The 144,179-nt window shown below is 37.7% G+C and overlaps 2 protein-coding genes and 1 pseudogene across 10 annotated transcripts; 2 read left to right on the plus strand and 1 right to left on the minus strand.

The window, feature by feature from the left end:
* The first annotated feature begins 880 nt into the window (after positions 1-880).
* On the plus strand, positions 881-24,939 carry SERPINE3 (serpin family E member 3). Its single transcript, XM_509786.8, has 7 exons — positions 881-1,196; positions 4,108-4,341; positions 6,879-7,088; positions 8,065-8,263; positions 15,069-15,169; positions 21,331-21,417; positions 21,863-24,939. The coding sequence occupies exons 1-7, from the start codon at positions 941-943 to the stop codon at positions 22,048-22,050; spliced, it is 1,275 nt and encodes a 424-aa protein (XP_509786.3). The 5' UTR covers positions 881-940; the 3' UTR covers positions 22,051-24,939.
* Positions 24,940-25,281: 342 nt separating this feature from the next.
* On the minus strand, positions 25,282-108,778 carry INTS6 (integrator complex subunit 6). Of its 9 annotated transcripts, none has more exons than XM_063791863.1 (19): positions 108,552-108,702; positions 107,973-108,058; positions 107,536-107,613; positions 106,584-106,733; positions 85,855-85,944; positions 55,340-55,523; positions 49,351-49,476; positions 47,436-47,590; positions 43,645-43,797; positions 43,385-43,517; positions 42,089-42,183; positions 39,523-39,633; positions 38,300-38,515; positions 36,113-36,239; positions 34,721-34,863; positions 34,275-34,506; positions 28,997-29,368; positions 27,853-27,946; positions 25,282-25,900 (listed from the first exon to the last, which is right to left on the minus strand). In XM_063791863.1, the coding sequence occupies exons 2-19, from the start codon at positions 108,042-108,044 to the stop codon at positions 25,807-25,809; spliced, it is 2,625 nt and encodes an 874-aa protein (XP_063647933.1). In that variant the 5' UTR covers positions 108,045-108,058; positions 108,552-108,702; the 3' UTR covers positions 25,282-25,806.
* A 980-nt stretch (positions 108,779-109,758) lies between these two features.
* Positions 109,759-117,338, plus strand: LOC134808201 (small ribosomal subunit protein eS4, X isoform-like; annotated as a pseudogene).
* The last annotated feature ends 26,841 nt before the right edge of the window (positions 117,339-144,179 follow it).

Consider the following 144,179-nt stretch of genomic DNA (forward strand, 5'->3'; position numbering starts at 1 on the left):
GAGCTGCTCACTGGTGAGTCCAGGAAGTGACTCTGGACCTCTTCTTACATCAGTTTGGTATGATACCACAGTTAACAAAAACTGCTGCTGGCTGGATGTGTGGCATGGTCGTTGAAAACATTTTTTTACTTTGCCTTTCTCTTCTTGCATTATTTTCTAGTTAATGATCTCTCTTCCTTGGAAGAGTACATTTCTGGGGTAGGAACTATCTTTGTGGAAATATTCTTTTTTAGAGACTAATTTGCATCACAAGAATTCTGATATTCGAGGTACAATTAGTTCATGTATCAATATTTTAATTCACATAGGTATTCTCAAAATTTTATATACCACTCATAGAAGACCAGGATTTGAGTCACAGCACTGTTTCTTTCCCCATACAAATGAGTCACTGGGCCTCAAAGGTTCAATCATCCTCTTTATAGATGAAATATAATAACAGATACTAGTGAGATTGTTGGGATGATTAACTGCAAATGTACAAAGTCCTTTTTAACATAGTAGATAATTATTTATTATTATTCCTGATAGACACAGCACAGCTATAAGCTGACTAAATACCAAGAACAATGAGTAGGATTACCTCTTACATTTCTTTTCCCAACATAATGCTTTGCTTCTGATCTGACCAGGGCTTTGCTAAAGTCACACATCCAGTAAGTGGCCGAAGCAGATCTTCAGACCCACAGTTTGGCTGCCAAAGGACCACAGTGAGTATTTCTAATGCTGAAACAAGAGGGTGCAGCTCTGCAGCCCAGACGGCTGGGCCTCAGGGTAGGTAACCAAGACAGCTCAATGCATCTCTCCCTCAGCCGTCCCTAGCCCCTAAAAACAGAGCTGGGGGTCCCAGTCCTCTGTGGGACATGGCCCTCTTTCATCACCAGCTTCCAGCCTACCCTGCATCTCTTCCCTCTGAATTGCAGGAACCCTCCCAGCCTCCATGCCGCCTTTCCTGATCACCCTCTTCCTCTTTCACTCTTGCTGCCTCCGAGCAAATGGCCACCTCCGTGAAGGAATGACATTGCTGAAGACTGAGTTTGCACTTCGCCTCTACCAGAGTGTGGCCGCGTGTAGAAATGAGACGAACTTTGTCATCTCTCCTGCTGGTGTGTCCCTCCCCCTGGAGATCCTGCAGTTTGGAGCAGAAGGGAGCACTGGTCAGCAGCTGGCAGATGCCCTGGGGTACACTGTCCATGGTAAGAGGCCTGCCCACGTGCACACTCACTTACCCTCCTGTTCACACTCACACTCTCTCCAGCTCACCCTCCTGCTCACACTCACACTCACTCTCTCCAGCTTACCCTGCTGCTCATACTCACACTCACTCTCTCCAGCTCACCCTGCTGCTCAGGCTACCTGGGAGATAGGGAGCTCAGCTCCCTATGGTGTGCACATGGGGAAGAGTGATCACTGGACAGGTCTGTGACAGAAGGCATTCAGACTTTGGGATGGTGGTGACCCTTGAATTTTAAGGTTCCCTTCTAACCTAATAGGTTTCATGGCAATGTTTCAGTTTCATTTGACACACCCTAGCATAGTGCCTTCCTAGGTGCCAGGCAGTGCGGAGGCACTTACAAACATTAATTGAATTAATTGTCACAACAGCTCTGTTGAGGATGATAATTTTATTATCATCCCAATTTCAGAGATGAGCAAATAGGCATGGAGAGTTGAAGCAACTTGCTCAAGTTCACAGAGCCAATAAGTGACAGAGTTGGGACTCAAGCCCAGGCTGCCTGGTTTAAGAGCCCATGCTTTTGACCAACCTGCTTTTATAAATCTGTGACTTCTAGCCAGTGCCAGATCTGCCAGCTTATTTCTATGGATTATGTATTTTAGAGCGGCTTTGCCGGCAGCAGCATGAGTCTTTCGAATGCCGGGTCAGCTTCCCCTCTGCTTACGCTCAGTGCCTCAGCTCAATGCCTGGCCTCAGAACCAATCTACCAGCTCCAGCTAAAACAGATACTCACACACATTAACATTTTTCTTCCTAGACTAGGATCTAGGAATTCAGCAAAGACAGAACAAAAAAAAAAAAAAAAAAAAAAAAAAAAAAGAGGCTATGAGCTCTGCGGCCTCACGTTCATTCAAAGTGGAATGAAGCTGTCCTAGGCAGGGTCATCCCGGCCTACCTATTCTTCACCCTGTGGGTGGGCAGGGCAGTAAAGCCCCACCACCTATACCTGGGTGACACTGAGCACCTTTATTAATCTGTCTGGGCCTCTGCTCGCTCATATATAAAATGGGGATAATAATAGCCCTCAATTCACAGGACTGTCAAAAGCATTCAGTGTGATCAGGAGTGTTGAGTGTTTAGCACAATGTCTATGAACACAGTCAACCTCCGGCATTTTTTACCCTGTCATTGCATATTCTGGCAGGTCTAAAAATGTTCTTCCTGTGTGCAAATGTGCATGGACAAACTAGGCTAGGGCAGAGAAAAGATTTCACACAAAAATTCACTTCAAGCCAACTTACTCTACTATTTTAATGTTTCTGACTAAAAGAATGTGGGTCCCCTGGCCCAGAGAGGGTGGAAAGATGGAGAGGAGAGTTCTGTGACCATTCCTCAGGTCACACCACACTATGGACAAGGGAAGTGTTTTAATTCTTCTCTGCAGACAGTCAACATTCCTAGGAATGTGATCTCAGAAGTACATGTGACCTTCCTCGATAGAGTAAAATCTGATTATAAGTATGTTTTTATCCATTTTTTTCTTACTACACTCAAATGCAAGCACTTAAGTTAGGCTGATTCATGAGATCCAGATTCTGACTCAGTCTTTTGCAATTGTGGATTCTCAGGAGCAGCTTCGGTAGTGAACATATTGTGGACAAGTGATGTCTGCCTACTATTGTCCTCTGCAGCCTCGTTTGGCTGGGGGCCCTGGCCAGGGTGGATTCTGGGTTCCCGTGCCTCCAGAGAACATTAGCCAGGAAACTCGGGGGTCTGCTGCTGCCTCCTGGCTTGGCTTCTGCAACATGAAGGGTGTCAGAGGGGACAGACCCCAAGTGAGTGAGAGTTTCATCCCAGTGAAAACCAGCCGGAGCCAGGTAGTGGAGGAAAAGATACCCAGCATTTTGTCTTACAGGGAGGGTTTGTAGATAACTGCAGGGCTGTGCCTAAAAGGGAGTAGAAGCAGCCTAAGCAAGGGGGCTTCACTTCTGGAAACACTCAGCTTGCATGTGTCAGGAATGAGAAGCTTGGGGTACGCTACTGTGTCTGGACTCACCAGTGGGCAAGAGCCCTCGTTCCAGCTATGGGATGCCTGGGGGAGGACAGAAGCTGCAGCTTGTGAATAATAACATGAAAACAAAATCCACTATTGATCATGGAAAGAAGGAAGCAATCTCCTGTATAAACAGTAAATAAATAGAAGTCCAGCTGCCATCCACGAAGGTGGAAGCTATCGACTCCCTCAAATGCTTATTATTTCCTTGACATTCTTGCAGCCTTTCACTGACATTAATAACACAAGCTGTCTGCTGGGTCTTAGGGAAAGGGGGGATGGGAGGAGTTCTTACTTTTCCTCTGTATTTCTCAAATTGAAAGCGTAGTTCTACACAAGGCTGAATCCAAATGTTACTCAGGCTCATGACACGCAGTTGTGGGAATGGATTTAAAGCCCCGTACAAGACATATTGACAGCACAACATCCTGGCCACCTCCCATCATTGTCACTGTAACATTGCACATAAATCTCCTGATGTGTTTGAAACCCCATCACCCTGCACCCTGGACCTGCTGTTTTCCCAGCCCTAGAATCTCTACTCCAGCACACATCAACCTTCCTAAAGCAGAAAATTAAGGAAGAATATCCTCTATTCATCTACTGGATGTTGGTAGTGTTTTTCTATTTGACTTCATTGCAGCTTGATTTCTTTCAGATCTAGCATGGTTTCTTCCCAACTTTTAATTGGTGGATCCAGGCTGATTCCTGAGCACATTAGCTATGACTTTTTCAAACTGGCTTTGTATGGTAGATGAACCTTATGAGCAAGAGTGGAGTTGCTGGCGTTCCATCTCAATGCAATGTGTGCTGGAGGTTGTGCTAACTCCTTACTCACACTCACCATTGTCAACTTATCCCAACTTGTTTTTCACAGACAAAAGGGTGAAAGATTTCTTGCATGCTGTTTATGCCACACTACCCACCTCCAGCCAAGGCGCCGAGATGGAGCTGGCCTGCAGCCTTTTTGTGCAAGTGGGAACGCCACTGTCCCCCTGCTTTGTGGAGCACGTCTCCTGGTGGGCTAACAGCAGCCTGGAACCAGCCGACCTCGGTGAGCCCAATAGCACCACCATCCAGACTAGCGAAGGGGCCTCCAGAGAGACTGCAGGTAAAAGAAAACTGTACATTTCAACAAGGCTAAGGCAGAGGGCTGCAGAGACAGAGTCTCACCCATCACTTGTCAGAGGCCATGGTGCTCAGGCCACCTTCAATTACAGCAGAAGTCTGTCCTCTTAGGAGATCCTACCCTTGAATGACAAGGGGACACTGAGTCCCTTTCTGCCTCTCTTCCTGCTCTGACCCTCCCCCACACAAATATACACATGGGCACACACACACACACGAGCCACAAGAGCACACAAGAACACAGAATTGTGCTCTTCAGAGCCTCCCACCTCGGAGGACCCCACAGGCTTTCTCCCATGCAACTGTCCCCCGACTGAGCTCTGCTCTCATTTATAATAAACCACCTGTGATGGCAAAGTGCAACAGGAGCCAAAAAAAGTGGTTTCCTGGGAATTTAGGTTAAGGAAATAATTTAAGAAAAAGTTACACACAATAAGATGTTTAGCTCAGTGTTATTGAAGAAAGAGACTTACAAACAGCCTCGCTGCCCGGCAATGAGGTGTGAATCAGTGTAGCACAGCACCTGCATGTTATACAGTTGTAATTATTATGAAAGATAATTAAAATCATGAACGTTTACTGAGTGTTTAGTTTATTTAGTTAGCACTGCTCCCAGTTGATTGTCTCAGTTCACCCTCACAATAATCCTAAGGGGTAGGCGCTATTACTCTCCCCATTCTATAAATGGAGAAACTGAGGCACAGAAGGCTCAGCCTCCTGCCCAAGGGTCCACAGGCCAGGATTCTAACCCAGGTGGTCCGGCTCCAGCATCCTTGATCATTTCAAAAGTTTCACAGCAATGTGGAGAACATTCAAGACCCAGTGTTGGTTAAAAAGCAAAATAGGATTGGGATGCCAAGGCAGGCAGATCACGAGGTCAGGAGTTTGAGACTAGCCTGGCCAACATGGTGAAACCCCGTCCCTACTAAAAATACAAAAAATTAGCCAGGCATGGTGGCATGTGCCTGTAATCCCAGCTACTCGGGGAGGCTGAGGCAGGAGAATCGCTTGAACCCGGGAGGCAGAGGTTGCAGTGAGCTGAGACTGCGTCACTGCACTCCAGCTTGGGCAACAGTGAGATTTCATCTCAAAAAAAAAAAAAAAAAAAAAAAGCAGAATAGGAAGTGATATGTATACTATGACTGAATGGAAAACAGTGAGTGTGTGGACAAGGATGGCAGAATTAAATGCAAAAATTAACATCTTTTGTGATAAAGTTCTCTCTCATGCTCTTTTATTTTACCATGTCTTTTCAATTTACTTAAATATGTTTAATTCCCTGCTCACATCCTTGTGCTGCCAGGGCGTAAGGCCAGAGAAGCCGCTCCCAGTGCAGGCTGATTGTCCTCTAAGAAAAAGGGGCAGTTGGCTCAGTTGCTCAGAGCACAGAGTCCAGAGCCAGGCTGCTTGGGTTCAAATCCAAGCTTTCCATGGAGCTGCTAGGGTTCTATTTCAATGCAATCCACATTGCATTGGGTAACTGGGTGGATGGTGGCTTCACCCCTCATAAGTATGTGACCTTGCCCAACTTCTCTGAGCCTCAGTTCCCTCACCTGTGAAATAGGGAATAACAATAGAACTGTTAGGAGGAGTCGGTGAGGATTTGCTAAAGCACTTAGAACAGAGCCTATCACAAAGTGTGTGCATATTAAACAAATAAACAGCTGGGACAAAAACTATCCCCTTAAGGGTGGTCTGCCAGCTCCTCTTTCTGACACTGCATGAAATTTTAACTGCAGCCCTCCAAAGACCATACCTTGAATATTGTTTTCTAAGCAAAGGCTCAGTGAGAGATTCAGCTCAGCAGCGGGGCAGGGTGGGGACTGGGGGCGACCATGTGCAGGATCTCCCATCACAGCACATACTCCTTCCAAGGGTCTGCCTGGGGAGGGAATGTCTAATAATTCCTAGGAAATGGCCCCAAACAGAACCAGGAGCAGCATCCCAACCTGTTCAGAAAAGAATAAAAAGCAGGGTCTTCAGCAACAGCTGGTTATAAACACATATCAATTTGCAATGAATAGATTTTAATAAATACTCTACCAACCCAACTCCAGAGATGACTCACTGCCCCCACCTCCCCTGACTGGTCACCCAGGTGTCAGGACTTCTGAGTTCTCACTTTCCATTTCCCTCTCCACACCCTCATCCCCCAGCAGGGGTTGTCATTGTCGCCCCCATACCCAGCCCTACAGAGCCTCTGACTCTGGCCCTGTGAGGTTATCTTAAAGACTCCAGGTCTAGGATTTTTATAAAATGACCATATCGCTCAACAGTCCCCAAAAGTCGAGAGCAGCTCCTGGTGCCTTGGGTCCCTGACAGCACAAGGAGCTGAGTCAGGGAATTAAATATTCTTAAGTAGACTAAAAAGATATTGTAAGATGAAGAGAGAGACCACCTTAAGCAAAAAGACCTGCATTTTCGCATTTTAACTCTGCACTCCTTGTCCGCACACGCACTGGGTTCGGTTCAGTTTCAATGCACATTTAACCCATGGCCCCCTTGCTTTCCTGCTTGCAGGTGGGGGCCCCAGTGGGGGCCCTGATGGCTGGCCGTGGGAGCAAGTCAGTGCAGCATTTGCTCAGCTTGTGCTTGTGAGCACCATGTCCTTCCAAGGCACTTGGCGGAAGAGATTCTCCTCCACAGACACACAGATCCTGCCTTTCACCTGTGCCTATGGCCTCGTCCTTCAGGTCCCCATGATGCACCAAACGACCGAGGTCAACTACGGTGAGCTCTGCCCCTGCTGGTTTGTCTAAAGGGAGAGGAAGCCTGGGCCTGAGGGCAGGAGAGAGGACGCCAGGTCCCTGCTCCTAAGGGATCGGGATGTGTTTCCGCAGGGTCCATCTGCTGGACTGGGCATGCATGGCGGAAGGAAAGACTAAGGTGCCCGGAGACTTTAGAGAGGAGTGTGGGACAGTGTGCTCTGACAGGACAGTGAGGACACAGATGTGGAAGAGAAACTCAGTTTCATGCCTGACATTTCCTTCTGCACTAGTAGAGTTTGGACCAAACTGCCACCCTGGCAGGCACAATAGGCCGGGATTGAATGGCTGCTCCTTTAAGATCGGGTACAGTAGTACCCTGTACCCTTATCCATGATTTTGCTTTTTTGAGGTTTCAGTTATCCGCATCAGAAAATATTAAATGGAAAATTTCACAAATAACTCTCAAGTTTTAAATTGCACGCCCTTCTGAATAGTGTGGTGAAATTTCCTGACGTCCTTCTCTGTTCCACCTGAGATATGAACCATCCCTTTGTCCAGCATCCCCAGGCTGTCTACAGTATGCCCGTTAGTCACTTAGTAGCCATCTCAGTCATCAGATCGAGAAAACATAGTATATGCAGGGCTCGTTACCATCCACAGGTTCAGGCCTCTACTGGGGTTCTTGGAGCATATCTGCCAAGGATAAGGGGGCACTACTCTATGTGGTTCTGCACGTGCCATCGTCCCCCCCTATACCCAGTCCTAGAGAACCTCTAACTCTGGTCCTGTGAGGGTATCTTAAAGACTCTAGGTCTAGGATTTTTATAAAATGACCATATCGCCCAACAGTCTTTGGCCTGAAACCGCCTCCTGAGGGCGAGGTGGATGCTCGGTTTTATTGTTTCCAGTCCTCTGAGCCAGCCTCTCTCAGGGTCCGACACTGGTTCATTCTCCTGGCTCCTGGGACAGAGCTGACCTCTGATCCACTGTACCCTCAGGTCAGTTCCAGGACACTGCAGGCCATCAGGTGGGGGTGCTGGAGCTTCCTTACCTTGGAAGTGCAGTGAGTCTGTTCCTGGTGCTGCCCCGTGACAAAGACACCCCCCTGAGCCACATCGAGCCACACCTCACAGCCAGCACCATTCACCTCTGGACCACCAGCCTGAGGAGAGCCAGGATGGATGTGTTCCTGCCCAGGTGAGCAGCTGAGTCCCCCTCACAGGTGCTGTGCAGCCAGCAGTCAGAAGAGCGTGGATTTGCACACAGGTGTTCTGCCTCCAGGGTCTGTGCTTAGCCACTGGGATGACTTGTTTAATATGTATCCCCAGAAGTTAGACCAAGAGGAAGTGACCCTAGAGTTTGAGTTCATTTCAGAGCCACTGCTGGCTAGCTCACGGCACAGACTGAAATGAACTAACTTCCCAGAGTCTTTCCAAGACAAGATATTCTGCCTTCACTGGGCTGGACTGGAGCCCCCCAGGACCCCTTGATCCAGCCCTAGGCTGGACCAGTTTTTGGAAAGGAAATGCTCGTGGTTCCCTTGTAGGAACGTTGCCCAAATCTTATCCCATCCTAAGAGTATACAACTGTCATTTTCCCAAAACCAAAGAGATAAGATGACTTATGTAATTGAGTCCCCCCATGACCCCCTGATCCAGCCCTAGGCTGGACCAGTTTTTGGAAAGGAAATGCTCGTGGTTCCCTTGTAGGAACGTTGCCCAAATCTTATCCCATCCTAAGAGTATACAACTGTCATTTTTCCAAAACCAAAGAGATAAGATGACTTACGTAATTGAGCAAGTACAGATAAAATTCTGATCAGAAGCCAAATTAAGGCATAAAATTTTGACACTTTAAGTCTCTATGCAGAAGGTTCTCATTCTTTCTAAATGGAGGTGAACTCTCCTTTAAGAAGAGCCAATAGGTACAAATACAAATCAAAAAGTGAAGTGGTGGCATTCTATGTTGCTTTTTCAAAACAAAATCTATTAGCAAAACTCATAACTTTACGAAAAGACTCCTCTTAGGGCTTCTTTAAATGATGAGCTTCTGTGATGTATTTGAAATCAGAGTAAATTTATAACCATTTTTTGACCAGTATTAAGCAAGGAATGTTGTCCAGTAGCCACTAGATGCCTTGGCCTCTCTCCACTGCCTGGGCTTCCAGTAGGCAAAGGCAAAGTCCTTGGCAGTACTCCCTTGAGGAGTTAAAAGTAAATCTATGCACTAGAAGGAAAAAATACAAAGAGAGACCCAGTAAGTTAAGGGCCAAGGTCTAAAGTGAGATCTGGCATAACCCAGGGCAAAAGGTGCACTTAACTCTAAGGTAAAGTGTATCTCTCAAAACTAAATATTTGGACCCCAAACCAAAACCCAAATACTGGATATTTCAACAGATCTCTCAGGGAGGGAGCAGAAGCAACCCTAATCTTCCTATTATATTTGAGAGAAACTCAGCAAGGGAAGGAAGAGCAGCGTTCCGTGTCAAAAGTAGAGAGAAAAAGGAGGCTGGTGCGGGAATTCGCCACAACCTTTTTGGGTTTAAGAGACAGATGGTGGGACTCATCCTCGAGCAGTTCTTCCCTGGAAGAGACCCCGGGGAAATTCCCAGCTCCACTGAGAACTCTCCACCGTCCTGATTCTGCTTTTAGGAGTCTCAAACCCTCAAGCAGTGATCCTGAAAAACACTGGCAGGCAGGGAAGGCAAGGCAAGGCAGAAATCTTAGTAACACAACTATTAGTTAGCACTTAACCTCATTCTGATACTTTTTTTTTTAATCTCCTTAAGACTACCAAGACTGCTGTCCAAGGAGGATAGAGGTTTTTAGGAAAATGAAGTTATTTCACAAGTAAAACTAACCAAGTTTTTTTTGTTTGTTTTTAAGCTAGCTTTAAATCCTTTGGGGAACAAAACAAAAAAAGTAAAAACTCTCTTAGGTCTAGATTTAGGTATAAACTTTGGATCATGGTAGACACAAAGTCAGCTTTTAGGCAGGGATTTACCTCTCATTCTCTCAAATCACTCATTCTTCTTTTAGTATGATTTGCTCTGCAGTCAGCAGGCATTTTTCGTTTAACAAGAGCAAAAAAATTTTGCACACTGTGGGTAGCAACGCAAAATTGTGTGACTATGAGATGTGCTTTCAGGTTAGACATCACCAAGCAGTGCACTAGTAGATTCTGGATGAATTATGGTGTCTAGCTTCCAAAGTAAACTTTTATTTATAAATAAATTAAAAAGTGCATAGGGACTGTTAATCTTCATGAGGGACGCTTAGCATACTAAAGGAATAATCAAGAAAACCAAGAATGTGTTAAGGGTTGTTTATAACCACAATCATATGATGTCCCACAAGAAAGACTAATAATGCCAAATATGTATGTAATGAATAAAACATTTGATTATTAGGTCAACATAGAAGGCTGAGCATGAGCATGTTTTGATATTAGATATAATATATATCTTCTTAAAATCCACCAGATCCCACATATTCAAAATGAGTTTTGCCCTTCCTCCCAGGAGCTGCTGATTATCATGGTGTGTGGTTTATGCTTTTCTAGGAGTGTTTCTTTTTTAAAAAATCAAGATATAATTCACATATTATAAAATTCACCATTTTAAAGTACACAATTCAGAGGTTTTCAGTATGTTCACAAAGTTGTGCAACCATCACTACTAATTCCAGAACCTTTTCATCACCTCAAAAAGAAACCCCATATCCATTAGCAGTCACTCCCAGCTCCCCTCCCTACCTCCCAGCAACCTCTGATCTACTTGCTCTCAATAGATTTGCCTATTCGAGAATTTCATGTAAGTGAAATTATACAATTACATATTGTACAATTATACAATTACATATTGTACAATTATACAATATGTGGCCTTTTTTGTCTGGCTTCTTTGCATAATATTTTCAAGGTTCATAGTAGCATGAATCAATACTATCTTCCTTTTTATGACTGAATAATATTCCATTGTATTGATATAGTACATTTTGTTTACCTATTCATCAAATTATAGATATTTGAGTGCCTAGACACATTTTGGCTTATTTTAACTTCTTGGCCACCAGAAACAATCAAGTGCACATTTTTTTGTGTATACATATTTTCAATTATCTTGGATATACACCTAAGAATGCAATTACTAGGTCATGTGGTAACCCTACATTTTACATTTTGAAGAACTATCAGACTGTTTTCCAAGTCACTGCACCATTTTACATTCCTACCAGTAATGTGTGTGGAATCCAGTTTCTCCACATCCTTGTCAACACTTGTTAATGACCATCTTTTTATTTTAGCCATTCTAGTTGGTGTGAAGTAGTATTTCATTGTGGACTTCATTTGCATTTCCCTAATGACTAATGAGGTAGAGCATCTTTTCATGTACTTGGAGAAATGTCTTTTTTGTAGAAATGTCTATTTCAGAGGTTTTTCCCATATTTAAATTGGCTGTCTTTTTATTATTGAGTTGTAATAGTTCTTTATTCTGGATACTAGTACCTTAACAGATATATGATTTGTAAATACTTTGTCATTCTGTGGTTTTTCTTTTCACTTCTCAATGGTGTCCTTTGAAGCACAAAAGTTGTTAATTTGGATGAAGCTCAATTAATTTATGTTTTCTTTTGTTTCTTGCACTTTTGATGCCATATTATATTGAATAGACACCACTGTCTAGTTAGGGTCACAAAAATTTAGGTGTATGTTTTTTTTCTAAGAACTTTATAGGCTTAGCTCTTACATTTAGGTCTTTAATCCATTTTGAATTAATTATTGTATATAGTATGAGGTAGGGATTCAACTTCATTCTTTTGTGTGTATCTATCCCTTTGTCCCAATATCATTTGCTAAAATGATTTTTCTTTCCTCCACTGAATTTTCTTGGCATCTTTGTCAAAATCAATTGCCCATAAATGTCTAAGTTTATTTCTGGACTTTCAATTCTATCCTATAGGCATAGATATTTGTATATTTGCCAGTACCACACAGTCTTCATTACTATAGTGTGAGTCCTTCAACTTTCTTCTTTTTCAAGATTGTTTTAGCTATTCTGGGCCCCTTGCATTTTCATATAAATTTTAGAATCAGCTTGTCAATTTTTGCCCAAAATGCAGGAGGGATTTAGACAGGGATTGTGTTGAATCTGTAGATCAATTTGGTGAGTATTACTTTCTAACAATATTAAGTGTTCTGGGCCATGAACTCAGAATATCTTTCCTTCCATTTAGGTCTTTCTTTGTTTCTTTCAACAATGTTTTGTGGTTTTCATTATGCAAGTCTTGCACTTCTTTTATTAAATTTATTCTAAGTATTTTACTCCTTTTAATTTTTACTCATTTTCAGATTGTTCTATAGTGTATACAAACACAATTGATTTTTGTATCTTAATCTTGTATGCTGTACCTTACTGAACTCATTTATTAGCTCTGATAGGTTTTTTTGTGTGTGTGGATTCTTTAGGGTTTTCTATGTATAAGACCAAGTCATCTGTGAATAGAGATAGATTTACTTCTTTCTTTCTAACCTGGATGCCTTCTATTTCTTTTTCTCATGTAATTGTCCTACTCACCCTCCAGTACCATGTGAAATAGAAGGGGTCAGAGTGGACATTCTTGTCTTGTTCCTGATCTTAGGGGGAAAGTTTTCAGTCTTTTACTGTAAAGTGTGATATTAGCTGTGGGGTTTTTGTAGCTGCCCTTCATCAATTTAAGGAAGTTACCTTCTACCCAAAGTTTGTTGTATGTTTGATGTTTGTTTTTAGTCATGAAAGGGTGTTGGACTTTGTCAAATGCTTTTTCTGCATCTATTGAGATGGTGATGTGGCCTTTGTCCTTTATTCTATTAATATGGTATATTATATTAATTGGTTTTCATATGTTGAACCCACTTTGCATTCCTGGGATAAATCCCACTTTGTCATGGTGAGATTTATATGGTATTGGATTCAATTTGCTAGTATTTTGTTGAAGATTTTGCATCTATATTCATAAGGTATATTGGTCTGTAATTTGTCTTTCTTGTAATATCCTTGTCTGGTACTGGTAAAGGGTATTTTTTTACTCAAGTTATTTTTGTAGCATTTCTGCTGGATCTGCCTTCATAGCCATACAAGACAATCACTCTAATCTTTTATAGTCATATCTCACTTTTACTGATGTTTTTAGTTTATGAAAAATGATATTATCCAGTTTTATTACCCACCATAATCATATTTAGTTTCAAATAGCCCTTAATTAACTCTTTCTCAACATAATTGAAAAATAATTTAAAAATCACAATGGTAACAATAAGTGCATGGGCTGTGCTGGGGATTGTTCCAAGCACTTTACAAGGATTCATTCATTTAATCTTTACAACCCTACAAACACGCATTACAATTATGGTCATTTCACAAGTGAGGACTGTGACAAAGAGAAGTAAAGTAACTTCCCACGGAGGTAAAGTAACTAGTTTGCAGGTAGTTACTTGATCCAGGATTCAAACTCAGGCATTGGATTCCCAAGTCCATGCTCATAACCACTGTTTCAGGATTTAGAGTTTTCAAAAAGGATGTGTTTTCAGTACTTAAGAAAATTTCGTAAGAGATAGTCCAAAATTTTTTTGGAGAAATGTCAGCATACTTGGAGAAAGTATATTTCTTTTTTGGAAACTATTCTGAAGATTCAAAACATACCTTTATGAGAAAGTATGATACTTTTGTTTAAAGTATGAGTCATACTGTCTTGTATAGCAATGAAGACCTTTGATATTAAATGGTCTTGTTCAATATTTTTACTCTCCTGCAAGTTCTGTATTATTTATAGAAAAAGACCATCTAATTTCCATTTTGATCTTTTTTATTTTCAAAGAAAAATAATATCAGCAGCCCTTTTAAAGTATCCTTCAACAGTAAATTTTTAAATGCCTTGTCCCTGGGGAAATATAAAATTGGTGTACTGATTCTTTGTGCTCAAAGGGTTTACTAGGAAAACCAAGGCTTTAAGTTCCATTCTTTTCCCACTGTGCTCCAAAGGCATAAAGTGCACACAGCAAATATGAAAATATATTTTATCCAGTATAAACACTCTATTAAATAAAATACTCTATTAATTGTCAATAAGGCAATTAGTCAACAGCCTCTTTTCTGCACCTACTATATGTGAGATGCCACACGAGATGGGAGGTAGCAAAATGTAGGTGACTAGAGCATGGGCTCTGCACACACACAGGCTTGATTTGAATCGAGGTCCATCACATACTCATTATGTCATCTTGGGCAAGTTTCTTAAACTCTTTAAGTCTTGATTTTCCCATCTGTAAAATGAGGATAATAATAACATAGTTATATGAAGATGAAATGAGATAATCCACATAAAGCTCTTATAGTATCTAGCATAATGTAAGCACTCATTAAATATTAATTTTTATTAAGAAATACAAATGAATTGGAGCCTGGCACAGTGGGGCACACCTGCAGTCCCAGCTACTCGGGAAGCTAAGGCAGGTGGATCACTTGAGGCCAGAAGTTTGAGTCCAGCCTGGGCAACATAGGGAGACCCCATCTCAAAAAAAAAAAAAAAGTGTTTAAAAAATGAATTGGGATAGCCACTTTTCTCAGGTAGTTTACAATAACATAAATGACACTAATAGGAAGCAGAATGTTCTATATATCATAAGAGCAGAACAAGGTATTAATGGGGCTTTAAGAACCAAAGGTCACAAAATAGCTGAAGAAAAGAGGAGGAGGTAACAACTGAAAAATGGATAATAACTAAAAGACAATCAAAGTCAATGGGAAGACTTAGAATGAACAGCAGGAACAAGAGTACAGAGGTGGGGAAGAGCCCTGTGTGGTCAGATTAGGGCTTATGGGAAGGCGCCATGGAAGATGAAGCTGGAAATAAATCTGGTGGAGCCAGCCTGACTTCCAAGTTAGGGACTTTGGACTTCATGTGGTGTGTATGAAAGTATATTGAGTGAGAATTTTGAAAGTTGATGGTTTGTTTTTGCCTTTTAGGTTTAGGATCCAAAATCAATTCAACTTAAAAAGCATTTTAAATTCTTGGGGAGTCACCGATCTTTTTGATCCACTCAAAGCTAACTTGAAAGGAATTTCAGGTAAAAACGGTTCTTCTTCCAAACTTTCTAGCCTTGTATTTGGGGCAGTTTTATCATACTTTGATTAAGGGATTCTCATTTCCACAGAGCCTTCAGTGGTAAACAATCAGAGTCAACATTATGTAAAAGAATAAGAAAGGTGCTCTGTTTTATATAAGAATGTGTTGCTTCTAATAACAGTCAAATTTGGGTTAGATCTTGTGAGGAAGGGATGTTTCTTCAGGCCTTAATCATGGTTTTCAGAGACGACCTTCACCATGGGGTCAATGTCCACAGTACACAGTAAACAGACCCTCCCTCTAACCTTCATGACTAGGAGTGTACCCAAGGCATTGCTGCAGCAATAGATTCTTCATTATGACCTCCTGCTGTCCCATCAGCTTCAGTCACCCTTTGTTTCTACACCCTTTTCCTCCCTCCTTCCCTATACCTTCTCTGTCCTCTAATAAGCTAGTCTTGAAACCTTCCCTCATCTGTCCAATTTCCTTTTTTCAAATTACCCATACTCTTACAACCTTGCCTTAAAATGTTCTCCTTTCCACCAACCACATTGAATTTCTTTGCACAAAGTTGAATTGCTACTACCAATCAATAGGTGCTGTTTGCTTATGATATTATAGGAAATTTATATCAAATATAAACAGGGAGTGAATGCCAGAACCTATGTCCTACAATCCTCTCAAGACACCATTGGCTAAACTATTGCCAACTCAAAGGCTCAGGTTTGTTTCTACTCTGGATAGTAAATTATCTGTGCAAAGATGATACTGTAGCTGGTATTTCCATTGGCCTTGACATTTCCCTTACCTGAAGGGCTTGAAAATCACTATTTTGAATTCTAGAACATCATAATGTGGACTTTTCTAAATCTTGGCTCAGAATCTTCCTTCTTAAGGAATCACAGGAAAATTGAGATTTTGATCCACAAGAGAAGTCTTGGTTTGGGCTTTAGATGTGACCAGATTGACAGTTACTTATCAAATAAAACACAGGAGTGAGAATCTATTCTAGAGAGTTTAAAATCTACCAGCTCTGTACTCATTGCCTGAACACGCAAAGAGATAGCAAAGCAATAGTCAAGTTTGGGCATTGTGTCCACAACGATGCTTGGCACACAGTTGGATACCAAGTAAATACTGTTGACTTGGTCAAATGACTCAAACAGAAACTTTCCTTACTGACACAGGCATAATCTGACATTTCAGGCAAAGGAGGAATACTGAAGTGAAAAGATCGGAGGGCAAGGAAAGAGCAAGGGATGAAGAACTTAAGAGAATTCTGTTTGATAATGTGCAAAATCTAACCAGTGTCTTCTTGCAACTCCAGAGCTCAGCCATGGCATCCCTGTTGTTGCTGGTGATTTTGATGATCAGAGTTAAAAACTGTATCTTCTTCTACATCACTGTATTTTCTTCTACATCACTGTATTCCGTGAATCACTAGGGCTTACTGACTGTCCCTTCATAACTCCTAAAGCTCTCCCTTTTATGTCCTAAAAGTACATCCTAATGTGCCATCAACCCTGTGTCCTCAAACAGGACTGATCTTAACACACATCATGTAGCTCCCCTATTGGTAAAGGCTTCCAAGGTCCACAAACTCCTCTGGCAAGATCTAATAAATAACCTAGTTTTAAAAGTACCTTTTTTGATATGAAACCTCTTTTTTTTTTTTTAACGCTATTCAAATCTACTTATATTTGCTCAAACCAGCAGAAAGGTAGGCAGGCAGATCTGGCTTATTTAATAATTATGAAGCTATTATCATGTGCCAAGTATGAAGCTTGCATTCACATTTCCTACTGACAAAACATGCCAGTCTGTTAATTTTCTCTCATGAAGTTTTGTTCCTCTAAAGCAGGGGTCAGCAAACAATGGCCTACCACCTGCTTTTGTAAAGTTTAATTAAAACATAGCCACTCTCATTCATTCATAAATCATCTATGGCTGCTTTCCTGCTACAGCAGCAAAATTGAGTAGTTGAGACAGACACCATATGGCCTGCAGTGGCTAAAATATTTAATAACCGGCCCTTTATAGAAAAAGATTGCCAACCAAATTATTGCTTCTTAATGTCCTTCTTTAAACATAATCAAGAGACTAACCACTTCTCTGCCCAAATGGGCTTTCAACTTAATATTCTAGAGACAGGGCCACCAAATCTCTCCAACAAATAGTTTCCTCATTCCTAAAATGGGGTAACTACCACTCACCACACATCTTAATTGTAGAAACAAAATCATTTACTTATAGTATGACATCAGCAGAGACCTTGCCAGAGAGTAAGTGATCAGAAAATGCTGGCCTCTCCTCTCTTCTTCCAGTTTACGAGGGATTACCAAGCAGTTTTGTACTATTGATGGAACTCCAACCACCACAGCAAACATTTGGCCTTTCGGTCCCAAAGCCCAGAATCATTTTACTCAAACTCTCTTTCCCCATTTACAAGTCACTTATCTCTTCCTTCTTGGCATCAAATTTTTTTTTGCTGCCTTAAGGACTCATTCAATATTATCTCAAGGCCCAACTGAAACCAGAGTGTAGTTCCCCCCAGTCTCCTTGATACTAGATGTTATGCAGCTTTTAAGAGTAATTCCAGTTTCACTCACACTGAAGATGCCAGCTAAAGATACTCTTCTTAAGCAATCCCACTGGCTTTAGGATCAGCAGGCTTTGATATAGACCCATGCCTCCTAGTCCACAAAATACTCCTTGTGCACAAACTCGAAACTCTGAAGAAACTGTCTTGTTCTTGGCTTTTATAAGTAGGTAGTTTCCAATCTCTGCTCGGTAAGAAGTACAAGTTCTCTGTTACTATGACTTAAATGAACAAACCAGAGTTGTTTGGTTGAGTATGGAAGTTATGTAAGTTAACTTATGCCACACCAGATGTCTGGTCAGAATTGCAATAGAAAGAGGTGCGGAGTGGGCTAGAGGAGACGAATGGAGAAAGCAACTAACCATAGCCTAATTTCAAAGGCCATTTCAGATTCTTCTTAGCACTCTCTCTCTCTCTCTCTCTCTCTCTCCTGGGCCGGGTGCTATGTGTTTCTCTCTCTCCCCCCCTCTCCCTAACACTTAGTGTTAGCAACTAAGTGACAAGATGAAAAAGATAAACTAGAAGCAAGTTCTGGCAATAACATTTTAAAAGCCACTAACACTGCCTACAGCAAATAATTGTAAAGACAAAAGAAACAGCAAATGATATGTTTATCCTGATTTATGAGAAGCTGAGGATGAAATGTTGGGACACAATGTTTATACAACATCATGTTTTGAAGACTTTTAACCTTTTGAGTATGACCAGCCATACACAAAGAATAATGGTGTCCACCAACAAAGCACTGAAACAATCATTTGGCTGAGACTTGCAGATGACCCATTCTATGCCACGCCTTTATGGTTCTACAAACACCAATCAGCATTTCCTTACAAGTTTAACAAGGTTAAAGAACATTAAGGCCATTCGTATAGTGGTAAGGGGTGTCTATTATTAATTCATCCAGCATTTACTAAACACATTAATGTACCAAGTATTCTTAATGTAAGTTGGGCAAAGAAATATTTAAAATGATTAAGACATCATTTATGCTTCTAGGAGCTAATAGTCTAAAAAGGAAGGTAAAAACCCATAGAAGATGTTATGGAAGAAGAGTGGAGAGTATGCCAGGAGGGAGGGTAGGAAGAGTATCACCCCTTTGCTTTGTATATAGAATGTTGTATTGTAGGAGCAAGCGGGTTTATGGTGGGCTACAGTTTCCCGAAGTATGTTCCCAAAATGCTAATCCTGTAAATCTGGGACAGAGAATGGTGTGGGTGGTTCTATGGTTAAACGCTATGTATTATAATTGTCCGGTAGAGATTCACTATAAAAGTTAGCAGATTAGCAGCTTTAAGAAGTCCCCTACTGAAAACAAAAGTGCAAAACTGTTTAGCATCTCCCACATATAATTAATCATGGAACCCTTTTACAGAATGCCACCTATAAACAATCTTGAGAACAACTTTTGGGAAAATAGGGCGTATGTCCCTCAATGGCACTAAGCAGCTGTCAACACTTCAGGGGAGTAGAAAAAGACCAGGAGAATCCCTTTGTGCTTGACTTCTAGGTTCATTTCATTAGTTCTGTAATATTTCAATAGCTACTCAATAAAAAATAATAGGAATCTGTAATACAAGATCAAGCAGGAGGAAAAATGCAAAACCATAGATGACTCCCAAATTCTCATTTTTATCACATATGTTGGTCTTTTGAAATGTCAACTCTTAACAGAGATAAAATTTAAAATGCTGATGCTGGGGCATGACATAGGCTATGGACCTTGGTTTATGGCTGTGCAAACATATAAATGTCAATTATTGGACCACTCCTATAGTCTGATGGAGAGAAACTGTTTAAATGAAACTCTTCAGTTGCAGTTTCAAAATACTGAAATAGCCTGGCCCATCTAACCAGACTCATCCACATCAACTGGTCTCATTTCTCACACTGCCAAGGTGCCCAGACTAATACAGACACATTTACTGTATTTTAGCTGATAAGGGGTTTCATAGTGAATCTCTGCTTATTTCACCAACATTCATTTAAAATGTTCAGACACCATTCCTATATAGTAATGAAGTCATGGAGATTAGTAAAAGCCTCTCATGACTGTCAAATAACCATTCTTTAACCCTAAAGCTCTTTGTAACTTTGGCACTGCATTTCAGTTTGCTTAATTAGCTAGTAAGAGGGGCTAATTATTGATAGTGAAATTTGTTTCTTAAAGACCCTACAGAAAAAGACCAACTGCTAAAATAAATCAAATTCTTTGCTGATTTTAGGACAAGTGACACTAGTGAATGTTTCTATTGATTTTTACTTCCTCTGGCCCTTCCTGTCCCCTTCACTGATGCTGGAAAATAACTGTTCCTTACAGTGAATATAGCCAACTCCCAACATCCTGTGCACACCTTACAAGATGGATGGAATGCCGCATATTCTTTATTTTGGTCTGGTTTTATTCTCTCATGGCATTCATGGGCTATCTCCTGTATGTGCGTGACAAACACAAACCAATTTAAGCGTTAGTCTAAGATGAAACAAAGCTCCCTCACACAATATGTGTTCATCAAACTGATCATTTTAACATTCATGCCACAGATACCTCCCAGTGGCATGTTGGAGTTGACTAGCATACACTTTCTGAAAGGCGGCAGTGTTTGAGTGGAGGGGAGGGGTGGGATGGGAGTGGGCTTTCAATCAGAATATTCTCAACTCTGCTTTTCAAATGTGTGATCTCAGGTGAGTTCACAGCTCACTCTAAAATGAAAGGATTGGACTGAATGATTTCCTAAGTTTCTTCTGGTTCTAAATCTTTTTTACTGTGTCATCAAGTATCCTTTCATCTTTGGAGCTGTTTAAAAATGGTTAATGATTAGCTTACAAAAATCAGCCAATTCCTCTAAATTATCACTTAGTCCTATTTGCTAAACTTATAATCTGTGAAACTGTTAGCACATAGAACATTTATACTAACCTCTCATTTGCTTTGTAGATTCTAGCCCATGAGGCAAATTAATTGCATAACTGATAGACCTAAGTATACAGAATACAGTCATGCAACACTAGACACATTCATATTACTCTGAATTGTGCCTCAATAAAGCCTGTAATAAAAACCTGTGACTTTGTCATTTAAAAGTGGCTCCTAAAGTGCAGTCCAAAAAGGCATTCAAGGGAAATGATCTCTGAAGCTTGGTGAAAATGATTCCCAGGCTACAGAATCTGCATTTTAACACATACCCTATGATCACTGAAGTTTAGGAAATACTGGCTGAAGGAGGGATTGTAGTTTTAACTGGAAATCATTTCTGAAAATGAACCACTGAAAAAATGGGGCAGTGCTCTGAATATTATTTTGGGAGCGATTACATATTTTAACAAATTAAATATATATAACAAATTAAAGTTTGGTAACATATTGAGTCTTAAGAATTTTCCAAACAGCTACCTAAGCCTCCAGTAAAAACAAAAACAGAATTTTCCACTCTTTCCCTAGCTACACAGTAAGCAGCATTGGATACTATAAATTTTCTAAGTACATTTTTAAAGAATGTGTTCTAAATGTGTTAGAAAAATGTTAATGAGCAACTCACATTTTTATCATTTTCTGTGGTTAGGCCAAGATGGCTTTTATGTTTCTGAAGCAATCCACAAGGCCAAGATTGAAGTTTTGGAGGAAGGCACCAAGGCATCTGGAGCCACAGGTATGTTCAGAGAATACCCAGTCACACTGCTTACCCATATCTACCTTTCTGAAATTTACCTAGTTGAATCTTCACACTTCTGAATCTTTCCATAACCCCCAAGTTCAGGTGTGGTATAGCATTTTTTAAAAAGGAACACTAAAGAAAACAAAAAGTTTTTGAAAAATGACGGGGAAGAAGAGATATCCATCCCATAAAAATAATTCTGAAAGTTACCTTCAATAAGGAATTTATTCCATGGAATGTGTTGAAAACAGGAGACAGGATTGGCTAAATGGCATCTTTTCTCTTTAATTTTCCCATCTGCACCCCCATCACAACAGTAAACAATCAAATGCCATTAGGATGCTTTGATTTCTTAAAAAATTAACTTACTTCATAACCAATAGTTATTTTCTTAAAAATGCACAGAAAATGCAATGGAATTTTTCTTTCTTTCCTGCAGCTCTGTTGTTATTGAAAAGGTCTCGGATTCCTATTTTTAAAGCAGATCGGCCATTCATCTATTTCCTGAGAGAACCTAACACAGGTATTACAGTATTTTTTGACAGGATTCAGATAATTTATCAGTGTCTCTCTAGCAACAAGGGCTCATTTGTCCACTATCCCCTCAAAAATAAGCATTCTTTCTAGCTGTTTTTATGGTGCTTCAGAAGCTTCCCAGTTGCTGTCTTGTATCCTAAGGGGACTTCATAAGTACAAAGGAAACTTATCCTCCATGTTTTTTACCTTCTCATTCTCTCAGCTCATATATAGTTAATGTAGATTTTTTTTTTTTTAATGCTATAGGTTTCTACTTCTGAAGACACTTGGAAAAATCATGAAAGTAAAATAAATTATAAATCTTGCCCTTTTTTCCCTTTGTCCCCTAGCTTTCTTATCATTTTAGAGTTTTTTCAGGTCACTAGAGTACACCAGAGTAGAGTAGTCCTCTTGTGATCCTAGTATTCTAATGAATGCACCTGGATTTCTATACTGTTCTGCTGATCTTTCTCAAAAATCAAATGTTTGCCCTAGTACTTTTAAGTCCTACTACATAACCTTATGGTAATCCAAAGATGGTGTGGTACCGGCAAAGCCTCAGTACATCAGAAGGACACACAAATATTCTTAGGCATCGACAATATTGAACAAAGTCTTTAGATTATTTCTCTTAATGTTCTTCCTCCCCCACTCACAATTACTTAGCCTAGGAAGGAAAAGAGATTCTCAGTTAAGAGTTGTTGGCAAGTCTAAACAGTGTATTAAAAAGAAATAGGATAGAACAAGACTAATAAAATCAAGCAAAGGTGGATCTACTTTAACTAAACATCAGGCATTACTTTTATTTATGGAGAAAAATGTCAAAAGTTAGAATGAAAATTATGCATAGTTTTACATAAATTGTTAAGGAAATACTGTCAACATCATTTTATCTGAGAATCATTTGCATCCTGCTGTACCTTGTGCTAGAAATCAAAGGAACATTTTTGTGACGAGAAAGATATAAACCATTCACTAGAAAATAATCTATTTGGGATTATTTGGAGAGAAAAAGTCCATCAACAGAGTATGTCTTCCTAGTATTTCACCATGATCATCCCAACCACATAACGATTAGATGAAAATATCATTTATCACCCAGAACAGGCGGCAGAGAGCCTTCTCTTAGAAAGGACACGTCAAAAAAATGAAAGATGAGAAAAAGGACAGGTTCTACTCCCTAAGGAAACAAAGAGACAGGACTACATTTGAACAGAAAGGTCATTGCCAAAAGCCAATAGCCAATAAAGGTTGATAGGTACAAGAGAGATTCTGATTTTGGAATTCAAGTGCATAAAAATGATGTAAAGTCCTTAAACAAGGAAAAGACACACCACTATTTCAATGGTAGGAGTTTTCAGAACTGCCTCAGTAATCAGAATGAAAATATAAGGATAATCCAAAACCAGTTCCACAATCCACTGGAATTCTAATAGTCCTTGTGACTTTATTTACCTCTATCTGGGAGGCATTAGCCTACATCACACAACACAGTGGCTGCTCTTCTGGTGATGGTTATGGAAGAGTTTAGAAATGAGTCTCAGCCTTCATTATTTCCAACTGACAAATCTTACTAAGAGCAACTAATGAATCAATCAGCAAATGAGAAACATGGGAGACGTTAAAAAAAAAAGATTTGAAAACCTCAAGATTAAACTTTCCAAGAATATCATTTGTCGAGCCTTAAGTCATTCAGTGACATAAAGGGCCTAACAGACATGATGTTTCCCCTAGATGTATTTCCCTTCCCCTTTGACAATAATTCTACAACAAGTATTCTAATTTAATATACCCATATTTTTTTTTAAATGAAAAAAGCCTGAGGGAGATGAGATATTAACCTTTAGTTCTGATAGGTTTCAAACCCTCCTGACCAGGTTTTAGGATGAGGTGAGAACAGTGGCAGAGAGATAAAGGACAAAAAGAAGAGATGAACAAAACTGCTACTTCTCACCTCCCTCCAGGGTTCATTCAGAAAAATGTATTAAAGGTCATGAGCAATCTGTGAAATAGGAAATAAAACTTTCTGATCAGGAAAGCTGCTCAATATTGGGATGGGCTGAATCTCTTTCCTAGATACTCTTGTTAAGTATGAATTTTTATCTGAATGACTTCTAATCCCTCCTAGTAATTCCAGAATCTAAATATATATAATTTAGGAACAGACAATATATTCTGGATTTTGTGTAACTCTCAATGAATTTAGCAATGTGACTACAGGCAATTACCTTAACAATTCCATCTATTAAATGTTATCTTGCATTACTTAAAAGTATTTGTATAGAAGTAAACAAAGCTTAAAGAACTGCATATGAAAATACTATATAATATTAAATTCTTCTTTTTCTTGACAGGGTTTGTCTTCAGTATTGGGAGAGTTTCAAATCCCCTAGACTAAATGCATGTTCTCCACTTTCATCAATGCTTTTCTTCATAAAGTTATAATTTCATTTTGCTATACCCTTGAAATTTAAAAAAATGTCTGATAAAGTGTAAAAAGCTAAGGGTATGTGATTTTCAATATTATAAACCTAAAAATACTTCAATTTTTAAATTTTATAAGTTTATTTTGCCTACTCTTAATCCAAATCTATTTTGACCTTCTTTTCTACTGCTTACCCCCCAAACCACTAAAAGGCACAGCAGTGATCATGAATGGTGAGTGAGTCAGGCCATAAGATTGCTTCCTCAGTATGGATACTCTAGGCCATGTTGAATTGAGGGTGGAGAATGAATAGCGTGGTTTTCCTTATCCTGTGAAACTCAGGGGGGATGCAAAATGAGCAAAGTCATCTTAAAGGTGTTTCCTTTCCATTTAGCTTATAAATAAAACAGAGTTTAAGTGTGAGAACAGCAGAGCAGAACAAAGAGGCCTCCAATTTGTTGTGGGCTTTTGCAAGCATGGCATGAAGCTGCTAAAGGCTAGATATTTCAGAGCATGTACTGTACTCCAAACCTACCACTCCCTAACAGCTTCAGCTTCGTGCCATCCACAATCCTAGTGATAAAGGAAAAGGTGTTGAAGTAAGGAAACCAATAATATCCAAAGTTGTCTGCTTTTTAAATAGCTTTTAAAGTATCTGTCTATCTGCCCCATACAAAGTCATTCCCATAATCTAGGCAGAAATGGGAGTATGTTGGCATGGCCAACAAAAACTACGAACATATAGTAAAAAGGCAATGCAGATTATGTAACATGTAATTACAGTTAGGCTTAACAAACATGAACTTCAAGTGGTGTATTTTTCCAATGCTAAAAAGCAAGGCCTTTAAAATTCCATTATCTTAGGATGTTTTTAAATGATTACTTTAAATGTGATTATTTCCTAAACCACACAAGAGTAAAATAGAGCATTTATTGATGGAATAACAAAAGTGCTTTTCTTAAATATTCTTCAAAATACATTTGTACAACTTACAATAATATATCCAAAATAACTGTATATACAAAACATTACCTAGTTTTAATGTATGTGCTTTTTTCCCCAAAAATTACAAAGTAACTTCTTTTTTTTTTGGCAAAGTTCAACCTTAACAGAGGTGACAATTTTAAAGGTTGGTTTAAGAAAATAGAACCTGAGGGAAATTGACACGCAAGAGTCAATGACAAGCAAGAGATTTGGAGGAATATTTTTAGTTTGTTAAATTAAAAATGTTTTTTAGAGTGATACTTTTCACATTACAAAAATAAACCAAAATGAAGAAAAGGTCACTGTAAAATGATGGAAAAAGGATCTGTAAATTTGCTTTTAGTATTTCAAATAGCCAACAATGCATGTCAGAAAATGAATGCAAGATCACAACAGTCTTGTATTTACTTTGTATTTGAAGAAGATAGTGAAATAAGTGGCCACATTCTATTTTCTTTTAATTGCTATTAATATGGTTGATCTGATTGGCTCTTCGATGAATTTCATCCAAGAAGTTCTCCAGTTGTTCTATTAGCATTCGTTTTTTAAACCTGTATGAAAAAATAAATAGTACTCTCAATTACTTTTTAATGAATAGTATATATCAGTATAATTTTTTTAAGAAAGGAGAGAAAATTTTGGGAAGATTTTTCAAAGTGAAATGAAAATAGAAAAATCAATACTATGACAATATAAAATATGTTGAAAGATTAGCAAATTTTTATCCTAGTACAGTATTATAGTTTGTCCCTAAAACACTCTAGGGCTAAACAATGGGAAAGAGGTTGTTCCTTCCACAACCGAAAAGAAAAAGGAAAAAACAAACAAAAAAACAAAAAACTAATATATTCAAAATATATTCAAGGGCTGCAAACACTCTAGTGAAATTTGGGCTCCCCAAGCAAATACTTCAATAGCTTCTTCTCATGCTCTTTGTAAGCTGAATATTGAAAGGAATGTGAACAAAGTATGAATATAATCTCCCACAAAATGGAAGAAGAAATGAAAATTGGTCAGCAGCATTTAAAAACCATGGTATTCTATTACAATTTGAGAGCTAGCAAATCAAGGATAGACATCTATAATACAGAGTATAGCAAGCAGTTAAAGTTCAAGTAACAACTTTTAAAGATTTTCAGTAACAAATATGGACAGACTAAAATTGCATCTGTATACGTAACTGCTGATGGTTTTAAGAATATCCCAAGACACTGGACATTTTATTCCTACTTCCTTGCTACTTAGAAGCTAATATAAATAGCCACCATAATACTACACAACTCTCTAAAAGGTGGCAGAAGTGAAGTACAGATACCGGGGATATAAATTCCTAATGAGGTTTTAGCTGACAGAATGTTACCATAAAGAGCATAATAGGTTAAATACTCAAAATTACATGAAAAGTTATAGCCTTATCTTGATCCTGCAAACTGGCTTATGCTCTAGCCACTCCAAAAGTACAAAAAGAAAAGAAAACCAGAAACAAAAAACCAACTTTATCTAAAATCTTCATGTGTAGCATAGAAGAGACAGGGGGACAAAGTATAAGTGTGTTTACATTTAGAAGGTGGGATGTGATAAGCCCCAAGTTTTCTTATAATACTAAAATCCCCAAAATCTTGAAGGGAAAATAAAAAATGTTTTTAAACTCATACAACTATGTTTTCCAGTTAATTGCACTTCTTAATTACCATTTATAACCTTTATCCACCTTCTTTACACAGTGATCCCTCGGTATCCATGGGGGATTTATTCTAGGCCTCCCTATGAACACTAAAACCCACGAATGCTCAAGTCCCTTGTATAAAATGGCCCAATATTTGCATGTAACCTATGTACATTCTCCCATATGCTCTAAATAATCTCTACATTATTTATAATACAGTGTAAATACGATATGAATTAGACTGAATTATTTAGAAAATGACAAGAAAAAAAAAGCCTGTACATATTCAATACAGATACAACCATCCATTTCCCCGCCTCCAAATACTTTCAATCTGTGGTTGCTTGAATCCAATGAATGTGGAACCCAGGGATACAGAGGGCCAATGTACTAATGATCCTGGGCTACTGAAACAATCAGAATAAGGCCCACTTGTCCAATTCTTGTCTCCTTAATTACGTTTTCCCATGTAAAAATAAATGACACTCAAGTACGTTATTTTTAGTCACCATTAATGTATAAAGGAGAAAAATTAAAGGTTATAAAATATTAATGTAAAGATATCAAAAAGCTACAGAGAAGAATAACAAGAATTCTCCAAGTATCCAGTAATTTGTAGGGAGAAAAGGTCCATAATTCCTGAAGAATGTATGTGTGGCTGTTTTCTAAGTGAATTTCTTTCAATAAACTAAAAAAGAATAAGAATTTATTTATATGTTGGTATGCCATATACATTTATAAACAATACAAGTGCAAAACGGATACTATTAAAATACTGCCTATATAAACTGTGGACTCATTTCATCACCATTTCATTATATGCAATAGTTTATTTACCTTGATGCTTCTTTAATGACATTTTGTAAAAATATTAGTCTTGTTTGTAAACTGCCTTGCACATGCTTCAGTAAAGTGAAGATTCTTTCATATTCTTAAAGCAAAAGAAGCAAAAAGAAAAATTAAGTGCCTTTCGTTTGTATTCTTATTCAATATTCTTCTTTTGCAGTTTATTATATTAAGATATACTGAGATAAAAACATTCTACATAAAAATTGCACCACTCATTAGAGATTTTATATTTTAACATATATGTAGAAGTAAGTACACAGCAACAAAGATAAAACAACTAATCAAACCCTGCTTTGTAAGTAAAAGTTCCTATTAAGGTATCAAACATAAAGCTTAAAAGGATGAGTAAATAGCTTTATGGTAGTATCACTAAAAAATAAGAACAAGTGGCCTTTACAAAACTCCATCCTTACAGTTTAAAATTCTAACAGCTAACATAGGGGTAACTGGGAAGTGGGGGTAAAAACCAGACAGGTTAAGAGTGTTATTTCAGTTTAAAGTTTTCATATGAAACTCTGCAAGGGCTATAAACGTCTGAACTCCAAGGACTGATTTGTCCCCATTTCTGGACCACCCAGGTCATTGTACTACCCCAGGGCAAGTGATCTGTTAACATCCTCTAAATGAATGCCAATAATACTGAACTTTATCCCACGAAGTTCTTTTGTGTTCATATACCAGAGAGCTTTCATAACTTTAGTTTTTTGGCCTAAACATATCCTATAATATCACAGTTTAACTACTAAACATAGTGGTAGGCACTATGACAAGAACTTTACAGACATGAAGTCATTTAATTTTCACTATATCTCTTGTGAGCTAGCTGCTATATTAAAATTCCATCGTTGGTCAGAAGAATATTCAAGACTATGGGTTCCTGTCAATTTATCTGTACAGTGTTGCTCTGCTCTCAGTCCCTGCTGCCTACCATCATACCTAGTACCTTGGAAATAGAAGATATTTGGTGTTGGTCAGATGAATAAAGGATCTTAACTGAGATGTTGTTCAAGACAGATCTAGAATCATATGTATTCTTTTACTACAGTTACTTGACTTTTTTTTTTTTTTTTTTTTTTTGCTTTTTGAGCACATACAGAAATCAGATCTGAGGTTCGTCTCTTATTATACATACTTCTTCCTGGCTTTCGGATCTCTTTCATTATCTGTGCTTTTAGTTCAGTATTGACCTCTTCATGGCTTCTGCAATGCATCAATTTCTTTCCTTTGTTGAGTGAAGATGCTGGTATGTTCTCTTCAGCACATTGTTCTTTATCTCTTGGCTCCTCATGATTTTCTAAAAATCCACCAACAGTGAGGTCATTGGTTCCTAAATGGTCATGACCAAGAGCCTCCGTATGATTGGTTGGCCGTTCCAGTAAACTGGCTGGAGAAGATGCTGAAAATTCCGTATCCATAGCATTTGGTGTAATGTCTGATGAAAGTTGGTCTGCAACATGATTTTCAACCACATCATGTATTATCGAATCATTAGTGGTTTCTGAAACTAAAAACAAAGATATGGGGAAAAAATTATGGGATCCAGTCTCAAAGCATACAGTAAATAAAGCTACAAAAGAACATTACTACAGCAAGTCAACTGTTTTCCTTGACTAATGCAAGTTAACAAATAATGTGATATAGTTTTTAAGCATTGCCAAAGATACGGTAGATTTCAATGTGACACATACACAGTATTTACAAAATATTTACAATTTTTACCCTTAGAGGAAAAAATAAAGCCAATTTCAAGTAGTTTTTAGTTTTCTGGTTTATTCTATAGCAATTTTATTGAAACAAGTAGGTTTTTGATACTTCAATGAAATATCTATGATCAAAATTATCACGGTCATCTATCTCTACCTTAGAGAGCCCTAACTCATACATATACCTTATACATCTGGTATCATTTAGAGGCAAAAGTAAACACTGGGTAGTTTTTACTTTCCACTTATACTTCTGCCTTTAACTGTTCCAAATTCTGCAGGGAACATACCACCAAACAGGTAATGTTTTACAGTATACCCTTCTAACTAGAGAATCTAGTCATCATTTATTTACCAGTGCAGAGCAACCTGGTGCCCACTTCAGCTCATTAGACTACTAAAACTGAAAGCTCGCAAGCCTTCCTCTTAACACCAGATTATTAGACTTGCCCCACAGAAAGCAGCTGAATTTTAAGTTCTCTGATTGCTCACCAACCTCCAGGATCCCAGCTGAATTCATCTCTACTGTCCTCATTTCCTGTCCAAACTATAAACTTAGTTTACTCATATTCCCCTATACACTCATTTCCACAAATCCCCCAAATTCCTGACTCTCTCCTAAATTCGATTCCATGATTTGCAAACTCCTCTTTACTGAATATTCTCTACAACAACTTATGCTTTAACTGAAACCCAGCTCTCCTGTATGGAGACTGCTCTCCTTTCCAGACCAAAAGTAGAAATTGCTTTCTCTTGCACAATCTCCATAGGCATAAAAGGACATGGAGTCACTGATTCCTTCACTTCCTAGTGCTATTGCAAAATTACTCCCTTGCACTCTTGTGAGACTCAACCACGCCATTCACGCTGTCTCTCCTTATCACTATCTTAGGCCAATCTCCAGGGTACAAGCCTGTAAGACACTGTTGTCTCTGGCACCCAGTTCATAGCCTTCCTTCTGTTGTGCTGAGCCCCTATCAACTCCAGTGGGGATGGCACCAAGTTCAAGAAGCCAAAGAAGAGACCCAGAGCCAGCAAACAAGACAAGGCGTTTTGTTGGGGGCTACATAAAGGGGAGCAAGCCCAGTGGTGGCAAGCTAGGCAGGAGAAGCACCTTACATACAGTCCAATGGTGGTGGGCTGGACAGGATAACTGCACGGCCCAGTGGCAGCAGGCTGGGCAGAAAAATGGCAACTGCTTGCAGAAAGTATACAGTTTATATCGTATTTTCACTTAGCACTCTTCCCCCCAACAACCTCCACCTGGCAACCTTCATTTAACCCAAAACAAAGGGCCTCAATCCCCTGTCTGGCCTGCATTCACTTCACAATGGGTTAGGGGCACAGATGTTCCTTATAGATAGGGAATGGATCTTTGGGTTAGCCACCCTATTCCCTAGCTCAGAACTCCCAACCGCATGCAGGTGTTGTCTGCAAGCAGGGTCATTCTCAAGGTATGCTTCAGTTATTGCTATCAAGCACATCTGCCATGCACATTCCACCCCCAAAGCCCTTCTGACTTCATTCTTGGTTCTTACTACTACTCGAAGTCTGGTGTGTGGACAAGCAGCAGTAGCACCAACAGAGAGCTTGCTAGAAATGCTCATCTGCCTCAGACTGAATAAATGAGAATCTGCAGTTTAACTAGACCTCCCAGGTGATTCACATGCATATTCAAGTCTGAGAAGTGCTGTGGTGACTTCAGTGTTTAAGCAGATCACCTGTTAAGAACCTGGCCTCCCCATTCCCCAGCTTCTCTCTAAAGAACTTACACTTACACCTTCGCCTTTCACATCCAGACAAATTCAGAGATGGAGGAGTATCATCTTCACAGTACTCCCGCTACTGCTCCTTAACTCAGCCAGACTTTGACTCTAGCAATTCCTCTACTTTCTTCCTCCTATTAACCATATCCCTTCTAAGTAGCCAATTCTGTATCAGGCTTATATCCCTGTAAGTAAAAGTGATATATCACTTTTACTAATGTCTGAATTTCTCTTATTCTACTGTCTTCCCATAACATCTGCCAAGCAAAATCCCATCTCTTGACTCACTATCTGCTTGCCCCAGACTTGCATTTGGAATCATGAGCGCTGCTGGAGAAATAGGGCCCAGCTCTACAGAGTGGTCACAATCACCATCTCTACTTGGATCCCAGGCACTGTCTAGCAAACTTATCACAATCTTTTCTCTCTCTCTCCCACAGAGATTGTTAAACTCCCTCACTCTCTTCAAACCTCTGACTTTCCCAATATCCCCTTCCGTCTCAGCAGTATACTTCACCTTCTACCTCACAGAGCTCGGAAGAAAAGCAAAGCCATGATTAAGAGACTTCCTTTACCTTCCTCTAACTAAATTGCACACACCCTCGCCCCACTTCCCCCCACATTCAGTGTCAATGGAGGGAGCATTCTTTCATCTGTGCTCTAGACCATTCCCTCTTGCGTTCTCAGTAATTTTGTGCTGAGTATGCCTTTTCTCATTTTCATTTTCAACCTCTCCCTCTTTACTGGTTCCATCACCAGCACTGAAACATGCTCAAGCATCTTTGATATTAAAAACAAAGAAAAATCACCATTTTCAAAACCCTGTGAACTCTTCCAGATACCATGCTCTTTTCCCATCTTCCTTTTACAACTAAACTTAACTGGTCGTTTATACTCATAGCCATTGTTTCCATTTTCTCACCTCTCACTCCTCCCATAACCCCTTGTTGGGCTCTGCCCCTTTACGCCACAGAAATTGCTCTTGCTAAGATCGCCAAAGACCACAGAATCTTTCCATTTCTCTTGATTGAACTGTTTTTTTTTTTTTTTTTTTTTAAGTATTTGGGACAACTACCCACTCAATTATCTTGCCCTTTAGCTTCCATGACATTAAATTCTCCCCTATTTTCTCCTAGCTCTAAAATTCTTCCTTCTCAATCTCCTTTTCTGCTTTCTCCTCTTAACTTTGGCACTTTCGAGGTTCTGTTCTGAGCGTTTTTTCTTCTTTTTGCCTTGGTGAGATTTTATTCAGTGCAATAGGCAGTAACCTGCCTCTCATACTACCCCTCTAGCCTAATCCTCTTCTCCTGAGCCCAAACTCAATATTCATCTTCTAACTTAGGATCTCCACTTGATGACCTAATATGCACTTCTAAACTAAACTCATTTATCATTTCTTCTTCCACCCACCCAGTGCCTCTCAAGACATACGTCTGACTCCTCCCCTGCTCTGGTCCCAACATCCGACCAGTAACCAAGTCCTTCAGTGGTATGTCCAGGTATTTCTCAAATACATATTCTTCTTGAAACCCCACTGTCAGGTCAGCAGCATCTGTTCCCCGGGTTTCCCAACTGATTCCTGTGCATGCACAATTATTTAATAACATCAAATATACAGTCAGTGTCCATACTCTCCAACATGTTTTCTGTTTGTGGAAAAGTTTGATTTTGTTTGATTCTGAGTACAGTTAAGGCCTATACATTGCAACTGGCTTATATATCTCTTAAACTACATTTGAATCTGTAAAATCCTTCCGTACCCCTTTTATTTTTCTGGAAAAAATATTTTTTTTCCAGGAAAAAAACCCAACAGATTCTTTGTCCTGTAGAGTTTTCTACAATCTGGATTTTACTAATGGTATCCCACATGTTTCTCTGTCCCCTGTATTTCCTATAAATTGGTTTGATTACATTGATGTTCAATTTTGGTGTTTGGTTTTTTTTTTTTTTTGGGTAAGACAACTTCAAAGGCAGTATTGGATACTTCCATCAGGAGTCATATAATATTTTGTTTCCCTTCAGTTAACATGCTGTAAGTATGACTATATATAATTGATAAGTCCATTAATTCATTAGGGTTTCCCTACATTCATTCTTGCTCCTCTCTGATAATAGTCCACACACATTACAGTCAACCTGGTCTTCATAAAATGCTAATCAGATTAGGTCACCATCATTTTAAAGCCTTTCAGTGGATTCTCACTGTCCTTAGAATAAAGTTGAAAATAGCTTCCAAGACCTTCCATAATCTGGCTTCTATCTTTCAGTTCTCACCTTACCTCATTCCCAACACCCTTGCTATACTGGAATTCTTTAAATTCCCTTAATGTCTTTCTCTTTATGCCTCTGCACATACTATTGCTCTAGCATAAGCAAACGGCACAGCTTTTGGCTTAAGCATTAACTTCTTCAGTTAAGTGCCTTGACTTCATTGACTTAAATCCTCTTGCCAAATGCTTCCAGAATATGCTTGACATCTTTTTTGTAACATTCAACATACTTCCAATATCTGTTCAATGACTGACCTTCCTTGCTGATTATAAATGAGGGCAGAGATCACTCCTGTCTTCAGTGGTATACCTCAAAGCACAGCATTATCCAAAACAGCATACATATTTAATAATTAGTTGATTTCAACTGAAATTGAAAACCATCTTTCTGTGGATAGTGATAATGCTCCTTTCGAAAGTATTATTTTGAAAGATTTGCAAATGTATGTTAGAATATAATAGCTAATAAAGCATCATAAATAAGAAATGTTCAAATGTTCATTAAAAAGACATACAAAAATGATCACATGCTCATTTAAACAAATTTTCTATACATTCATTCGCTCATTGTACTACTAATCAATTTCCTTCTATAATCTATAACAAAAATCTCTTCCTTGAAAAGGAACCAAAAGGCAGCAAATAATGTTTAAGAAAAAAACAATTCTTACTTTTATGAAGAGGAAGAGGTTTAATAAGATCTGGCTGTGCTTGAGTTGTAGGTGCAGGTGGTCCTTTTCCCCCAATATGATTGTTTACAACAGGATTCTGCTGTCTGCCTCTTAGTAGTGGAGACATACACCGACGTCTTTTAGGGATCCCTTGCATATTTGGTTCTCCGGGTCGTTTATGTTTATTTTGAGGTCCAGCCACAAATTCATCTGCTTCATCTATCATCATACCCTTTAGCAAAAAAGAATACAACTTTCTTGAATTTACAAACAACGTTTAAATGGCACAACCAGTATCAATTCCAATGAAGGTAACTATATTCTGTTCATATTTATTAGATACTCTACCAGGAAAATAGCTTCAGCTTACTTCAGTTAAATTAAGAACTATAAAACTGACAGTGCCTACCATAAACAAATTACATAATAGAACATTTCAAAATTACCTTCTTATCCAGCTTAAAGGGGTTGCCAAATGTATGCAACCTTCGTGGCTGATCAGGATCAAGTTCTCTTAGTGGAGAAGGTACTTGCTTGAGGTATTCCTGGTAGTTCCCCATTTGTGCTATAGGAACACTGTGCACTTGATCTTTCAAAAAGAATACAACAGCAAAAAAAGTTAACCTCCAATTAGTTCTCAAATAATGTTTCCTTATATATGAATGCTACCTAGTGTTATTCTAGACAGTCTTCTTTACCAACATATTCTAAATTTGTTTGGTGCAATTATAACCACTGCGACTAAATATTTTAAAATAAAATTTAAAATACTGATCTCATCATCTAAACAAAACAAAAACTGCCATTAATTTCACACATACATACATTGCCATTAATTCCACACATACAGAAAGTATGTGTGGCCAGGCGCAGTGGCTCATGCCTGTAATCCCAGCACTTCGGGAGGCTGAGGCAGACATCCGGATCACTTGAGGTAAGGAATGAGACCAGCCTGGCAAACATGGCAAAATCCCATCTCTACTAAAAATACAAAAATTAACGGGGCATGGTGGCACGTGCCTGTAATCCCAGCTACTAGGGAGGCTAAGGAGGAGAATTGCTTGAACCCAGGATGCGGAGGTTGCAGTGAGCCGAGATCACACCACTGCACTACTCCAGCCTGGGCGACAGAGCAAGGCTCTGACTCAAAAAAAAAAAAAAAGTATGTGTGATCTTACCGTGAAAGATGTATCTCTTCTCTTCTGCGCTATTCCAAATAAACAGAATTTAATTATAGTAGAATTTGTAGAAAATGGAAGTACAGTATGGTAAAAAAAAAAAAAAGTCACATAGCTAACTCTTTTATATAAAATTATTGTTAGAACTCTTAAATCAGAGGTGGCAAACGTTTAAAGTCTCATCTGACTTGATTTATAGTAGGTGCCATGGATAAAGGTGAAGAAGGAATTATCAGAACATGTCATGAAACTGGCCATCCAGAGTTAAACCATCAGATACTGGTATTATCTCAAGAAAATGATTGAGATAAGAAAAATCACTTATTTTAAGTATACAGTTTGATAAGTGGGGGTGTGTGTGTGTGTGTGTGTGTGTGTGTGTGCGCGGCGCGCGCATGAATGCATGAGAAAAGCTATAAAAGGAAACTAAACTGTTAAGAAAGGTTGTTACCTCTAGGGAAGAGAATTTGGGGCAACAGTGATGGTAGGAAGAAAGGTAGAGAATCAGGGATGATTCACCTTTTACTTCATTTGTTTGAACTTACAATAAGAATGTTATAGTACTGTAATAATTCTTTGAAATTTACATCACCATGCTATGCTTTTTCAGACTATAAAGAAAAAAAATTAAAAATGCCAGTATTGAAACTATGATCTAACCTTCGTCCTGTCCTTTCAGAAATCTGCGAGTGCTCTTCAAAAGATTAGATCTCATTCTTGTTAAGTGATCCAAAAGATTTCGTCTTGGTATGTCATAAGCATTTCTAAATGTCTGTGGCTTCAAATCCTATTAAACAACATTCGAGGACAAAATTTATTGTCAAACATAGAATTACAAGAGACTAAAATCTCTAGCCTGCAGCATAGGTTTGGAAATAAGATATATAAACTAGTTAGCTTAAAAAAAATAAAGACATATGATATAATCTTAATGTACCGGTTCAGGGCCAAAAGATGAAAATTTGGTAGTGAGCTCAACCAAACAATCTCAATTCACCATCTAACTCTAAAGATTTTATTATATATTCTGGATAAAAGAAGTAAACTCATTTAAGTAAAAATCAATCTCCAAATGTTAAAAACTGAAGTTTTTTAAAAAACAGCTTTGATGTGTAATTTATATACCATAAAATCACCTATTTTAAGTATATAGTTTGATGAATGTTAGTAAATTTATAGTTGTGAAACCATCATCATAATCCATTTCCACCATCCCCAAGTTCGTTGTACCCACTTGCAGTCAATCACTATTCCTATCCCCAGGCAACCACGTGACTTGCTTTCTTTCTATGCTCCATTTTATAAATGGAATTTTGCAACGTCTAATCTTTTGTACTTGGCTTCTTTCAATTAGCATGATGTTTTTGAGATTCATTGACATTATTCATGTATCAGTAGTTTGTTCCTTTTTATTCCAGAGTAGTAGTCTATTATATGGACACACCACATCTTCTTTATCTATTCACCAGCTGATGGGCACTTGGACTGTTACAAGTTTTTGGCTATTATGAAAAATGCTGCTATGAATTGGCATGCTAAGCCTACAAGTAGAATGACTGATTGTACAGCAAATTTATGTTTACACTTCTTAAGAAAATATCAACTATTTTCTATCAGTAATGTTAGGAGGGTTGCTCCACATTCTCATCAATCCCTGTATTTTTTGTCTTTTAAATTTTATTCATTCTAGCAGTTATGAAGTAGTATCTCGTTATGGTTTTAATTTGCATTTCCCTAACGGCTGATAAGGCTGAGTGTTACTTCATGTTCTTATTTGTATTTGCATATTTTCTTTGGTGAAATGTCTGTTCAAGTATTTTGCCCATGTTTGTCCTTTTATTATTGAGTTATATGAATTCTTTATATATTTTGATACAAGTCCTTTATTTGATATGTGCTTTTCTCCCAAGCTGTAGCTTCCCTCTTCATTTTTAATGTTTCTTTTAAAGAGCAAAGTTTATTTTTTATTTTAATGAAATTCAATTTATCAACATTTTTGCTATGTGCTTTTAGAAATCTTTGCTAACTCAACATCACAAAGATTTTTTCCTATGTTTTCTTCTAGAAGTTTATAGTTTTTGTTCTTACATTTAAGATCATGACCACTTCAAATAATATGAGGTAATGGTCAAATTCATTATTTTGCATATCGATATCCAATTGTCCATTTGTTTAAAAGACTGTCTTCTTATCCACTACCTTATTTTAATATCTTTGTTAAGAATTGACTGTGTGTGTGAGGGCCTACATCTAGACTCAATTCTGTTCCACTAATCTCCTATGTTTATCCTTATGATGGCACCACACTGCATGGATCACTGTAGTAAGTTTTACAATAAGTTTTAAAATCAGATGATATAAGTCTTCCAACTTTATTCTTCTAAAATTGTTTTGGCTATTCTAGGACCTTTACATTTCCATATAAATTTTAGAATCAGCTTGCCTATTTCTACAAAAAGGCTGCTGGGATAAAGATATCTGTAACCATGAGTACTCACAAAGCATTTTTGGATCATGCTGTGGGCCTAATAGGGTCATCAGTTTAAGTACAAAACTATAGTGAATTCTACCATCCACTATTGCAACTTAAAGCAATTTCTAAACCTCTGTTTTCTCATCTATAAAATAAACAAGTTAGTTAACTCTTCATCAATCTATCCATTCATTCACACACCATGTACACTGTTTTAATTCTAGCAGTGACAGTATAATGATCATTAGTCTACAAGAGTACAGAAGTACTCTTTAAAGTCTGGATAAACTGAATGTCAGAGTTAACAGAAAATGTGATTTATCCAGTAACATAACAGAACATAACTAGAGTAGCACTAAATTCATGATTATTACCTTATTCAGCAAAGCAACTTGGAACCCAGTGTATTCCTTCATATTAAGGTCTAGCAGTCTGTGAGGGACATCCTCTGAAATTCCCTGGAGAAGTTGTTGAAAATCTTTCCTATATGCCATTGATAAACCATGTGATCGGCTCCGGACTTTTATTCCAGTCTCCTGTACTACTTTTTTGCCTACAGATCCAATGACTCGATCAGATTCTATTTTGGCCTAAAGTAAAAATAAGTCAGAATTATCTTGATAAAATCTAAATTAATAAATCAGATACTAATGGTTATGATCTTCTATAAATTAAATATATATTTTTTAAGTATATAAGAAGTTAAAAACTCAAGTAGCATAATTTATGTCAAGTATTGGGTAAATTAAACATAATTTAAACAACAATGTCTTATGATTTTAAATCATTACAACTCTAAACTTTTGGAGCAGGACAAACACAATTTCAATTTATTATTTTATTTATTAATACCCACTATACTTAAACCATGAAATGTAAACGCACACTAAACAAAAATGTGTATTCCCAATTCAGGGGTGACGGTAAATTATTTTTTTAAAATCATCATTATGTAAGAAATTTTTACTAGCACATCAATATGACAAATAATTATGCAGTTCTTCCCTGGAAAGCAAGAAGCAATGTTTTGACTCCTCCCAAACTGCCTTTTGATTTGCAGTTAAGGTAGCAATGTCAGAAGTACTGGAGAAATAATGTATTTCATAGGACATTAATAATTTCACAGTCAGTTAAACTATATACTGCTTGACTACTATAGTATTTATTAATGTGATTTATGGCCAGAATGACAAAATTCAGTGTTTTCTACGAACATTTCAAAGAAACTCCCATTCTGAAAGAAAAATCTGCAGGTTTCAAAACATAAAGAGTTTTTTTTTTCTTTTTTAAGGAAAAATGACTTTCTAATCTAAATTTCTCAAAAGATAAATAATGTTCACATATAACAAGTCTAGGACCACACTCATGAAGCCATTTTCATAAATTAGGAATTATTATACAATTTTCAAATTAATGTTTCAAAACATAGCACACCATGGATGTGAGACAGAATTATGTAATATATGGCTCTAAAATGTAATATATTAATATAATGGAATTCCATTAGAACCATCAAGAACTAGCTTTTAACCTGTTTAACTATCCTAGCCAAAACCATTCAAAATACTTAATGGCTCACTCTATTTCTTGATATTACCTGTTGACTCAGTTTTTTGAGGTATGAAATGACACTGTAACTAAGTCCATATTCCATACTGTCTGCTATTAGGTTAGGTGCTCCCATCATCCTAACAGCTTTCTTCAAGGGCTATAGGAAAAAAGAAAACATCATTCAATATTAAGCTTATTAAAAACTTATGGTTCCATGTATAGTCTGTCTTAAAATTTTCTCCAAAAAATTATTTCCCCTTCTTTTCCTCAATAAGGAAGTAACACAATCGTATTTATGTTTCAGTAAAATGTTTGTCAGTGGGATGAAAGGCCGTTTGAAGTAGTTAAAAAGGATTAGAGGCCATAATAACTCCCCAAGACAAGAAGGATAAGATACTGGTCTTCCTTGGTACCACTGGGAGAAACTAGGTTTGGAATAAATGGACAGAAGACACATTCTAGAGGTAGCTCTGATAAAACATGGGTAGTAAGTGAAAAACACTCAAGGAAAATGCAAGATTTCTACTTTGAGTAATTAGCTGCTCAACCACTCACTAGTTATGATTCTAGATCAGATTATAAATAAGCTCTCTGGCTCTCTGTGGCTTAGTTTCTCATTTGTAAAATGGGGATAATAACAATACCTACTCTTACAGGGTTGTCATGGGATTGAGTTAATACACATAAAGCACTTTATAAAACCATTGGGTATAAATTATTAATCATTACTATTATTATCATATGCTGAGCTGAAAAAAACAAGCTCGGAAGGAAACATAAGCAGGAGGAAAAAACAATCTAATATTTATTATGGATGTGGTAGTTGAAAGTTAAAAAAAACTTTCAATTGTAAGGAGAGACTGAGAAGTACTTTATACGATGAAAAATATCACTAGCAAGAGTGTCTAGCATTTGTGAATCGGATAGAGCCAGAAAAAGGATGATAATCATTGACATATTAGAAAGTGTATAAGCACTGGTGTCAAACTGAAATCAAATCCCAGCCCTGATATTTAACACCTATCTGGCTTGGCTAAATCTTCAGGGTTGCTATGAAACGTAAATGAGTCAACATATGTAACAGTTCCTATTCGAAGTGTTTGTTCTTTTTTGTCCTTCTACTTGCCAGGCACTGTGTACTAGACATTCAACACAACTTATCTGTTAGAACTATAAAATGTCATGATTTTTAAAGCTCAAGAAATTAATCTCCTAATTATATTAGGGATGATTTAGAAAGATTATTTATAGCCAAATGCTATAATATTCCTGCATCAAAACAGAATACATAAGTGATTTTAAGTACTTTTGTTAAAAGTTATCTTTCACAAACTAAATCATATATTTAATAAAATGCACATTATTGGTTTTACCTACTATGATACACTATTTTGAAGTAATCAAGCCCTCTAAAGCATATGGTTCTATAAGAATAGACACTTATCCACCTTACAAAGTGTTTCTAGAGATTTGGGAAATAATACAACAAAAACTATTGTGCACCCTTAAAAAGAAATATAGTCGGCCCTACATATCTATGGATTCCGTATTCTGTGAATTCAATCAACCACAGACTGAAAACGTTAGGAAAAAAAAATGGATCATTGCATCTGTACTGAACATATATACAGACTCTTTTTTCCTTGACATTATTCCTTAAACAATACAGTATAATAAGTATATACATATTAAGTAACCTAGAAATGGTTTAAAGTATACAAGAGAATGTGTGTAGGTTATATGCAAATACTATGCCATTTTAAATGAGGGACTTGAGCATCTGTGACTTTTGGTGTCCACAGGTGAGCCTGGAGCCAATCCCTCACAGATACTGAGAGACAACTATAATCATAAAACTGTAATTTTAAAAGGTAGTACAACACTCGAGGTTAAAAGCCTAAATCTAAGCCAGACTGAATTTCAGGCTCCTCATCCCCCCACATATTAGCTATGTAGCCTTGTGCAAATTATTTAATTTTTAATGCCTTAGTTTCCTCATCTATGTAACAGAACCAATAATCATTTCTACCTCATAGGGTAACTGTATAAATTAATGATGTTGCTTAGGACAGTACCTGGCCTACGTAAGCAGTACATAAATGTTCTCGTGATCATGATCATCATCACTACTCTGCAAATCACTGAAACCTCTCTTTACCTTTATACCTATAGTGGTCATTTGTATACTCAATTTTCATGTCATTTAATCTATAAAAGCAATAAATAAAAGTTTATAATACCCACAATAAACCATAAGCATAATATAATTAACAAGTTTTTTTTTTTTTTTTTTTTTTTGGAGACGGTGTTTCGCTCTTGTTGCCCAGGCTGGATGGAGTGCGGTGGCACAATCTCGGCTCATTGCAACCTCTGCCTTCCGGTTTCAAGCGATTCTCCTGCCTCAGCCTCCCAAGTAGCTGGGATTACAGGCGCCCGCCACCACGCCCAGCTAATTTTTGTATTTTTAGTAGAAACGGGGTTTCACCATGTTCGCCAGGCTGGTCTTGATCTCCTGACCTCATGATCCACCCGCCTCGGCCTCCCAAAGTGCTGGGATTACAGGCGTGAGCCACTGCGCCCGGCCAACAAGTTCTTTTAAATAATATTCTTACCCCAAGATAGTAGGGAGGCATTGTCTTCAAATAACTTTCAAATGACTGTCTCCACTTCAATGTTGGTTTTGCTTTATGCACTTTAAACAAGTCATCTAGAAACGTATAATGTGAACAAACTATCACTACTCATTATTTTCACACATAGAAGTCAAGTCAAAGACGTTTCCTTTTTAAAGTCTGCTTTGTTATTTTTGAGAGAGTAACATCAGACGTTTTTTAACATGAAAGTAAGATTTACGGTTTTGTCATTTTCTATAAAATGACAAGATGCCAATTATGGTCTAAAAGTACATGCACGAATTAAGTTAGAATCAGAAAACACACAAGGAAAATCTATGCCCTCCCTAGACCTAGACACAAAGCAGATTTGAAGACAGAAACAAAGCATGCACAATGTTTTCTATAAAATATACGTACTAATATTTTGACTATAACTTTTAAATTTAATGTGATTTCATGGAAGGTAAGTTTTCTCCAACAGCACTCCTCAAAAATGATAGCTAGATTGTACCCAGAAACTAACTTTAGGCTTTTATCAAATTATTTTGGAACAAATTCCTTTATTTAAAAAATATTTGCCAAATGAAAATTAAAGTGTAGATAAATTCTTAGAAAATGCACTCAGATCTTGTTAACTATACTATGCTTCTACAAAATGTCTCATTTCAAACAGAAAGCCTACATTACCAATTCTAACTGTTAGAAATCTAACTTGCAGAAAAGTTAGAATATTTAATTAAAAAATTTTAAATGTAATATCTTTGGCCGGGCACAGTGGCCCATGCCTGTAATCCCAGCACTTTGGGAGGCCAAGGCGGGCGGATCACCTGAGATCAGGAGTTCAAGACCAGCCTGGTCAACATGGTGAAACCCTGTCTCTACTAAAAATAAAAAACTTAGCTAGGCATGATGGTGTATGCCTGTAGTCCCAGCTACTTGGGAGGGAGGCTGAGGCAGGAGAATCGCTTGAACCTGGGAGACGGAGGTTGCAGTGAGCTGAGAATACGCCACTGCACTCCAGCCTGGGTGACAGAGCGAGACTCCGTCCCCTTCCCCACCCCCCGCAAAAAAAAAATACCTTTATTAAATTGCAGACTAAAAAGTGTTTCAATATCATCTTTTAATTTACTGTAAACACGAACAGGTTGTTATATTTTCTTAAAGATGTTCAACATTTTAGAATATTCAAAATATTTTCATTGATTTCCAGAAGACAAGAAAAACTACAAAGAAATGCGCTTTAGGAGAACTTTTATATGCTAAGCCAAGGAGAAAGTGACAAGAATGACTTACCTAAGAGGGGAAGAAGGACTGGATAATTGTAAGGCATCACAAATAAGTTGACACAGTTCAGTGCTGTACTGGCTTTCAAGTAACCAAAAGGATGACCAAGTTCACTGTATTTTGCACTATTGCTCACGTACACCTGTTAAAAAGGAGCGGTTAAAACTTTAATAACCTTTAAAGAATGTTACATAAACCATTGATTCAATTCAGCTTTTTAAGAAATGCCTCATTTAAATTTTGGGGTCACTGTAAGTTGTTCAGCTTACCTGCCAACATGTTTGAGGAGATTTCCTTTCCAGGATAAATTGAGTCAGTGGTGAAGGTTCCAACTCATATTTGTCAAAAGGAAGTTTATCAATAACCATTGGTTCACAGTCTGTACAGGAAAACTTCACTACAGGATGAGATGTACGAGGTGGCTAAAGGGGAAAGTCTTATAATTACTACTTACATGAAATTTCAGAAACAAAACTAAATATTCCTCATTATCAAAATTTACTCAGTTCCTCCGTCTTGCTAGTAAGAGTTTGATTTACTGCTAAAAGCGACATTAAGCTGAAAGGAAACACTTGAAAATGTAATGCTAAAGTTATGTAATATTCACAACAAAAAGATAAACACTTGAAAATCTACAGAAATGAAAATATTTTTAGGTCTTATGCAAAATTTAGTAATTGAGTATTCATTAATTTTTACATCCAAAAAATGAGAAATGTATATAGAAACTCTCACAAGTCTTCATTTGTAGCAATTACTTATAGAGAGTAGCGACTTCCAAAGTAATCATAGATCTTGATCAGTTTTTGAACACACTATATATTTCTAATTATACAAATTATAAATGTAGATGTGCATAACAAAATATATACCAAAATGGTATGAAAATAGGAGAAAAATAACCATAAATAGAACTTCTAATGTTTCCTTCCCTATTCCAGCAATCATTTCGGTAAACTCTATAGGATACACACCCTTATTTTAGAAACCCCTGTTCTAGAGGTATAAAAAAGTAATACTTTTTTTAAAAAGGCATGTTACTCCCCAATCTACCTCTTAATAGTCCTCTTCCTAAAAATCTCACAAATTGTGAACAAAATGAGCTATGAGGAAATAATTTTAAATGTCATAGCTATAAAGGACTCTATTGGCCTCAGTTACTGCTTATACCCTGGTGGTTCACAAATCTACTGTTGGGGCCAGATGGCTCCTATTTCTCTGCTGTATCTAACTACCCACTAGACATAACCTGAATCTTCCACAGGTTCCTCAGACACAATATGTACAATTTGTTTCTTCTCCCCCAAGCTACAAAACCTGTTCTAAAAACCTAGCCGTTATTCTTGATATCTTCCCCTCATCCTCCATATTTAACTGTCACAAAGACCTGGATAAACTGATATCACAAATTCTAAGGCACTTACCAGAACACATAAACATGGTAGGTAGTCATTACTAGTTGCTGCCTTCTGTCAATACTAAACTCTCATCTCTCTAGAAATGTTATCTTCTATTTCTTACCACTTTAATTTGGGCCTTCATCATTTCTCAGATTAGACTAGTACAAATGCTTTTTGCTTTGTTTAGTTTCTAATCAGTCCCTGTCTGATCAATCCATGGCAGTGAAATATAAATAGGATCATATAATTTCCCTATCTAAAACTGTTCGGTAAAAGTAACAGCCAATCACCTAAAAATAGGGTCTAGACACTTAATATCACATATAAAGATCTTCGATGATCTGGTCCCTATCTGCCTTCCCACCACCACGCCATACAGACTCCATGCTTCAGCCATGCCAAGTACTTATTTTCTCCCTTGCATATTGCAAACAAAGTTTAGAAAAATGAGTTGGCATGTAACAACCTCTAAAAGACCTCTTCCCTCATACCCCTTCCCACTCTGTACTCCAAAAACACACCAGGCTGTCAGGCCCACCTCCTCTGGCTCTGCCCCACCCCTCCATTACAGTTGGCACACTGTACTCTATGATGTGTACGTGTCTGACCTGCCCATAGATGGGTAATGTTCAGAGGGGAAGCACTGTTTTACTCATCTTGTGCTCCTGTGCCTAGCATGCACCTGACACACAGTTTACTGAATCAGTCCACAAAACACACTTATTCTGTGAATAAAAATACGGAGATCCAAGAGGGAAAGTGGAGGGAAAGATCCTCTAGAACTTGGCCAAGAAAATTTTGCATATATGATTTTGTTTAATTCCCAAAACAACCCTATGAGATGGAGCTATAAGCCACTTAACAGATGGGAAATTGAAGCTTACAAAAGATAACCAAAGGTACTAATTAATAACTAATAGTGCCGTGATTCAAATTCACATCTTGTAAATTACACAACTTCAGTAGCAATATTTCTTCAATATTGTAATTTATAAAAATTTCACTTCCCCTAATATCCTTCAGTTACTAAAGTTTGCCAGTTCTTTCCAATATTATTTATTATTCTCTCTTCCATCATCATAATTCAACCACTTAAAATCTCTTACGTGAACCATATCAATAGCCCTCATAGGTAACCTACCTGCCTTTCAACTCATCTCCCCTTCTAATTTTACTGCATATAACCACCACCAAATCAATTTTTCTAAAGATGTCTGTTAAAAACATCTTCGACTGCTCTTTGAACTCCACTGTTTAAAAGCTAATATTCCTTAACCCTGCATTTAAAGTCATAAGCAATTTGGTTAGTTTAATAGTACTCTCAATGTCCTATATACATGTTATGATCCACCCGTACTCAGCTACTTGTTACTCCTCTAAACATACCTTGTTCTTTTTCACTTCCATATTTTTTTTCTCATACTATTTCCTTCTCCAATTGAAGTCCTACCTACCCTCTATGGCTTCTAAGAATTTGTGATAGACTGCTAGAGCAGCATTAATAGATAAGGGTTCTGATACTGGTTTTGGATTTCTTTCCATTACAACTCAGGTACCGTATGTTCTCCTGTACATGTTAAATAGAATAAATAACCAACATGACAATATTTCATACAAATACGGTATCTGTTCTGTAAGAGTTGAAAGAGCTCCAGAAAAGAAAGTAAAATGACCAAAGAAATTGGAAGTTTCTCCATAAAGCCAGACTAAAAAACTATGATGGTTCTATCAGAAAAAAAGAAAAGGTATAATGAAGATACTTCAACGAAATTTAGAAAACCTTAACTTCATGCACTACTTTATTAAATCCCTAATGAATAAAGGAAATATCACTTTATAAACTCAAAATAAAAATTATCCTGAAAAGCTGATACAGGTTTGAAGTACAAAAGGTTTCAAAAAGGTTTTGTTGTATCAAACATTATTAGACTGCTTAATGATCTCTGAAATACAATTCTTATTTTCTAAACGTAAAATCAAGGAGAACCACTGCCATGCTCTCCCACAAAATATCCCTTAATGCCCTCAGATACTTGGAAAAAAAATATGGAAAAAAAGAGTACACTAACACGACTAAATGGATATTAATTTGTATAAATGTACCCTATTATTTTAAGAATTATATAATGAATACTGATAATTCACCATGATCGCTCAGCAAACTTCATTTTTCCTAAAAATAATTCAGGTAAACAAAATCAGAAAATCTGTTCTAGCTTAAACCTCCAATCTGCAACACTGTATATAACTAAAACCATACATATCAATATGAATTTAAGACTAAGTCCTAAAAAATTGCAGGCAAACTATCAAAATTATTTTCTAAGCCTTCATTTAAATCCTAAATTGTGTCCCAGAGACAAATCCTCATTTAGAGTCTAAAGAGGAAATTTTGAACCCAGAAGCCAAGAATAAAAATCGCAAGCATAGTATTAGATTCTAAACGAAGGAGATGCCTTTTTTCTATTACTTCATAATAAACAAAGTAACAGGGTTATCATAGCAAAGCAACATAATAAAGCAAGTAACAGGGTATCATAGCACTTTGAACATCTGTCTAATCCCCATAAATTAATCACAGCTTTGACAACAGAATTTGAAACTAATAGGAAAGACAGCTGAATGGTTACTATTACATAGTTACAGTCTCTGGTACTTACTAGTGTTGGCGAATTTTGATCTGGCCAAAAAGACTCTGGAACAGGCCAATGACCTATAGGAACCCCAGTTTTAGGATTTGGTCTGACATATATGAGTTTGTGACAGCTATGCCAAGGCTGAGATCCAAAAGGCCTTGATATATCTGGCTGCCCATCTATAGCAAAGAAATTAAGACAAAGAAAGCATATATCATAAGGGGGGATAAGCATAAAAAGTTAAATTATATCCATTATTACTTAAATTAATAAAAAATTCCTAATATCTTTTTCCAGGTTTTCCTATTTTTCTTAAATGGCAGAACACTATGTCTGCTGAATATTTAGACTAGATTGTAATTCATTAGACAATAAGTACAAATTCCAACTATGAGTTCGCCAGTTCAAAGGAGGTCCGCAGCATCCTTTGCCTTCCCAACTGGAACACATAAAACATACTTTACGGTGAATATCGTTTGATGAATGGCATGTTTTCTTCATCAGATGATAAGAGCAAGCACCCAATTTGCCACCTTTATCATCATATCCCAAATGTCAAAAACAGTGCCAGGCACACAATAAATACTAGAATAAATAAGTACTGCAAATTGAGTGTTTCTTAGAAATCATTTTAACCGAAGCCTAAAAAAAAAACTTAATAAGCAAATCTAGACCAAAGCACCTACCTTTAATCTAAAATAACTTTAGCAAAACAGCAACTATCTTCAACAATTCAGTAAACATTTACTAGTACCAAACTCTAAACAAAGCATTAAAATAATTTAAAATAAATACACTGTAACAATTAAAATTTTTTTAAGTTTGGTTTCATTAAAGCAGACATGACACAACTTATTGTTATCACCCATTCCTTCCCTATAGTACCCTCTCAGTGCCCCCATTCTTTCATCTCTATGATCTTTCTCTTCTCCCAGGTACCTACTTTAGTGGACCACCTCTGCCAATTATCATTAAATGATTCTCTAAATCTTTGTGTGTGTGTGTGTTTTGTTTTTGTTTTTGTTTTTTTTTGAGATGGAGTTTCACTCTTGTTGCCCAGGCTGGAGTGCAATGGTGTGATCTCCACTCACCGCAACCTCCACCTCCTGGGTTCAAGCAGTTCTCCTGCCTCATCCTCCCGAGTAGCTGGGATCATACGCATGCGCCACCACGCCTGGCTCATTTTGTATTTTTAGTAGACACGGAGTTTCTCCATGTTGGTCAGGCTGGTCTCAAACTCCCAACCTCAGGTGATCCACCCGCCTTGGCCTCCCAAAGTGCTAGGATTAGAGGTGTGAGCCACCGTGCCCAGCAATGACTCTTAAATCTTGAAATAGGTAACATACAATGCAGAGGGTCTCAACTATAAACCATCCATTGGTTCTACTATAACTCCTTATATCCACTGGCTATTGGAAATAGTTCATGATTACAGAAGCCAAGAAAAAGCCAGGTGGGACTCAGCTAGAGTTAGAAGAATCAAGCTTAATGGCAAAGCCTGGTTCCTCATTTTTGACCCACATAAACCATTTAGTTTCAATCAGTTTGATCCCTGGTACAAAAGTAGCTAAGGAGTTAAACATCTAGGACTGAACACTTTGGGAATTAAAGGCCATAGGAGAAGCATATATATGTTGAGAGGCAATTGTATAATACTACAAAGAAATTATAAAGTTGCTTATCTATAAATCTTTGAAAAGGCTTTTGACTCATCAAAATGTCAGGCAATAGACAATCATTAATACAAAAAGGTGATGCTACTAGACTACTGTTAGTTTACCTTGACTTTCCTATTTAATCTTCCCTCTTTACCAACAGCCTTTCTGTCTTAACAATTTGGCCCTGCCTATCTTAAGGCCAAATCACAGTAAGTTTTCAGTTCTAGTTGAATAAACAATAAAGCAAGTTTTGAATGTCTAAAAGAAAAGTGCAATAATACCTTCTACAGGGGAAGGATCTGGTCCTGCTTTTTCAAAGTTTATTACCACCCCACTTTGTACTTTCTGCACCAAGGACTCCAGACACTGATTAAGCATTCTTGGAGAACACACAGAATATGAACGGCCTGAGATTAAAAAAAAGAAGAAGAAGAAGAGGAAGAATATAGTAAACTAGTTAGTTGCAAGAATTCCTATCATTAGCAAGAAAAAAACAACTGTGGGGTTTCTGACAGTACTAATTAACAAAAGTTCAATGGTAAAAGTTGACTAATTTCATTATCTTATGAAAGAATGCACAAAAATCATTATTTCCAACCAACCAACAATCCCATTTTGTGAGAGTATGTAAATTTTTTCTTCTAATTACAGGTATTTGGAACATAGAATTCTTGGTCTGAACAAAACACAATGAAAACAAGTCCATATTTTATGTTTTTTAAAACATATATATTAAAAACACTATCTCCAACTGTTATGCAATACAATTTATCTTTAACACATATACACACACACATCTAGTAACTGTCTCCCCAAAATCTTATTCCTGCTTAACAAAAGTATTATCACTAAGATTTACTGTGCACATAGTAGGTATGTAATAACTACTTGTTTACTGGCAGTTTTTAAGTATTTTAAATATTTGCGTTTTAATATACAGATGGTAGCGCGTGCTTTTCTGAATTTCACTTAGCTTATGTAAACACTTGGGAATTACCTGTCTCACGTGAATTCCCCTTTTGTACGTTTTAACTTATACTACTTTTGGTTCAGAAGCATTAAATACTAGTGATTTTTTTAAAAAGATACCAGTGAAAAGATCTTTTAAAGAGGAATTTTCAACAAAAATATCTAGACCTTTGCTATACAATACTTTATATACTAGACACATGTAGCTATTGAGAACTTGAAATATAGCTAGTCTGAATTGAAATGTATAGTAAGTGTAAAATATACACCTGATTTTGTTGACTTAGTATGAAAAAATATAAAACATCTCATTAGTAATTTTAAAATATCAATCTCATACTGAAGTAATAAGGATATATTGATTTAAATAAAATATATTATTAGAATTAATTTCATCTATTTTTAATTTTTAAAGTGGCTACTATGAAATTTTTTATTACATATGAAATTTGAATCAGATTTCTATTATACAGTTCTGATCCAGACCAACACTAAAAACCTTGACAGCTAAAACTCAATCTTTGGCCAAATATTTTGCAACATTATTTGTAATAAGCTCAATATGATGCCCTACGCTTTTACACATTCAACCAATTATTTCACAACACAAGCTGCATCATTACATTTGACACATCAAATTACTCATATCAACTTACACTTAACATGATTTGTTAAAGGCTACTCAGAAAAGAGAACATTATAGACAATGGTGATTCAAATCCTCAAAGTCAGCTTTACTTAGAAAAAATAAATACAACAACTTAACTGTATAAAATAATGATGATTATAACCTTAACAAATATCTACCAATTACTGAGTATCTCTGTGCCTGGCACTGTTCCAATCATTTTATGATTATTAATTTCTTTAATCTCAGCAACAATTGTATGGGTTATTTTCCCCATTTTACAAATGAGAACACTAAGGCACAGAGAGGCTAACTTTTCCAAGTTAGTATAGTGATAGAGTTACAATTCAAACCCTTACAGTGTATCAGAAACTATTCTGGATATCCTTTGTCCCTTGGAAATCCTCTGTGAATTTGAAGTCAGTACTTAAAATACAGCATCTATATGAAGTCATGCTTATTTGAAAGAATTGGTAAATTCAAATTTTTTTCTAAGTCAATTTAAGTATATACAAAAAGCAATCCATAAAAAGACTAACCATCTTTACATGCAAAATATTAGAAGTTTACATAAAGGTTGAGTATCTTATTTCATGAAATTTAAGCATATTCCTAAGATGTCATTAAAAAGCAAAAATTTTAAAGTATATAAACTATGACAATTATCTCTGCTCTCCTAAGTTGTGTCATCAATTAAGAAAACATAAGCAAATCAATCTTAACACGAAATAAAATTACTAATCAGTATATTTTACAAAAATTGGAGAAAAAGAATAAAATGAGTCCTTTGGCAATAAAAATCTATTAATTATTTTAAAAGTTAAACAGAAATAGCAAATTTTGCTTTCTTTACAAAGTGAGCCTATATCCTCCGTAATGTTCCTCATGTGTACCTACTGTCCATGTCAAAACTTACTCCTTGGGATATACAACACTTTGTGCTAATGCATAAAGTTTCTAGGATCACTACTTGTATTTGTGAAAAAAGTTTTATTAGCACACACCTTCAAGTCAAGAAGCTGTCTCACTTTGGGTTATGTAGAGTCCACAAAAAAGTCAAACTAAATATAGTGAGTCTAAAGGCAGTATTAGCATCTTTGTCAAATAGAGAAGAAGCAAATGAACATTTCTAAGTTGGTCAATAGTCCTTACAGAGGCTAAGAAAGTTAAATGTATTTAATCTAGAAATATCTATAATTTTTATAAAATACTTTAAAAATTCTTGATATATTTAACAACATGTCTATTACACATTTTAAAATTTGCTATCATCCTTGCACCTCCCCTAAACCTGCTTCTCCCCAGTGTACCATCTCAGTCCTTGGCACAGCCATCCATCTCTAGTGGTTCGGACCAACTGAATCATCTGGGAACCATCCTGGATTGCTTCTTCCCTTATTGTCCTCATCCTTGGGTCTCTTTTGCATTAAGCCACCTCTCAGGACCTCCAAAGCTAGCATAGAACAAAGTACTACTACTAGTCTTCCTGCTTTCATTCTTGCCACTCTATATTCTCATCTAACAGGTGAAGTGATATTTCAGAAATAGAAATCAGATGTCACCTCCTATAAAAAGCCTTCAAAAGGCTTCACATCATACTTGGAATATAAAAATATATTTATTGTAGCCTAAAGAGCCATTCAATATTTGGCCTCTGCCTACCCTCTTAACCTAGCTATTACTCTATTCCCCGCTATGTAAGCTCCAGCCATGCCAGCCTTCCTGTTGCTTCCAAACATATAGAGAGCATGTCCCTTTCCTTGCCATTTCCTCAAAAAATATTTATTGTAGCCTAAAGAGCCATTCAATATTTGGCCCCTGCCTACCTCTGTAAACCTAGCTATTACTCTATTCCTCCCTATGTAAGCTCCAGCCATGCCAGTCTTCCTGTTGCTTCCAAATATATAGAGAGCATGTCCCTTTCCTTGCCATTTCCTCTGCCTAGATATTTGTGTAATTAACTCCATTATTCAGGTCTCTGCTTAAATGTTACCTCCTCAGACGAAAACTTAGGTAGAATATGCTTTCTCTGCCTTAAGTTAGTCTCCACTCCCTTACTCTGTTTTGTCTTCATAGTAGGTAGCACCCTACTATCTACTACAATAGTAGTAGGTAGTACTACTATAAAATATCATTTATTTATTTTACATGATTATTACCTGTCACTCAGTACAAAGACATAAGCTTTCTATTGCTCCTGCTGTACTCCCAACACCCAGTAACAGTTATTTGGCATAGAGTGGGCACTCATTAATTACCTGATATCAAAAGAAAAATGCTTACAATGACTACAATTATGCAATTAAAAAAATACATAGAAAGAAATATATTATTATTTTGGCAATACAGATGAATTTTTTCCAACATTTCCTTAGTGAACATGAATTACTCCATAATGGGAAAAATAAATGTACACAAATACACACATAAACAACTACTTTAATTTTTTTTTTTTTTTTTGTGAGACAGAGTCTCTCTCTGTCAGCCAGGCTGGAGTGCAGTGGTACGATCTCAGCTCACTGCAACTTCCACCTCCTGGGCTCAAGCAATTCTCCTGCCTCAGCCTCCCGAACAGCTGGGATTACACGCGTGTGCCATCACGCCCAGCTAATTTTTGTATTTTTAGTAGAGACGGGGTTTCACCATGTTGGCCAGGCTGGTCTCAAACTCCTGACCTCAGGTAATCCGCCCGCCTTGGCCTTCGAAAGTGCTGGGATTACAGGCGTGAGCCACCGCGCCCGGCCAACCTTAAGTTTTAAAAATGCAGAGGAATTGTTAGCAGTGATTACATATTTGGATAGTGCAATACCAGTAGGTATTATCTTTTTTGTTCTTTCTACTTTTCTGGTGTTCCCCAAAACTTTCTTTAGTGAACATCCTTTAAATTAAAAAAGAAAGGAAACACATTATTCAGAGATATGAAAAGATGAGTGACATTTGAGCGGCTTACTCTTATTGCTAGTAAGAGCATGAAAAGGGGCAAATAAACTATCACATCAGGAAGGATTTAGAATGTATATTTAGGGAAGACTTCCTAATTTCTTGACTAAGATTTCTGCATCATTGAAAGATATCACCAAGGATGACTTTGGAACTTCTCTACAGATGTTCCTTTCAAAGAATAAGCAAAGTAGCTTTAATACATTACTGCCTAAAGGCAAGACTGCTACATGATGTCTCATGGTTCTTTTCAGACTCTTTGATTATACCACTCACTTGACTTCACACTCTGAATATTCCTGATCCTAGTGACAAAAGTTATAGTATATTTAAGTCCCAAAAGTTCATCATCATTCTAAGTTCAAACTAAGTAATTCCTAGTAAGGAATTTCCAATGTGAGAATGTTATAGCCTCCAAGCCTTTCAGAACCTGTTAAGTAAAATCCCCAGAGTTTAAAAAAAAAAAAAACAAAATCAGAATTTTTAGCAAGGGTGCCAGTTCAAAGCTGGAAACTAAAATTTCATGAATATAAATGTGCACCCTCCCACAGAAAAAAATACGACTGTCACCGAAAAATATTATCTATGTAACGAGAATTGTTCATTAATTTTCAAATGTAGATGACAGGTTGTCCCTTAAAAAAATTACATATATGCCTTTTTTACCCTTTGTTAATTAAATTGTGAAGGCATTACAAAAGTTCACAAAAAGCATTTCTATAAAATGAAAGCATTTAATGACATGAATAACAGCTTTCTATCTATTTCACACATCTGTGTAAGGTTAATCCCTTTTTGTCTGCGAATTTTGCAGATTTCCAAAATCCATAGAATTTTAGAAAAAATGCACCTAAAATATTAATTAGAACTTACATTTTCTCTTATGTAGCTGGCCATGACGAATCTCATTAGCGCACCAACTGTGTCTGCAGATTATGTCACAGGCCCTTATCATAAGTAAAATAGTGGAATGCTAGACTTGCACATTTTAATATCAAATACAGAATTTGATATTAAAATTATTTTAATACAATTCTCAGGTGAGAACTGAAATGCTCCATGAAACCAAAAATGCTGTGTCTGTACTGACTACTGAATGCCAAAAGCATGGAACGATACTTGGTACACAGTAGGCACGCAATACATACCTATATGAAATTAATCCACCTGTTAGCCAATTCTATATTAAATGAGTTCTGAGTTGATTACATATTGTATTTCAAGATTTCCCTTGATGTTCACTTGGCATAGTACCTAACTAATCTGATGTATAAGTGAAACAGAAGCTGGATAAGACCTCACTATCTGTTTCCTTTAATCTATCAATCTCTTTGCCTCTGGGAAAAATTGCACTTAACCAAGCATACCTCATCAAATACACAGAGATGATTCTCAAGACTGTTTTTGCAAAAAATAATGCTATGGTACTTCTAAATCATTGGCAATCTTTGTAGATAAGAAAATTAGTTTAACAACTTCAAATACTAGCATTTTCTATACAAGTAGAAAAAATATTACCATTCCTTGTCATGTCCAATAGTAACCCACATTCTATTCAAATGAAGATCATAGACCATTAGCAATAAATGTACTGTTAAAAGCATATATGCCTATTAATTCCTAATATTAACTTGTTAAATAAAAACAAACATGGAGCTTTTGAATGTACACTTTTAAAACATTCAGATAAAATCTGCTTTAAGTTACCAAATTACTGCCAGCAAAAAACTTACCGCCTGTCACTTCACACATTGGTGTGATTGCAGAGTCATCTAAAGGCACACCTGTCAACTGTTCTGATTCTACTGACATGGTGCCAGGCAACCGCAACACTAATGCAAAGAGTCTCTGATCCCAACGAAAAGGTTCCTTGGTCAATTCACTTCCAGGCAAAGGAGAATTAAGAGGTAAATGAAGCTGAAAGTAGGGGGGAAAAACAGTAATAAGAATTCCACAGGCTATTTTTTCAAAAAGCCTACTTTAATTACACTTATGTTAGAACTGCATCAACTCTCCTATCACTTGAAAAACAAGCTCAAATATAAAAGCTTACTTGTTCAGACATAGCTAAAACAGCACATGATACTGTTTAATTTTCTTAAACTTACTTTGAAGATATAGACTGAAAAAAATCTGTATTGTTGGAATGAATTTCAGATTTAGACTCAATTAATTACTGGGTGCTGAATTGCTTCCAAATAAATAATTTCATTTAATCATTAAAACAACCCTGTGATAGATATGTTATTTTTCTTTTCTTTTCTTTTCTTTTTGAGGTTGCAGTGCAGAGGCACGATCTTGGCTCATTGCAACCTCTGCCTCCTGGGTTCAAGCAATTCTCCTGCCTCAGCCTCCCGAGTAGCTGGGATTACAGGTACGCAACACCATGCCCAGCTAATTTTTGTATTTTTAGTAGAGACAGAGTTTTGCCATGTTGACCAGGATGGTCTCAAACTCCCGATCTCAGGTGACCCACACGCCTTGGCCTCTCAAAGTGCTGGATTACAGGTGTGAGCCACCATGCCCGGTCTTATTATTTTCTAAATGTAAAAAAAAATAGACCTCAAAAAAATGATTTGGCCTCCTGTGTCCAGAGTCAGTACTTTTTTATTACACCACAGCAATCTCAAACATCTTCACAGCTCTTAATATTTTAAAATATGCTTCATTTTATATAAGATAAACAATCTCAAAGCATTTGTAGAAGAGTAAATTTTTGTCACTCTAATTACATTTTAAATGTAGTGATTCTTACCACATCTGAGTAAATGTAGAGAGGTTTGGGGGTTTTTGTATGTGTTGCATGTTTTATTAATAATAGATGTTTCTTCCCTTACACCTGCTAAGTTAGAATCTTTTCTGAGATTCTTAAGCATCTTAAAAAGTTTTAAATGACTATAATGGGCCCTTCTATACCAACAGAGTAACAGTGTACAAACAGAATCCACATATTCATCTCAGTATCACTCAATGAGGATGATCAGACACTATGTTTCTCATGACATGATGCAATACCACAACATCAACTATAAAGGATTCTTACCAAAAAAAAGAGGAAGAAAGAAAAGATTCGACCTGAATTGAATCAAGCCTTCGGTTCTAACTACCAGTTTGCAGGGAATAGTGGGGATATAGGATCAAGTTAAACACCAGCACAAGAGAGCAATCAGTCAAATCCAGAATGTGGAACATTATACAGGACAAATGGCCCGGTTTCTCCAATAAATCAGTGGCATAAAAAAGCAAAGGGAAGGGAATCCGAGGAGTTAAAACTGTTATAAAAGAGGCAAAAGCGAAGATTTTTGAGACAATCAGGAAATTTCAAGATTATATTACTGGAATTGTTAATAATCTTTTAAGTGTGATAATGGTATTTAAGTATATGGTGCTTAGGAAAACCAAAATCCTTACCACTTACAAATTTTTTAAAAATAAAATCAAGACTCAGTTTAGGGCTTTTTTCTACAAATACTGGAGTATATTTTTATACAAAACATGCTTTAAAATGATCACTTCTAAATTAATTGTCATTTTTTATACTAATTTCTTCACAAAGCAAGACCTAATTGTATTGTGTACAGCCTTTCTAAATCTCACACAGATAAGACTTCCAAACTTGATGGGGGTTGAAGTCATTCTACACTAAAATAGACTCAAGTTTCTTCATTGACTTACATCAAACCATTAAAAAAAGAAATCCAATTCTATTCTGGGAAGAGTTTTCCTAGTGAAGCTATGTTATACTGGCACCTCTCTTCAAAAGATTCATGCCATGAGAATATGCTGCAAGACTCCTTCATCAAGATCAGCCAAGATTTTGTGACTCTGGACAGAAGTCATGAGTTCTTTCTCTGGCACGTAAGGCAGAAGGCAGAAGCAACAGAGAAGGAATGCTGAAGAAATCTGGGCCAGCATATTCTCGAGGAAGGTTTCCCAGCCTCACAGGCTCTGTGACAATTGTAAACAGCTCAGGAGCTCCAGGCCCTTGCTGCTATTACCACACCCTGACAGAAGATAAATAAGCAAGCACTACTTACATCATCTCCTTTTACCCTTTAAACCACCTTTAAAGTATTTGGGAAACACAGCTACCAAGTACTTGGACATTTTCTCTCTAATATCACAAAAATGTCAAAGCACCAGTGGTACTGCGTGAAGTTTCAACTGTTAATGCAGTTGCTTTGCAGAATAATGGATAGATACATGGAACTGTCTTGAGAATGTCGGGGAAAACAGGCACTGCGCAGACCACACACACACACACACATGCACACACACAAACTAATCAAGTAATGATGAGCATCTGCAACGCAGACAATATAAAATGAAATAAATGGCCTTTGGCTGTACAATGCTGAATCTAGAATGAATTTCAAATGTAAAAAAAAAAACCCCAGCAAGGTTCACAAGCATATTCTAAGCATTTTACACATAGCTATATCAATTTTATAAACTTTAGGAAAATTTTTATTTATTTTTCTATTGCTTCTCATTTCTCCCTCCCCAAATCACCACCAACCTCTCAAAACCAAAAAAGGGGAAAATCCGCTATAGTTTAAATGAATTAGTAAAATAAGGAGTAATGGCAGGCAAACAGAAACAGGAAAAAGATTAAAATCTGAAGGAAAAATCTCAGGAGGATTGACTTACTCCAGGTTTAAAGTTTACAGGTGAAATTCCAGTAATGTCTTAAAAATCAAAGGGGGTGGGGAGGTCTTCCTGAATATATGGACTTTGAGAATCAAGGAAAATTGCACATAAATGAAGAAAAATATAAAGTTAGTCACTAGAAAAATATGCAATAAAAATAGACAATTCCCAAAAGCAAAAAATGGGCAATAGATAAGGATACCTAAAAGGAAATCCATATGACCTATAAACATGTAGGAAGATGATGAAATACACTAGTTAACAGATAACACAAATTAAAATATTGATATCATTTCACAATAAGATTAGCAAAAATTTTTTAAATTTGACAATACCAAGTGATGACAAGAATATAAAGCAATAGGAACTCTCCAACACTTCTGGTGAGCCTATAATTATACTACCATTTGGAGAACAATTGGATAGTATCTGATAAAGCTAAACATGAGCATACCCTAAAACTCAACAATGCCAACTCCTAGAAGAACTCTCATATTATTTGTATAAGATGTTTAAAAAAAAAAAAAAAAGCAATTGACTACAGCATTATTTGAAACAGAGGAAAACTGGAAACAATTTAGAAGTCCAATAAGGGAATCAATAAATAAGCTGCAGTCTGTTCACACACCACATCTGAAATGAATAAACTAGAACTCTTAACATCCAACATGGATAGATCTCAAAACAATGTTTTTTGGGTAATATAACATACATACATATAAGAACATATATCCAGAAAGCACAGCCTAACAAATTTTCACAAGTTGAATGCCTTTGTGTAACTAAAATTTGTATCAAGAAAGATAACTTTACTAACTTATGCCCCTCCCCAACTGACTAGTTTTGCCTGATTTTGAACTTCATAAAAATGGAGTATTGTCTCTTTGGTTTATGGCTTCTTTCATCATTGTAAAGGTAAGAATCACCTATACTGCTACATACAATGGTAGATCGTTCATTCCTATTGCCATATTGTTTATCTGTATATCATAATTAGTTTATTTTTATTTTTTAGAGACAAGCTCTTGTTCTGTCACCCAGGCTGGAATGCAGTCACATGGTCATAGTTCACTGCACCCTCAAACTCCTAGACTCAAGAGATCTTCCTGCCTCAGCCTCCCAAGTAGGTAGGACTACAGGCACGTGCCACCACACTCAGCTCACTTTTTAATATTTTGTAGAGAAGGGATCTTCACCAGGCTGGTCTCAAACTCCGTAATTATCCTTTTGAATTGTTTGGGTATATTATGAATAGTGTAACTATGAAATTACAGTACATGTATTTGTGGAAAATATATGTATGCATTTCTGTTGAGTATATACCTAGTTGTGGAATTGCTGGATATGAATATGTTTACTTTCATCAGATACTGCCAGTTTTCCAAAGTGGTTATACCAATTTATACTCCTACTAGCAGTGTATAACAGAACCAGTTGCTCTGTATCTCCTTCATCGACACTTAGTTTTGGCTGTCTTTTTCATGTTAGCCATTGTGTGTGTGTGTGTGCGTGTGTGTAGTGGGGTGGGATTTTAATTTCCCTGATGTTTATGGAAGTGGAATACCTTTTCATACGCTTATTGGCCATTTCAACATGCTCTTTTGTGAAGTGACTATTAAAATCTTCTGCTTATTATTTTTAATTGGGTTGTCTAGCTTTCTCTTATTGATTTGGAGGATTGTTAATCTATTCCAGATGTCTTTTATTGCAGGGATCCCCAAGTCTGTGGCCTGTTAAGGAATGGGGCCGCACAGCAGGAAGTGAGCAGTGGGCAAGCAAGCATTACTGCCTGAGCTCCACCTCCTGTCAGATCAGCAGTGGCATTAGATTCTCATAGGAGCATGAACCCTATTGTGAACTGCACATGCAAGGAATCTAGGTTGTGCACTCCTTATTTGAGAATCTAACTAATGCCTGATAATCTGAGGTGGAACAGTTTCATTCCAAAACCATACCCACCCATGTCCACAGAAGAACTGTCTTTCTTCCAGGAAACCAGTCCCTGGTGCCAAAAAGGTTGGGGACCGCTGCTTTATTGGATACATTATAGTATTGCAAATATCTTCTACTCTGTTACCTCTTCCATTATTTTAGTGGTATCTTTTGATAAACAGAAGTTATCTAAATATATTTTTCCTTTCACAGTTAGTGCTTTTTGTTTCCTCATAGATAATGAAGATGCTCTCCCATGTTTTCTTCTAAAAGCTTATTATTTTCCCACTTAAAATCAAACCTGAAATACATCTGAAATTGAGTTTGGAGTATGGTCCAAAATAGGGGCAAAGATACATTTTTTTTCCCAAATGGATATCCAATTGATACAGGCCATCCTTTCTATGCTGCACTAGAATGTCACCTCTTTCTTATATCGGGTGACTGTACACGTGGTAGTCTATTTCTGTGTCAAAAACAATATTACATGGAAGGAAAAAAAGGCAAGATGCAAAATGATGCACAGAATAGCATCTCTACACATTGTTAAAAGTAAACAATGTTTAGAATAGTTTTAGATATGTGTAGTAAAAATAAGAAAATGTGGACTAAATGACTATAAATCAAATTTGCAATTGTTGATTACGGGAAGGGAAAGAGGGGGGAAAGTGACACTGAGTAGGGGAACAAGGGAGACTACACACTATCAATCTGCAATGTTCTGTTTCACTTATTAAATTTTTTAAAATCCAAAACAAAAAGAACGAGGCAAATATGGCAGAAACTTTTATATTCCTTATTCTTATCCAAAGTACTGAAACATATTAATATGAAGATAATTGTCAAAAGCCAGTAAATTATTCAAGTAGTTATCTGTACCTCTTTTCCAATAATGTCATTATTTTATACAAAACCAAAGACAAGAAAACTTCCTATATGCCTCAACTGAACAAGAGAAAGATTAAGTACAGTAATTACTAACTCCAAAGCTTAGACATTTGTAAGGACTCCTAACAAAGAGTTATTCTTGATCAGCCATTAAAATACACTGCAAGAAGGTAGACTACTTCCTGAAAACTATATATGCATTCACTCATCATTTTTTATGTACCTACCAAATATTAGGTATGTTTAGGCTCTGAGGATTTAAAGATAAATAATAAAATACACCCAGTACTTTAAGAGTTCTAAACAGAAGGATCATGTTCCTGAAGGAATCTGTTTCAGAGCTGTATTTAACAGAAAGAAGAAAACTGAGAATCACAGTACTAGCTAACAAGATATTTAATAGGATTTTTATTTCTGAACACTGGATGGGATAAGAGTTTCATAAGAGCTGTTTTCTGAGAGTTAATCCCAAGAAACTCTAGTATGAGTATTCAAATGGAAGTGTCTGAACTAATGATGCTTTAAAAAATATAGCCATTAGTAACAATAGTACTTTTATAGTGGTTACTATTAGAAGGCACAAGTTATTCTAAACCCGTTATGTATATTAATTCATTTAACCCACAAAATAAACATATGAGATAGGCACTATTATAGTCCTCATTTACAAACAACAAACAGAGAGCTTCAGGACTTGTCTGAAGGTACACAGTAAGTGGTGAGGAGACAGAATTCAAACCCAGGTAAGTCTGGCTCTTAAACACTGTGCTCTTAAACACTGTATTATACTTCCTAACCAGGAATGGAAATATAATCCGCATTTTTTAAAAATCAAATGTTGAATTATTAATATTAAAAAAACTAATTGTATTCAATGAAAAAAGAAAACCTTAATTATAAAAATAACTACTTTTAGAAAAAAATTTTAAATTAATTTCTGTATCAATCTAGTGATTTTAAGTCCTTAATTAATACATCTTATAAACACTGTAGGTTATTTTTATAATGCACGGTCATATGCTTTTCCCCTAGTTACTCTTCATACAAAGGAGTGGCAATATATTTTTCTCCCTCTTGCTTTTCCCTTCCATTTCTTAAAACATGGGCAATAACAATAAACAACAATAGCTAGCATATTCTGAACACTTACTATGTGCCAAGCACCATTCCATGAGCTTTACATACAATATTTACAACAAGCAAATGGGATAGATACTATTATTATCCCCTTTTCAGAGATGAACTGTAATATAAGATTGTATGTTAGGAGACATCTGTTTGGAGAACACACTCAAGTAACCCATGCTATATCATCAAGTCTGGAACATCTAGGGAGGGAGGACTGCAATTTTAAGAACGGAATAAACCATGTGTGATTCAATAATATAGTAATTTTCCCATAACCATGATATTGTGGGCCTTTATTAGAAACTTATAAAATTATACTGGGCAAAGTTTCAGTCTAATGGACTAATAAGCAGAGAAAATTATTGTTTACATTCAGTTTATTTTTTGCTTGAATACAAGTGAGGTTTTCCATATTGTTATTTTAAATGATTAATTTTAGTAATATCGCCAACCCAAATATCTTACGTCATCATCTTCGTAGCCAACAGAAAAGGAAATGCAACTTCAATTTAAATTTGGGAAGACTGTCCTATTTTTCCTAGCTTCCCTTGGAGACTTTACTGCCCCTTCACCTTTGAGTCCATCTTCAACTTCTTACCAAAAGAAAAAGAATAAAACCTACTTCTCCATTGGTCTGAAAAACAAATGGCAGATTAGGCAAGTGACAGTTATCACCAGGTATGCTCAATTTTATGTACTTATAAAAGTGCAATTTCCTCTTTATTTGTGACTTTTCTAAAATTAGACTAAAGCTCAACTTAAATTTTAATTATTTAGTTATTCATGGAGCACCTACCATAAACATAGCACGATTTCAGGATTTAATGTAGATAAACTACGCCAAATAAACAAGATTTGAGATCACCTTTTAGCTAGCTCACTGTAAGAAAAGCTATTATAAAACCTCAGATAACCAAAATTCTCATACATTATTACTTATTTTTTAAACTGTAGAATGTAAAAAATAGAAACCAACAAACAGTAAAAAAAGATAAAAGAAGTTTATTTTTAAAACATCTTCAACTCAGGAATCTAAACAGATGTCTCCTAGCATACAACCTAATTGGCTGGATGAGGATCAAACCTGAGCCCACCATGAGTCAGGACTGATCTGTACCAACACAAGATTTCCCCTTAGCTGGGCGTGGTGGCTCACACCTGTAAACCCAGCACTTTGGGAGCCCAAGGTCACGGATCACGAGGTCAGCAGATCGAGACCATTCTGGCTAACACAGTGAAACCCCATCTCTACTAAAAATACAAAAAATTATCCGGGCGTGGTGGCACGTGCCCGTAGTCCCAGCTACTCAGAAGGCTGAGGCAGAAGAATCGCTTGAACCCAGGAGGTGGAGGTTGCAGTGATCCCAGATCACACCACTGCACTCCAGCCTGGGGGACAGAGTGAGACTCCATCTCAAAAAAAAAAAAAGAAAAAAAAAAAAAGAAAAAGATTTCCCCTTTCTTGAACTTGGAAGTTCTGCCAACTGGTTCTATTATCAAAGTAATTCAAAGTATATGTACTCTCATAATCATGCTTCCCACTTAAGTTTTAATGACCTATTTACTTCGCAGCCTATCCCACGAGTTTGGAAAAGGGAAAGGAGAAGGATCTGATTCTTTTGTTTCCCCCACAGTATTTGTCATATGAAATAATAAATGAGGTTCCACTCATGCGGTCTAAGCAAAGTAAAAGAGATGCAAAGCTAGAGTTATAATCAGATCACAAGCACCTCTCAGTGTCCTGCCAATAAAAATTGTGCTCCTGGCCAGATGTGGTGGTTCACACCTGTCATCCTAGCACTTTGGGAGGCTAAGGCAGGCAGGATTGCATGAGGCCAGGAGTTCGAGACCAGCCTGGGCAACATAGTGAGATCCTATCTCTACAAATACACACACACACACACACACACACACACACAGAGAGAGAGAGAGAGAGAGAGACAACCCAGGCGTGGTGATGCACACCTGCAGTCCCAGTTACTTGGGAGGCTGTAGCAGGGGGATAGCTTGAGCCCAGGAGGTTGAGATTGCAGTGAGTCATGATAGCACCACTGCACTCCTGCCTGAGTGACAGAGGGAGACTCCATCACAAAACAAACAAGCAAAAACTAAAAAAAAAACAAAAAAAAAAACTGTGCTCCCTCCACCCCAACACACATAGATACAAAGTTTCCATGCTAATGTAAGTCACGAGTCACAGAACCAGTCTCCAAGAGCTGGAAGTCTTATTCTTTCCCTGTGTGTGTAACCAGTTCATCTCTATGGCCCTTGTACATGCCCATACATAGAGAATACAAACACATGAGCTGCAAAGCCTACCTGACACCTTGAACAAGGTGTGGAAAAACACATATTCCATAAGCTGGCACCATAACAAACACTCCATCCAGCTCAATGTATAAGATGTATACTGAGAATTTACATATGTACATACTTCCACTGAGGCCCACATGAAACATAACCTCATATATTCATTCTTGCCTTATTAAGAGATATAAAAAACTTGACCATATATTATTTCTTGTAATTTTTAACTTCATATACCAAATCATAACTTTTCTTTACCGTTTACTGCAGTGGCCTAGTACCAATGAACTCAGCACAGTATCAAAGAAATAATTAGGTCATGATAAATATACACATTTTATTGTCAACATGTGGGGCCTTTTAAAAAAAATTAAAATAGGGATCAGAAATCAAGCTCTAACTCAGGAGTTATTTAATGAAAGGCAACACATTACACATTGTAATCTTCTACTTTCAAAAACATGTAAGTAAACAATTATGTGTTATGATATGTACAACAATAAAAATATGCATAAAGTACAAAAGAATAAATGATTAGGGGACAAACCAGGGAAGACTTCTCAGAGGAAGTAGCATCTGAGCAAGTGTGAAGAATAATAAGTTTACTGAGAATCCAGAACCTCATGCAAGTTAGGGAGTAATGAAGAGTGAAGATCATGATCAAACACATAGGAGACAAGAAATAATAATAATAAATACTGGGATGAAAACTAAATTAAACTTCAGAACTGGTGGAGAATACAGTGCAAAGGAGGAGAGAAAGATTTTTAAGAAAGCCTTTAATCCTTTAAGGATGGGTTGGATTTTAATATAGGGAGATAGAGAAATAACATCCAGGGAAAAGGAGTACATGAGGAAAGAAAGAGGAAGTGTTCAGGAAATCAGCAGCCCAGTTGAGGTCAAGCTTAAAGAAAATCCGGAGGAATAATTAGGAAATTTTCTTCATTCCCCAGTCCTCTCAATGTATCTGTCTTTTGGAGTTATACTTAGCCTATCAATTCTTGGATTTCCCTACTGTTAATTTTTTTTTCATAAACAACTCTCACACTAAGTCATCAATGGGTTTTTGTTTTGTTTTGGCTTGGTTACTCTGGTAGATGGCACAGTACTCTGAAGCACTCAAAGGTATTCAGAATCTAAGTCTTACTAGGCCTAGCAGCTTTATTTCCACTTCCATGGAAGCTGGCTACCATGTAAAAAAGCTTGAATTATGCTACTAAATGATGGAGACAGAAGCCACAGAGATGAGAAGCAAGGTCCCCCAGAAAACTGGCAGCACCAAAGCCCCAGACATATAAATAAGACCATCTTGTACGTTCCAGTCCTGGATAAGCCTGGGGCTTATGTAACAAACTCACAAATTCTTAAGAAATAATAAACTGTTGTTTTAAGTCACTAAGTTTTGGGATGACTTGTTACACAGTAGCAGATCTCTCCTTGAGTCATTAAATCCATTGGAGATTTTCAAATCTGGCTTCCAAGCAGCATTCAAAACTACTTCCCAGTCTTTTGAAAGGAATCTTCCTTTGGCTTTCATGCTGAAATATTTTCATGGTTTTCCTTCTCTCCTCTGGCTGCTACTGCCTTCCATCCTCACCCCTAACCTAGACACAATCTCCAATACCTAACTAGTAAGTGCTGCAGATCCGCAAGAATCAGTCTTAGGTCTTGCCCAATGTATAGTCTCAACCCCCAACCCTACTACTCACAGCTTCAATTCCTATCAATAATCAAATAATAAAAACTGTATTTTGAGCCTCTATCTCTCTCTGAGCACCAAATATTCTGCCTCATGACACACCCTCCTGAATGGCTCAAAGGGTATGTCAAACTAAACATGTTCAAAACTGAACTTGAGATTTTCCTCTACCCAAAATGGTCCTCTTCCAATATTCCCTAACTCAGTAAAATGGCATCATTTATCGAATAATGGATAACCACCTCCTCCCTGTTTCTTACGTCACCTCCTCCCTGTTTCTTACACCCCCAACTGCATTATATGTCAGCAGGTTTTACTGATTTAACCTCCTAAATATCTCTTGAAACTGAAACTCTTCTGCCATCACCAACCTCCTTGACCAAGCTATTGTCAAGACTAAACAACAATGCTCCAACGACCACTTTTATCTCCCTCTCCTCCACCCCCTACCTCTAAATAAAACCCTTGGATGGCTTCTTATTGCTTTTATATTAATAATATTACTCAGCATGGTCTGGAAGCCCCCTGTATGGTCAAGTCCAACCTTCTTTTCCATCTTGTACTACGATCCCTCTTCTTTTATGCTCTAAGCCAAGCTTGTCCAACCCATGGTCCACAGGCTGCATGTAGCCCAGTATGGCTTTGAATGTGGCCCAACACAAATTTGTAAACTTTCTTAAAACATTATGAGATTTTTTTGTGATTTTTTTTTTTTTTTTTTTTTTAGCTCATCAGCTATCATTAGTGTTAGTGTATTTTATGTGTGGCCCAAGACAATTGTTCTTCCTTCCAATGTGCCCCTGGGAAGCCAAAAGATTGGACACCCCTGTGTCTAAGCCACAATAGCCTTCTTTCAGTTCTTCATTCTCAAAATATATTCCTTTCAGAGGAAAAAAAAAAAGCCTTTGTACATGCTAGTCCCTCTGTCTGGTACAATCCTCTTTTCTATTTTTTGAGTAACAAATCCTACTCTCTTCAGATCTTGGCCCTCCAATGACCTCCTTGACCAGATCTAATTCATTATAAGCTCTCATAGCACATATTCCTCCATCCTGTCTGGTTCATAGAACCTAATAAATATGGCTGAATGAATAAATGGATGGATGAATAAATAATGTGACTGGCTAAGTTGTGAAGGGCACTGAGCAACCTAGTAGACAATGGAAAGCAATGAAACATTGTGAACAGTAGAGTAATACCCTCAAGTGGTATGCTTTAAAATAATTTTACAACCTGCAGGACAGACTGAAAGCAGCCAAGACAAGCTAGAAAGCTAACACAATCATTTAAAAAAGCACTAGGATGATTGATAACAAAAATAATAGGAATGAAAGAAACAGACTCATAAAAGCAAAAATCCAGGGACTGATACCAAATACAGAGGAAAAAATATAGAATACGGTATGTCCTAATGTTCTGTCTACCTTAACTATTATAGTGTTGATTTAACATATTCAAAATGATAACAAGGTACTATAATAAAGTATGATTTTAAAAAAAGACTACAAAACTAAGTTCCAAATAGACGCATACATACACCATAAGAGTGTTTCTGTACGGTATGGCCAGGCATAGTGGTTCATGCCTAAATCCCAGCACTTTGGGACTTGAGGCCAGGAGTTTGAGACCAGTCTGGCCAACACAGCAAAAGCTCGTCTGTACTAAAAATACAAAAATTAGCCAGACATGGTGGCACACGCCTGTAATCCCAGCTACTCGGGAGGCTGGGATTTAATAAATAGAAAGTTGGTCCCTCCAACATCTAGTCCAACTCTTATATTGTACCATGCTGCCTCCTTTCTCAGAATACTTCCCTAAAGATCCAGGTGAGAATTCTCATTCTGAATCTTTCCACGCGGACACAAAAGATGCAGCACAGAGGTGCTGAGGCTCACAAGCGCACACGTGAGCTCTCTCCCTCCCATGGGAGTACTACAGGTAATTCTTGGGAGAATAACCTGTATGTGCAGCTCTCTCCCTCTTAAGGCAACATAATAAAATGGAAAAACCAGAGTGGTTTCATTATAAGGGATACCTGAAGTACTTTAAACTCTTGTTAACAATAAATTACTTGGCACACATTTCACAACATACCAGTATATCCACATTGTGGCTCAGAATCTGATCCAAACAGACTGGAACACCAGCAAATTCATTCATTTACTTTCAATAAAAATTGATAAAGAACTAATGCTATCAAGTGTGCAAAGTTCTCCAGAGTAATTAAAGTTATTGACTTGGAAGAAACTAGATCAACTAGTAGGCAACCCTCAGTAGGTAACACTGAAATAAGTGCAGAATTATTTATGTATATAATCAAATGCGAAATTTTGTGATATTTATAAATGCTTCAAAATTTTATTCAGGGTCTGAACAGCAACTGTGTGACCATTATGTGGCAGGCACTGAAGGTATAATGGTAATCAAAAAGAAAGACAGGATAGTCCTTCCTTGTCACTGTGGGACAGAAAGGCAGTCAGACAGTAAGCAAATAAGCACACAAACTACTACTTAATTACACACTATGATAAATACTATAAGAAAAAAGTTTTTTTTTTTAAAGGGTCAAAATAGAATCCTATGCACCAGCCTTGACAAATGCAGATCACAGCCTCTGCTGGGTCCCTTACCTGGGTATTTCTTCTCACTAAACCTCCATATCCCATTTAAAATTCAATCTTCCCTGATGGCACAAGTGTCTCTAAGTCTTCTCTAACCCCTGTAAGAAGAATTAGGGGTCTCTCCTTTTTGTATTGTGATAGAGAATAATAAAATCAGTAAAAATTTCTGAGCACTTATCTCATTTAATCATATGACAATCATGAGATGTAGTTATTATCCCCATTGTAAAGATGAGAAAACTGAAACTCAAAATGAGCAAAAAAATTATACCTCTAATAAGTTGCAGAACCAGGAATCAAACTTTGGTCTTTATGACAGAAACACATTCTTTAACATTTTAAATACCTACCTTAAAAGTGAAATGCAAATAGTAGTATGGATTCATGACCTATTTTCTCTTTCAGAAAAAAATATTTCCTAGCTCTGTACTGAAAAAGCCTGAAAATGATGATTAACTCAATGGCGATGCACCCTTTTCTAAAACCCATGCTATGGTTTCCATATACCACGTCCTAATACATGGAACCTGACCTGATTTCAGGTCTGAAGCAAAAATGTACAAGATAAGCTCAGAACAAGCTGTCACACTAGAAAGCAAAGAAGCTTTCAAGCTTACTTTATCACCCCTTTAATTTCTGATAACTGCCCGTCCACATCTAGTCTCTCCTTCCTTCTACTAATTAAACCCCCCAAATTTTAACTGGACTCACAGCCACCCAAGCAGGGATTAGTTTCCACTCTGCCTTACAGCTAAGTGTGGCCAAATTCTAATTGATGGACTCTCATTGCAACGTCATTTATGTTTTAGGTCATGCTTATATTAGGAAGCTGTGTGCCTTTACTCCTTCCCACAGGCTGAAATCCAGTTGTATGATGTGCTGTGAAACCAGCATCAACCATTCAGATAAAAGCAAAGATAGAGGAACAAAGTAGAAGAAACCTGGAACCCTAGACAATAGCTTAGAGCAGAACCACTCCACTTCCCTGACTACTACCAGTTCTATCTTTGATGTGAAAGGAAAAGCCTTCTGTATTTTTAAACCAGCTATTTTTGTCCCAATAGAGAAGCTGAACCAATATCCTAAAAAATATACCTTGCCAGAAGCTTTTCAGAATCCTTGAAGGTTCAACTAGTTGTTTGTTAATTTGTTTTTCTTTGTTGCAGAAAATATGCATTCAAAGAGGCACTGTATGTGTGTTAAGGGCAGGAAAGCACCCATTCTAATCAAACTAATGCTAAATCTTTCCGTGATTTAATAAATAGAAAGTTGGTCCCTCCAACATCTAGTCCAACTCTAGTCCCAATTATTCAGATTTGCTTGGATAATGTAGATGGAAAAGAAGCTTAATAAAAGCTTTTTTTAAAGCAAATAAAATTTTAACATTTTTGGTGAAACTGAGTGGGTATTTCTTAAATCCTATTTCTCAAATATAATACAGCCGCAGGTCCTATTCATAACATAACAGACAATAACAAGAAAATATGTAAGTACTATCAGGCCTTTATAGATTCATTTCCGTTTCTTCCTTCTATATATGTATGTATGTAGTTCTTCTATACACACACACACACACACACACACAGTTCTAAGACTCAAGATTGAATTCCTCAACTTCCTTTCTCTCCCTATGATTTCACCATCCAACAATCCCAATCCCTACTTCTTTCTAATTATTTCCAAGAACAATTCGAAAGTCAAGAATATCCAAACTGAAATGATGCAGTGGAAAAAGGTATACTAAACAGATCTGCCTATCCTAGAATATATAAGAAACCCACAATTAAAGAACTACTGCATTCTGTTATAGCAACTTAATACCCTGACAAGTATGAGAGTTTTTTTTTTTTTAAAGGAAAGGATGTACTAAATGGCACAGAACCGTTCACTTAAAAAAAAATTCTTTAAAAATCTATTTGAAAAATTTCAATCTCACAGAAAAGTTGCACTGATTGTACTATGAGCTCCAGGGTCCCATTCATCTAGATTCATAGACAGTTTACATTTTGTCACATTTACTTCTTTCTCTTTTATATAATAACAATAATAATAATGGTGATTGATATGGTTTGGCTGTGTCCCCATCCAAATTTCATCTTGAATTGTAACTCCCACAATTCCCACATTTTGTGGGAGAAACCCCCATGGGAGGTAATTAAATCATGGCTATGGGTCTCTGCCATGCTGTTCTCATGATAGGGAATAAGTCTCACAAGCTCTGATGGTTTTAAAAACAGGAAGTTTCCCTGCACAAGCTCTCTCTCTTTGCCTGCTGCCACCCATGTAAGACATGACTTGCTCCTCCTTGCCTTCCACCAGGATTGTGAGGCCTCCCCAGCCATGTAGAACTTTAAGTCCATTAAACCTCTTTCTTTTATTAATTGCCCAGTCTCGGGTATGTCTTTACCAGCAGCATGAAAATGGAGTAGTACAGTAATATATAATTATTAATATTTGACAAACTATTTGAGAGTAAGTTGAGTAACCAAGCCTTTTAGGCCAAATACACACACTTCTGTGCAGATGAACACGGATAAAGCCACGGGAATGAAATTGTCCAAGAGTATGTCAGTAAACATGTAAGAAAATCTAAAACTAAACCAGTAACACTCAGGGACAGGCAAACACACTAAGGTCAAGGAGGGAAATTAAAACAAAACAAAAAGCCAAACCAGAGCCAGGAAAGTGTAAACACAGAAGTCAAGAGAAGCTTTAAAAAACAGTGTTCAATAGTGCTGGCAAAACATCATGAAAGAAAAACTCAAAAGCAAATTTGGATTTGGAAGATAAGGACATTATTAGTGATCTTATTAACAAAGGTAGAATCAAAAGTCAGACTGTAATAGATTTAAAAGGAGGTAGAGAAGTCAAGGAGATAACAGAAATGATCTCTAAATTTGTTGCAAAAGGAAATAGAGAAGATAGGCACCAGAGAGGAAAATAGTGTGGGTGTATGAGAGTAAAGATACAAGTTCTTCTATTTGTTTCATTCATCTATTTAGAGTGGCTGAACCAGGAAGTCAGAGTTGTACAATCATCACCACTGTCTACCTTCAGAACATTTTGATCACCTGAAAATGAAACCCTTCTATGTACATTAGCATCCTACCCTTATCCCAAGCCTCTGGCAACCACTTATTTCTGTTTCTATGGATTTGCCTATTCTAGACACTTCATATAAATGGAAACTTTTATCAAGTAGCCTTTTGTGTCTGGCTTTCACTTAGTTTTCAAGGTTCATCCATGTTGCACTACGTGAGAGAATTGTATTCCTTTTTAAGGCTGAATAATATTCCATTGTATGGATATATCATATTTTGTTTATCCATTCATCAGGTAATAGACATTTGTGTTGTTTCCACCTTTTGGCTATTATGAATGACATTAATATGATGTTCACTTACAGGTTTTTGTGTAGACATGTTTTCATTTCTTTAGGTATATACCCCAGAATAGAATTATTGGAGTTAGCATAAGGTAACTCTATGTTTAACTTTTTGAAGAACCACTAAACTATTTCCCAAAGCAGCTGCATCATTTTACATCCTCACTAGCAAAGTATGAAGGTTACAGTTTCTCTACATTCTCACCAACATTTGTAACTGTCCATCTTTTTTATTATATGTCATAGTAGGTGTAAACTGCTATCTCATTATGGTTATAATCTGCATTTCCCTCATGACTAATGATGGTGAGCATCTTTTCATGTACTTACTAGCCATTTATATATCTTCTCTGGAGAAATGTCTAATCAAATCCTTTCACCATTTTTAAATTAGATTGTCTTTTTATTTTTATGTTGTTACAGTTCTTTATATATTCTGGATATCATGCCCTTCACAGATAAATGATTTGCAAATATTTTCTCTCATTCTGTTACTATCTTTTCACTTTCTTGACAGTATCCTTTGAAACAAAAGTTTTTAATTCTGAAGTCCAATTTGTCTAGTTGTTCTTTGTGCTTCTGGTGTCATGTCTAACTAAAACTTGCCTAATCCTAGGTCAGGAAGATTAAGCCTATGTTTTCTTCTAAGTTTTAGCTCTTATATTTGGGTCTTTGATCCATTTTGATCTAATTTTTGCATATAAGGTAGAGGTTCAATTTCATTCTCTTGCATGTGCATGCATATTCAGTTGGCCCAAAACCATTTGCTAAGAAAATTCTTTTTTTTCTTTTTTTTTTTTTTTGAGACGGAGTCTTGCTCTGTCACCCAGGCTGGAGTGCAATGGCGCGATCTCAGCTCCCTGCAACCTCCACCGCCCAGGTTCAAGCCATTCTCCTGTCTCAGCCTCCCGAGTAGCTGGGATTACAAGCGCATGCCACCACACCCGGCTAATTTTTTGTATTTTTTAATAGAGATGGGGTTTCACCGGGTTGGCCAGGCTGGTCTCGAACTCCTGAGCTCAGGCAATCCACCTGCCTCGGCCTCCCAAAGTGCTAGGATTACAGGCGTGAGCTACTGCACCCGGCCAGAAAATTATTCTTTTCTCATTAAACTGTCTTAACTCTTGTCAAAAATCGACTGACTATAAATGTATGGGTTTTGCTGCTAGACTCTCAATTCTATCTCACTGACCTATATGACTGTCCTTATGCAGTACTTGTTTTTTTCTTTTAATCCCACACTAGAGTGTAAAGAGCAATGGACCTGAAAAAATAAAACAAACAGTCAAGTCCTAGCTCGGCCTCTTAGGTAGAAATCAGCCTTACTAAGACATTTTCCTCACCGTCACAGAATTGAGAATTACAGGAGATGTGAAATTACCTTGTAAACAACAAAAGTTAAACATTTAAGTTTACACATTTTTTAAAATAATTAAGCTCAACCTCATACATTATTTTAGTAGCCAGGAATAAAAGAAAGTAATACAGTAACAGTCCTTCACAATCTGTTTCTAAGAACAGTGCCTAGGCACATGGTAAGCCCTAAATACATATTTATTGAATGAAATTAACCATTTTCCAATTGTTTTGCATTCTCTTTATTCATTTCCTATAACTGCTAAGATTATGAGGAAACAATTTATAAATTTAAAAGCATCCTATATCAGCTTTTTCTTTAGTATATTTCCTTGAAAAAAAAAATCAAGTAAATTTCCCTTAGGCTATTTCTAACTTTAATACTATTATCCAATATAAGCAATGAAGAAGGTTCTCCTCATATCATATTTATTAAGGAAAGGAAAATTAAGAAATTCTAGGCAACAAAGCAAGATCCTGTCTCAAAAAAAATTATTAAAGTCAAAGTGAATCCCATAAAACTTAACGCCAACCCAATTATTTATTGTTAGTTCCTATTGTTACACTCCAGTTAAAAATGTATATCCTTAGGAATATCCAATGTACATCCAAAAGGAATTTTTGATTAAAAAATCAAAACTTTTTTTTAGCTTCTAGTAGTTTAAGGTCAATATTTGTTCAGAGGAAAGAGCAATCACTTGACAACCTGCAATACTGAAATACTTTCTTCAACAAAGTTTTACCCCAACAAATTGCAAAGGTAAAGTCTTTCTAATTTTTTAACAACTTTATTGAGAAATTCATCCATTTTATGTGTTCAATGAGTTTTAGTAAATTTACAGAGTTGTACAACCATCACCACCATGCAGTTTTAGAACATTTCCAACATCTTAAAAAGATCCCTGTGCCCATTTGCAGTCAGTCTCCCAAACACTTCCAGGCAAGCACTAATCAACTTTATGGACATTCCATATAAATGGAATAATGCTATATGAGGTCCTTTGCATCTAGGGTAATGTTTTTCAAGTTCATCCATGTTGTAGCATGTCACCAATTCATTCCTTTTTATTGCTAAATAGCACTCCAAGTTTCTTAATTTTATGTCTGGTATAGTTCAACCTACAATCATGTCCTCTTTTATGAGGAAGTGAAAACAGACGAGGTGCCAAAAAAACCTGCTCTTTGTATAGTCCACGCTACTTCTTTCTAAAATGCAAATCTAATAACTTTCTCCTCTACTAAAATCTCTTCAATCCATAAGGTTCCCATCTGTAAGGTTCAATCTATAAGGTTTTCATCAATCTGTAAGACAAAGTCGAAACTCCTTGGCAGAGAATATAGGACGGGCCATGCCAATCTATCTAGTCTCATTTCCTGCTGCTGTTTTTCTTGAACACTTTGCCAGCTATCAATACTGAGGTACATACAGTTCTCCCAAACTCTCTTCAGTGACCTTTATGTCTTTGCATACATCTACTTCACAAACTTGAATTAACCTTTCAAAATCCAACTCAAGACATTTCCTAGAGCCAGCTCCGGCCTCACTTTCTCAACTGTACCATCTTATTAGCTTGTGCTTTAATAATTTTACATCTTACACTATGCCATAACTGTACCTCTCATATCAAACTCATGAGCCAGTACCTAACCCTGCATCTGAACTTCACTACTGTTCAATAAGCATCTGTTCACTTTAACTGAATACACTCTACTAGTGGTGTCTACCCACTTCATAAAGGAAAAATCAATTCCATAAAGTCCACTCTCTAAAACTAATGTGAAAAGGATCTAACAGAAGTAGTACAATACAACTCCAAGGTCTAGAACAGTAGTCTACAAAACAGGGTATACACCAGCGATCAGCAAACTATAGCCCACCAACCAAATCCAGCCCAGAGCCTATTTTTTGTAAATAAAATTTTATTGAACACGGCCACTCTCATTCATTTAACATACTGTCTATGGCTGCTTTTGTCCTCCAACAGTGGAGTAGTTCCAGTACACACTATACAGGCTGAAAAACCTAAAATGTTCACTATCTGGCCCTTCAAAGAAAATGTTTGCTGACCCCTAGTATAAATCATGATCCATGTTATACAAGAAGCAAAGATCAGAATTTCCTTTGTATAAATTTTCTCCTCTCATCTTTTTAAAGTTCTATTTTAATATATGTTTTTAACATAATAATATTAATGCAGTAGTCACATATATAATTTCTAAATTTAAAAATGTGCATACACTGGGAATGGTACATACTTAATTTTTTTTTTTTTTTTTTTTTACTAATATAGGTGGTTCAATTTAAAAAAAAAAGTTAAGTCTTAGGACAAGCTTTAGCATTTAAATTTAGTATTCAACGTTATTAGCAATCAATGTTATTACATGAATAACTGAGTTCTGTGAGTGCTTCAAATCACAGAGAAAGAGGCCCAGAATTAAACTTTTTCCAAAATACTCAAAACATCTCTGGAGAATCTTTTTCTGGTGCTAAAAATGTCATTGAAATGATGCAGGTAGTACTAATATTCTTCAACAGAATGCAATAAAATACGAGCTACATAAATCCAAACTTGGTTCAAAGGTAGCTATGTTTTTTTTAAAAAGTTTATTATAACAGACAAAGCAAATGCAAACTTATCCTTCCAAACCCTGATAATTGGTAATACCAAATAACTGGTATCTAATAAATATACAAATCAAGAGAATACCTTGCTAGCTAAATTTAAAAAAAAAAAAAAAACTATCCATACTTAACAACCAAGTGCAATTTTGTAACCAAAGTGTTCCTTAGCTATGATAGCAAGGCTATTTCGGTCTAAGACAACAGATACTAACCTAAAGCTGTGAAGAGCCCCAGGAAATACCGAGTTCCTCACTTACAGATCTTAAGCTTAGCAAGGTGGTTCTACTAACTCAAAAGCTGGGGTCTGATAATCATCATCAACCAATTTATAAGCTCAAAGTTAATTACCAATTGAACCTGGATTTATCAGGTTAGGGTTGTCATTCTATGTTGAATCAGATTCTCCAACAAATAGTCATAGCCCCCAGAGAGAACTACACTCTACTCTGCTCACCTTTAAGGCTTTTTCTGAGGCCTTCCGAGATGACTAGCATCAGACTTTTGAGGAAGGCTAGCCATTAGACAAGGCTTTTCCCCACGATCTGACTGCTTGAAGTGACATCCAGGATCAGGTCGATCCTGTATCCAGGAATCATGACCCTCCCTGAGGCACCAGTCATCATGAGACAGTCAGTGCACTTTAGCACTTCTTGAAAACCACTGGGCTGCTCCTTTAGCTGAAAGGAAAAAAAACATCAAAACCACAACAAACAAAACAAAGGGGGAAAAATCAGTAATTCAATCTGAAAAGACAGAGCGTGGGGAAAAATATACCAAAACAGCCTTGTCTAGATCAAAATGCAGCCTTGCCTTGATGTAAAGCCCATAGTTTCAATGTCTTTCTAGTCACTGCACTAAGGTTATTCCTAATATAAAAGTCTAAAAAGTTTAATATCTACAGTATTACATCTGAAAAGAACAAGTGAAAGTGGAAGTTAAATAAAATCACTATGGAAATACAGCTAAATAAGTATAATCAAGGCATTTATAAATGACTAGCAGCCTAAGGGTTATTTACATGAGAGTGCACCATCAGAAAACCACATACTCAACATTTTCATTCTCTCAAAATTGAAATCTGACATGGAGAAGCATGAAACACCCAAATAGGGTAAGTTTAACAGAAAAGTGCCAATCTATTAAATAAAAAATTAGGCTAGTATCCTCTGACTTACTTGACACCAGTACACAGAGTAAAACACACACACACACTGCTCTTAACCTAGCATTCTGTAGAATTTTCAATGCTTGCTTGAAATAAGCAATTTTAAATGTTTATATCATATGTCCTTAAATTTCAAACAAACTTTAAAAGCTGATTTAACGCTTATTTATTTAAATCTGCTTCAAAGTAAAAAAAAATTTAACTATCAGAATCTGCTCATTTCAATTTTTAAATACAAAATATTTTCCTAAAACATAATGTTAAAAGGCAAGAAAAAGTCTTTGAGGTAATTGTTTTAAATGTTAAATTATAAATCCTTTAAAACATCCTTACCCGAAAGGTAATGATACTTTGTCTGTCAATTACTTTACCTTCCTTTCTCCTCCTTTATTTTTTATCACCCACATCTCAGTTAACACTACCAAATATCCACATAGATGCCCAAGTTGGAAAGTGGAAAATAATACTAAACCAGTATATTTTTACTTATTTGAGAATATGATTAAAGCTATGGATCTCTTTACCCAGAAAAAAGTTCATGCACACAGATGGACAATGTGTAGACAGGATGTCAGGGAATTCACAGAACTCTCCTCAGACCAAGCATGGACCCTAGGTTCAGGCCTCCTGTCAAATACTTTGCCTTTTTTCTCCTATCTTACAAATCATCTTTGAAAACCTGCCTAGCTTACCTACCGAACCTCTCAGAATTCTGCCTTCCTGTCCAGCACTAGCTAAGTTTTGGCATTCCCCATATCTTCTAGGTTGTTACATGTAGTTTGCTAACTCTTCCCATCTTACCACCCTCCAGTCCACCTTTCACCTTGCTGGCACAGTAATCTTACTAAAATGCAAATCTGATCATGTGACTCACCTGCTTAAAATCTTCAATACCTTCCCTGCAAATGCTAACAGAATGAAGTCCTGTCTCCTTAGGGTGCTATTACCTGCCCTCTACCTACATTTCAAGCTTCTACTCTTCCTACCTATACTTTCCATACTCCAGGTGTACAATTTATAATCTCCTGATACACTGTTTTCAAGTCTTCATGCTTTTGCATACTGTTTTCTCTTCCTGATATGTCATGGCTCAATTCCTTACTCTTCCCTCAAAACTTTACTCCTTTCTTTACGCTGTCTCAGAACCTTCTGTTTATTTCTGCCATGAGATTTATCTTAATGTATTACAAATGTTTATTTACTTGCCTGTCTTCAAAGATAATACGTTTTCTAGCCTTGCTTAATTCCATCTGTGTGTCCCCAGTACCTAGAACATAAATATAGAACTAAATATAAACGTATGGAGCTGCCGCTATTCTTATACACAGCCAAAGTTACTATGTATCACAAGGAAAACTGTTGCTGAATTAATTTAAAATATACTTTCACAATTCGAAATCTAACGAATTCATTCTGGAAGGGTATTTTTGCAGCAACTGTCTAGAAAATTAAGTGTAACTATCACCAATTCTTTATAAACTGCTCTCATCTGGTAAGGTAGGGTGTGTGTGTGTGTGTGCATGTGTGTGTGTATAATGCTAATTACATGGACATCCAAATCAGGAATTATGGCTTAGTAAGGATACCAGAATACTATACGATCCTTTGGATAAAAATTCCTAAGCCAGGGATAAGAAACACATGACAGATAATATAAATTAACTGCTCTTCTCTTCTTAGCCTCTCTCCTCATATATGGGGTCTAAGGAGAGTCCTCAATATAGCACACTGTAAGCAGTAACTGCAGATTGACTGCAGTCAGCACAGAAGTTAATTTTTGGGGGCTATTCAATAACTTATTCTAAAATATCAAGCAAATTAGAAATTATCCTATTAAAAATATTCACAGAAGGCCAGTTCCATATCCCTTGGAAACCCGTTCCCAAATTTAACAATTCTAAAGGTCAAGAATTATTTTTATCCTAAAAAAAATACTTTTTGGTGGCCTTCTAAGTCAAAAACATTTCTAACTTTCTAACCTGTTTTGTTAAAGTTGTTCATTTTCACATGCTTTTTGTGTAGCTTAAAAAAAATTGTGGTTAGATTGTGTTCTAAAACTATAGTTTCTAAATTTGACTGTACATCAGAATCACATGAGACACTGTAAAAATACAGATTCCCAGGTCCTTACCCAGATCAACTGAAACAAAATTTCCAGAATAAGAACAAAGGCATGTGTATTCTATAAGGCACACCAGGTGATTTTGATGCAGCCTGCAGCCATTTCAAAGCTACTGTTCTAAATACCACAGTATTTTATATATATAAGAGCTAGAATTGGATAATAGAAACATCTCTAAATAAAATTTTCCTTACATATGTAGACTCTCGTATTGCTTATTGGTTCTAACAGGCTAATAAACACAGGGTGAAATTGCTTCACCCTCTGAATAAAAACTATTTTGATATATCTTAACAAAGAATTCTAGATAGTGGATTAGTTACTGTAGCCATACAGCTTTGTTAGAATGATCAACCAGCATTTCTTTTAAATTTCTCCATTGTTGTGTTTGCCTAGAAGTACTGAAGAGTCTTTCTTACTACATGATCTTGAAAAAAAGTATATCAATAAGAGTACTGCAAATGTAAATTGCTGAAAACTTACTATATTAAATTGAAATATTTCATCAACTTCTTTAATTATGCATTATTATAATTACATATTTTTAAACTACTAATAATTGCAGATGTATATATTCCTATAACATACCAGCAGTAATAAATCCAGGGGTTGAGAGAACAGGGCCAAAAATATGAGTAGAAAAAGAAATACAAATGGTCTACATTCAACAAATTCTTATTAAATGTTCTTAGAAAGATGAATTGACAGAGACTAACATATACAGTAGTGTTATGCATGTATTTAGAACATCTGAATCGCAAATCAGTAAGACAAGAGCTAATCTTCAGATTTTTACTGAGTCCCTAGTAATATCACTATGAAGAGGCTACTACAGGATAAACATGAAAATTCAAACACATGTAACACAGATAAAATGTTTTATATTTTCTATCACCACTGTGGCATCCCTCAAAATTCCTTACAGATCTTTTTAAAAAAGAAAAAGTTCTCCAAAATTCTAAGTGTCTTGGGAAAAGCAACTATTTTAAATATATGTTTAAAAGTATACAATGAAATCAGAGTTTTGACACCCTATGGCAAATATTTTTAGTGATTTTAGTGAATAAAAACATTTTATGGGAGGTAGGGGAGGGAGCTGTGGTTTTTTAATCATTTCAGATACTAGAAACTGATTTCAAAAATTTCTGGCCTGTCTTTTAATCATTAAGAATTAAATGCACATCATAATTATAATCTTCACCAGTTAAACTAAACCCATTTACAATGCCTAGAATTATCCATATCTCAAAGCATGGTGGACTTTTGCATCAATTTTTGAGAACCCACAAGTTGGAATAGAAGACCCCAATCTACAGCCATTTAAATACACAGCTGAGACTACTCATTCTCTTTCTATGAAGACATGCCCTTACCGAGTATCTATCCCATGAAGTTATAAAAGTAGTTGTCCTAGTTGGGCTTAAAAAGCTGGGACAGCTAATAAGCAAGTAAAACTCTTCCCAACAGATTACTTTGGCTGCAAATACCTTCTCTCAACGTTAGCCTCCACAGCAATCATAACATTGGTAAAGAGATGCAGAAGGACTTGTCAGCATATAGAAATCTCAATATTTGAAAGACAATACTACTATTAGCACTTTCAAGGAAGAGAAAAATAACTGCTACACTATCCTGGAATGTCATTCATCACTAAGAAAGTACTGGCAGGATTTCTTCTGGGCTCCTTTATTGAGCAATATTCGTTAGCCATGTGTTCCTGGAATCATAGTACAGAATAGTTTTCCATTGCAAAGCAGTACTAGAGAGGATTATCTGCAGATATCAGAAGAAAATCCTTTTCAATAACTCTAATTATAATTTGTTGATTCTACCAAAACATTTGATATATCAGTTATATAACATGACAAACAGTACTGAGTATCTGGACACAGGTATGTTTATCAACATCAAAGGTAACTACTAAGGAAGTAAGTAATATAGTTTTATCGTGTTTCAGAATTCAAAGTCCTATCAAACACACTCCTCGTAAGTGAAAATGCTACAAACAACCAGTTTTATCAAATAGCTGCATTAAAAAAAAAAGCCAAATATATACACATAAAATTCAATCCAAGCAATCATCAAAAATCCTAGACAGTTATCCAAAAAGACTACACTAGAAATACATTCATGACACTTCAGACAATGGCCTGGACTTTTATTAAATGAGGCCCAAGGATATAATTAAAATCATAAATTAATGTAAAATGATCATATACAGCTCAAGATTTTCATTCATAATGTATCTATTACTTTTCTTTCCTAACTCATAATACATTGCTAAGTGACGAGCTGTCCCAGAGAACAGTATTCCTACATTTTTCTGACAAACAAGTTATAAGAAATTGGTTCATTTGGGCCTATACATACTTAGCCAGGTCAAGAGACAATATGGCACCACATTTTTCCTGCCACTAGGAAAACTATTTTCTAGGCTCAAAACAACTTTACACTGGGCTTCTTCCTAAAATTCACAGATATAAGGTAGGAGCCACACCCTATGCCAAATCATCCATAAGATCCTTGAATTCAGTCATTCAAAAATGAAATTATACTATAAAAATCCACATTATACAAGATTTGACACACGAAAGGTAATATTAACCGTTCCCCTGCTTTAGTACTCCCACACACTTAGTATGTATCCTTATTTTATCATTCATAAAACCATTTAATAGGTGATTTCCCCCATAACACTGTGAACTTAAATATTAAGAACCAGATATGTCCTGTTTATCTTTGTTATCCTCATTGCCTAGAAATGCTCTGGTCATAATAGTTTTTCATGGAACACTGAATAAGAACAGAATACCTAAAAGACACTTATATAGAAAGCTGAAGTAGACAAATAAGAAATCAGATAAATAGAAGGTAAATTTTAAGAACACACAAATTTAGAATCAAGCAAAAAGGCAGCAGCCGTATCAGGAAGAAAGCACTGGTCTGGAGGTGCTGGAATGTCTTTGGAATTGATAAATTCTAATCTAGATTTTGGCAGTAACAAATGTTATAACCTAAGCAAATCACTCTGACTCCCTGGATCTCAATTTCCTCATTTGTAAAATATAAGACTAAATGAGTTCTATATTTCCTCATAGGATATGATATAAGGATGATTTTAAAGCAGCAAGAACATTTACTCCTGAAAAACAGCACCAACAGAACAGATATAATATACAATGTTGGATAACATGACTCTTAAGCAAAGGATATCATACAGGTGGAATTATACAACTCCATAAAAAGTAATAGGTCATACCAACACCAGCCACAAGCCAAACAGGAATTATGTACACATATCTCTAATGTGGAAATTAATGACACATTCATACACTGAATAAATCTAAAAAAGAATCAAGTTCTGCCAGAGGCAAAGGTTGAGAGATGTGAAAAGACAGCGATATAAAGGCAAAATTATTATTCCCTAGTAGGAACCAGAATACAGATCATATCTAGCATTCATGCACGTGCACAATACAAACACAGAAGAACAATACAAAAAGCATCTTTATGCTTTTCTATGAATTGAAAAGCTCCTTAAAACAAATCCCATAATTATTTAGGCTAGAATATTTCACAATATCTCACAACATTTAGCAAAAATTAATCTAGGATAACTTTCTCATTGCTCCAACGAGAGTCTTGTTGGTACATTAAGAAGAAAACATGCAGGGAATCAAAGACATTCCTAACCTTGAAACAACTCACTGGCCTATGTTCCAACTTCAAAATAATTTACTTTTGCTTTAAAACAAATGAACCTTCCACCTCAGATAATAAGGTGCAACGGTAATCAGTTTTGAACTCAATGACTACCAGATTCAATACACCAATGTTTATAATCAATACTTTTTAAAAATATAGGCTCTGTTGTCAATACTATGCTAGTATTGTAAAAGATAGAACTAAAAGGTAAAATCTCTGCCCACAGGAAAATCTTCCTAACCTTACTAGCAAGGTAGTTTCAGGTTATTATAAACACATTGCCCTATTTTTCCAAAATTCTTCCCAAGGAAAGACATAGGAAGAAAGGTGAGCAATTCCAATACACATGTATATTTCAAGATATTTTTAAGCTAGAAGAGGTCCCCACAAAACAAATTTTACAAACAAAACAGATCCAGACATATGGAAACAAAATACATTGTACCCCAAAGGGCATTTCTACAAAGGCAGTAGACAGCACCTCAAATGCATCACCTCGCACATAAGAATACTTTACAACAGAAAACAGAAATAACTTCTCAAGCAAAATCATTATGGATAAAAACAAAACAAACATTCAAAAGACTTTTAATTTATTAATATATAAAGTTGAATGAAGCTGTTAACTATTATGTGTCCTATTAAGAAGAAAAATTAATTTGAGAGCTTCCAATTTAAAATGACTTTTTTTTTTTCTTTTTTTTTTTTTTTGAGACCGAGTCTTGCTCTGTTGCCCAGGCTGGAGTGCAGTGGTACAATCCAGCTCACTGCAACCTCCGCCTCCTGGGTTCAAGTGATTCTTCTGCCTTAGCCTCCTGAGCAGCTGGGATTACAGGTGTGCGCCACCACGCCCAGCTAATTTTTTTGTATTTTTGATAGAGACAGGGTTTCACCATGTTAGTCAGGCTGGTCTTGAACTCCTGATCTCATGTCTGCCCGCCTCAGCCTCCCAAAGTGCTGAGATTACAGGCGTGAGCCACCACGCCCGGCTAAAATGAATTTTTATTGCTTTTTATATAATCCACGTCTACCTGTTTCTGAAAGTAGCAGGACCACAATTGGCTGTACATGTCAACTAATCTAAGAAAGCCCAAAAGCCCATCAAGTTCAGCTACAGAGCATTCCAAGGCTACTGATTATATATAGACTATAAATTATTTAATCATGGATTATAATCTACCTAAATTTTTCAGCTCTATCTCCATGAATTATATCCTAAATTCCCTTTATTATCAACTGTTCAAATAAAGCAATTTTAGCTCTTTTCCCCCAAATAAGAGCAGAGAATTATATCTCTTTAGTGGTTCCAATGCCTCATGAAAGAATAATACTATATACTTCTCTTTACAGCCTACTAAGTACCTTCATATACATTATTTCAAACTTCCAATAACCCTATGAAGTAAGGCAAATGTTATTCTCTTTATTTCATGGAGAAGGATAGAAATTAGGAAGTCAGGTCACTGGTACAAAGTTTACTGCTAGAAAGTAGATAAACAAAGACTAGGACCCACATGCCCTGACTCCATGTCCAATTTGTATTCCACAATGTCACACAAATAAAGTAATTCTAAAAGCTACTGAACTTAAAATGTATACTTTTCCTGCTTAATTAAACCCTTATAAATACCATGGGAATTAAGATACTAAAGCAAATGCAAACAATAAAGCTCCATCAAAACAATCACCTTTCTATATCAGCCCATGTTAAAGAGCAGTTCAAATACCATAGTAAAAACACCTTAAAATTAAAAAAATCTATTATATTCATTATACCACGCCACACACAACTCTGCATAATGAATGTTGCTGTAGAATAGATAAGGGTAGCTATAAATTTTTTATACAGCTGGGTGCAGTGGCTCACACCTGTAATCCCAACACTTTGAGAGGCCAAGGCAGGTGGATCCTGAGGTCAGGAGTTCGAGACCAACCTGGCCAACATGGCAAGACACCATCTCTACTAAAATTACAAAAATTAGCCAGACATGGTGGCTCATGCCTGTAATCCCAGTTACTCGGGAGGCTGAGGCACAAGAATCGCTTGAACCCAGGAGGTGGAGGCTGCAGTGAGCCAAGATTGTGCCACTGCACTCTAGCCGGGGCAACAGAGTGAGACTCTGTCTCAAAAAAAAAAAAAAAAAAAAAAAAATATATATATATATATATATATATATATGTATGTATAATACATTTGACTTAGAGAAAACAAAAATGTCCAAAAACCTTACTTTTCCTAGTCTTAACACCTCTTCTTGGCTTTGCTATACTCTAGCCAAGGAGTTTCCACAGTCGTTGGACTGCCAACGACAATCCACTGAAATATAGGAAGAAATTACTAGAACGCTGTTTCCCTTTTTTAAATCTGAAAAAAACTAAGGAATTCATTTTACTATTTATGACAGACTGAAACTGTCACCCTCACATAAACTCATAATTACACATACAAATGAGGTGTGGGTATGCTCAAACATTTCTTACAGAAGAGATTCTTATTCAAGAAAATAAGAACACTGCTACAAACAAAGATGGGCCATAGGAGACAGATGACTCTAAATTGCATCAAATAATCAATGAGAGAACCTATTAAAGGTGTTCAGTATCCTACAAAAATAAAGGATTGCTCAACTGCATTTGCATAATCCATGTAATATAAGCACAACTTACCTCATCCTGGACTCCACTGGTGGTAGTCAACTTGCTCCCATCAGTAATTGTGATAATTATTGCTGGCTCCAAGAAAAAAGGGTTTCTTCCCTAAAGTCAAAAAACACATTGATCATACAAAGATTTAGACTTTGGCTTACAAAGTAAAAAGTCAATTCTCAGAACAGCATATATACGATCTCCCTTTCTAGTTTCATTTTACATGTAGTATGTACCTGTTTGTACATTTTAAGAAAAGATATAGAACGACACATAAACTAAACAGTGATTAACCCTGAGAAAGAGGGATTAGGTAGAGAAAGAGGTGGATTTTTCACTTCTTTATAAATTTGTGTATTGCTTTCATTTTTAGAGGGAGTATATTTATGTTACTAAGAGTATTTAATTTCTTAAAAGGGACCCTAGTAGTTCAATTCTAATAATTTGATTTTTGTAGATATTACAAGTTACAATAAAAAAAGAACATTTCCTGAGAAACTTTCTTAAAAAGGAAGGCAAGACAGTAGGTGAACATTACCACAAGGTATGCATGTAATCGAAATGTCTAAGCAAATAACTAGGTAAATGATTTGAAAGATTTTAAGAGCTATTTCTATGGAAATAGTAGAGCTACTCTAAATTCAGCAAAAATTTAACAACAGTACAAGATGAAAAGTTAAAATTAAAAATGGTTACCTAAAGAAAATGCTTGGAGAGAAAAGTACAAAAATAGTGGTAGCAAAAGCAATGGAACAGAGTAGCACGGGTTCTCAAATGCTCTATATAGAAGGTGAGATAACTTCAATAGCTTCCATTCAAATCTCTGGCCAACCCACTCTACTAGCACAATGATAAGTTCTAGGCGACACATCTGTAAGGGACTAAGACAAACATAAGCTTGCCTTTTACATATAAATGGCTCCCATTTGAAGGACTGACAGAACTAAGACCAAAGGATATAAATTTCAAGAGGGTGAACCTTGTATTTGAAATCAAAGGTATCAAATTCTCTGCCACTAATGGTACCAAGAATTGAATGAAGCTTTCTTGGATAAAATGTAGAACTGTGTATGACAATTTCTTAATGTGCATATGAGCCACTTGGAGATCTTAAAATGCAATTTCTGATTATGTCTGGGATGGAGACTAAGATTCTTCATTTCTAACAAGACTGGCAGCTAGAAGACACTAATAGCCACAGACCATACTTAGAACAACAAGAATGTAGAAGAGTTATAAACATATAATATTCTATGGTCCTATAACCTTTCTCTTACAACTCTCAATTCCTAACATATTATAATATATACGCAATATTTATTGAATGAATTCACAGTTAGTTATATGATTATAACCTAATCATCGTAAAGTGGGAAGGGGGACATGTAATAGATCGTCTTGATCAAATCATTCAACTTGTAAGTGACACGTGCACTTTTCTAATTGGTGCCCAAGAAAAAAACGGTTCCAGGGGAGAAAGATTCCTTTGGTTAAATAAACTTAAAATATGTTAGATATAATCTCTAGAAGATTCTAAATGCATAGCAGCATTAAAATGTCATAGGAGTCTTGCAGGGAGAAAACATGAATTAATTTATCCCTCCTTTTCCTCTGTAATATTCATGTTAAAAAGAACTCATTTTGGGGAATTATTACATTACATTATATTGTCGCTCATACCATTCACCCCCAAAATATATAATAAATTCTAATAATATAGGTCTTCTCAGGCAATGTTCATTCCCAACTCTTAGCTTTGATTGTTTCCCTAAAGTAGAATGCTTTTCCTCTTCCCTCCTCAAACCTACCCAACTGCCACTCATTCCTTAAGGCCCAGTTTAAATCTCCACGAAGCCTTCCCTGATTGCTATGGCCTTTAGTAATCACATCTTTCCATCTCCATATTCTAATAGTGGTAGTTTTTACACTTTAAATTAAATAAATAAGAAGGTAAATAAAATGTTTCTTTAAAATTGGAGTTGAGTGGTTCCATGGAGCACAATTTGAATACCACTTCCCTACAACATCTATCCTCCCACCTTTTCAAATAATTTTTAATTTAAATATGAATTTAAATACACACCATCTTACACAATGTGAATATATCTAACACTGCAGAAGTATACACTTAAAAATGGTTAAGACAGTAAATTTTGTTGTGTTTACCACAATTTATTAAAAAAAAAACACCATCTTGTATTGCTTGCTATTTTTTCATGTGTTTGAATATGTTGAAGGCAAAGAATATGTCATATTTCTTTCCACACCACTAAGCAGGTACTGGGCACAAAACACTTCAACTTATTCATTGACTCACTGAATATAGCTTAATACAAATCAGCCTGGGTTCACAGAACCATTTAGAATTACTCAAACTTCAAAAAGATTCAAAAAATGTATGTTACCTTTACCTCAATATAAATGTGTACTCCCCAAATTCAACGCATAACAACTCATGAATTTGCTGGGCTACTAGGGTATAAAAAGGAGCACTATCTCCCTCTTGTGTCTTTCAGCCATCCACTATCTACTCATTCGTGTTGGCCATTCAAAGATTTGAGTGGTTACTATTAAGTGTATGATATATAATCTCTACTCTCATACATAATAAACATATGTACATATAACAATAAATCTCTCTCTTGGTCTCTACCAGTATTTTAGCTCAAAAATTGCCTAAGGGAGATAAAGAAAACCAAGAGGTCCTAATAGCTTTGAAACTATATTATCTTGCTTCCACCCTTAAGCTAAACTACTTTTGTTGACTTGGTGCCTTTCAAAAACAAATCAGCAAAGCTCTAAAAGCCACCACAGCATGGATCAAATATTTGTAGTAGGGTCTTCTATATCACTTCTACATTTTAACATAAAACAAAATCAGGCTGGGCGTGGTGGCTCATGCCTGTAATCCCAGCACTCTGGGAGGCCAAGGTATGCGGATCACTTGATGTCAGGACTGCGAGACCAGTCTAGGAAACACTGTGAAAAACCTCGTCTCCATGAAAAAATACAAAAATTAGCCAAGTGTGGTGGCACATGCCTGTAGTGCCCAGCTACTTGGGAGGCCGAAGCAGGAGAATCCCTTGAACCCAGAAGGTGGAGGTTGCAGCGAGTCAAGATCGTGCCACTGCACTCCAGCCTGGGCGACAGAGACTCAGTCTCAAAAAAAGAAATCAGATTTTCTGACCAAAAGTCTGACACCCATTCACTTTTATTCCTGTATAAGCACACTTAGAATTATCTTTCAGAGGCAAGAGATTAATCATACTTCTAATTAAAGAAAAATAATCTACCATGTAGCAGACTCATATAGATGATGACATCCACCCGAAAGGTAATACTTTTTAAAGGCCCATGTCTACAAAATTAAGTTAAAATATATTAAAACTTAACAGAAAGTCTGAGTTATTAAATTTAATTAAGCTAAATTCAAACACTAAAACCAAAGTTACTTTTTCTTAGACAACAAAACAAAGCTTTTAGTTGAAACTTGACTAGTCTTACACAAAATACTCTCCACAGAGGATACCCTTAAACGGGCCTGAAATTACTATAATAACAATAACATTACTGCTATCGTCTTGATAATAACAATAAAGCACTTATCTCATTTGACCCTAAAAAAACTTAGTGAGGTAAAATATTCAGGGAGATTAAATGATATAACTCAAGGTGGCCTAGATGGTGGCAAAGCCAGAACCTTATTAAGCTATTCTAATTCTAAAATCCACATGGTCTTTCTGTACCACCTGGAGGTCCTATTGGCAGCTGCTAAATTCTCTTGGACATAATTCCATACTAACCTGGATTGTGCCATATTTACCCAACAAGGAATGGCATTATAATCAGATTGTTTTGTTTTTAATATATCCTTTCTGCAATAAAATTAACTATAGTAAAACTATTCCTTTACTTGGTAGATTCCTGTGATTCTGTAATTACTTAGCCATTAATTTCCTCTTGTATAAAATCAGTGTGTCTTCCCCCAACACAAACACACTGAAACAAAACACAATATATACTAATGTTTACTTTTAAAAACAATATAACTTCAACTTTCAGAGAGTATATACACAAACACAAGATAAAATAATAAGTTCTTTAGTGACTTTAAATTTTGGAAAAGTCAGATAAAGATCAAACATAGAAAAGAAAAAAGAAAAATATTATTATCATCCTCATTGTACCAATTATCCCCTGCCATGCCTAAGATTCTTTCCCCTCTAAGATTAAAGAGCTTAGTCAAGAATCACACTAAGAAAAGCAATAATGTTACTACAAAAATTAGAATAATGATTAAGTTAATGTAATTTATACACACAAGGTTGTTTTATTATTTCTTCAGGAAAAATGTACCCCCATCTCTATTATATAAATGTTTGACATTAACAAATTTATTTAAGCATGAATTTCTACATCACTAGCAGAAAGTGAACATGTAGCTCCAAGAAAGTTTTCTTATATACTGTTTTGCACTGTTTCTTGCTGCATAATGTCATCTTTCTCTGTCAACATTGTTTACCCAGCAAATTAAAAAAGTTTTAGTTGTCTGCCAGTATTGTTTTTTGTCATGTTTTACAAAAAAATAAAGTTTTAACACCTCCAAAGTCTAAATGAGAGTTACAACTTAATTACTGCAATATAATGTTATTCACTATCTGGTGTCAAGCCTACGCAATTTAATAATTCCCAAATCCTTATATTTAAGAGCAATTATTTTACATTGTTATTCCTCAGTAAGTATGTTTATAAAGTCACTCAGTTGGGAGACAATCCTTTAGAAGTTCTGTCAATATTCACCTTGGCCATAAAGTTATAAGTAGCCTTTATCATAATTATAATGATATATTAAAAAAAAAAACTAAGCTCTGCTACAACAAAGACAGCCAGTAGAGGGACTAAAAGTTTACTTTTGCTATTAGCAGAATAAATTCACGTTTTACTCTCAGAGCAGTGGTTCCTGTCATAAAGAAATCCAAACATATCACTAGAAAATATAATGCAAAATATAATGTTCTAGCTCTAGAGCTACTTACTAACAGGAGTCAATCTTTCTGTCATTAAAAATTTTTCATTTTAATTTTGGTCAAAAATCTCAAGTAAGAGTTCTGCCACAAGATAATATAAAGCAAAACCTTTTACTTCACTTAAAATTTCCTATTATAGTTCTCTCAACAACCAATTACCATGGTGTTAAATTACTCAGTTAAAGCATAAAATCTCAATAATAAGAAAATTTAAAGAATTAATGTAAACAGATATTATCTATTATAACCTATGTTATTTTTGAAAGAAAATGCTTTTGAAATGTTACAACAAATTTCGAAAAAAAATTTTGAAAATATTAAGAAAAGGTAATTTCCTCCAAATATAAACTAACCTGATCTCAGGAAAACAATTATTTTCACTTACCTAAGAAACTGAAAATGTAGTGGAGGAGGGGCATAGGAATGCTACCTTACCCTTAAACGGGTCATAAAATCTTCTGATGTGCTAATCATGTTTGTCAAGTCAATAATTCATTGTCATTAATACTGTTAATTTTTTTAAAGGTGGAGGAGGTTCATTAAATTATACGGATAAATACACAAACTGGGTAATAACATATTACAAACAAAACAGAATTACTTAAGTCAATAAAGGCCTAACATGCTTACATTTAAATCAATATTCCAAGGCCAGAATTACAAATTTCACATTTGTTTTAGATTTCAGTAAGATTATTATTTTTATTGTTAAAATCTCAGGTGGTGTAGTATAAATGAGTCTTTTGATGTCAAACTCTAAAATATTCATCTTAAGACATTAACCCTTGTAAAACCTTTGACCACATAAAAAAGATCTCTGAAGGATATGTTAGAAACTGATTAGCCATGGTTGCCTCCATAGAAAGGAAGTAAACAATTGGGTAACTTTTTATAATACTTCAACTTTTTTTTTAACCATGTGCATTTATTATATGTTCAAAACAAATACTCTTCAAAATTAAAAATGTGTTTGGTATTCTAAAATAAAATCTGCTAGAATATAAAAATCTGGTAACAGAATACATTAAGGTCTACAGCTACAGAAAACATGTTAGAATTCCACAGTATAAGAAATATATTTTTAGTTTCAAGTAACTCCGTTACACGATTGTGTTCCGATACAATTCCTTTATTCAACCACATAATTCCTTATGTTAAAAATACAACAGCATTAAAAACAGATGGAATACTATGACTTAAGCAAAAGTAGGGGGGAGTTCCATATATCTGTTTTAATGTAACGACTAAGGAACTCCATCCTGGAATTTGATTTAATAATAGATTGAAGAGTAATAATGTAAGAAAGCGTAAGTCACCATAAGAACTGCAGAATCACTAAAGTTTGACTTCGTAAAAAAAAAATAATAACAACATTAGGGAAATTCAATAATTGATAGGACTAAGTATAACTACAAAAGACGATAATATAAACTCAATATATCTGAAATATTAATAATTTGGCAGAATTTGAGTTTTATACTTGAACTGGAATCTAAAGTTTGAATGAAATTAACAAACTGGTCTGGGGAATGCCTAAAAAGTAGTGCCAGGCAAATAGTGTTTATGCTGTCATATAAGGAGTAATTAAGCTATCAGAAATATAACTTTACTTAATAAATAGTAATATTCTAAGAATCTAATACATACATTAGATGGACTGGGGCCAGGCACGGTGGCTCACACTTGTAATCCTAGCACTTTGGGAGGCCAAGGTGGGAGGACTGCCTGAGGCTAAGATTTCAGGATAAACTGGGTAATAATAACTTGGGAAAATTTTATTCTAGTGAAGCATGTAATAAAAAACATGTTAGAAATATGTTTTTAAAAAATAAACGTATAAATAAAAACCAAGATGTAAACATATTTTCAAAGATAGGTGAATGGAGTTATACAGCAATAATGGTAAAATTTAATTTGACCTAAAAGAAATCTGTCTAGTCTCTCAAGATTAATCACCTCCTTGAGTAGACTGCTACAAAATCTACAGATGCTACCTTTGTAAAAGTCTGGTTAAATCCCATCTTGAACTCAGCACTGAACTCAATTTTAAATACTATCACAAGTAGACCTTGAATGTAGGGCAAAGAAGCAGATAAAACCATTCTGGTTACTTCCTTCTACACATCACACTACAAATATGGTCTCAAAAAAAAAAAAAATCAATTTACACACACAACTGTCCTACAAAAGAAGATGGCATTCTATGACAGCCTTCTACATAAATATCTTAAAGGCTACAACTGAATATGAAGAACTGCCTAATAAATGTTTCAGATCAGGAAAGTTAGCAATAAAGCATTAAATTTTAAAAAGGGAAAAAAAATTCATGAAAAGCACTTGGAAAACTCTGACAGTATATTGTTTCCCATATGCTATGGCTGAAGGCCAATCTGAAAATAATTGGGTAAGGCATAATGTGAGGCCGGGCGTGATGGCTCACACCTGTAATCCAACACTTTGGGAGGCCGAGGCAGAAGGATCACTTGAGGTCAGGAGTTCCAGACCAGCCTGGCCAACATGTTGAAACACTGTCTCTACTAAAAATACAAAAATTAGTCAGGTGTGGTGGCACTTGCCTGTAATCCCAGCTACTGGGAAGGTTGAGGCACAAGAATTGTTTGAACCTGGGAGGCAGAGATTACAGTAAGCCAAGATCATGCCACTGCCCTCTAGCCTGGGCGATAGAGCAAGACTGTGTCTCAAAAACAATAATAATTTAAAAAAAGACATAACGTGAGATTAGTTTTAAGGGGCCCTGGTTCGTAAAAAATGTGGATTTTTTGTTTTCAAGGAAAGAAATGGTACTAACCCAACATTGCTAAGATTTTTTAGGAGGAAACAAATTTCTCTAAATCCATTACACAGTACATGTACAGGAGTAAAAGTTTCTAAGAATCCTTTCTTGCTAGATTCTGATTGAAACATTTATTGATGCTTGTGCTAAACACCTTCCCAAGTGTTTATAGATTTAAAATTCTCAAAGTAGATAACATTTTCCAGAAACAAAAAAAATCTAACTACATAATACTTGTGCCTATCATTTAAAAAAAAAAGTTTTATAAGCCTTCCTAACTATACATACAAATAAACCAATAGTTTTACCTTAGAAATGCACTTCATGAAGAAGCAGATGTCACATACCGATGACTGCACAGATTGCTACATGTTTTAGAATGTTACTAAAGCTCATTAAAATGGAAACTTTAAGAACATGGCAAGATAATCCTTTGTTACATTAAGATTTACATTCACTATAATCTCATTTGTGATTAGACACTGCCCATTCTGAATTAAAAATAAAATTTAAAATAAAGACCTTCTATTATTTCTACTACCTATTTAGGCCTGATCTTGTGGATGCAATCTCTTGGTTTTCCTTTCTAACTTATTGGTTTAAGAAATGTGATTACACAAAATTCAAAATTTTACATTCATTATTTCATTACCTGCCAAAGTATATAAATAAGCAAGATAGTTCACAACTCAGAAATTATCAGAGGACACCAAGACATCATTTTGCTAATTCCTGATAATCCAAAAGCACTGTACCTTGTCATTGTCTTGCAACATCACCCACTGTCACTTGCAGCCTGACCTTTCACACTGCATATTCAATTATCTTCAATTCCTTATTTAAAATAGATGGTTTTCAATTATTTCAGAATAATTCTGTTATTAGATGTTTCCAGTGTTGAAACCCCAGAATAACCAAAAGACTGTTGTTGTTTCCTAGTACCTAACAAGGTTCACTCGCTTTAAGACAAAGGGAAAGTTTTACTCTGACACACCAGCATCAACTCTGTCATTTCCTAGCTACAAACTGCATCACCTAATAGTATACAATTACTTTTTCTCACATATTCAGAACTGTTATCATGTCCCTAATAAAGTTTTATAGAAAATATAATCCTTCCAAGGACCTTCACTAGGAGTCCCACACCTCATTTGGGCAAAACTAATAGAAGGAAGATGTCAACATGTCACAGATAAAACAGGCAATAAAAACAGGTTATATGAAAGCTAGAATAATTTTTGATAGGACTAATCACTAGACTGACATAAATTTGTCCTTTGGTTACAACTAATCCTCTTAACTGTAAGATTTTTTAAGTTATAGTACTTTTCATGTACAATTCTCTCTCTCCATATACCAATAATCAATTTCCAATTATATATGCCCTTCAAAAAAAAATCTTCATATAAAAAAATTCTTCCTAGGCCTATCCTATTATGTCTTTTCCTACACAAATCTACACGACAAATAAAAGGAATTATATATTTTACACTTGACTTTTCTTCTGGAGGAGAGCACCTCCCCTAAACCCCCATCCCAACCATCACCAACGTGAATTCTAAAATATACAAAGTCCTAGAAATAAACTCTAAATTTTCTCAAAGAAGTTTAAAACCTTTCTTGCTTTGAAAATTACTTTAGCCAGAAAAACTGGATAGCTACTTATGGCTTCTCATGATGGATGCACAGTAAGACACCACATAATGTTTTGGCCAATGACAGACCACCATATACATGACAGTGGTCCTGTAGGATTATAATACAGCTGAAAAATTCCTATCACCTCCTGACATCTTAATGATCCTGACCCTGTGTGGGCCTAGAAAAATGAGTGTAAGTCTTAGTTTTTAACAAAGGCCGGTGCGGTGGCTAACGTCTGTAATCCCAGCACTTTGGGAGGCCGAGGCGGGCGGATCATGAGGTCAGGAGATCAGGAGGTCAGGAGATCATGATGGCTAAGACGGTGAAACCCCGTCTCTACTAAAAATACAAAAAAAACACCAAAATTAGCCAGGTGTGGTGGCAGTAGTCCCAGATACTCAGGAGGCTGAGGCAGGAGAATGGCGTGAACCCAGGAGGCAGAGCTTGCAGTAAGCAGAGATCGAGCCACTGCACTCCAGCCTGGGCGACATAGCGAGACTCCATCTCAAAAAAAAAAAAAGTTTTTTAAAAAATAACAATTTTAAAAATAGAAAAAAGCTTACAGAATAAGGATATAAATATTTTATACAGCTATGTTTGTATCTTAAATCTTACTAAAAAGAGTTAAAAAGTTTTAAAACTTTAGAAGTTTATAAAGTTACAGTAAGCTAAGGTTAATTTATTATTGGAGAGAGAAAATTTTTTAATAAATTTAGTGTAGCCTAAGTGTACAGTTTATAAAGTCTACAGCAGTGTACTGTCCCAGGCCTTCACTTCACTCATCACGAACTCACTCACCCACCCAGAGCAACTGCCAGTCCTCAAGCTACATTCATGGTAAGTGCCCTATCTAGGTATACCATTTTTTATCTTTCATACCGTATTTCTACTGTATTTGTCAATGTTTATATCTGTTTAGACACATGAATGCTTGTAAGTGTTAAAACTGCCTACAGCAATCAGTACAGTTACATGCTATACAGGTAGATGTATAGCCTAGGAGCAACGGGTCATATACCATATAGCCTAGGGGTATAGTCATCTATCCCATCTAGGTTTCTGTAGGTATACTCTATGATGTTCCCACAACAGATCTGCCTAATGGTGCAGTTCTCAGAACCTATCTCCATTGTTAAGCGATACATAACTGTATGATAGGTTATGGAACAACCTTAATTCTGTTTTTGTCAAAGGTTTCAGACTAAAAAGCTTTTATCCTGTTAAGTGTTTACCATAATACTGGAGATGATGATCATCATCATAAATGAGCCCCTACCATGTGCCAGGCAGGCACTTTTGCTAGATGATTAACAAATATTACTTCTAATCCTCACAAAATTTAAGCATTGGTATAATCACAATTCTATGGATGAGAAACTTGATGCTCAGAGAGATTAAGGGACTTTTCAATACAATATAAGCTAGTGAGTGACAGAACCAGGCACAGCCAGTTCTAATATAGCAGTTCTTTCCATACCACCATGCTGCTTGTTCTGAAAAAAGCAAGATTAAAAAAACCTCTAGTACCCCATAATTTCAATTTTTAAAATTCAAATAAGAGAAAATACATAAAAATGATTAATAGGTTGTGTTACAATAATAAATTATGTTGTACATTCCTTAATCTTTATCACAGTTCTGCAAGATAGGTCTTTTCATTCTATTTGTCTAATGGGGAAAGTGAGGCTGAGAGGTTATACGACTTGTCAGGTCACAAGTGGAATGGAAATTCATAAGTGGATCTGGTCTTATTTTTCTGAATCTTAAGATATAATGCTTAGAAATTTTCAAAACTACCTTAAGTTAAATGAAAATATGGTAGTTAACTCATCAACTCTCCAGGCAAAAAGTTATAAATGTAACCCTAATACTGGTTGGCATACTACATTGGAAAAATCGACTAACGAACAAGGTTAATAGCTCTATATTAACTAGCTACACATCAGAAACTTAAAGTATGAAGCACAAAACCAAAAAGTGCCATTAAATACTTATGTATGTTATTAGAATCTAGGCCTTAAAAGTAATTACAGTATAAAATCCTGTCAACTATCCCATATGTCCCCAGGCCTCCCCACCTCCGGCCTTTTTTTTTTTTTTTTGAGACAGATTCCCACTCTGTCACCCAGGCTGGAGTGCAGTCGCACAATCTTGGCTCACAGCAACCTCCACCTCCTAGGTTCAAGTGACTCTCCTGCCTCAGCCACCTGAGTAGCTGGGATTGCAGGTGTGCACCACCATGCCTGGCTAATATTTGTGTTTTTGGCAGAGATGGAGTTTCACCAGGTTGGCCAGGCTGGTCTTGAACTCCTGGCCTCTAGTGATCCTCCCTCCTCAACCTCCCAAAGTGCTGGGATTACAGGTGTGAGCGACAGGGACAGCCTCTCCTATGTTTTTGACCATGATTTTTTTTTTTTTTGAGATGAAGTTTCGTTCTTGTCGCACAGGCTGGAGTGCAATGGCGCAATCTCAGCTCACTGCAACCTTCGCCTCCCGGGTTCAAGCGATTTTCCTGCCTCAGCTTCCTGAGGGTGCCTGTAGCTGGGATTACAGGCGCCCGCCACCATGCCCAGCTAATTTTTGTATTTTTAGTTTCACCATGTTGGCCAGGCTGGTCTCGAACATCTGACCTCAGGTGATCCACCCACCTCAGCCTCCCAAAGTGCTGGGATTACTAGGCATGAATCACCGCATCTGGCCATTGATCATGATCTTCACTCTGCATTGCCCCCTAACCTGCAAGGGTTCTGGGTTCTCAGTAAACTTTTATTCTTCAGATGCTACTACCTCTAAGAAGTCTTTTCCTGGTTTATCCCCTAGATCGGGGTCCCCAACCCCTGGACCCCATCAGGAATGGGTGGCACAGCAGAAGGTGAGCAGTGGGCAAGTGAGCATTACCGTTGGGGCTCCGCCTCCTGTTAGATCAGCAGCAGCATTAGATTCTCATAGGAGCACAAACCCTGTTGTGAACTGTGCATGCAAGGGGTCTAGGTTATGCGCTCCTATGAGACTCTAACGCCTGATGACCTGAGGTGGAAAAGTTTCATCTGAAACCATCCCAACCACCTCTACCTATCCATGGAAAAACTGTCTTCCACAAAACCAGCCTGGTGCCAAAAAGGCTGGGGACCGCTGCCCTAAATTCATTTACTTTCTGCCAAACAAAGGGAGGAAGGAATCCAACTAAAGCTAATTTTGTAACAAACAGTACTTAGATAGAATGTTACAAGAAAGACTAAATGTAACAGAGACAAAATGAAAAGCTTAGCTTTCAAACAAGAACTGAAAGAAATCATACTGCATTACAGAACTATACACAAAACTGAAGAAAGCAACTCAGATCCACTGCTTATACATTTAAATAAAATGTTATTAAATAATATACAAATCCTTAATAAAATCTGCATAACTGTTCTATCACCAATTACAATTTTTAAAAATATTTCATAAATGTGAAGAAATTAAGCCTCTGAACCTTTCTAGGCCTTTTCTTCACCTACAAAATGAGGAAAATTGAGTAAACTTCTAAAATCACTTCCATTCTAAAGCCCTATGAAAATAATAATAAAACACAGAAAGTTTAATGAAAACTTGTCAGTAGATGCAAATGTTCAATTTTTTTAAGAGTGTATATTTTAAAATTCACTAAGCTTCACACTTCAGATTTGTTTAAGTTACATCTCAATAAAAATGTTAGAGATCAGAAAATACAAACCAAAACAAAATTTTTTAAAAATTTAGTATTTTGTTTAAAGTCTGGCAACCATGGTAAACTTTTATAGACTAATAGTAAGACTAAACAAAAATAAAGTTTATATAACGAAATTACTTTTTAAAGCTGAGTACAATGGCAAGAGCCTGCAGTCCCAGCTACTCCGAAGGCTGTGGTGGAAAGACTGCTTGAGCCCAGGAGTTCAAGACCAGCCTGGGTAACACAGAGAGACTTTGTATCTAAACATTTTTAAAATTAAAAAGCCCCCAAAAACAAGAAAAGTCCACCAAGACTAATTTAATTGTAGAGTATAAACCTGAGTCAAGGTTATTATGGCCAAAAATCATTTTATATATTCGAGAAACATTTCAAACTATAAAATATTATATAATCTCTTTGGAGAAATCTATGACATGAACATGACTAAACAATCCTTTTAACTAATTTTGACCACAAATGACCTTAATTCAAAATACACAAATAAGTCCAATGATGTCAAATATTAGATTTGTTCCTGATCTTTTAATTTCTAGCTGTATATAATACATAATTATCGATATTCTCCTATATCGAAAGAAAGTAAAATGCTCTTTAAAGTAGAATATATTTGGTTTTTTGTTTGTTTTTGTTTTGTTTTGTTTTTTTGAGACAGCCTATTGCCCAAGTTGGAGTGCAGTGGCACCATCTCAGCTCACTGCAACCTCCACCTCCGGGGTTCAAGCAATCCTCCAACCAGGACTCAGGAGTCCTGAGTAGCTAGGACTACAGGCACATGCCACCACCCCCCAGCTAATTTTTTTTTTTTTTTTTTTTTTTTTTTTTTTTTTTTTTAGTAGAGATGGGGTTTCACCACATTGTCTAGGCTGGTCTCAAACTCCTGACCTCAAGTGATCCACCTGCTTTAGCCTCCCAAAGTGTTGGGATTACAGGTGTGAGCCATGGCACCCGGCCTATTTTTGACTTTTGTATTTAAGATTTGTTTTGAACAATTTCTAATTAAGAATGCAATAATGGCCAGGAGCGGTGGCTCACGCCTGTAAATCCCAGCACTTTGGGAGGCCGAGGTGGGCGGATCACCTGAGGTCACGAGTTTCAGACCAGCCTGGCCAACATGGCGAAACCCCGTCTCTACCAAAAATACAAAAATTAGCCGAGGGTGGTGGCGGGAGCCTGTAATCCCAGCTACTCAGGAGGCTGAAGCAGGAGAATGGCTTGAACCCGGGAGGCAGAGGTTGCAGTGAGCCAAGATCACGCCATTGCACTCCAGCCTGGGCAACAAGAGTGAAACTCTATCCCAAAAAAAAAAAAAGAATGCAATGACATCCTTAGGATAGTGTTTTTCATTTTTCTTTTTTTTTTTTTTTTTTTTCAGATCATGACTGGAGAATGTTTTCTTTTAGAAAACAGTTTTAGAGTATAAAATTCTGAAGAAATATTTTGCAAATGTTTTAAAAGAAAATAAAATCTGGGTTTGGGGATATTCCTTCTCATTTAAATTATGCCACCATTAAATTAATGCTCTATAGGAAATAAATCATATCCATTTTGTACTACTTTGAGCTCAGTTAAATCTTATTAAACTATCCCTTGATTTACCCAACATATGTGCTCCTAAAAGGTTCCCTGCAAATCAAACTTGTGTAAATCTCATCTAAAACGCACTAGGGGGAGCTCCCTATTTGAAAGAATCCTAAGGCATGTGCTTTTTTCACATAAGTATTCTTGCAAAAGAATGACTTTCTGACTTACCTGCTAAATTATTTAAATTGTTTTAACACTTCTTTAAAAACATCATCCTATGCTTATTAAATGCCACTGAGACAACTTTGGCCAAGTTATATTAATTTTCTTTCACACCTACTTTTCTGGGATACAATACAAAGCCCAAAGAAAAACATATACTTCGTGATACTAATAGATGTTTAAAGCATGTAATAATCAGCTTTGAAGATTTTTATAATTTTAACTTCAAATTTAAAGCTGAAAAAAATAGAAAACTAGAGGTAAACATACTAATCTTTTGGAGGAAAAGGATGCTTTTGTCTAGTGAGCACATCCTAATAAAGTACATTTTAAATATATCAGCCCATTTAAACCTCTCAACAATTCTATATTAAAGGTACAATGGCTTCATTATTGCCAACTTGGAATAAGAAGTAGCAGAGGCTCAAAATAGTAATGTGAATGCTCAATGTTACATAATAATTCAATGGCGAGGCCAAGATTGGGATTCCAATTCTCACATTTCTAGCCACTGCTCTTCTTTTACACAATAAAGATGGGGAAAAAACATTTAAGCAAGTTTGACAGGAGAGTGCCCTCTCCACCAACAAAAATTATTGAGGCTCAAAAGTTCAGGGATTTGCAGAGACCATTCAAAGGGGAAAGGGTAAGTCTCTTCAACATGGTGGTGGAAAAACTGGATATCCACATGCAAAAGAATGAAGTTGGACCCTTACCTTATACCATATACAAAAATTAATTCAAAATAGATTAAAGACCTAAACAGAAGATCTAAAGCTATAAAACTCTTAAAACACAGGAGAAAAGCTTCAGTGACATTGGATTTAGCAATGATTTTGTGGATGACACCAAAGGCACAGGCAATAAAAGTAAAAATATGTAACTTGGACCATACAAAAATTAAAAATTTTGTGCATTGAAGAAACAACAGAGTGTAAAAGCAAACTACATAATGGGAGAAAATATCTGCAAATCATTTATCTGATAAGGGATTAATATCCAGAAAATATAAAGAAATCCTAAAGCTCAACAACAAAAAACAATTTTAAAGCGGGCAAAGGACTTGAATGAACATTTCTCCAAAGACAGTGTACAAATGGCCAACAAGCGTATGTTGATGCTTAACATAAATAATTATTAGGAAAATGTAAATAAAAACCACAATGAGATACGACCTCACACCCAATAGGATGGCTAATGTCAAAGTAAAACAGAAAATTGTGTTAGTGAAGATATAAAGAAAGTGTAACCCTTGTGCACTGTTGGTAGGAATGTAAAATGGTACAACTGCTATGAAAAACAGTATGGTACTTCCTCAAAAAATTTAAAATGGAATTACAATATGATCCTGTCGTTTCATTTCAGGGTATATATCCAAAAGAACTGGAAGCAGGATCTCAAAAAGTTACTTACACAACCATGTTCATTGCAGCATTATTCACAACAGCCAAGAAGTGGAAGCAACCCAAGTGACTATCAATGGATATGTGGATAAGCAAAATGTGGTACATACAATAGAGTATTATTCAGCCTTAAAAAGGATGAAAAAATCCTGACATGCTAAAATATAAATGAATGTTGAGAACATTATGCTAAGTGAAATGAGCCCATCTAAAAAGGCAAATACTGTATGATTTCACTTAACTGTGATATCCAGAGTAGACAAATTCATAAAAACAGAAAGTAGAATAGAGGTTTCCAGGGACTGGGAGTTACTTGATATAGAGTTTCAATTTTGCAAGATAAAAAACTTCTGGATATTGGTTGCACAGCAATATGAATATACTTAACACTACTGAACTGCACACTTAAAGATGGTTAAGATGGTAAATTTTGTTAGGTGTTTCTTACCACAATTTAAAAAAAAATTTTAATTAAAGGAATTAAAAAATTTACAAAATACTATTCATCATTGTGTTTCCAGTTTATATTCAACACAGCAGTATTTCAGGTATAGTAATTAACTTACTTTCATTTGAAAAGATGTCTATAGCTTAATAAATGTCAAACTCTTATTCATACATTTGTTGATAATCTAAGAGAAACCAAGCACCCAAATGGAAATGGAGTTCTCACTACTTCACCTGCCAGCCTTCAAAAAGAAGCCTGTATTTCACACTACCTATTAAATGGGTACTATTTAGGTAAAGGGGAAAAAAAGTAGTATTAGAACTATAACTGTATTATCTCCTAAGTTTACAAAATAGACCTTTATGCTCAAAAATAAAATTGGTTAAAATTCTTTTCCCTGAGAATCATTAAATTTGATATTGTATGAAAGCCACCATTTTTCAATGAGGTAAACATTCACCATAGAAAATCCTCAAAAAATTAAGCACATATTTTATCTCCTTTTAAGATATCTGTCAAGGATTGTCTTCACCAAGGGCACATAGTAGGAAAGGTGCCATTCTAACTCCTGGAACAATTTAATCAGTACTAACATACTTCAGGTAGCAGGGGTGTGGAATCAGGTCAGTAACAAAAATGGACTTGCAGGCCAGAGTAAAGATATATTGGCTAATCTTAACTAACATAATTTACTGAAAAAAAAGAAAAAAGACAATGTTGAAAATATCGGGCCGGGTGCTGTGGCTCATGCCTGTAATCCTAGCACTTTGGGAGGCCAAGGTGGGCAGATCACCTGAGTTCAGGAGTTCGAGACCAGCCTGACCAACATAGAGAAACCCAGTCTCTACTAAAAATACAGAATTAACCAGGCATGGTGGCTCAAGCCTGTAATCCCAGCTGCTCAGGAGGCTGAAGCATGAGAATGGCTTGAACCCAGGAGGAGGAGGCTGCGGTGAGCCGAGATCGCGCCACTGCACTCCAGTCTCGGCAACAAGAGAGAAACTCTGTCTCAAAAAAAATATACATATATGTTGATGGAAAACAGGATGACTTGTAACAATAAGAAAATTAACTCATCTACATATAAAACTTTAATCAGACCTCTCACATTTTATACATTTCCTAATTTTAGATATTAAGGCTGCTTCAGACTTTCAGCAGGTCTCAAAGGATCAGCATTATTTGAAACTGTTGAACACATGTGAAAAACTTATGTATCAAATTTATCTGCAATGATATGCAACTTAATAAAGTACTGCTATAAAGGAAAAGATTGACTAAAGGCTATACATTGCTCCATTACTGTAGAAATATCAGTAAATGGTACTGATTATCAAAATTAAATATTTATAACAATGTCTGTAGGCATGGAATTTTTTAGTGGGATATCCAAAGTGCTTGAGGAAAACATTCACTAAGAACCATTCTTTTTTCTCAGTTACTTTAACCTTACTAATGCCCTGCAAATTCTGATAGCATCCTAGCTAATAATTCAAAGATGTTTTATCTGTAGGTATGTTAACTAAGTTAACAAATGCAATATAGATTTAATAGTCTTGTAATTAGTTATGAAAAATCATATATGTGCATATATGTGGGAGAATGGTGGATATCTACATAAATATACAAATATATATATTAACCCAGACATTTAAGAAAGTAATTCAGAACATTAAAGTTTTTAGATGTTCTATAAAATATATACATTCTATCTTCCACCTAACCTTTTCTCATTTCCTTCAACTACTAACGTTACATACAAGTATTTAGTACTGTGAACGCCACAGATCCTAGTATAGAGCAGGAAAGGGGAAATACTTATGTAAAGACATTGAAGTTACAAAATAAAAGTATTCCACAGCAAACAGGCAGATACAAAGTACTTTTACAAAGAAGAAAACACATGAACAATATTCAGTATTAAATATTTGAGACATCCAAAATTCCTAATCATTTATCCTTGTTGTGAATAGAAAACATGAAATGTTTAAATCAGATAGTTTTATGATGAAAAAAATCTTCTGGAAGAATGTTTTCTTCCAATTCAATACTCTTTACTCAAATTATCATTTTCATTTGAAAACAGTGGCTTATTTTAATGCTAGTGTCATTTTTAATGTGCCAATTCAAGACATAAGCATTAATATTATGCTTTGCAGTCTTTGCTGATTCATCAGAATAAGCGAGAAGCATCATCCCTCTCTGTTATTGAATTAATAAATCCTGACATGCAAAAACATCCCAATCTCCAGGTTCTTCTCTTGGTCAAAGTGGTAACAGCACAGGACCACCTTTCCCGCAAACTTTTGGTAAGCCTTATAGACAAGAACTAAAGTGTTCTCTGGGGGCAGATATCAACTGGGAAAAGGAAAATACAGGTTTAAATTACAAATGTCCTCAGCCTCTCCATGACAAGCAGTTTTTCGAAGGAAGCAATCTTTAAGAAGTATTTTTAATAGGTAATAGGAGGTGAATATGTCCAAATGCCTTGACCACTTATGAAATGTGATGCAGAAAAAGAGGAAACTAATAGTTCTGCCATACACTAACAACATGACAACCAAATAAAGGTAACCAAATAATGGCAAGTTTTAAATATCTCTTTGAACTCAAAGAGGTAAGGATGAAAACCTTAAGCAGTAAGACTGTGTTGCACTACATATCACAAAGGAATATAAAAGAGAAGGAAATCCACTACTATTTTACAGAAACAAACCAAAAAGTTCATTGCAAATCTACCTAAATTATTAAAAGTTGCAAAATAAAAGCAGCAGAGATGGGAAAAACATAAAAGTATTAATGTGGTAAGAAAGTACATATTTACCTAATTAAACGTTGGAAGTTCAATTTGGTAAGCTCACTCTGAATTTCAGTGTACATTTTAAATGTTATAGAACTAAATTCAGCTATTTCCAAAGACACTTAAGCACTGAAGTTATCCCTAAGAAGCTTAAAATTTCCTAAAACAGAAACAAGTCCATTTCCTTCAATAGGAAGCAAATAAAAGTTGTAGTCACAGGAAGAATTTCCCTGAAATGTACGAAACTCACAAAACTAGGGACTGTGGGACTTGGGAAAAGAATGCAACATATACCCAATATATAATTATAGGAATAGTGCTTTTCACTACAACATAAGAACTGAGCTCCTTGGAAATAATATTCCTTTGTTACATGTAACATTATACATTGTTCAGTATCTTTTATTTCCAGGGCAATAATATCATAAAATGTTACAATGGACCATCCTGCATTATTCCTTAGTGAATTATTGTTGATTTAAAGCTCCTCTCATCCTCAAATACATGAAAGTAAGTGCAATAAAAGGACTTGTGGGGGTTAAGAAACGAAGGGTTCCTTCATATTTTCCAGCAGTCTTTTTTTCCAAGGGTTTGGAGTTTAAATCAAAACTCTGGGCCTGAAATTTAATTCAGAGTTCTTCCTGCAATAGTTGTTAACTGTGTATGCTTCAAAAGAAAACTTATGTTCTCAGCCAGTGACTGTACTCCAGTGAAAAACTTCTTACCTTTCAGAATAGTTATACAACATGGTCACATTAAACCCTGATGCAACAAACAGATTAATTTCCTCTAACATCTTTACTAATATAGAAACGAAGAACACGAACTAGTGTCTCTAAGCCACTACAATAGTTGCACATACAACATGAGTGTGGTGTGGTAGGATGCTTTTCCTTTTAGGTCTTTACTGAACTTTCAAGGGATTAAAACCAATGTATGTCAACTTCATAGCAAAAGATTCAGATTCTAATCCTGAATACCAATGCATTTTAGAGGGGGAAAAAATGAGGGCTGTAAAATATATATAGTAGGGTAAGAGTTTTGCCTTTGAACAATGTGCATATTCTATTTTAATTTGGAATGTTTTATACTTGCATTTCATGTTATGTAGTTTTTGGACTGGACTGTGTTTTTCCACAAAATGAAAAATCAACTATTTTGCCACCTTATTATTCAACCTACCTGCCCATAGTTGTCTATGCCAGTTACTAATCTATTTAAATTTAATAAATCAAAAGCTGTCCTTAGGGATTGGCCAAGAGTCGTAAGTCCTTCAGCCTGAAGGTTTTTCAATTCATTCATAAACGTTGCATGGTTTTCTTTCCATCCAGCCTGAAAAGAAAAATGTAAGATTTTTTTTTTTTTCATTTTTTAAAGCCATGTACACAGAGCCGTTATAATCTGACGTTCACCAAGTAGCAGCTTCACTTTTGGTTGGTTTGGCTTGGTTAACGTGTTAATACTGTACCGCTGCTGAGGAAACTCTCTTCCAAAGGTGGCCCAGGAATAACCCAGCTTCCTCTCTAGGTTTTGGTAGTTAACTGCCTTAATACTTTATAACTTCACTGACAAATTTACTACCTAATCTAATACCCAAAATTTGGGTATGTGAAGGTACTAGTGGAAGCAGATGGGAGCCGGACTTAGGAAGTTAACCTGCAGCTGTCCCACCGGCCCTCTTAGGACGAATCTGACAAGACCAACCCTGGCAGCCCCGCATCTGGCTTCCGGGCCGGCCGGGCCGATTCCCCTTTAATGCAAACCGGGGCTGTGCGCGGCCGGGCCCGGCTGTCACTCCGGCTAACTTGAATAAATATCCCCCACAGTTCATTGCTGCCGCTCACGCCGCGGAGGGGAAATGTCGGCCATGTTGGTAGCAGCGCCGCCGCCGCCGCCGCCGCCGCTGCCGGGCCGGGCCGGGAGGGGACGGCGGTGGCCCCGCGACTCCGCGCCGCGCTAGGACGCTGCCGAGCGGGGGAGGGGGTGGGAGCCCGCAGGGAAGAGACCTCAGCGGCTGGGAGCGCAGCGGGTGGGGGAGGGGAGCATAATGAAGGGTGAATGGGGGGGCGGGGAGGGCGAGCGAGGAAGGAACAGGGAAGGGAAGGGAGGAAAGGGGGAGGGCGAGGGCTGTTACCTTGATAGCATAGGGCGGCTCTTCGAAAGTGACCAGCATATACCTGTCTCCTCTGCTGGCAGGGTCCCGGGCACGGAGCTGCGGGACGGGAGGAGGAACAGGGCGGGCGACAGGGAAGCACAGAGGCGAGGTTACGAGGCGGAGAAGGGGCGCCCAGCGGCCCCGCCGCCCCCACAGTACCGCACGCGCAGCGGCCACCCCTCCACGCCGTCCCCCACACACAGATCGCTCCCCACACACCGCCCGGGGCCGGAGCCCGGGCCCCGGCCGAACCCGGCTCGCAGCGCCCGCCCGCCCGCGCGGTGGGGGAGGGGGTCCCCGAGCCCGGCAGCTCCCGCAGTCAGGTCCCCGACACCCCCGCCCCGGCCGCCCTCCCCCACCCTGCCGCCCGTGGGCCGCCGGGCCGGGGTCGCCGCCCGGGCTCGGTCAGTCGGTACCTTCATGAAGGTCTCTACCGCGCCTTTGGCCGTGTCCAGGTAGGTGGTGCCCAGATGGCTGCGCTGGTTCATAGAGGCAGACGTGTCTATCAGGAACAGTAAGATGGGCATAGTGCTGGCCGGGGACACCGGGGCCCGAGGTGGTGGAGAAAGAGGAGATGGTAGAGGTGGAGGCGCCGGTGGCGGCGACCGCCGCTACGCGGGGCGGGGGAGCACGGCCCCCGGGAGGAAAACACTGTCTGGGTCTTTCCTCCGGCTGCGGGGAGTTTCTCCCCCGATAGTTGAGAGGAAACTCCCCAGACCCAGTGCTCCCCGTCGTACCCCCGCCTCCGCCTCCTCCTGCCTGCCTGCCCGCTGGGGCGGGCGCCCAGCCGTCTGTCTGTCGGTTCGTCCCCCCCGCCTCGGGGGTCCCGTCCCCGCTCCCGGCCCCTGTGTGTGTCCCAGCGGGAGACGGGCCTGGCTCCCCACCCCACCCCCGGTACAGGGAGTGGGGACCTGGGAGCTGGCGAAGAGGGGAGTGGGCTGAGGGGAGATTGGCCTTGGGGCTGTTGGGAGAAGTTTCAGGGACTCCCTCCGCACCCCGGCGGTGTCACCACTTTCTCAGCCCCTCTCGCTACTGAAGCGCTTTTCTCTCTCACACTCCGGTTTTAACTCGGGCAGGGGCTGCGGAGGCTCCGCCCCTGACACGTCCCCGAGCCACGTGATACACCGCCTCGCCGTTCTACTGGTCAGGACCTATCCTCTCATTAGCATATTTAAACAGCTCAGGGGCGGGGGAAGCTTGTAGGCCGGCTCCGGGGACAGTTATTGAGCACGCGCAGAGGTGGGGCGTCGGGTGCGCGCGAGCGGGCGGGCGGGCCGACCCGGAGGCGGGCTTCGGGAAGGGGCGGGGCCGGACTGCGGAAGGACCGCGAGGTGGGGGCGGGGGCCGCGTCCGCGCGCGCGGGGCGGCCGCGGCGGTGAGCCTGCGCGTCAGGGCCGCTGGCCTCTCCTTGGCTGTTGGAGGTGATAGGGGTCGAGGGGAGGGAAAAAGGGGCTGGCGTCAGCTGCCCCTGTGAGGTGGCCGTAGCGTGGACGAGTAAGAAAGGTTGAGTAAAGTGGACAAACAGCTGGTTAGGAGAAGAGGGCAGGCCCGCAGCCGCCCTCCGGAGGAGGACTCGGGGCCTCGCGGGCGCCGGAGGAGGTTCCTGGGCCTCGGAGGGCCGCCCCGGCGCGGGCGGGCGCGAGCGGGCGCGGGCGGGGGAGGGGAAGTGAGAGGTTGTTTATGACCGGGGACTAATCTCCTCCGCGAGTCACAGCGCTCCCTCTGGGGAGTGCGGTTGAGGGGCTGTCCTCGCACGGAGCCTCCCTCGGCCTCGGGGGAGCCACGAGAGGTGGGAGTTGGACCCGCAGCGGGCCAGGAGCCCTGTCATTGGAGGACCCGCCAAAAAGGAAGCAAACCCTCTTTTTCTTTATCCAACCCCAAATAGGGCCTAGGGGAAGACTCACATATCGATAAATGGTTTGTTGCCCGTTTTATTCTCTGGGAAATACAACTGATCTTACCAAAGAAATAACCTGTCTCTTGCCGTGTTTACTTAGAGCCATAGAATACCTGTTTCAGAGCTGAAGGGTACCTGAGCCCATGATAATCCATTACCTCGTGAGAAAGCGGAAAAACTGACTTCAGCTTGCCCAGATGGCGCAGAGAATGGGTTTCCCGTAACCCCGCCTGTGTCTTTCCTTCAGCCTCGTCCCAAATGCCGTGGGAGGGAAGGCACTCTCTGTCAAGCTGCTGTCACCTTACCTGAAGTAAGGAGTCCACGCCTGCATGTCCGAGGAAAACAGTTTTCTCAAACACATTAGTTGAAAAACTGAAGACGCTGCCTAAAATACAAGCTGAGTTAGAGACAGCCCTTGTAAGACTAGGTAGGTATTTACAGGGCCTCTCCCACTAGCTTTGTTTTTCCAGAGTTTGTTCTTTATCCGGAAATTCTTAAATTGCCTACTGATCATTTAAAGAAAGGGTTCTATTAACATTGACACAGAAGAGACACTTTGTGGCACTTTTTAAAAATCTGAGTCTCGTGACTTGGTATAACTTCTGAAACTTACTGTTAATTTATAGCAGAGCTATTTGAGTAATATGCTCTTCTATGAGTATGAACAATAGAAGAAGTGTGATTTTTAAAGAGATTTGGACTACAAAATAAGAGCATGGAATATAGGCTTTACAGCCAGTACTTGCTGAGGATGTACTGTGTATTAGGTGTGGTGCATATAAAAAATAAATAAAATGTGGTCCCTGTCTTCAAAGAGCTTATGTTTTTTAGGAAAATGCTACATATTACTAGCTACTCCAAGGCAGAAAGTTGTTAGACACCAAATCAGAAAAAATAAAAATGTATTACCTTGGGGTGATGCAGGAACATTTTCCAAGGTTTCAGCTTTGCCTTAGTGTTTCTTAAACAGATCATAGATCTGAAGATAAGAATCAGAGTTCTATGGCAAAATACGAGTTATTTTACCAGTTATAAAGATGAAATTTGTCTTTCAACTTGATCATTTGCATAATTTTATACAATTGCTCTTTAGTTCTTTATATTTGTGCTTTTCAAACTGGTCTGTGGACCCCAGCCTACTGAAAACATTCTCTAGGATCATAAGAATTTATTTTAGGAGTCTGTTCATTATTCAGTTTTAAGAAACACTGTCTTAAAGGACTGGTAGGATTTGGATATGGGTAAAGGAAGGGGAAGCTGCTAGTGAAAAGATCTTCCCGACATTGAAAATGTGAAGAAAGGAAGTTAGGACAGCATTGCTGAGGGCTTCCTGAGGAACAGTGAAGTTCAGCTAGGTTGGAGCAACAGGTGCATGTAGAATAGTACAAGATCTAGAAACACAGGTGAGATCTAGACAGTAGAGGGCCTTTATTCCAATCTATGGAGGTTTTTTTTCCCCTATAAATTGGAGATTTATTTTTCAATTGCGTTGCTAAGTACAAAGCAATGTTTGAAAGAAATCAAACTAGACTACTGAAGATTAACATGCGTTCACAATGACCTTACCTATTATTACAGTTATTTGAAATCATTTTTCAGTGGAGCCATTGTCACAGGATCCTTGGAGTGTCACTTTTCCAGCTGGAAAAATGGCACCTCTGCCCGAGTTTTGGTCGGGCTCATTCTGCCCACCAGGCCCAGCAGGCTGCACTCTGCTCATACTACGGCCTGGATCCCACACCTGCCAAGTGCAAGCCAGGTGCAGAGCAGCGAGGGGTGTGTGAGCAAGCAAGCATGGGGTCCGGCCACTGTATACAGCCCGGCATGCCAGCTGCAGGAGGGCGGGCAGCTCTAGGGGCTGGCCCCCTGCAAGGCTGTGGCTGGTCCAGGTGTACTGCAAGCAGCTTCCACAGCTGGCACCAGGGAATGCAGTGGCACCTGGAAGCTTGGAGATGCCAGGAGCTGCAGAGCCCCAAAGAGGTTGTCACAGGGAGCTCCTAGGTCTAGGCTTCCTAAAGGACCACAGCTCTTCTCTCCTCTCTTCCCCCCTCTCTTTCCTTTCTTCTTCTCTTCTTCTCTCTTCTCTCGTTGTGTTGCCCACAACATGGCAAGCAAGGGGCATATTTCAGCCCGTTTGTGTTACAGCTCTTTCAGCCATGCCATTTGGCAGGTCCCGAGTTATTGTCCCACATCAAGGAAGAATGAGGTATGTGGACAAGTGGAGGGTGAGCAAGGCAAAGAGATGCTTTGTTGAGCGACAGAACAGCTCAGAGGAGACCTGAGGGCAATGAGTAGCTTCTTTCTGCAGGCAGGTCATCCCAATAAGTGTCCAGCTCTCAGCAGAGAGGAGACCCGCAATGGGTAGTTCCTCTCAGCAGGCAGGTGGTCCTGTCATCTGCTCAGCTCTCCACAGAGAGGAGACCCACAGTGTCCATAGACCCACAGTGGGTAGCTCCTGTCTGCAAGCAGGTCATCTCATTGTCTGCCCAAGCCTGGTTCACTCCAGGGTTTTTATGGGCTTCTGAGAGGAAGAAGTGTGTGCTGATTGGTCCATGGCGCAGCCATGGGCAGGCCTGGAGAAAGCACCATAAGTTCTCACTCCGTTGCATGGAACTGGCAGCCTGACCCCTGGCGTTACTGGGGACCCACCCCTTTCCGCCCAGGAGCCTGTCTGGCTCCTGCTGCCATTAACCTGCCATCCACAGTGCCCATGGCGCCCAGGTTGTTCATGCTAAGTGGTACCTACAGGCCTTCACTGAGCTGTCCTTATTCCCCCCTCGACCTGCCTCCCTCCTGTGCTCATCAGCACCCAAAGTCCAGAGGGGACTGAGGCAGCATGGGGCTTGCGTGTCAATGCTGCCCCAAGCACGTGCACACCTGGTCAGGTCGTGACAGCACCCAGGCTTAGTCACAACTTTGCTCTGAAATCAGAGCGGGTGCTGGGAGCGGGGAGAGGCCAGGCAGTGGCAGCAGGCACTTCCAAGCCTGCGGGAGCAGGGAGCTTCCTGGTCCCCTGAGAGTGGGTCTTCTCTCTGTGGAGAGCTGAGAAGATGACGGGATGACTTGCCTGCTGAGAGGAACTACCCACTGTGGGTCTCCTCTCTGCTGAGAGCTGGACACTTATTGGGATGACTTGCCTGCAGAAAGAAGCTACCCATTGCCCTCAGGTCTCCTCTGAGCTGTTCTGTCGCTCAACAAAGCACCTCTTTGCCTTGCTTACCCTCCACTTGTCCGGAGATGAATGGGTCCACAACCATGACTGGGTGGCTGCAGCTGCACCCAGGAGGGCAGGACTCCCACTCTTCCAACTTGGAAGGGGGCAGGGCTTCTGCCTGTTCCCAGCTCTTGCTGGCTCCATGGAGCACCGCCGCGGCTGTAGCCGTGCCTCCCCGATTATAGCCAGCGTCAGGGCAGCAGCCACTTCAGACGGGCTGCTGCCATCATCACCATCATGGCTCTTTCTTCCCTGACTCGATGGTGTTAGCAGGTTGTCATACTAGGGTCATAAGTGAAAGTATGTAGTAGAGATAGGGTTAGATGCAAAGGTAAGGAAAACCAAGTCCAGTGAGCCAGCCATAATCAGAACCTATGCTTATGATGATGACTTCTGAGATCAGAGATTACATGTCCAGTTCAGAAGTCCAGACATAGTGGAAGGTGAGGCGCTGAGGCAGAACAGGAAAGAAATGAGGACATACATAGGCGGCAGTCAGAAACTAGGAAGCATTGACAAGCAGTCCCTAGACAAAGTTGTGAAATAAGCCAAGTTTATTATTAGTGACTCTGGTTGACAGTTTAGCTATTGGTGGATGATAGCCTAAAGCAGTGGTTATTAGCCAAGAAATGCACATCAGCATCTCCCATAAGGCTTAAAAAAATAATGTGCCAAGTGCCCATCCTCAGAGGAAAGGAATTCAGTAGATTTGAGATAGGCCTTGGTCATTTCATTTTTTTTTTAAAGTTCTTCAGGTGAATCTTTTTTTTTTTTTTTTTTTTTTTTTTTTTTTTTTTTTTTTGAGACGGAGTCTCGCTCTGTCGCCCAGGCTGGAGTGCAGTGGCGCGATCTCGGCTCACTGCAAGCTCCGCCTCCCGGGTTCACGCCATTCTCCTGCCTCAGCCTCCCGAGTAGCTGGGACTACAGGCGCCCGCTACCGCGCCCGGCTAATTTTTTGTATTTTTAGTAGAGACGGGGTTTCACCGTGTTAGCCAGGATGGCCTCGATCTCCTGACCTCGTGATCCGCCCGCCTCGGCCTCCCAAAGTGCTGGGATTACAGGCGTGAGCCACCGCGCCCGGCTTAGGTGAATCTTATACATAATTCTGATTAGGAACCACATGCTTAATGTATAAGAATAATGTATGTACCTGGCATCTAGTAGTACTCAGTAAATAACTTAAAAAATTCACAAAACCTTAGAGTTAACTGCATTTTTAAGTAGAACTCCTAAAATAAATCTGCACACTAGAGGAAAAAAAAAAAAACCCTGGGTGATCACCAATATATTTAACAATGGATTTGTATCATATGCATATTTATGAATTCAACTATGTTTTGCAAAAAAGAAAAAGAGAAAACCAAATACTGCTGGAGATTCCCGCTCTTCCCTTAGTGAGCTTAGGCCCTGGAGTGAGCAAAAGATGAAAAACATGAATCTCTTCTTCACTCAACTTCTATCTGTGATTCTAGAAAGATTCTGGTTATATTCAGCCTTATTTTTCTAAAATATGGCCCCCAAATGCAAGACAAGTATTTCACCAGACTCACCTGAAGAAACAGTGAGCTCTTGCAGTGCTAGAGAGAAAACTAGTTAGAGTAGTCTGTGCTGAGCCTTGTAATGTTACAGTCTAAAGAATTAGGGAAGATTTTTCTGGGAGGGCAATGGTCAGAATAGGTATATTGGAGGAAACTTCATCTTTGCTGCTGCTTTTAAAGGAATGTTTTCTTAATGCTCTTGCTCCAATTTAAAAGGGCATAAATAAATTATATGAAAACCTTTGAAAGAATGGTGACCCTGGCTTAAATAATAACCTAAATTGTTGAAATGGAGCTATTCTAACAGAATTAAAACTGATGAATTAGATTCATTTGTAAGAGCCAACCAGAGCCCTTTTAAATTATTTTAAACCAATTAAGCAGGGTAACACAGTTTAAAAATAATTATGTGCCAATGACTTGGTTTATGATATCTAGATGTGCCATCTGAGCAGAATAATCAGATACACTTAGTGTTCCTCATATGTAACCTAACAAAGTTTCTTTTGGCTGTCTTACCATTTCCTCAGCACTCTGCTATACTACTCTCTTTGAGATCGCATTAGTCAACGATATGGAGAGGTTGAGAACATCAAATAACATATAAAAGTTATAAGCATAAAAAAATTAGATGCGAAACTGTCCAGCCAATGTAATCAGTTAATACATATCTAAGGAAATTTAATTTTGGTCATACTAATGTTACATCAGCCCTCAAAAGAAAATGCTGGTAGAGATGACTATTAAGAAGAAATTAGATCTTTCCAATGAATGGTGTTTCACAGTAATAGTTGAAGTCTCAGACAATTCAAGATCAGCCCTGAAAATGGGTACATCCAGATTGACAATTAGAATCAAAGTGGAACAGCAGAAGAACATGAACATTGCAGTCATTCTTTCAACTAATATTAATTCCACACCTAATATATGACAGCCACTGTGTTAGGTCCTCAGAGAATTTATAATCTAGTAGAAAGACAAGACAGATAAACAGATAATGAGAATACAATATTATGATGTCAGCAGACCCCAGGCATAAAATAAGATGACTTATAGGGTTCGTTTGACAATTTGAGGTAACATACCATATTTTATCAATTTTAAGACCATGAGTTGTAGCAAACACCATTATTTTTGGACCATGGAGGGGGCCGAAGGGAAATGCTGCTACTTAAACTATGACACATAGAATTTTTCCACATTGTATTGAATTCTGCTAAGAGCATTAGTGATGCAACATTTTTTAAAATAATATTCCACTATTATCTTTGGGTTTTTTTTGCAAGCTGTTGGGGTCCATTCTATGAGTTTCAATGTTGGTGCTTTCTTATTGCAACTCAGAGGTATCAATGAAGGGTTTTCAGACCACAACCAGGATTTAAATCCTTTCTTTAAATGATTAGTTGACTGAAATGTCAAGGGTTTGCAGTTGTCTAATCATGCCACCAGGAATAACCAGGAAGTTTGCACATGTTCAGGCTAAGACAACTACATCACAACTACCTTCTGGTGACAGCATTGTAAGACACCATGATTGTAAGATGCCATTCCAGTTTTAGAGATATTGGAAAGATGTACATCTTAGATTTGGCAAAATACCATTTATTGCTGGCAGCTATTAAAATATGTGTTATTAGGAGAATGTACAAAGAGCACTGTGAGCACTGAGGATAGAGCACCTAACTCTCACAAAGGAAGTGATATTTGGGCAGACAGAAGTCATGAGGATGCATGAATGGGTAAGAAAGGGCAGTTTCGAGCTGCAACTACATGTGTGGGAGAGTGGTAGGACCGGATGCTGGGCCATGTCAAGAAGGGTTTCATGTGCTCAACTAAAAAATTTTTGAATCTTATTATTTGGGTGATAGACAAAGTTTTAGGGTCAGGGAGTGACCCTGATGATATAATTTGGCTATATCAAATCTCATGTTGAAATCTGATCCCCAATATTGATGGTGGGGTCTGGTGGGAGGTGATTGGATTATGGGGACAAGTCCCTCATGAATGGCTTGGTGCCATTGTCTGAGGATTGAGTGAATTCTCACTCTTTGTTTCTGCAAGGTCTGGTTGTTAAAAAGAGCCTGGGACCTTTCTCCCGTTTCCCTCTTGCTTCCTCTCTCGTCATGTGACATACCGCTCTCTTTCCCCTTCCACCATCATTGGAAGCTTCCAAAAGCAGAGGCTCGCTCTTTCCTTGCCTAACGCAGCCATGGCTTGTGGTCCCAAGAAGCATCTGAAGCGAGTAGCAGCTCCAAAGCACTGGATGCTGGATAAATTGACCAGTATGTTTCCTCCTTGTCCATCCACCAGTCCCCACAAGTTGAGAGTGTCTTCCCCTCATAATTTTCCTAAGGAACAGACTTAAGTATGCCCTGAAAGGAGATGAAGTAAAGAAGATTTGCATGCAGCAGTTTATTAAAATTGATGGCAAGGTCTAAACTGATATAACCTACCCTGCTGGATTCATGGAGGCCATCAGCATTGACAAGACAGAAGAGAATTTCTGTCTGATCTATGACACCAAGAGTCTCTTTGCTGTACATCATATTACACCTGAGGAGGCCAAGTACAAGTTGTGCAAAGTGAGAAAAATCTTTCTGGGCACAAAAGGAATCCCTCATCTAGTGACTCATGATGGTCGCACCATCCGCTACACTGATCCCCTTATCAAGGTGAATGATACCATTCAGATTGATTTGGAGACTGGCAAGATTACTGATTTCATCAAATTCGACACTGGTCACCTGTGTATGGTGACTGGAGGTGCTAACCTGGGAAGAATTGGTGTGATCACCAACAGAGAGAGGCACCCTGGATCTTTTGACATTGTTCACATGGAAGATGCCAATGGCAACAGCTTTGCCACTCAACTTTCCAACATTTTTGTTATTGGCAAGGGCAACAAACTATGGATTTCTCTTCCCTGAGGAAAGGGTATCCGCCTCACCATTGCAGAAGAGAGAGACAAAAGACTGCCAAACAGAGCAGTGGGTGAAATGGTCCCAGGGTGACATGTTAGATCTTTGTACGTAATTGAAAATAATGTGGCAAGATTAATAGCAAAAAAAGAAAAAAAAAATCAGAGTCTTATGCCAGGCATGCATCTTGTACAGCCTGCAGAACCATGCGCCAAGTAAACCTCTTTTTCTTTTCTTTTTTTTTTTTTTTTTTTGAGACAGAGTCTCACCCTGTTGCCCAGGCTGAAGTGCAATGGCGCTATCTTGGCTCACTGCAACCTCCACCTCCCAGGTTCAAGTGATTCTCTTGCCTCAGCCTCCCAAGTAGCTGGGATTACAGGCACCCGCCACCATGCCCAGCTAATTTTGTATTTTTAGTACAGACGGGGTTTCACTATGTTGGCCGGGCTGGTCTCGAACTCATTACCTCAGGTGATCTGCCCGCCTCAGCCTTCCAAAGTGGTGGGATTACAGGCGTGAGCCACAGCACCCAGCTTAAACCTCTTTTCTTTATAAATTACCCAGCCTTGGGTATTCTTTTATAGCAATGCAAAACAGACTAAGACACCCAATCATCAGATTCTTCTTTTAGAAAGATAAATTCAGTAGTGATTTGGAGAATGGATTAGAATAAGAAGACAGTGGGCAAGGAGACGAGTTAGACAATTTCTTTTTTTTTTTTTTTTAGATGGAATCTCATTCTGTAGCCTAGGCTGGAGTGCAGTGGCACAATCTGGTCACTACAACCTCTGCCTCCCAGGTTCAAGCAATCCTTGTGTCTCAGCCTTCCAAGTAGCTGGGATTACAGGCATGCACCATCACACTCAGCTAATTTTTGTGTTTTTAGTAGAGATAGGGTTTTGCCATGTTGCCCAGGCTGGTCTCAAACTCCTTGACTCAAGTGACCCACCCTCAGCCTCCCAAAGTGCTGGGAGCCACTGCGTGAGCCACAGTGCCCAGTTGACAGTTTCTGCATTAATCCACAGAACACATAAAAGCACTGTGGAAGTGGCAACAGGGAAGGTGAGAAGAGGATTATCAAAGACATTGTGATGATAGAATGGACAGGACTTGGTGAACTGAGTTGATGCAGGCAGAATCATGATATTGTGTGATTAAAGCCATCTTGTGTCATATAAGGTGAATATCATCAAGCTACTGATAATTGTAAATTCTAATAAGATGTATAACTCATTTCTAAAGGACAAATGGTGTTTATTCAGTCATTTGCTTAACAAATATTTATTGAATGTCTACTGTGTGTAGGAGCTGGGAATGTAGGAATGAATAAAATGGGAAATAATGCCTGTCCTTATGAAGTTTACATTCTAGTGGGAGAGGTAGACAAGTATAATATGTGGTATATTCACATTAAGTGTTAAAGAGGAAGAATAAGGCAGGGAAAGGAAATGAAGTGCTGCAGAGGGAGGTTTGGAGTTTAAGACATGGAGAACGGAAAGGCGTCACTGAGGGTGTCGATGTTTCAGTAGAGAGTGGACAGAGCTGTGCAGATACCTCAGGAAAACCCAATTTTATCTATTTATTTTACTGGAGTGCTGTAGTCTGAATGTTTGTGTCCTATCAAAATTCATATGTTCAAATCCTGACCCCCAAGGTGATGATATTAAGAGGCAGGACCTTTGGGAGATGATTAGGCAGAGACCTCATGAATGAGATTAGTGCCTTTATAAAAGAGGCCTGGGGGAGCTCAGTCACATCATGTGATGACAGAGCAAGAAGGCACCATCTACAAACCAGGTCCTCACCAGACAGCAAATCTGCCGGCACCTTGATCTTCGACTTCCTAGTCTCCAGAAGTATGAGAAATTTCTGTTTTTTATAAACAATCTGGTTTATGGTTTTTTGTTTTGTTTTGTTTTGTTTTGTTTTTGACAGAGTGTCGCTCTGTCATCTGGGCCAGAATGCAGTGGCGCGATCTCGGCTCACTGCAACCTCCACCTCCCAGGTTCAAGCAGTTCTCCTGCCTCAGCCTCCCAAGTAGCTGGGATTACAGGTGCCTGCCATGACGCCCAGCTAATTTTCTCGTCTTTTTAGTAAAGACGGGGTTTCACCATGTTGGTGAGGCTGGTTTCGAACTCCTGACCTCAAGTGACCCACCCGCCTTGGCCTCCCAAAGTGCTAGGATTACTGGCGTGAGCCACCACGCCTGGCCAGTTTTATGGTATTCTGTAATTGCAGCCCAAACTGACTAAGACGTGAAGTTTAGGTAAACATTTGCAGTTTGCTATGCTGATATTAAAGTATTATCTGTTGGTAAATATTCTTTGCTGATACTTAATAAGTATTCTTATTAATAACAAGTATTAATAATATGTATTCCTCACTAATGCTTAATACAAATCCTTACTAATAGCAGTATTAGTATTAATTAGCATTAATCAGTATTCTTTGCCAATAAGGGTTCTCACTGACAGAAAATCAGTTGTTCATTAAATATTATTGAGATACTTCTTGATCTTATAGTAGACAGGTACTGTTTTAGATTCTGGGGATTCAGTCGTAACTGAGATAGATGTAATCCCTACCCTCAAATGGTTGCCAGAGAAAACACAGGACTCAATTGAATTGGAATTTCAGATAAAAAACATAATTTTTAGTATAAATATGTTTATGTGATACTTATACTAAATATACCATGTGATATTTGGAATATACTTATACTAAAATGTACACTAAATGTGTTGATAACCTGAAATCCAAATTTAACTGGGCTTCCTATGTTTTTATTTGCTGAGTCTGGCAATTCTATGCCCTCACTACGCTTATAACCTAACATGCTGGAAGCAGAGATTTGTAAATACAAATAGCATACAGTGAACAATGCTGTATAACCTGGGAAGCCATAAATTAGAAGGCACTGGGACCCTAAATGTATGGAGAAAAACTGTCAGCCAACCAGGAACATCCACCCTTAAAGCAAGAAATAAACTTCTGTCGTATTTGAGCCATTATGTTTTGGAACCATTTGTGCCATGGTCTATTTGTTATGCCAGCTTAACCTAACTAACAATATGTCCTGAAATCTACTATCATTTCCAAATTTACTACAGAATCAAAAATTTTAATATGATATACCAACAACTAATAAAATATGTGTAAATAAAGGCAACAGGAAGATGGGGCAAACCCTAAAAATGCTTGTGCTGTAGTCATCATTCTATTAACAATATAGCTTTAAACCTAAGTATTTTCAAAATGGTCATGAGGGACATCAGATCATTTTAGGAAAATTACATAACTCGATGGCTTCCCTAAGCAACTAATACTACACATTTATACATTATTCCTGGCGATTAAAACATTTTCTTTCAGCTAATTATCGAATGTAAAGACAGGTTTTGTAGGCTCTAAAATTTTAATTAAGACATGGTTTTTGCCTTCAGAAAGTATATGGCCTAATAGAGGAAATAAAGATACAAAATACTAGCAGAATATGATCAGTGCCAAAAGATATGTGCAAATTATATCTCTAATTGGAGTGAGAAATTCATTCAGATTAGAGGGGATTAAAAAGAAGCTGAATGAGGAAGCATTTTTTCCCTCAAAGCTTTACAATTTTCTGTCATTTGAATTTAAAAGTAGAGCTTATTGTCAAGAATTTGCAAAATACAAATAGAGAAAAACAAATACCACTTCTAATCTCACTACCCAGAGATAGCCACTAATAACATTTTTGTATGTATTCCCTCCTTTATGTTTTAAATAAAATTGGGGTCTTATTATATATTCTTTTTTTCGTGTTTTTCCACTTAACATAAGGTGAGCATTTTTCATATCATTAAATAATTTGTAAAAATATGACTTTTTCATAAATGCATAATTTATCCCATAGATGTATGGTGATTTATTTTCCTGTTAAGACATTTTGTTAATTTCTAAATGTTTTACTTTTATAAATAATGTTGCATTGAACAGCCCTATACATAGATATTTGTAATAATTCAACTACTATTTTTTGAACACTCGTTACTGCTCTGAATGTTGGAGATACATTAGTGAACAAACAGTCCAAAGTCCCTGCCCTCATGGGGAGGAGGAAAGAGAGACAATAAGGATGTAAACTATAAATTACATCAAATAGTGATGAGTGCTCTGGAGAAAACTAAATCAGGGATGGGGAATAAGAAGTGATGATGTAGGGGCCTTGGGATTATAGTTTTAAATAGGATGGTCAGGAAAGAATGATAAAATGGCATTTGATCAAATACCTGAAGGTGGTGAGGCAGCAAACCAGATGGATATTGGAGGAAAACATTCCAGGCAAAGAGAAGCATGTAAAGACCCTGAGTTTGGAGTGGATCTGGCATATTTAAGGAACAGCAGCAAGCAGGCCAGAATAGCTGAAGCAGAGTTCATAGGAAAGCTGTAGGAGGTGAAGAAATCCAAGAGGAACGTCTGATGCTAAGTGGAATTTGGCCTCTATGCCCAGAGATAGGAAAGCATTGGAGGGTTTTGCACAGAGGGCTATCTGATCATTTTGGCTATTCTGTGAAAGTAAACTATAGAGGGTAGAAACAGGGAAAGTCAGGAGGTTATTGCTGTAATCCAGGTGGGCAATGATGTTGGCTTTTAGACAGTGGGGATAACAGTAAAGGTGGTGAGAAATGGGTTTTTATTGGCTTAGTGTGGGGTTTGAGAAAAAGGAGTCAGGGATGACTTAAGGCATCTCCAGTTCCTTAGGATAAATGTCAAGAATGGGAATTTACTAATGCATTTTTAGAGCTCTTTAAACATATGGCCAGATTGTTCACCTGGAAAGTTTAGTTTATATTTGCAGTATTCTCCATGAGAAAACAGTTTATAAAAGTTTTTGAGAAAGAGCGTTTCAGCTAGAAATTTTTAATAGCTTTGCAAATTACGTAAGCCTTCGTAGAGAATTATTAGAGATCTGAACCAGTCACTTAAAGCTTGCATGTATATGTTACTACATTTTAACCAGGAAAATCTTTCTGATAGAGTTTACCAAAGTCCAGGTGTTTCCCTTTTGAGCCTGTACTATTGAAATAACTAAAACATGGAGTGGGATTTGATAAATGCCAAAAAAAAAAAAAAAAAAAAAAAAGAGTTCCAAATACTATGAGGAGCATTTAACCAAGAGAAAAGGACAAGAAAGAGGAACTTTATAAATTATTAGAGAAGAGGGTATAGAACCAGGGACCTGACTTCTCAAAGCAAAGAGAAAAAAAAATTTATCTTTTGCTCTTAGAAAAGCAAGTAGGTTTTTAAAAAAATTACCAAAACATCAAATGAAGCAAAGACTAAGATGTTAGATTAAGAAAGCCATTGTTGACTTCTATAAGTCTTTTTTTTTTTTTTTTTTTTTTTTTGAGACGGAGTCTCACTCTGTCTCCCAGGCTGGAGTGCAGTGGCGCATCTCCACTCACTGCAAGCTCCACCTCCCGGGTTCACGCCATTCTCCTGCCTTAGCCTCCCACGTAGCTGGGACTACAGGTGCCTGCCATCACGCCTGGCCAATTTTTTTGTATTTTTTTTAGTAGAGACGGGGTTTCACGGTGTTAGCCAGGATGGTCTCGATCTCCTGACCTTGTGATCCGCCCGCCTCGGCCTCCCAAAGTGCTGGGATTACAGGCATGAGCCACCACTCCTGGCCTATACGTCTTTTTAGTGGAATATAGATACAGAAGAAATAAGGTAAATTAAATCACTAGGAGTTGTAGTGAATGAAGTCAGAGAATATATAACTTCTCTTTTTGCACAAAAAAGATAAAGGAAAAACTCTAATATGTTTTTAGGTAGAAAAAGAGCAAGGAAAAACTGAGGCTGTGAGAAAGGTATAATTGGTATGGCAGGTCTCTGGAGCAGGAGAGGACAGGGTCAGCTTCATAGATGGGGTCATTAGGATGTGAAAGATGGAGCAATGACTTCTCTGAGACCAGAAATAATGACAAGAATACAAGCAAAGTAACTAGCACAATTCCCAGTGTGATGGTTAATTTTATGTGTCAACTTGACTGGATCACAGGATACCCAGGTATTTGCTCAAACATTATTCTTGATCTGTCTATGAGGGTGTTTCTGGATGAAATTAACATTTGAATCTATAGACTGAGTAAAGCAAACTGCCATCCGTAATGTGGGTGGACCTCACGCAATCAGTTGAGGGCTAAATGGAACAAAAAGGCTAAGTAAGAGAGAGTTCCTTCTGCCTGACTGCTTTTGAGCTGGAACATTGGTGTTTTTCAGGCTCAAACTGTAATACTGGCTCTTCTCAGGTCTTGAGGCTACTTGCCTTCAGATTGGAACTTTACCATCTGCTCTCCTGGTTCTCAGGCCTTCAGGGGAGTCTAGAACTATGCCACTGACTCTCCTGGTCTCCAGTTTTTCAACTTCAAATCTTGGGATTTAGTCTCGATGATCATGTGAGTCAATTCCGTATAATAAATCTCAGACAGACAGATAGATAGATAGATAGATAGATAGATAGATAGATAGATAGATCTTTCATTGCTTTTGTTTCTCTGGAGAACCCTAATATAACCAGTATTTAGTAAATGTTTAATATGTGTTGAATGACAATTATAGAGGAAATCAGAAGTAGAGAGGATGTATGCAGAGGGAGCTGTGAGAAGTGGACAGCTGCCCACACTAACCAGTGAGACTAAAGACCCAGCCAAGTTCTTCAGGGAGATTGCTTTGGTAGCTATGGGAATAATATGGACAAGCAAGCAAGTCATCTGGACTCTTGATGGGCTGAGATGCCACGCTGGCAAGCAGGTGGTCAACCTCTAGGAGATTCAACAAGCATGCCTGTGAGGGTTCAGAGCACTGTGTCAGGAATGTGATGGGAAGTAACAGGCAAAGGCAAAATATTACTGGTATTAAGGAAATGGCGTTAAAGAAAACGGACACTTCACTGTCTACTTGTGTCAGAGCTTCCCCATGGTCATTTAATCTAACACACCTGTAAGCTAAGTGTTCCTACTTTTTCAGAAAAAGAAATGGAAACTAAGTAACATGAATTAACATAGTCCAGGGTCACAAAGCAAAATGGAACAAGAACCTGGATCTGAATTCAGAGGCAGAATGCTGGGTAAGTATGACGATGCTTATTGTTGGCCCACCTGTGGGAATTGGGGGTTAGGGACAGGTTTCCCAACCTTGTGATGACTATAAGAACCGGGATTCAAGGGAGACACAGGCATAAAGGAAGATGTCAGGGAGACCATCAACAAAGTATCACGTAAGGCAGGAATTTGCTCACAGGAAAATGGGAAGGATAAAAGGGGACGTTAGTGAGAATGTCATTTTAATATTCAGTTCACTAATCTCCAAAGACCGATGTTCTAAAAGAAAGTGTGAATAAAATAGTTTAACATCTTATTATGCAACATCTATCACTGATGATAGGCACATAAGGAGTTCTCGTTACATCTACTTAATTTGCCAGATTAACTGATGCTCCTTGTTCCTTCTTTCTTTACTTTTTCTTTTTAGAGATAGGGTCTTGTTCTGTCGCCCAGGCTTGGGTGCAATGGCATGATCACAGCTCACTGCAGCCTCGAACTCCTGGGCTCTAGTGATTCTCTTGCCTCAGCCTCCCTTGTAGTTGGACTACAGGTACAAATCACCATGTCTGGCTCTTGTTCTTTAACACATGCTTGTAGCTCAAAACTAGTAGAATTCCCTCTGATACATTTGTGAACCTCTGCTCCTACTACAAGTTTTATGCTACTGAAGTCAGTTGCCTTTTTCTCAAACCTGTTTATACCAATTAAACTTGTTATTGAAATTAATTCATTAAATAGGTAAACCAGTGAAATATGAAACAAAAGTCAGTCACTAAAGAAATTACTGGCAAATTAAGTATAAGCAAAACAACTGCAAAAGTCTCGAAAAAGTGAGTAGAAATTTACAGATATTTTGCTGGCAAATGAAATACATTTGTAGTTTAAGTTAAAATTTAAAATTAAAGATATGTATGTATCATTTTTAAATTTCTCTGTTTAAATTGACTTTTTCCCTTCACCAATCACAATATCAGTGTTGGATAAGGGAACTTTCACTATATCCTGTGTTGTATTTGTATGGTACTTTTGATCATTCTTTTAATAAAAGCACAATCTATCTAGAAAAGCAAAAATAAAGACTGGAGTCCATGTTCTTTTAGTGACTCCATTCAGCACTTTCATGTGAATTCTCAGTACTGCATCTAATACTACATATCTTTGTAAACTGTTCCTCTAACTCTTAGGGAGAATATGATTCTTACATACTAAAGTTTGTATCATGAACATTTATGGCTCACTTGTATTCACAAGATTATGAGGAATTATACATTTAGGAGCAGGTTAGGTTGTCATCATCATTGTTTTTTCATGATAAGCCAATGTGTACAGCATGTTAATAGTTTTCTCTGTAAGGAATCTTAGAAATAATTGAGTGCACTTCTCTAGTATTAAAAATGAGTAAATGGACAGGCATAGTGGTGTGCACTTTTAGTCCCAGGTACTCAGAAGGCTGAGACAGGAGAACTGATTGAGCACAAGAGTTCTGGGCTATAGTGTGCTATGCCAAGTGGGTGTCTGCACTAAGTTTGGCATTAATATGGTAACCTCTCCGGACAGGGAACTACCAGGTTGCCTAAGGAGGGGTGAACTGGTCCAGGCTGGAAATGGAGCAGGTCAAAATTCCCATGCTGATCAGTAGTGGGATGGCACCTGTGAATAGCCACTGCCCTCCAGCCTGGGCAACATAGCAAGACCCCATCTGTCTCTAATTTTTAAAAAATGAGTAAACTGAGAACTAGGGTTAAATAAACTTGCCCAAGGTAGAAATTTATTGAAATAAAATTAAGGGAAATGTTTATATAGCCCTTAACATTATGTCTTCTCCATGATATATAACACTTTAAATCCAAGGATTTCAAAACACTTTTAAATCAGATCATTAATTCTTCTGATATCTATGTATCAAATTATTCTGTTTTCTACCAGCTGGTTGTCCCTTGTCAGACTAAAAGTCAACATTTTCTTTGTGGATGAATCAATTGAGAGTTGCATTCATCTGGGAATAACAAGGGTTCACCTGAAAAACGAGGGTTATTTTTATCACATATGTCTGAGGTAGTCAGTCCAGGCCTCATCTGTCCACTGTGTACTTCATAATGTCATCAGGAACATTAAGCTTTCTCTGTTTTCTTGTTCAGCCATTCTCAATATGTGTTTGTCAACTCATAATTACCTAATTCACCTCAAGTATTGTAGGTTTGGTTTGGTAGAAGTAATAGGAAGGAGAAAAGAAAGCATGCCAGCTGAGCTGGCCTTCCTTTAAAAAAGAGATTTTTCTGGCTCACACCTGTAATCCCAGCACTTTGGGGAGGCCAAGTTGGGTGGATTGCCTGAGGTCAGGAGTTCGAGACTAGCCTGACCTACATGGTGAAACATCATCTCTACTAAACATACAAAAATTAGCCAGGTGTGGTGGTGGGTGCCTGTAAGCTACTTGGGAGGCTGAGGCAGGAGAATCGCTTGAACCCAGGAGGCAGAGGTTGCAGTGAGCCGAGACCGGGCCATTGCACTTTAGCCTGGGCAACAGGAGCAAAACTCCGTCTCAAAAAAAAAAAAAAAAAACGAGATTTTCTAGAACTGTGCCTAAGTGTCCAACTATTGATCTGATTTGCCAACTATATCACATGGCCATTTCTATTTGCACAGGAGGCTGGGAAATGTAGTTTTTGGCTGCACATATGGCCACCTCCAACCAAACTGAGGCAATTAGTAAGGAAGGCGAGGATAGGTGTCGGGCGACTGGTGATCTTTGTCACCGCAGGGCTGTTGCCAAGATTAGAAAGAATGCATGTGTGGTTCCTGGCTTATACCTGTCATCTAGTAGATGCTGAAGAACGGGGAGCTCTTATTTTGTTAGAAAAGATAAAACAAGTGGTAATGTTTCCAAATTTCTTTCATAGTAATTGTGCAGTGTTTTCATACATGCAATGAATTCAATGTGGTAATAAGATAACTTTTACTAGAAGAACAAATTTTTACTAAACTGCCATTTTGCACTAAAATACTGGTACCACAACTTTTAAAAACTAATTTGATTAACCAGATTATCATTTGAACAATGGACAATGAATGTGCACTACAGTCTCAAAAATTTTAAAATATAAGTAACTTTTTCCTCTACTTGTGTTTTATGAGTTGGAAAATATTTGTTTATTGTACAGTCACATAATGATGTTTCCATCATGGATGCACCACATATACAACTGTTCCATAAGATCATAAGGGAGCTGAAAAATTCTTAGGGCCTAGTGACATCAGTTGTAATGTCATAGAACAACAGCTTACTCATATGTTTGTGGTGATGTTGGTGTAAACAAACCTACTATGCTGCCAGTCATATAAAAGTAAAGTATATACAGTTATGTACATTACATAATACTCGATCATAAATGACTGTTACTGGTTTATATATTTAGTATATTAAACTTTTTACCATTATTTTAGAGTATGTTCCTCTATTTATAAAAAAAGGGTTAACTGTAAAATAACCTCAGGCAGCTCCTTCAGGAGGTATCCAAAGGCATTGTTATGGTGGGAGATGACAGCTCCATGCCTGTTATTGCCTCTGAAGACCATGCAGGACACCATGTGGAGATAGAAGATGGTGACATTGAGAATCCTGACCTTATGCTGGCCTAGGCTAATGTGTGTGTTTGTGTCTTAGTTTTTAACAAAAAAGTTTATAAAGTAAATAAATAGAAAATAGCATATAGAATAAGGATATAAAGAAGGGAAATATTTTTGTACAGGGGTACAATGTATGTGTGTTTGTTTTTTCTTTTAGGGGGTTTGTTTTGTTTTTTTGAGACAGAATCTCACTCTGGTTGCCCAGGCAGAAGTGGCGCCATCACAGCTCACCGCAGCCTTGATTTCCTGGGCTCACGTGATTCTTCCACCTCAGCTTGCCGAGTAATTGGGACTACAGGCACGCACCACCACGCCTGGCTAATTTTTTGTATGTTTAGTAGAGACAGGGTTTCACCATGTTGCCCAGGGTGGTCTCGAACTCTTAGACTCAAGCAATCCGCCCGCCTCAGCTTCCCAAAGTGCTGGGATTACAGGCGTGAGCCACTGCATCCAGCTGTGTGTGTGTGTGTGTGTGTGTCTGTGTGTGTGTTGTTTGTTTTTTGTTTTTTTCTTTTTTTTGAGACAGAGTCTAGCTCTGTCACCAGGCTGGAGTGCAGTGGCATGATCTCAGCTCACTGCAACCTCCACCTCCCGGGTTCAAACGATTCTCCTGCCTCAGCCTCCCAAGTAGCTGGGACTACAGGCACAAGCCACCACCCCCAGCTAATTTTTGTATTTCTAGTAAAGACGGGGTTTCACCGTGTTAGCCAGGATGGTCGCGATCTCCTGACCTCCTGATCTGCCCGCCTGGGCCTTCCAAAGTGCTGGGATTACAGGCATGAGCCACCGCGTCCGGCCCTGTGATTTAATCTAAGTGTTATTATAGGAGAGTCAAAAAGTTAAAAAAGGCGGGCGCGGTGGCTCACTCCTGTAGTCCTAGCTCTTTGGGAGGCCAAGGCAGGTGGATCACCTGAGGTTAGGAGTTTAAGACCAGCCTGGCCAACATGGTGAAACCTCGTCTCTACTAAAAATACGAAAAAATTAACTGGGCGTGGTGGTGCGCGCCTGTAATCCCAGATACTCGGGAGGCTGAGGCAGGAGAATTGCTTGAACTCGGGTGGCGGAGTTTGCCTTGAGTGGAGATCGCGCCATTGCACTCCAGCTTGGGCAAGAAGAACGAAATTCTGTCTCAAAAAAAAAAAAAAAAAGGCCAGCGCGGTGGTTCACGCCTGTAATCCCAGCACTTTGGGAGGCTGAGGCAGGCGGATCAGGAGGTAGGAGATCGACACCATCCTGGCTAACACAGTGAAACCCCGTCTCTACTAAAAATACAAAAAAATTAGCCAGGCGTGGCGAGTGCCTGTAGTCCCAGCTACTCGGGAGGCTGAGGCAGGAGAATCACTTTAACCTGGGAGGCGGAGGTTGCCGTGAGCGGGGATTGCGCCACTGCACTCCGGCCTGGGCAACAGAGCGAATCTGTCTGAAAAAAAAAAAAAAAAAGTTAAGAAAATAGTTTATAAAGCAAAACAATTACAGTAAGCTAATTATTGAAAAGAGAAAAACATTTTTATATAAATTTAGTGTACAGTATTTATATAAAAAGTCTACAGTAGTATAATGTCCTAGGCCTTCACTTTCACTCAGCACTCACTTGCTCACTAAGAGCAAGTTCCAGCCCTATAAGCTCCATTCATGGTAAGTGCCCTATCCACGTTACCATTTTGTTCTCTTATATCATATTTTTACTGTACCTTTGTAGTGTTTATACACACACACATAACATTGTGTCACAATTGCCTACAGTATTCAGTACAGTAACATGCTGTACAGGTTTGTAGCCTAGGAGCAATAGGCCATACCATATAACCTAGGTGTGGAGTAGGTTATACCATCTAGGTTTGTGTAAATAAACTCTATGATGTTCACACAATGATGAAACCATATAGTGGTGCATTTATCAGAATGTATCCCATTAAGCAATGCATGACTATATTTATCATTAAATTATGTATCGTATCATAAATAAAGCCTATTCAAATGGGTGACGTGTTTAAAAAATAACATCTGTTGAACCATTAAAATTTTACCATAAATATTTATTTGTACTACTCATATATTGTTAAGTAAAGATCTTGATCTTCAAAAGATGTGTATTTGGGGATCATTGGAGTTGTTTGTTTGTTTTTTAGAGACGGGGTCTCACTATGTTGCTCAGGTTGGACTTTAACTCCTGGGCTCAAGCAATCACATACCATCATTCCTGGTGGGTTTTTTATTTCAGTCACAAGAATTTCTAGTTTGCTGTAGGCATTACCACTGCAATGGCAATACCAGAAGTTTTATATAGGGTACTTGATTTTGTGAAGCAATAAGAGGAAAAAGACAAATATTTATTTGTCATTTTATATATTTTTAAAATCACTTTTCACGCATAAATTAAAAATGTTAGCAGAATTTCATAGATATGAAAACAACTAGACTAACATCTCTCACACACAAGATACATTGTGTGCAGTCAATACAATGATAAAACAAAAGGCTGAAAAACAATCCAATGTTTTGTTATACTGGACTTTAATCATGTAAGTCATTGTTTTTAAATAAGTGGGCAAAACAGTTCATATAAAATCTTTGCCTAAATATTTTCTTTAATGTGAACTAAATAGGAAAGGAGTGGATGTACGTGTGTGTAAAAAGGAAGGGACTCTAGCCATTCTAAAAGTTCATTGAATTCATTCTGTAAGTGATGAATTCAGTCAATATATAAAGTTCAAACCCAAACTTTTCCCCTTTATTGCAAGATTTATTTTTTCTACATAATTACTAAAATACCTGACTCCATTATCCAGTTAATTAATATGTATATGTATATATATATATCTTCAAATTGCAGTTTTTAAGCTACCATAGTTCCACCAGTAAGTTGTACATGCTTTTTTCTTTTGAACTTTTTCTTGCTTATTTTTTCTTGACTTAGATTTTTCCCATCACCTGTAATTCAGCTTATTTTAGATAACCTTTGTCTTTCTTTAACTTATTTCATTTAGCCTAATTTCACTTCTTTCATACTGATGCCACAACCCCTATTTTACCCCAATTTAGCATATGTCTTGTTCTTAATAATGGTACTTATGTCAACACTATCATTTCATTGGCAACATTCTCACTGCTTGAAGTCAGGCTCAATGATGAAGGAGAATTTGTTTAATTTTATTTTTTATTGACAAATAATAATTGTATGTATTCATCATTGTGATTTTTGGATCCCATAATCTATAATGATCAGAGAGAGTAATTAGCATATCCATCATCCCAAACATTTATCATTTATTTGTGTTGGGAACATAATCCTCCTAGCTATTTGAAACTATGTTACTGTTGACTATAGTCATCCTACATCTATACATGGTATAGAACACTAGAACTTATTCCTTCTGTCTAGCTGTAATTTTCTATCCTTTAACAAATCTCTCCCTATCCCTCCCTTCCCCCTGAGAATTTGTTTAGGTATAAATATATTTTAGAAATAGCTGAAATAAAATGCACATGTTTAATTCTTTCCATTTTTTCCTAAACTTCTTAACCATCCAGATGGTACTTTTTAAACCTGTTTTCTTTACTCCTTCCATATTTATATTTCTTTCTAGTTTTTCATGATCTCCATTGTAGAATCTTTGTAATACCCAACTTGTTTTATGTTCCTTCCCTTCCCACATAAATAGAATGTGTACTCATTTCACTAAGCTTAATTAAATTGTAGTTTCTCAGGATAACTATATCTTTTATGACTGCTAATATAGTTCTCTCCTTCTTTCTGCATTGCCCTCTCCCCCAGAACTCCATTTGCCATCCTCAGCATCCCCTTATCTAGCTAGACTCCTTATCACTGTTCCAAACCCAGTTCAGAAAACCACTCCTGACTCTTGAGCCCTTGGTTCAATACTCAGTTCCAGTATGTAGCAGAGCTTGAGACCATGTCTTACTCATCATAATATCTGCTCAAATATTTGTTGAATTAGTGAATGATTAGGTTACATGCCTTATTCTAAACTCCTAGTCCGATTCATCTATATTTTTCTAGGTAGAACCCTCATTCTACAGTAATACAATTTTTTTCATCTTGAGCTTTTCCTAAACATTTCACTCTTGTTACTTACTGTCTCCCTTTAATCCACTCAGCCTTTTGCAGATAAAAAATTTTAATTTAAGTTAAAGTGCTCTTTATTTTTCTCACCAACAAGATCCTTTTATACTTTAAGGACCATTTTCACCTTCATAAGGAATCTGAAACCTATTCAGATCCAGTAGTTTGCTCTTTTTCACAGATCAAGCTAAGCAAACTCCCCTGGCAGGAAGCCACCAGAAATTCCAGTTACAGGATACTGCCATATTCTTTCACAAAAAAGGGCCTGGTAAGTGCAAGTGATGCCCTATTTCTCTTAGCTATCTCTAACCCTTACTCAAAGAAAGGGTAAGTAAAAATGGGTGACATGTTAGACGTTTAAAAATGAAATAAAAATGCATACACACATGGATAAAGTACTTCCTAAAGTATGAGCTGCCTTATTTTCTCAGGTATAAAATTATTTTAGGGAAGTTTCAATAAATCAAATGTTAAGAAACTGCTAAAACTTTTTTTTGTGAGTTGCTTTCATTTTGCCTGATTTATAATTTCAACACTCTGCTCTACCACAGAGTATGTAGGTTTGTCTGTCATATCATAGCTTTCAAAGGGATATTCTTATTTTAAATCTCAACATCATCATTAAATTGTTCTAATAATAAGAGGCCTAAATTTTAAATCCTCAGGGACATCAAGGCATCTCATCTGCTATGTTATTCAAGCACTGACAGCATATTGCAAAACATCTAGGCAATAGAGGGCAAGAACAAAACCTAATGTTGTTACCTTATTGACAGTTCCTAAGATACATCATAAAATTATAAAATGTTTTGTTTAAAGCTGGTAGGCTATTTTAATAAGCGAAGAAAAGGGGATGGAACTTCTAAGTGTATCTATTTCAAGATACATTTTATAATTGACCCTTTTTCCTCCTTAAATAAATGTATTCCTCCCAGTACATAGCTCAGAGCATTGTTATAACATCCTTGAGAATGAGTCGTTTAAAAATGGAGTTAAGAAAAGTTCACATTTCAGCCTTGTAAGTGGTTTAGTTACGTGATGACCTTGAAGATTTAGCTCCAATTGTACAGTCTCGTAAAGGATACCTAGCATAGCTTAGAAAAGACAATACCCCAAAATTCACTTTTACACTACTGAATATTTTTGCTTATTATGATTTTGTTGAGGAAGGATTGGAGCTGGTAAAAAGGCAACAGGCATTTGTGTAGTGGTCTGTAGTTTGACGGCCAAAAATAAACATAGGAAAAAAATCATGACTTTCAGATGTGTGACTTTGAGATCTGGCACAGGCTGAATTCAAGTTTACCTTTGCACTATTAAAAAAAAAAAAGTTTGCTAGGCAGATGGGTAAACAGTAGAGTTTATCTTACTTTATAATGAGTGTTAAACTATACATGATCTTTAGCCTCAAAATTGTTTATTCACAAATAATAAAGAGAAGCATTGCAGCCATACCTAAAAAAGACCTCATTTTCATACCTGATTATTTTATCTGCCTTTCACTTATGTTGCTGTGTTTTTAAAGTTATAGCAGTTGTTAAAAGTTGTAAACTTATTTATAAAAACTTACGAAACTTTTAGAAAACTTCTGGTATACACACACACACACACACACACACACACACAAAGCAGGGGCGCATGCATTTATTTATTTTTAATTGATACAGGCTTTCCCCCTGTTGACTCTCAGCCAGAGACATTTAATTGGGAAACATTTGGAAAGGTATGAGGGCATTTTTCATTTCTCAATGATGGATGAAGGTCAGGCAGTGAACCACTGACTTTCAGTGCCAGGAACTAAGTATATGAAACAGTCTACAAAATGTGGGACTGACTGTCCCGCACAACCATGAATTATCCCATCCAAAATGCCAATAATGCTGTCACCCTTAAGAAACTCAAAGGGCTCAGCTATAAAAATAAATGAAGTGTTCTTCTTGAACAAGTACAGAAGCAGAGGAGTGTAGGAACTCCATGTGGACTGCAGAGACAGACAGCTTGAGTTCAAATCCAATTTATAGCTGTATGACCTGCATGTTTAACAACATTTAATAATGATCTGAGACTCAGTTGTCCTATCTGTAAAATGGGTATAACAGTAATACCTGACTCATAGACTTGTTTTAAGAATTAAACAAGTTAAAAGATAGAAAATGCTTGGCATATGGTAATCTCTCAATTGATGCTGGCTAGTGCTATTACAAGTTCATTCCAGTCTGTTTTATGTTAATTAGTATTGGTGAGAAAATGTAGAAATATATTTTTTGAAACCTGAAGCTTCTAAATTAAAAAATCTTTAGGTCAGAATTCATTATGCATTAGAAGATATTTCTTGATAATGATAATCATAATATAAACATGTTCTCAGTCACTAAATATATTCAGACAAAGCAGTAGGAAAGGGTTAAGGGAGCATTCCCAGGCTGAAAAAAATTTCTGTGGTCTGTAGAACAGAGAGGGTGTCAGGGGGATGCTTCACAGGGTGTAGAGATGCAGAGGAGGCCTAACTGAATTATAACCGCGAGTTTGCACAGTGGTGAGCATAGCTGATGAGATGCAAGCAAAAAAAGAGTATTGCTGACCTAGGACCATGAGGAAAAACCAAATCCAAATTAGTCAAGTTGGAGGACATTTGTTGAAAACTCCACACTTCCATGAGGTCTGTAGCCTTGAGCCTATCAGTGCCAACACAGAACATTCTGAATAGTTCAATGCCTCTTTCTGTTAAAGAGGAGACGCCTCACTCTGCCGCTCAATCTTGGACTTGTTTGTGCACAGAGGTCCTTGCTTATGTAACACTCGCTTTTAACTATAATTCACAGAGTCCTTTGAACACATAAAGGGAAAGCCACTTTCGCTCCTGTTAAGGATGTATAAGCACAAAAAATGAACAGTGAATTAATCCTAGTGTTTTATACATTTTTTTTAAGAAAAGAATCTAAGCCAGAATGAGGTTACTGCCTATGCAAAGAAGAAGACAGCTCATCACAGGTGAGTGTAACACGTTTTTCATATGTACAAATTAAGCAGCCTGAAACAAAAGGCACTCAAAAGGTAAAAGAATACCAGTCACCCCTCTGATTTGTCAAATCAAAGTTCTGTCAACTGTTAGATGTGTTATGTGATAATGCAAACGATAAATGCCTTAATCACAAATAGGATTGGATAATATCACCATTAGTAGGAGACTTCCAAAAATAGCAATAATAGTACTATGTTGACTCATTCTCTTTCAAAGACTGAGTCACAAAGTACAAAATCCAGTGAGCTAGAATTGATGACGGTAAATATCCTATTCCCCTGTCACTCTTGCTTCCTCTTCCTACTCTCTAAACCTTCACATTGCTATTCAGTCTCCTCCATTATGTTCCCTAGCTGTATATTTACATCTTGTACACACACCCACTTTGCTTCAGAGACCCTCTCTAAAGTTTGCCTTACTTAGATAGCACTGCTGTGAATGTTTCTCAAATCTCTGTCTTCACTATTGTCCCCTTCCTCACACTCCAGTCTTCATGTTACTGGGAGCTTTTAGATAGTGCTGCTTAAATACAAATATTCTATGCTGAAATTCACACATTTTCTTCCTACAGTTCACATTCAAATCATCAACATATCTGGACTGCTACTTACAAAATACATCTAGTATCTGACCATTTCTCCCCGCCTCCACCCTGGTCTAAGCCACCGTTAACTCTTCTGGGTTGTTATAATAGCCTCCTCACTGATCTCGATGCTTCTACCCTTATTCCACTTCTCTCTCTCTCTCTCTTTTTTTTTTTTTTTTTTTGGAGACTGGGACCTCACTTTGTCACCCAGGCTGGAGTGCAGTGGCATGAACATCATGAGGTCTGTAGTCTTGAGCCTATCAGTGCCGACACAGAACATTCTGAACATTCTCACTGCAGCCTCAGCCTCCTGGGCACTCGAGTGCCTCCCACCTCAGCCTCCCAAGTAGCTTGGACTACAGATGTGCACCACTATGCCCGTCTCCACTTCACATTATTTTAAACACAGCAGCCAAAGTGATGCTTTTAAAATAGAAGTCACATCCATGACACCAATCTCGTTCAGAATAAAAGCCAAATTCTTTACAATTTATAAGGTCCTACACAATGAGACTCTGACCTTGTCTGTTACTCTCCTTCCCCTCAGTCTTCTTGTTCCCTCTGGCTAGAATGTGTCTCCCCCCACCCCCCAGGCATCCGCATGACTTGCTTCCTCACCCCCTTGAAGTCTTCACTTGAATGAATTCTCCACGAGGTCTCCCCTGACTACCCTGACCATAGCTTATTCCCCTTTCCCACTTTTCTTCACAATGCTTTGTGCTGACATAAACTTATTTACTTATTTATTTTTTGACTCTCCATACTGGAAACTGTAGGGACAGGGGTGTTAGTCTGTTTTGTTCACTGATAGATCTCTAGGGCCTAGAATGATGCCTGGCACACGATTGCCATTAAATGAACACTTCTTGAATAAATCCCAAATCTCTAACTCTTCTAAAATCAGCTCCAAATATGGACTATCCTACTTTTCCTGAAGATCCGGTTTTCTCCTGCTAAAAGTCTATCCAGTTTCAAAACTGTGCAGTTATCTCCTTGTCTCTGTCCATCACTAAGACTTATTAGTTGACAAATCCTTTCAATTCCTTAATGTTATTAGAATCGGCTCTATTGCTGCTATCTTTTGTTACTAACAGCCTTGTTTGGTTCAGGCTTGGACCTGAATCCTATCTCCACCATTTACTGATTGTAAGATCTTGGGCAAGTTTATTTGGGCAGAGGGAGGGAGGAGGTCTCAGGTTTTCTTTATTATTATTATTGAGACAGGGTCTCACTCTTTCGCCCAGGCTAGAGTACAGTGCTACAATCATAGCTCTCTGCCACCTTGAACTCCTAGGCTCAAGCAATCCTCCTGACTCAGCCTCCCAAGAAGCTAGGACTATATAGGTGACTGCCACCATGCCTGGCTAATTTTTAAAATTTTTTTGTAGAGACGGAGTCTCACTTTGTTGCCCAGGCTGATCTCTTACTCCTAGCTTCACGTGTTTCTCTGGCCTCGGCCTCCTAATGTGCTGGGATTACCAGTGTGAGCCACCGTGCCCAGCCTCAGGTTTTCATTGATCAGGTAGTATCTACTTTACAGAATGCTTATGAGCATTACATGAAATAGTGTATCTAAAGCACATATTCATACCTGACATATAGTAAGTGATCAATCTATTCCTTCATGCCCGATCCATGGCAATGGAGTTCTGTTATCCCTTCTCCTTGTCTTATTCCATTTCAATACATCATACCAATGCTACCAAAAAAATCTTTTATAAGTGTTGCTTTGATCATGCTGCTCAATTACCTACAACTTTCAAAATCTTTCTACAGAGGAAAGGAATTATAATTTGTGTGCCACTATGTCCCCGGTGCTATATGTACGTGACATAATTAAAATGCCAAATCATTCATCTAACATTTATAGCCTACCGGTACAACTCTGCCTTTCCTCTTTCTAGCTTCGATGGTTAATTTTATGTGTTAACTTGGGCAGGCCATGGTACCCAGATATTTGGTCAAGCACCTGTCTAGATATCTCTATGAAGGTATTTTTTAGATGAGATTAACATTTAAATCAGTAAACGTTGAGTAAAGCAAATTAGTCATAATATGCATGGACCTCATCCAATCAATTGAAGGCCTTAGGAGAAAGAGTTGAAATTCTTAAGAGGAAAAGGCTGAGGTCTCTCAAGGAATAAGGAAGTCTGCCTCCAGACTGCCATGGGACTCTGGCTGTAACATCAACTCTTCCCTCCTGGCCTGCCTTGCAGAATTCAGATTTGTCAGCACCCACAATTACATATGCCATTTTTTAAAGGCAATCTCTCTCTTCCTTCATCACTCCCATTCTCCACATCCACATATACATCCTATTGGTTCTCTGATTAATATACTAGCCATATAAAGACCTATCAGAATCCTATATGTTTCTTATGACCCGTCTCTTCACTAATCTGTAACTATTCCAGCCAAAAATTTATTTTTTACTCTAAATTCCTTGAACTCCTCAAACATCCTTCTTTGCATTGATGTAATTTGTATTTGTAATGATTTCCCTACCAGGAGGTCTGCTGTCCCACCCCACCACTGAGTTACCTAGGCAAAGTTTTTTTTTTATAGTAGAATAACTTTTGTTTATTATACTTTAAGTTCTGGGATACATGTGCAGAATGTGCACATAGGTATACACGTGCCTTGGTGGTTTGCTGCACCCATCAACCCGTCATCTACATTAGGTATTTCTCTTAATGCTATCCCTCCCCTATCCCCCCTACCCCCTGACAGGCCCTGGTGTTGTTCCCCTCCCTGTGTCCATGTGTTCTCATTGTTCAACTCCAACTTACCAGTGAGAACAAGCGGTATTTGGTTTTCTGTTCCTGTGTTAGTTTGCTGAGAATGGTGGTTTCCAGATTCATCCATGTCCCTGCAAAGGACATGAACTCATCCTTTTTATGGCTGCATAGTATTCCATGATGTATATGTGCCACATTTTCTTTATCGACTCTCACTGATGGGCATTTGGGTTAGTTCCAAGTCTTTGCTATTGTGAATAGTGCCACAATAAACGTACGTGTGCATGTGTCTTTATAGTAGCATGATTTATAATCATTTGGGTATATACCCAGTAATGGGATTGCTGGGTCTAATGGTATTTCTGGTTCTAGATCCTTGAGGAATCGCCACACTATCTTCCACAATGGTTGAACCAGTTTACACTCCCACCAACAGTGTAAAAGCATTCCTATTTCTCCACATCCTCTCAGCATGTGTTGTTTCCTGACTTTTTAATGATCACCATTCTAACTGGCATGAGATGGTATCTCATTGTGGTTTTGATTTGCATTTCCCTGAAGACCAGTGATGATGACCATTTTTTTTCATATGTCTTTTGGCTGCATAAATGTCTTCTTTTGAGAAGTGTCTGTTCATAGCCTTTGCCCACTTTTTGATAGGGTTGTTTGTTTTTTTCTTGTAAATTTGTTTAAGTTCCTTGTAGATTCTGGATATTAGCCCTTTGTCAGATAGACAGATTGCAAAAAAATTTTTTTCCCATTCTGTAGGTTGCCTGTTCACTCTGATGACAGTTTCTTTTGCTGTGCAGAAGCTCTTTAGTTTAATTAGATCCCATTTGTCAATTTAGGCTTTTGTTGCCATTGCTTTTGGTATTATAGTCACGAAGTCTTTGCCCATGCCTATGTCCTGAATGGTATTGCCCAGGTTTTCTTCTAGGGTTTTTGTGGAGTTAGATCTCACATTTAAGTCTTTAATCCATCTTGTGTTAATTTTTGTATAAGGTGTAAGGAAGGGGTCCAGTTTCAGTTTTCTGCATATGGCTAGCCAGTTTTCCCAACACCATTTATTAAATAGAGAATCCTTTTCCTCATTGCTTGTTTGTGTCAGGTTTGTCAAAGATCAGGTGGTTGTAGATGTGTGGTGTTATTTCTGAGGCCTCTATTCTGTTCCATTGGTCTGTATATCTGTTTTGGTACCAGTACCATGCTGTTTTGGTCACTGTAGTCTTGTAGTATAGTTTGAAGTTAGGTAGTGTGATGCCTCCAGCTTTGTTCTTTTTGCTTAGGATTGTCTTGGCTGTGCAGGCTCTTTTTTGGTTCCATATGAAATTTAAAGTAGTTTTGTCTGATTCTGTGAAGAAAGTCAATGGTAGCTTGATGGGCATAGTGTTGAATCTATAAATTACTTTGGGCAGCATGGTCATTTTCACGATATTGATTCTTCCTATCCATGAGCATAGAATGTTTTTCCATTTGTTTGTGTCCTCTCTTATTTCCTTGAGCAGTGGTTTGTAGTTCTCCTTGAAGAGGTCCTTCACATCCCTTGTAAGTTGTATTCCTAGGTATTGTATTCTCTTTGTAACAATTTTGAATGGGAGTTCACTCACGATTTGGCTCTCTGTTTGTCTATTATTGATGTATAGGAATGCTTGTGATTTTTGCACATTGATTTTGTATCCCGAGACTTTGCTGAAGTTTCTTATCAGCTTAAGGAGATTTTGGGCTGAGACGATGGGGTTTTCTAAATATACAATCATGTCATCTGCAAACAGGGACAATTTGACTTCCTCTCTTCCTATTTAGATATGCTTTATTTCTTTCTCTTGCCTGATTGCCCTAGCCAGAACTTCCAATACCATGTTGAATAGGAGTGGTGAGAGAGGGCATACTTGTCTTGTGCTGGTTTTCAAAGGGAATGCTTCCAGCTTTTGCCCAGTCAGTATGATATTGGCTGTGGGTTTGTCATAAACAGCTCTTATTATTTTGAGATACGTTCCATCAATACCTAGCTTATTGAGAGTTTTTAGCATGAAGGGGTGTTGAATTTTACCAAAGGCCTTTTCTGCATCTATTGAGATAATCATGTGGTTTTTGTCATTGGTGCTATTTATGTGATGGATTATGTTGATTGATTTGCATATGTTGAACCAGCCTTGCATCCCAGGGATGAAGCCAACTTGATCATCGTGGATAAGCTTTTTGATGTGCTGCAAGATTTGGTTTGCCAGTATTTTATTGAGGATTTTCACATCGATGTTCATCAGGGATATTGGCCTGAAATTTTCTTTTTTTGTTGTGTCTCTGCCAGATTTTGGCATCAGCATGATGCTGCCTCATAAAATGAGTTAGGAAGGAGTCCCTCTTTTTCTGTTGTTTGGAATAGTTTCAGAAGGAATGGTACCAGCTCCTCTTTGTACCTCTGGTAGAATTCAGCTGTGAATCCATCTGGTCCTGGGCTTTTGTTTGGTTGGTAGGCTATTAATTACTGCCTTAATTTCAGAACTTGTTATTTGTCTATTCAGCTATTCTAACTCTTCCTGGTTTAGTCTTGGGAGGGTGCATGTGGCCAGGAATTTATCCATTTCTTCTAGATTTTCTAGTTTATTTACATAGAGGTGTTTATAGTATTCTCTGATGGTAGTTTGTATTTCTGTGGGATCAGCAGTGATATCCCCTTTATCATTTTTTATTGCATCTATTTGATTCTTCTCTCTTCTTTATTAGTCTGGCTGGTTGTCTATCTATTTTGTTAATCTTTTCAAAAAACCAGCTCCCAGATTCATTGATTTTTTTTTTGATGGGTTTTTTGTGTCTTTATCTCCTTCAGTTCTGCTATGATCTTAGTTATTTCTTGTCTTCTGTTAGCTTTTGAATTTGTTTGCTCTTGCTTCTCTAGTTCTTCTAATTGTGATGTTAGGGTGTTGATTTTAGATCTTTCTTGCTTTCTCCTGTGCGCATTTAGTGCTATAAATTTCCCTCTAACCACTGCTTTAGCTGTGTCCCAGAAATTCTGGTACGTTGTGTCTTTGTTCTCATTGGTTTCACAGAACTTATTTATTTCTGCCTTAATTTCATTATTTACCAAGTAGTCATTCAGGAGCAGGTTTTTCAGTTTCCATGTAGTTGTGTGGTTTTGAGTGAGTTTCTTAATCCTGGGTTCTAATTTGATTGCACTGTGGTCTGAGAGACTGTTTGTTATGATTTCCATTCTTTTGCATTTGCTAAGGAGTGTTTTACTTCCAATTATGTGGTGAATTTTAGAATAAGTGTGATGTAGTGCTGAGAAAAATGCATATTCTGTTGATTTGGGGTGGAGAGTTCTGTAGATGTCTATTAGGTCTGCTTGGTCCAGAGCTGAGTTCAAGTCCTGAATATCCTTGTTAATTTTCTGTCTCAATCTGTCTAATATTGACAGTGGGGTGTTAAAGTCTCCCACTACTATTGTGTAGGAGTCTAAGTCTCTCTGTAGGTCTCTAATAACTTGCTTTATGATTCTGGGTGCTCCTGTATTGGGTGCATATATATTTAGGACAGTTAGCTGTTCTTGTTGTGTTGATCCCTTTACCATTATGTAATGCTCTTCTTTATCTTTTCTGATCTTTGTTGATTTAAAGTCTGTTTTATCAGAGACTAGGATTGCACCCCCTGCTTCTTTTTGCTTTCCATTTGCTTGGTAAATTTTTCTCCATCTCTTTATTTTGAGCCTAGGTGTCTTTGCACATGAGATGGGTCTCCTGAATACAGCATACCCATGGGTCTTGACACTTTATCCAATTTGCCAGTCTCTGTCTTTTAATTGGGGCATTTAGTCCATTTACATGTAAGATTAACATTGTTATGTGTGAATTTAATCCTGTTGTTATGATGCTAGCTGGCTATTTTGCCCATTAGTTGATGCGGTTTCTTCATAGCATCAATGGTCTCTACAATTTGTTATGTTTTTGCAGTGGCTGGTACCGGTTTTTCCTTTCCATATTTAGGGAAAGCTGTTTAACATATCGGAGCCTCTATTATTTCATGGTAAAACAAGAATAATAACTTCCTTATTGAATTAATATATGGGGAATGTCCATGCTTACAGTTTTGCAAAACACATAGCATAGTGTGAAAAATGTACCTAATACTATTAATCTCCTGGAAACCTTGTGTGGCAATGAAATAGCCATATTATGTCCTGTCAGGTTTAGGAATGAAGACAGATCTGCTGGGTTAGGTTGTAAGTGACAGTCTCAGAGCACAGCCAATCTGATTCTAAAATGAGCACATGAGGATGTAAGTATCCAAGACAGATCCACAACCAAAAAGTTAGTTCAAGACAAAGACTGCTGACTAGACTCAGTACTCAAGATCCAGCATACCCACCCATTCTGGGAGAATGCAAGCAATCACCAGTACTTTACATGGATGGAATGCTCAGGTCAAGAAATTCCAACAGTAAGAATCCAGAACCTGGAAGTGAAAGTACAAAGCAGGTAGGTACACAGCCCTAGGGACTGAGTTCCCCACATCAATGCAGGATGAGGAGTAAGAGTGACTCAGTGTAAAATCAATGAATAACATTATGCCCACCTACCTAGGGCCAGAAATGGTTCTAGAAACAAGATTAAGGCTAACTATAGGTGATAGCTAGATGGCTTCAGCTGATCTGATTAAAACATTTAGAGGAAGAGAGTTAGTAAGCCTGAGGACTTCATTGGTAGCATCTTGAGTGAATCAAGACCTAGGGATACCTCCCTTTTATCTGTGGGTGTATTCACTTTCTTCATGCATAGATCAGCATCTTTATAAAAGTGTGGTATTCATTTTAGGCAGCTCAGTTTGATTACCAATGGCCCCTCTTACTCAGTTGCATGGCAGGATCTATACAGGAGTCCAAGGACTAGATAGAATTATGGTTGAAATTACATTTTGCTGCTGATGCCAATCAGTGAAAGGAGCTATTGATTAAGGATAGAACAACCTCAGTGTTCCCAGTCATAGGCCTGGTCAACACTTACTGCTCATGTTAGGATTTACCAGGTATAACAGGTATATCAATCTGGGTCCCAACAGGAAACAAAGAGAACACTCAAATCAGGACAGTTTAGGAGAGTTTAGAAGGGACTAAATACAAGGCAGGGTTAAGGGAACAACAAGAGATAGAATGAATTCAGATAGCAGCTGAGCAACTACCTCTTGGGCCCAAAGGGAGGAGGAAAGGAAAAGTTATGGAGCCTGTAAGGAAAGAGAATCAGCCCTTGCAGGTGCCTTGAGAGGAGCAATGAGTGACCTTTGGAGAAGGACCATAACCAGCTTAAGGCAACCTCTCACTTTCCCCACTCTTCTTGATCCCCTCTGACTAGACCCATCCTGAAGACAAAGGTCATGGTGCCATACAGGGTAGTAGCCTCTGGGGCTGACAGCAGAATGAAGGGTAGAGAGTGAATCTGGAGCAAACATAAGCTATCTGGCACCCCTGGGTTTCCAAAGCACAGTAGGATACCTTTTTTACTCCTCCAACCAATCCTTATCTCTTCTTCCTCAGGTTCTTCTTAAACATAGCCATCTGCCAAGGCTTCACTCTCAAAGGAGTCCCTTCAGAACTCTAGCTCCCTCTTGCTCTTACTCATGAATTTCATTCTCACCACTATGCATGATTCTTGGGAATGTAGCCCTACCTCTAATCTAATCCAACTACCTGCTCAGTAACAACCAGATGGCCGTTGGCACCTTAAAATCAATGGATCCCAAACCAGACCTATAATCTCCCACTATCTCACCCCCAGACTGACTTCTCCTCCTAACTCATAACTCCTAACTTCTGTTAATATTAGGTTGGTGCAAAAGTAATTGCAGTTTTTGCCATTAAAAGTAATGCTGTGCTAACTAGACAAGTAAGAGGGAGTTATCAAAGGCTTTTTAAAGCACTGAG

This window comes from Pan troglodytes, chromosome 14 (genome assembly GCF_028858775.2).
Source record: "Pan troglodytes isolate AG18354 chromosome 14, NHGRI_mPanTro3-v2.0_pri, whole genome shotgun sequence".
Taxonomy (NCBI): Eukaryota; Metazoa; Chordata; class Mammalia; order Primates; family Hominidae; genus Pan; species Pan troglodytes.

Excerpts from the sequence above, each read along its gene's own strand:
- SERPINE3 (XM_509786.8), top strand. The coding sequence starts at position 941 with ATGCCGCCTTTCCTGATCACCCTCTTCCTCTTTCACTCTTGCTGCCTC. Across the intron at positions 4,342-6,878 it reads GGCCTCCAGAGAGACTGCAG|GTGGGGGCCCCAGTGGGGGC; the intron begins GTAAAAGAAAAC and ends TCCTGCTTGCAG. Across the intron at positions 21,418-21,862 it reads CAAGGCATCTGGAGCCACAG|CTCTGTTGTTATTGAAAAGG; the intron begins GTATGTTCAGAG and ends TCTTTCCTGCAG.
- INTS6 (XM_063791863.1), bottom strand. The coding sequence starts at position 108,044 with ATGAACCAGCGCAGCCATCTGGGCACCACCTACCTGGACACGGCCAAA. Across the intron at positions 39,634-42,088 it reads TGCCTCCCTACTATCTTGGG|CCCTTGAAGAAAGCTGTTAG; the intron begins GTAAGAATATTA and ends TTTTTCCTATAG. Across the intron at positions 29,369-34,274 it reads ACCTCTTCCTCTTCATAAAA|TTTCAGAAACCACTAATGAT; the intron begins GTAAGAATTGTT and ends CTTTGTTTTTAG.